At 41.9% G+C, this 144,179-nt stretch overlaps 5 protein-coding genes across 6 annotated transcripts; 4 read left to right on the top strand and 1 right to left on the bottom strand.

Annotated features, from left to right (window-relative positions):
• The first annotated feature begins 2,462 nt into the window (after positions 1-2,462).
• trhrb (thyrotropin-releasing hormone receptor b) lies at positions 2,463-6,970 on the top strand. The gene is made up of 2 exons (XM_030741690.1): positions 2,463-3,245; positions 5,766-6,970. The coding sequence occupies exons 1-2, from the start codon at positions 2,463-2,465 to the stop codon at positions 6,189-6,191; spliced, it is 1,209 nt and encodes a 402-aa protein (XP_030597550.1). The 3' UTR covers positions 6,192-6,970.
• An 18,597-nt stretch (positions 6,971-25,567) lies between these two features.
• On the bottom strand, positions 25,568-68,110 carry nudcd1 (NudC domain containing 1). The gene is made up of 10 exons (XM_030741687.1): positions 67,891-68,110; positions 66,176-66,330; positions 62,874-63,059; positions 59,181-59,364; positions 57,048-57,236; positions 47,359-47,566; positions 42,768-42,912; positions 40,369-40,494; positions 30,166-30,325; positions 25,568-26,077 (listed from the first exon to the last, which is right to left on the bottom strand). The coding sequence occupies exons 1-10, from the start codon at positions 68,003-68,005 to the stop codon at positions 25,788-25,790; spliced, it is 1,758 nt and encodes a 585-aa protein (XP_030597547.1). The 5' UTR covers positions 68,006-68,110; the 3' UTR covers positions 25,568-25,787.
• A 235-nt stretch (positions 68,111-68,345) lies between these two features.
• On the top strand, positions 68,346-71,835 carry LOC115788597 (transcription and mRNA export factor ENY2-2). Of its 2 annotated transcripts, none has more exons than XM_030741700.1 (5): positions 68,346-68,391; positions 68,503-68,577; positions 68,667-68,737; positions 68,851-68,925; positions 71,572-71,648. In XM_030741700.1, exons 2-5 carry the CDS (start codon positions 68,510-68,512, stop codon positions 71,646-71,648), a joined length of 291 nt encoding a protein of 96 aa, XP_030597560.1. In that variant the 5' UTR covers positions 68,346-68,391; positions 68,503-68,509. The 2 variants fall into 2 exon arrangements, with proteins under 2 accessions (XP_030597560.1, XP_030597559.1); XM_030741699.1 differs by having other exon boundaries at positions 68,349-68,397; positions 71,572-71,835.
• Positions 71,836-73,413: 1,578 nt separating this feature from the next.
• On the top strand, positions 73,414-118,587 carry pkhd1l1.1 (PKHD1 like 1, tandem duplicate 1). Its single transcript, XM_030741169.1, has 76 exons — positions 73,414-73,465; positions 73,554-73,631; positions 75,919-76,060; positions 76,383-76,485; positions 76,583-76,640; positions 76,721-76,814; positions 76,928-76,981; positions 77,116-77,189; positions 77,339-77,381; positions 77,548-77,618; positions 77,703-77,813; positions 79,258-79,350; positions 81,331-81,596; positions 81,685-81,776; positions 81,860-82,019; positions 82,805-82,940; positions 83,066-83,209; positions 83,314-83,468; positions 83,624-83,734; positions 83,935-84,084; positions 84,242-84,366; positions 84,483-84,646; positions 84,745-84,914; positions 85,807-85,939; positions 86,203-86,357; positions 87,460-87,582; positions 87,895-88,000; positions 88,214-88,321; positions 88,434-88,595; positions 88,700-88,821; positions 89,438-89,570; positions 90,625-90,817; positions 92,419-92,561; positions 92,769-92,873; positions 93,138-93,323; positions 94,332-94,505; positions 94,611-94,813; positions 95,545-96,517; positions 96,827-97,075; positions 97,571-97,720; positions 99,285-99,459; positions 99,817-99,973; positions 100,077-100,233; positions 100,449-100,658; positions 101,084-101,213; positions 101,762-102,003; positions 102,104-102,240; positions 102,349-103,378; positions 103,514-103,705; positions 103,872-104,023; positions 104,119-104,278; positions 105,010-105,181; positions 105,291-105,379; positions 105,541-105,704; positions 105,928-106,057; positions 106,439-106,557; positions 106,771-106,900; positions 107,327-107,500; positions 107,951-108,054; positions 108,459-108,585; positions 108,669-108,790; positions 108,880-108,970; positions 109,064-109,212; positions 110,499-110,621; positions 110,713-110,824; positions 112,935-113,051; positions 113,146-113,311; positions 114,608-114,840; positions 115,112-115,276; positions 115,368-115,525; positions 115,722-115,857; positions 116,185-116,529; positions 116,619-116,770; positions 116,869-117,015; positions 117,613-117,766; positions 118,009-118,587. The coding sequence occupies exons 1-76, from the start codon at positions 73,414-73,416 to the stop codon at positions 118,236-118,238; spliced, it is 12,615 nt and encodes a 4,204-aa protein (XP_030597029.1). The 3' UTR covers positions 118,239-118,587.
• Positions 118,588-119,234: 647 nt separating this feature from the next.
• Positions 119,235-123,061, top strand: gdf6b (growth differentiation factor 6b). The gene is made up of 2 exons (XM_030741689.1): positions 119,235-119,664; positions 119,928-123,061. The coding sequence occupies exons 1-2, from the start codon at positions 119,319-119,321 to the stop codon at positions 120,818-120,820; spliced, it is 1,239 nt and encodes a 412-aa protein (XP_030597549.1). The 5' UTR covers positions 119,235-119,318; the 3' UTR covers positions 120,821-123,061.
• Positions 123,062-144,179: the final 21,118 nt, after the last annotated feature.

Genomic DNA, 144,179 nt, shown 5'->3' with positions numbered 1-144,179 from the left:
TGGAGGAGAGTTTGCCACCTCCACAGTATTGTGCTGAGAACAGGCGGCCACATATCGTTGGACAGCGTGCCAGTTAATGCAGGTCACTGCTGAGCTGTCTTTTTGTGCATTTCGTACCTTTTTCCCAACTTAAATCAGTTTCTATAATGAAATTTACTGCATCAGCATCAAGTGAGATGATTAAATGTTTTTAGTTTTAGACAGCAGCAAAATATGAACATTTCTTCAATGAAAACAAATGAATGAAGTCACTTGAGAATGAATAGAAACAACCTTTCAAATGGTAGTAAAGTATTTGGACACGAGAGCTGTTTATCCATTCTTATACGATAGAGTGTGAACTTTAAACACCGACTATGAATTACCTTGAAAAGGCTTCTTTAAAAGTAACTGAAAGGAATTATGAAGGGCAGTATGTGGGTTGTGCCCATGAAAAACTTGCCAAATCTTCTCTGCCAAACGGCTGATTCTGCTGTTGACTCTGTTTGCTGTCATGTGTCTTTTGTCCCGTCTCCCTCCCATCACCCCCAACCAGTCAATGCAGATGACTGCCCCTCCCTGAGCCTGGTCCTGTTGGAGGGTTCTTCCTGTTGCAAGGGAGGTCTTCCTTCCCACTGTTTCCAAATGCTTGTTCATAGGGGGTCGTCTGATTGTTGGGTTTTCTCTGTATTATTGCAGGATCTTTACCCTACAATATAAAGCACATTGAGGTACTGTTGTTGTGATTTGGTGCTATATAAATAAGACTGAACTGAATTGAAGTGTCTTGGATTGGATGATGGCTGGTTGAAGAATGGGATCCCGCTAAGCCGGTGACCAGCATGAGGAGGAGGTGCAAGGCTGTTGTGGCTGTGTATGGCTCTTCCACATGCTGCTGAGGCGCTGTTTGTTAAATTAATAAATTGCCATCCAATCCAATATATGGCAGAAAAGAAAAAAGAAAACATTTCTGAGGAAGGATAAACTACAGAAAAAGCTGAATCTGTCTTAACACATAATAATCCATCCATCCATATTCTTCTGCGTATCCGGTCAAGGTGGTAATTGAGCTGGAGCCTATCATAGCTATGATTGGGTGAGAAGCGAGGTACACCCAGGACAGGTTGCCAATCTGCTGCAGGGCTAACACCGAGACAGACGACCACTCACACTTAGGACCAATTTGGAAACGCCAATTAAACCAACATGCATGTCTTTGAACTGTGGGAGAAAATTAGAGTACCCACACAACCCATGCTGGCATGGGGAGAACATGGCAGCATGACACACAGAAAGGCCACAGCTGGCCGGTGGATTCAAACCCAGGACAAGTGTGCTAACCACTGCACCACCGTAACACCATATTCCCATAATAAATTAATCTATGTTTTCTGTTTTTCTGCTCAGCTGACTAAATTGTAAACCTGGTCTCACCGATATTTATATAGCAAGAAAATAAGATGTAAAACAGATCATCATTCACTCAAAAATCTTGAATCTTTCTCCCCATAACTGTATACCTCTTATTAGGAAGTAGCCACAAAAGAATAATGAGCTTTGAGCAGAATATTATTTATAAGGATTAAAAATTAATTGAAAGAAAATATAAAAATTTAACTGAATAATTTCTTATATAGACCAGTATTTTGGTGTCAAACCAAAATCTTTAGCAGGGACTGGGAGGAGCTAACAAAGCATATGAGAGTATTTCTAATATAGCTGGCTTTAAGAAATAAATAAATCGAGGTTTACAAGTCTGTTCACAAATTTGTTCATAATGACACTTCTTCTGTATGCGCATGTACCACGGGAATTTTTTCAGAATATATTTTGCCATACTCCAAAAAGCACCTTTCCTGCCACCGCCTAAAGCTTCACCTGGAAGCTAGACAAAGTGATCAGCGCAGTTTCACAGAGACACCAAATCCACGAACAGTGACAAAGCACCTGGAATCACACCTTCATGTTTTATTCATCTTCATGGGCAGCGGCGCTAACACTGATTTATGCAACCCGGGTGGTAATAAAATATCAAAACGAAAGGCACTTATGTCGTAACAGTTTGCCGCTCGACCAGCTGGTTTTGTTGATGGGGGAGGTCTGGTTTAGAAAATGTAATCATGGGCTAATCCCCTCGCATGCGTATGAGAGCTCGTGCCAAAAGGAAGGCTCAAAAACCAAACCGCCATCTGCCCGCCAGACACAGTCGTTCCGACGAGAACGAAGCAGCGCGTCGCCTTTTACGCACAGCACTGCGGCGGAATTACAGCAGAGACCGAGCACTTTGTCACTTCATCGTTTTTCATCTCAGCGTGCACAACGAGATTTCGCTTGATTTCAACTTTTTTGCGCTTCATGTTCACTTTTCCAGACCTATAAAGTTTGCGGACCGCTCACTTCTGTCGCGCGTAAAAGCAGGCTGGTGCGCGGGAACACTGCGGCGCCTCTTTTTATTCCTTATTTATTTGAGCAGTTTAAACATGATGGAAAACTTCACATCGGCTCCAGAGGAGAACCGCACTTTAGGGATATGGGTGGACTACAGCATCCAATACAAACTGATAAGCAGCTTTTTGCTGTTCGTGATTTGTGCTCTAGGAATTGTTGGCAACGTTATGGTGATCCTGGTGGTGCTCACTACCAAACACATGAGGACTCCCACCAACTGCTACCTGGTGAGTTTGGCTGTGGCTGACCTGATGGTGCTCACAGCGGCCGGTCTGCCGGCAATCACGGAAAGTATCTTTGTGTCCTGGGTGTTTGGCCGCTATGGGTGCCTCTGCATCACCTACTTTCAGTACCTCGGGATCAACGCCTCCTCTTGTTCCATAACAGCTTTCACTATCGAGAGATACATCGCCATCTGCCACCCGATTAAAGCCCAGTTTCTGTGCACGCTGTCCAGGGCAAAAAAGATCATTTTGTTCGTTTGGACTTTCACTTCCATTTACTGCGTGATGTGGTTTTACCTGTCAGACATTCAGGAAATGGTGTACGACAACATCACCATCGTCACCTGCGGCTACAGAGTTCCCAGGAAGTTTTATTTGCCCATCTACTTTTTTGATTTCGGCGTCTTTTTCGTGCTGCCGCTGCTGCTCTCCGCGGTTCTGTACGGCCTCATTGCCAGGATCCTCTTCCTCAACCCGCTGCCCTCCGACCCTAAAGACAAGAAGAAGAACGGACACAACAACCACACCATCAACAAGAGCACGAGCTGTAAAAACTCTCGACACTCCAGCTCCACCGCGACCTCCCGCAGACAGGTGGGTGGTGTGAGAGCGCGGAGAGGATGAGAGCCGGGCTCTTTTTATTCCGCTCATTCAGCAAGATGCTGCAACTGATCCGCACACAGGGTCTTAAAATTATTGGAATATAAACAGCTGATGATTGACTTTAATAAAATAGGTAAAGCACATTACATTTATAAGATATGAAACCCTTCCAGTTAGCTTCTCTTCTTCAACAATGACTGAATGCACCATTTTCTCTTTTGATTTTATTTATTTATAATAAATAAATAAATTTATAATAAATATGTAAATGGAAAGGGAGAGCATTCAAGCAAAGATACAGTAATTATTTTTAATTTATTAGCAGTGGATCTAGATAAACTAATTTTTTCACTTGTCTTTGCATTTTTGGCTTTATTGGGAAAATAATTACTGTGATTATTTTGTTGATTCATTTGATATGAAGTGTTTATGATGTCAAAACTAAGGCTTTATTGGGAGTACAATCCAAAACCCAAAGATGGGTTACTTAGTAGTATTGCAAAGAAACAAAAACATAAGTTATCATTGTCATAAAAAAAGAAATATGGCCAAATGAATCCCTATCCTCGCAAAACAAAAACACAAACAAAAAACAATAATCTCATCACAATTACACATTTTGAATCCCCCCCTGAAGATAACCTCTTCATGTCTTAGAACAATACCTCTGCACAATTATTCAGTATGCACAGAAAATGAATATGCAAATTGAACCACACCTCCCACCTTAGCCTCTCCTCTGCAGCTGTAAGCCTCACTCAGAAGTGCTCTGGAGAGAAGAGAAAAGAGGCAGCGGTGACTCTCCCTGCAGAAGTGTAAGTGGGAGAGGAAAACCCGGTTCTTAATTCAGAAATCAATAGGTTAGAAACACAGAGTGGGTGCTCGTCCCACGGGTCAGGGCAGAAACGAGAAGAAAAAAACATACAATGAATAAAAACATCCACAATGAGTGGAACACAGCAAAACATTCAAACTGATTAACACTCGATGGGAAGCTATTATTCCACTTAGTGACTCACTGAGATGTCACCAACTCAAGTGGTGTTACTTCACTTCACCTGCATCGCTTCTCCCTGTTTGACTGTTTCACTGTGACACACAGAAGATGAGCAGAGAAAACTCACACACACACACAAATTATGATATGAAACAATGAGCAGCAGAGACTCTCACAGTGAGCTGAAATGAAGCAAGTGAACGTACACAACATGAACCTTTGACTTGTTGCATAAATCTTATTTTCATCTGCCGGCGCTCACAAGTCAGCCCCGCCCACAGTCTAAAGACTGATTCTTCTCTCATGTCGCTGTATGAATCTGTGTTTTTGAACCTGTTATCCATACACTGTAATTACAAAATATTCACTACTTAATTCTCATGTATTCGAGCCTTTAAAAACACCATATGGATGTAGTAACAAAGCTAAAAACAAAAGCAAAAACAAAACTTGCTTTATATATTTAATATAATGTATATATTAACATTGGGTTCAGACTGCACAGTGTTCCAGACATGTCTGTTAAGGAGTGTCCACAAACCCAGAGACGAGCAGCAATTCAGCAACCAGAAACCAACCAAAGTCAATGAAATACAGCCAGCTGTACTGACCACAGGGGAAACAGCCAGTAGCAGCCAATAGTCAGCCTAGAGCCAAGCCAATGAAGCGACCGCCAGTTGGACTGAAGGACACAGCTGACTGGCATATGCCAAGGTGATAAATACATTAGAGGCTTACCTGTGCAACAGGAGCCTGGAATGCCCAGTAAAGGCAAGAGGCAGCTACAAAATGATGCACTGTGAGTGAAGTGTTTTAATGTGGACAGGGTGGATACAGACATCACACATGTGTAGGGCGTCATAATGGATAGAAGGGGCTCAATCACAACACGCATCTGAATAAATCAGTATTTATGTCCTTCAGTTTTTCTTACAGGGAACAACTCTTGACTCAGGACAGGATCCACTCCCTTATTTACAAATGTTAACTACATATTAGAAATGGAGTTAAACTGCAGCAGAAACTCGTGTGTATAACAAGCATCAAGTTGTGTAGTTGAAGGTGATGCTTTCCTGAGGCTGCTGGTAGAAACACTCTAATGCTTCATGCCTGAAATCAACATGGTGTAGGCCCAAAGGTAGTTTACTACAATCAAAATGGAGCTACATTTATTGTCTCAGCCCCTTCTATCTGAAGCACGATGAATATCACCAGAAGAAAAAAAAATGTTTACACCACAAATTTTACATGTTTGGGCTCCATAGGGCCCCATTCAGTCTGGATGATGTTGGGAGCAGCCACAGGAAAGCAGAAGTTTTTCTTCTGGCACTTCCTTCCACATCATGCTCAATGTGAAAGACAACAAGCATGATTGGTTGGTTAGCAATATCCCTCGGTCAAGGCAAAACTGACACACATCATAACACACACACACAAATACTGTGTAATCTGAAAGCAGCAGCTTTTCCTGTCACAGTCGCAGTTCTCATATTTCTCCTTGTTGCCCACTGTAGGTGACTAAGATGCTGGCAGTGGTGGTGATCCTCTTCGCCGCGCTCTGGATGCCGTACCGCACTCTGGTGGTGGTCAACTCCTTCCTCGACCCAGCCTACTTGGACAACTGGTTCCTGCTTTTCTGCAGGATCTGCATCTACCTCAACAGCGCCATCAACCCAGTCATCTACAACGCCATGTCTCAGAAGTTTCGTGCTGCTTTTCGCAAGATCTGCGGCTGCGGGAGGAAAGGCTCGGACAAACCCGCCACCTACAGCGTGGCCCTCACCTACAGCGCTGTCAAGGACACGTCAATGGTGGAAAGCACTGATCACTTCACCACCGAGCTGGAGGAGCTCACTGTCACCGACGAACTACTGTCTGATCAGAAAATGATGTTCCCAGACCCCTGTGTGTACGGAAAGGTGAACTTCAGTGATGATTGAGTTTATTTTTTTTTTTTTTTTTGATCCACTGAGAATGAAAGACTTTTAAAATGTTGCTAAATGGAGTCTGTCAAGTGGAAGTATTGTTTTCTGAGTGCTTGCTTACCATTCAAATCCAGGCCGCTGCAGCCAGAGATGTAAACATAGATCACAGCCAGCGACGCGCCACGGCGGTCTTTGGAGTGCAAAGCCAAACATGCTCTTCATCAGGCGTGATCGTGGACATTGTAAAGCCACCAACGCTTACAGATAAGCGCTTTCATCACACAGCTGTTATCTTTCCCACATAATATCATGTGTATGAGTCAACAACCCATGAACGGGACCGACAACACCATTCCTGCTTCAGATACATGGAGTTTATGTGTGTTATGTTATAACTCAGACCAGCACAGACTCAGTCCTGATCTTTGAGGCTGAATGACGCAGCAAGGCACGTCAAGAGGAAATCAGCTGAACTTGAATAACCAGACATCCTGTGTTGTCAATAAACCGGCCTTGATGCATTTATTTTCACCCACAAAGAAAGTGAGCGGTGTGTTATACCAAAGAATACCAAAGGAAGAGCAAAATTCTGGCTTGGTCGAATGGAATTTAGTCTTTATCATTTGATTCACTTTATTTATTATAATCATTATTTTTGGATGAATGAATTAATTGTGCTACAGAAAATACAGTTTAGGATGAGTTATTATTATTATTATCAGCTTCACTCAGACTTTCAGAGTTATGCTGAGAAAAAAAAACATTGTCATACCCACCTTAAAAAAATCCTCACCCTGTGCAGCTTTAATAACTGCGTGCCTGCCTCTCTGAGATTTTCAAGGCAGGTGGTCCATGAAAGGGTGAACCTTCACTGACAAACGGGCCCTATTTCTGCTGTGAAGGACGTGTACAGCGTGCAGCCTGAGCTGTGAATGCTCTGCAGGGAGTTTTTTCCTGCAAGGACAAACAGGGACTGCAGACCTATGTGCAGCACTTTGTAACTTGAATTCAGAAAGTGCCATTTATGTGTTATTCTGTTTCTAAAAAACATGCATCATAAGTTGCAACTGAAGCTAGATGTTATTAGAGCTTTTGGGTTGCCTCACCTATAGCTCTAAAGTCTTCTTAGGATAACAATTTTATTAAATTAATCCCTGTGTTTGATATCAGCATTTAAGCTTGCATTCTGTTATTACCTTTCTTTTTGATATTTTTGCTTTTTGGTGGTAATCTGGCAGTCTAGTATTACTGTGCAGGGTTTTAGGTACAAGAAAGGTAACTTTACAGTTCTGGTATGTGTAATGTGTAATCTCATTAATCTCAGCCTGAAAAATCAACCCGACAAATCGAAGCACTACAAAGAATGGAGAGCATTTTGATGAGTGAACCAAGTTGAAGCTGAACGAAGTTGGAAGACATCTGTGAATCACTGAGAGGCTCGACATTTGATATCACAGAGGCCAGCACACATATAACTGCATGACCGTGGTGACAGTTATTATGGTTCTAAATGATCCAGCTGAGAGGAAGAATGCATGCTGAAAATAAAAGTGGGCCGAGGATAGAGCCTTGAGGAACGCAACAATTAAAACTGCCGAGAAACGTGTATTTTCTAAGAGAAGGTTCTGTTAGAGAGACGGGAACTTTAAAGATGGATTCCCTAAATATATAACACATGCTTTTCATTTTAACTTACATATGCTTTATTATGTGGCTTATGGACATTTCCTAAATAATTATTCTGGTTTTTTCCACACATTAAAAATTTTCTTTGAGCAGGTTGTAAACCTCAGTGTCAGGTGTGTGTACAGTGTTACAGAGATTTGGTGTAACATATACGATGTGGTGATTTAGTTTAGCTGCAGCGCGGTGATTTCAGGCTGAGGCAAAGTGAATTCAGTGTTTTGTTCTCCGTTTTGTATCACGTGAACTGTGACTGTAACAAGCCGTCGCTTTGCCCGTCCCGCTTCTAGTTGTGAAAGCCGTCGGTGAACCGATGACGATAATTACTGAAGACGTGCTGATGCTGTGTTTGCTATCTGAACACAGTCTGCCACACAGGGAAATTTAACTGGGCAGACACAGCAGAGCAAGAATGGGTTTCTGAATGTGGAAGTTGGCAACTAGTTTAAATACTGCATATGCATCATGTGTCAGTGGATTAATGCATTAGTGTGTTTATGTCCCACGTTTTTAAAGTGATTGTTATTTATGGTAACTTGTTTTATGCCACTCTTGCTTTCACTAGTGTACATTCAGACTTTATAAATATTATTTTGTAATGTGCTATTTGGAAGCTGCTGCTTTGATCTTGCTTCTAATATTATTGTGGTCCTGTGAGTATGTTTGCCGGCTATCTAGAAATATTTCATTTGTAAGTTTTTTTTCATTGTGACAAAAAATAAAGTTATTTCTGGAAAAGACAGAGATTTTATTCTTTTGGGCCAGACAATAAGCTGTATGTTTCTATGTTTCTGAATCATTTATAGCAAAAAATAAATCATAATGTATATTCCAATAAGTCTATAAAAGTAGAAAAAACAAATACTTCTACTTTCAAATGAATTGACATAAATAAATTAAACCTTTACTCAATTCAAATCTTCACCTTAGGGTAGCTAACAGTTAACTTTAGGTAAATACTTTTTTCACAGCCATTGGCTACTCATGCCAAAAAAAAAAAAAACTCACAGCGGAGGAAATAATTATTTCATCCCCTGCTGAAGTCTCTAATTTTAATCTTAGTTTTATTTTGATATAGAGAGACAGAATATCAACCAAAAATCCAGAAAAAGCGCATTACATAAAAGTTATAACTTGATTTGCTTGTCATTGAGTGAAGTAAGTATTTGATCCCCAAGCAAAACATGACTTAGTATTTGGAGGAGACTCCAAGCACAGTGGTGCGGTGTTTCTTGTAGCTGGTCGTCAGGTTTGCACACATCTCTGGAGGGATTTTGGCCCACTCCTCTTCACACAAACTTTCTAAATCCTTCAGGTTTCTCATCTGCTGCTTGGTAACCTGAAGCTTCAGCTCCCTCCACAGATTTTTTTCGAGAATTGAGATCTGAAGACTGGTTAGGCCACTCTATGACCTTAATGTGCATCTTTAGCCACTCCTTTGTTAGCTTGGTTGTATGTTTTGGGTCATTGTCATGCTGGAAGACTCATCCATGACCCATCTTAAGTGTTCTGGCTGAGGGAAAGAAGTTCTCGACCAAGATTTTACAGTACATGGCCCCGTCCGTTGGTCCTTCAATGCAATGAAGTTGTCCTGCACAGCCCCAAAGCATGATGTTTCCACCTCTGTGCTTGACTGTGAGGATGGTGCTCTTTGGGTCATACTCAGCATTTCTCTTCCTCCAAACATCACAGGTTGAATTGATGCCAAAGAGCTTGATTCTGGTTTTATCTGACCACAGCGCTTCCTCCCAAGCCTTCTCTTGGAGGAACTTGAGACGAGCCTGTACCTGTGCCTTCTTGAGCAGGGGGACCTTAAACACAGATTTTGCAAGATTTCAGTCCATTACATCACAGTGTGTCACCGATGGAGTTCTTTTTGACTGTGGTCCCAACTGCCTTCAGATCATCAAACCTCCTCCTGTGTAGTTTTGGGCTGATCCACCAGCTCTCTCGTGATCATCCTCACTCCATGAGGTGAGATCTTGCATGGAGCTCCAGACTGAGGGTGATTGATTATCCTTCCTCAGACCACATCCCAGCTACCCCTCCAAAGGGGTCCACAGACCAGCACCAGCAAGCTCGGCCACTAATTCAAACATTTCACTCATCATTGCTGTGGATGTATTCCCTCCTAAACTGTTGGACTAATTCTGCTCTCTCTGTCACAGACATCACTCACCTCGAGCGTTCCCAGTGCCAGTTTTTATGACCTGCATCAGCGGACGCTCCCAGTGCAAACTGAATCTGAAGTCAACTGTTCCCAGTCCTAGCTCTTGTTGTGATTTATGCTTACATCATGTAACTAATAAAGACTTTGTAAATAGTTCACTGCATCTACCGAGTCTGCGTCTGAGTCCAGCTTTTGTATCAGCTACTGGCTGTGACATAGAGACTGTTCATTTCTTTGGAAGTAAGCAATCACACAGATTCAGCAGGGGCTCAAATAATTATCCCCCCTCATAGACCAGTATAATTCCCATGTTACCAGTAAGCTAGTGGATGTCTGCTGTGAAAGTGGCAGAAAATGATTGGCCTCCATATTTTCCCTCAGCTTTTCAGAGCCTTTCAAACATTTTCTGCCCACAGTTTTACTGTTTTGGTCTCTAATGTCATCAGACTCATTTCTAGCTAATGAACAGAGTGGTTTATGTAGCAGCTAATGAGTCTAAATTAGGGTCAATATTAGGCTTACATTTAGAAAGAGGCCCAAAAAGACATCTTTCAGTGAGTGCTATTATCTGCTGGATATGTGCCCATGTTACCAATTAATTTATTAAGGAAAAACTGATACCAAAAATGACATTAATTTCAGTGGAAGCTACAAAGTGGCACGTATGCGATTTGCAAGAGGTACACACATGCTTCCCAATTTTGGGCCAGTCCAGCATGTTTGTTAGTATTGTTGAAGTTCAGACTAGGGTTTAATCCCGGGATCCGGGATTCCCGGGAAATGCGATCAGAACCATTTCCCGTTTCCCGGGAAACGTTAGACGGGAAACCGGGAAAAAAGTCGCGCGCGTCGTTTTGACTTTCAGAAAGAAAAGAAAGCTTCAGAATGTTAAATTTAAGGAAATATTGAGAGAAGGGTTCGTTTAATGCGAAAAGCATTACTCTTCATTTCAGGCACGTTCAGCCTCCGTTTAAGGCTGGCTTCAGCCTTCATCTCAAGCGTTTTAATAGAGGTATTACACAGTTGTGCTTTTTTCCTCTTTTTGTTGAAATCGTAGGCAATGTGTTTACCCTAAGGTATTTTGTATTATATAATTTTATATTATATATTGTTATATTGCATTATATAGCCTATAAAATATGCCTGCCCTAAACAATAAAGAAATATCTGTGTAACTTCGAGTGTTTCTTTTCCTCGTTTGCAGCCGCTTACTAACAATCATGAATTAGGATACGGGCCTAATGTGTGAAGAAATTATCATGAAATAGATTGCTTTAACATATTTCGCTTTTAAAATGGAGTTGAGTAAAATGTATATTTTTTAGGCTATAAGGATTGGCCAGTTTTTCAAAAGACGATTCACAGCGAACCTACTTTAACCCTCAGACACGGTGTTATAAATTTGCTGTTGCCAGAATGGCAATGACCAAGTCGTGGAGCATTACTCAAGGCCCTGTGTTATGTCATATTATAGTGTAGTACGGTAGTTCACTTTTCAATGACTATTACAGCGTTCCACTGGTGGAGATATAGTGCAACAGATGTCGCCACGACAGCGTGGCTCAGCCTTTATCAATGCTGTGGAGATGAACCGTATTGTTTTGCACCAGCAGTTGTAAAATATCTTGGTATAATTCCATGTACAATGGAGGAATATTCAAATTATATTTGTTAAGGGAGTGTTGAGGAACGATACAACACCGCATAGCTCGAGCACTCGAATGTCGAGATGTAGGTTTTATTGCGTTAATCAAGCCGACGTTACCCCCTACTGGGCATAACAGGACATAGCTGGAAAGCTACCTCTACAATATCACAATAGGTTAAGGCCGACACAGGCTACAGAAGGCCTAATTAAAATAAAAAAATAAATAAACTTTTTCCCGGGATTCCCGGGAAATGGCTCGTCATTTCCCGGGATTTGATTCATGTCATTTTCGGGAAAAATATTAAACCCTAGTTCAGACCTGTGCAGGGCATGCCTGTTGGCGCCCTGCTCACATGAATGAGCTTCAAAAAAGTAACAGTAAAACCTTAGACCTACATATAAAAGTAGCCAAAGTCACCCACTGGTTTCTGGACTTCACATGTTGAAGCCTCAACCTTAACATTTTTGACCACCTCCATGTTTTTTGGAGCCAAAGGTTACCATATTTGGACCAGGGGCTGGAGCGCTATGTTATCAGTTAATGCTAGCATGCTGTGCAAAAGATTAATTCATAAACTGTATAGGTGCAGCATACAGACACACATAACACACTAACTAATGACAAGTTGCAGCTCAAGTTTTACTCTGTCTGCATGGTAAAGCTCCTAAAAGCACCAACACCACAAACACAACCAAGAGTTCCACGTCGGTGACTCAAATCACTGATCGTGAGGCCTAACAGGCTATTGGGTGCTAGTCCATTCTTTCTTCACTTTTCCAGGTGGTGAAACTCGATATAGACATCACTGACATCGTTACTCTAGTCCGATCATTTTCTTGCATGCCTTCTGTCAGCCAATGAGCTTCTGTTCTGTGTGCGTTAAATCTCACTGCTCTTCTTGCATTCTACCTTTCATGTGACTCACCTCCACTCCATCCCTGCCCCACCCTGGTCACTCAGAGCCCCCATCCAAGCCTTCATCTTCATCTCTATCACCACCACCAGCATCTAGACTCTGGGGGTCCTGTCCTATTGTTGGGACTCTGTCCTGCTGTGATGGTTCACTGGAGTCAAATTGCCAAATAGCTTATTAATGAAATTCTTATTTCAATGAATCATGTTCAGTTCTTCCAAATTATCTCTCCTTATTGAAATATACAGTGGCTTGCAAAAGTTTTCATACCCCTTCAACTTTTCCATGTTTTGTCACATTACAACCACAAACATAAATATATTTCACTGGAATTTAATGTGAAAGACCAACACAAAGTGGTATACAATTGTGAAGTGGAAAGAAAATTATACATGATCCAAAACATTTTTTACAAATAAAAAAGTATTGAGCCCCCCCCTGAGTCAATACTTTGTGGAACCACCTTTAGCTGCAATTACAGGGTATGTCTCCACCAGCTTTGCACATCAGTGACTGGAATTTTTGTCCATTCTTCTTTGCAAAACAGCTCAAGCTCAGTCAGATTAGATGGAGAGCATTTGTGAACAGCAGTTTTCAGATCATGCCACAAATTCTCGATTGGGTTTAGGTCTGGACTTTGACTGGGCCGTTCTAACACATGAATATATTTGGTTTGAAACCGTTCCATTGTAGCCCTGGCTTTATGTTTAGGGTCGTTGTCCTGCTCAGTGGCGGTCCTAGCCTGTTTGGCGCCCTGGGCGAGCATCCCCGCCGGCGCCCCCCCCCACACACACACACACACAATAGCGATCGCCGCACTACTACACTTGGGGGGGTAATGAGCGCCTGCTGTGTGGTGTATGTAGCTTTCTGCCATGGTCTGACAGACAGGCTTTAACAGAAGGTCCCCCCACCATCACAGGCACACTCAGAATTTCTTTTAAATTTTTATTTGAAAAAACATGGAAGAAACTGAAATATTACACAGCTTCTGCTTACCTTTATCTTTGCTTGTTTCTCCTCTTCTTCTTTTCTCTTTTTCCTAAACTGTGCACCTGATGGCTTTGACCTTTTCCTTTCCATCTGCCACAATTCGCCACCACCACTGCCCATCCCCAGGGTTGTCAGATCTGACTGACAGTTGCCAGCCCAACACAACAAAACCTCCACTGAAACTCATGTTAATAGCACCAGGTGTGATATATATTTAAATATACAAGCTTTGGGTAACTTGTTAAAATTATGGCTGCTTTTCACAATATTTGGTAGGTTTTTAGGAAGTTTTTATTGTAAAATTATATATCTATATAATTTTATAATTATATAGAAATATCTATATAATATTCCACCCCAATGTGTTCACAAGCTGCCCAATCTGGCAACACTGCGCCATCCACCAACATTTGTCCAAACTGTCTAGATTCGTATTTGTGTTATTTTTTTTATCAGGATTCGGGTTCACACAAATACTGTGATTTAATGACCATATTTACAGTATTATAAATGAAATTGGCTTTGTGTTCTATCAGTTGTGTGCATCTAATTTTATTAGACGCACAGATTCATTCTGTGGAACATGGGAGGAAAAAAAAAAAAAAAAGAGTCAGTTTTGCATATCTCGCAAAAGTTTTGCGAGATCCTGAGTTACTTTTGCGAGATCTCGCAAAACTTTTCAATATTAGGACATACACTTCGCGTTAATCTTGATATGGCAGTGTCCGTGAGGATAAAAGGTTTGGCAAGAGACTGCCAGCAAAAGTCGCCTTTATTTATAATTCAGCGGTTACTGTTGGCTGTAACCAGGCCCAAACTGTACAGGCATGAATGAATGAACCCGGCTGACAGTCTCACTCTCACGCCATCACTGCTTCACTCGACTCGCACCCCAGGCTGAGAGGAGAAGGGGGCGGGGCAGCGCTGTGTGTGTGACGGTCGAGTGAAGCAGTGACAGCGAGACAGAGAGAGAATCCCCCGCCTGCCCTTTTTCTTCTGTTACAACCTGTCTGACCATGGCAGAAAGCTACATGCAATACACAGCAAGCAGAGGGCGCCCATTATCCCACAAGTGGAGCAGTGCGGTAGGCGTTGCTGCGGCGATCGCAATGCGTTGGGGGGAGGGGGGCGGTCATGCCGCCCTAGATGAAATGCCGCCCTGGGCGGCTGCCCATGTCGCCCATATCAGAAACCGCCACTGGTCCTGCTGGAAGGTGAACCTCCGCCCCAGTGCTCCGTGAGATGTTCAAAGCTTGGGAAATCTTTTTATAGCCTAAGCCTGCTTTAAACTTCTCCACAACCTTATTCCTGACCTGTCTGGTGTGTTCTTTGGACTTCATGATGCTGTTTACTCCCCAATATTCTCTTACCCAACCTCTGAGGCCGTCACAGAGCAGCTGTATTTGTACTGCGATTAGATTACACACAGGTGGACTCTTTTTAGTCATTAGCAGTCATCAGGCAACTTCTGAATGCAACTGGTTGCACTTAGAGAAAAGGGGGCTCAATACTTTTGCACACCACACTTTTCAGTTTTTTATTTGTAAAAAATGTTTTGAATCATGTATAATTTTCTTTCCACTTCACAATTGTATACCACTTTGTGTTGGTCTTTCACATTAAATTCCAGTGAAATATATTTATGTTTGTGGTTGTAATGTGACAAAATATGGAAAAGTTGAAGGGGTATGAAAACTTTTGCAAGCTACTGTATACCAGGCTGTAAATGTTTTTATTTCTACTGTAAGGTTGGGCTATTTAACACAGGAGTCTATAGAGACTGACTCTGCAGTCTTCAGCACTTTGCATTGGCATCGTTTTTCAGCCTTGGATGTTCCCACTGGAGTATAATTTGCTGAGCCTTTCTAAACTGGACGACTCAGATCAAGTTCTTATTGCACAGAAAAAACACACAAACACTTGTTTTCCGGTGTGAAAAAAAAAACCTGTGCGCTGTAATGGCACCATTTAGTAATGATGCTGAACCAACGCCGAGATTGCAGCTTTTTGTGATCTCCCCAGGTGTTTATATCAAAAGACTCTACATATATCCCTGCTGCATTAGTGGTGCTTGTGAACACCCCATACAATTTATTTCAAGCAGCATTTTGACCTTCACAGACAGATCGATCAATAGCAGAATTAAATGAGCTACATTCAATATGTTAAGTTATCAAACTGCAGCTCTTAACCAACTTATCGTACAATAGACATCACAGTGACACTAATTTACATTCACTTTGGCAGCATTGCAACACGAGAAGATAAACACAGCATTTCTCTCTGATAAATTTAAATTCTGTCATCACGTCAAGCGTCTCAGCAGTCTGGGAGACATTTCACTTACAGCTAATTTATCACCACTGCCAGGAATAAACTGCATGAGTGGAATTTCAAAAAGGCTCCATACAATTTCTCTGGAGTGTAAATAATGTTTTGATGTGAGCCTAGCCCCCTGTGTTGAGCTGATCCAGATCTGCCATCAGCTCCAGACTCAGAGGTGAGAATGGCTGTAAAACACCTCGGAAAGAAGACATTAACCTTTGGTCTTTCCCCGATGAAGACCTGTCATCCAACCATGAAGGTACAATGGCCGTTTCTGTTAGCTTGCCCCATGTGTGCTTATGTTCACTTAGTGTCCTTTAAGTGTCTGACATCAAAGAAAAACTGTTTTTTTTCCACAGGGTGACTCATTTCAAGGATTAGATCACAAAAATGACAAAAAACACACGTCAGCATTTACCACTAATAGTGTCTATGTAGATTAAAGCTCTGTGTACTAAGTCTCCTATAATTCAGAGAGCCTCGGCTCTCTTTGATGTCACTAGTTACACATTAGAAACTGTCATCAGCCCATCACAGTGGAGATACACCAATCAGCCCCAACATTAAAAACCACCTGCCTCCTGTGGCTCCTGTATTGAGCTCTGGGGAGTTTGGATGCCCGGTCAACACCTTTGGTTTTCTGTCATGTTTCTTGAGCCGATGTTGAGCAGTTATTGAGACGTGACAGAGCGCCACGAAGACTGTTATCTTAGGTGGGTGTTAAAGAAACAGCCACATGAATGGCAGGAAGTTTCACAAAAGAAAATTTCATTGCAACAAGGTGATCGTTTTCCCTCATGTCACCTGTCAGTGGTTTTAATGAAGTAGCTGACTGGTGTATAAATCTGTGTGTGCAGTTGTTAAAGCATTGTAAGTTGTAAGTATGTATGTTTTAGTGAGGCTTGCTAACATTACAAATGCTAATGTTAGCATTTCTGTTGAGAGTGTGATGCTTTTTAGGCCTCAGTCTCACAGACCGGTCAGTCTGGAGGTTCCTGACCGTTGACCCCGGTCACAAAGAGCCTGCTGCACCAACATCCTCCAACTTTTACTTTCTGCTTTGGCCTTCAAAGCAAAAGTCGCTCCTCACTGCTGTAACCAACACGTTCCAAAACATTTCATTTTAAAAGGGTCTCTGTTTCTAGTTTAACAGTTTTGTTACCAGTCCACGGGTAAATAATGAGAGTTTGCAGACAAGGTGGCACCGTCCATACAAACTAAGGCAACCGCGGTAATATTCTAGAGACCAAGGAGGTTTTTGGTGCAGCACTGTATACCTCTTTGTTTCATCTAGCAACTTCCAGCAACCACTTGCCAACTAGAGAGCGGTGGTTGCCAGTGGATCACCAAACCATTAAGCCTCATTATTCCATTACTAACACTTTTTTTAAAAAGTCATGGAAACACTAGTGTTTTTCCAAAAGAACTGTGGTTAGTGGTAAGACTGCAGTGAAGATACTGTCAGCAGTAGGGCTTGCTGATCTTTTAAGGAAGCAGTCCTGCACATAAATGAGTTGTTGTGTGTGGGGACATCCACTGGATTCAGAAACCGGAGACAGGTAAGCCGGCTATAAGGACTCACCTGCATGAATCTGGCTTTCTGTTTTTGGCTCGCATCTGTGCATCTGCAATCAATGTCAGTGTGCTTACCAAGCAGCTGTAACACCACCTGTAATGATCTGACATGTTTTGTGGGACGGTGGTATTGACCGGCGGTGCAGTGAACTGTCTTTGTGCTTTACATTCAAACAGAGAAATAGAAGGAAACATTTCCTCCGGTGTGAGTATCCTTACAATAGCATTTTTCATGTCATTACCATTGTGTGCATTCAGCCATTAATTGTGTGCAGCCACTTTTGAGATTTAAACTTTACCTGAAGAAGAAATTATTTTAAACTTCATCGTGTAATCAGTCAAAAAGACATCACACTGCCACCAACTGACAGGTGACTCCTGAGAACCGCAGAGGCAAATCACCACAGCAATTAACCATTAGCAACAAGTACACAATCAAAAACTGTAGATTACCACTTAAAATCATGCTCCTTGTGTGACAGGATATAATTACGAGGCAGCCAGCGGGATGCAGGCCGGGAATTAGATGAATCACATTAGTGTCCCCCTTGGAAGCTAAATAACGGTGAACAGACTGGATTTAGCTTAATCAAGTGTCAAAACAGACAAGGTGCAGGGAGAGCAAAGTTATTAGAGCGCGTGATAAAAAAAAGATACAGCCGGAGGAAATGAAAATAAGAAAAGATGAGTATCAAAGGGAACATATGCAGGTAAATGTAATGAGAAGAAGCTTTATGGTTTATTAACTCTGAAATCGATGTGTTTCCGTACAATAAAATGAGGTCGTGCTGTGAGAATGGAACTGTAAGGTACATCATAACACCCTCACACTGACGGTGCAGTTGCAGCTCTCTTGCTGCAAGCGAGCAGCCTTGAGCTTTTATGAATAATTACATGTGAGAGAAAATGAACTTCACAGAACAGCTGCTCAAAGAGAAGTAACTTTTTCTCAAAAGACTGTCACAGGGGGGGAAAAAATCATATGAAAAATATATAAAAAATATTTTGTATCAAACAGCTTCAGTGTTGAAAGCATGTGTTGTAAATCCTTCAGCCCAAAGTTTAGATGGACACTGAAAGAACAAAACCTGTCAGAAATTCACCACCAACTGTTGCCCACTGTAGCTGCTCAGAGCCTGATATGCTACAGCTTTATACTGATACCTGGAATCAGCTGCTCAGAGCAGTGGAGAGCGCACAAGAGAGGTGATGGAGAGAGGCAGGCAGGGTGGAGTGGGTGGGGATGAGTGTCAGGGGTGATTTGTGACAAAAGGAGAGCAGCAAGAGTAATAGGGAGGGTTGACAAGGTGGTACTGACACCTGCTATGATGGATGGTTTGGAGACAGTGGCACTGACAATAAGACAGGAGGCAGAGCTGGGGGTGGCAGAGTGGAAGATGCTCAGATTTTCACTGGGAGGGACCAGAATGAACAAGATTAGAAATGAGCACATCAGAGGGGCAGCTCAGACTGGAGACAAAGTTAAAGAGGCAAGACTGAGATGCTTTGGGCATGTGCAGAGGAGGGATAATGGATATACTGGACAAAGGATGCTGAATATGAAGCGGCTGGAAAAGAGGAAGACCACAGAGGACAGTCAGGGATTTTTCAGTAATGTGAAGAAGGACATGCAGAGGGGTGGTGATGACCCATTGTGGCAACCCCTACAGGGAGCAACCATGAGAAGGAGAAGAACACTAACATACTGTATAACACATCAGTGAGTCACAACTGGACATATTTCTTTGTTAGAATAAGTGTGAACTTTGAGTAAAAAAAACAAAAACAAACACCATCTGAGCCGAGCACAGTGGAGAGGTCCAGTTCAGTGACTCAGTTTGAGGCCTCACAGACAGCAATCGGCTAAACTTCCTGTACTTCTGTAGCACACTCAAGTTGTCCAAAAATGTCAGTTATATAAAAACTGTTCATAGAGCCTCAAGCTGTTTCTGTACCAGGCTGTAAACATGCTTTTTAATACAGTAAAACTGGACATTTTAACCTGGGAGTAAAGGGGGATTGAGGGGGATTTTTAATTTTTTTTTTTTTATAAAACCCCAGCTAAATATGCAGCTTAAAACGGACATCAGCAAATTCCCAGGTCTTTCTCAGAAAACAAACAAACAAACAAACAAACAAACAAACAAAAGCAGGATTTGGGGAATACAGGGTAAAGAAAACAAAAAGCTTTTCCTTCTATCTTTGTTTTTGGGTTCAAATATAGAATATCTGGTTGCTGTCCCTTAACAATGGTTTCAGTTAGATCAGATTAGATTAGATAAAACTTTACTGATCCCTTCAGGAAGATTCCATCAGGGAAATTAAAGTTCCAGTAGCAGCTTTTACAGATAAGACTGGCACACAAACACAGCAGAAGTCACGATAAACAAACATATGAGTGAATAAATTAATAATAAAAAAGGTATTGCTTTGTTATGCTGTGTTGTGGTCAGGCTCACCCACCACCACCAAAGAAAAGAGGAGCTGTACAGTCTGATGGTGTGAGGAATAAAGGACTTTTGCAGTCTGTTAGTCCCACACTTGGGGCTCCTCTGGTTGTTGATGACAGCGTGCAGAGGGTCAGCAGCACTCAAATTATTAAAGTAACCCCTATACACATTTGTCTGCATATGAGTATGTGCAATCTGTAGGCAAGAGTTTTGCTATCAGACGCCTTCTGGTTTCTGTTTGTAGCCGGTCTTATGTTCATCAATCACATCTGAGCAGGTTTTAGCCTGCAGATTAACCCCTTAACTGGCAGCAAAAAAATCACCTGACAAAAACTACATAACGCCTTCTGGTCATTATTGGCTCTGAAAAACCCATTTCATAGCCTATTAACTGGCCGCGTCTGGTCCGCCGGCTGAATGAAGTGCATTTTATATGGCAGGCTAGACCCTCCCATTTTGATTGACACCTCATTCGGCCAATCATGTTAAGAAATGGGTTTGCTAGAGCCAGTGATACTCAGAGGGCGTCACGTAGCTTTGTCAGGTGATTTGGTGCAGCCAGTTAGATGATTGGCCGAATGAGGTGTCAGTAAAAATGGGAGGGTCTAGCCTGCCATATAAAAGGGACTACAAACGGCCCGTCAGCGGGCCCTTGCCAGTTAAGGGGTTAAAAACTCCCTTTGAAAAGCAAAAGAGAGAGAGAGGATTCGCTAAAATGCAACCTCAAAGCCTTCAGCGGTTTTCTGAAGACAATTTCCCTTCTTATTTCCTATTTGTTAAATTATCTACATTCATAAACAGCGACTAGTGCAGAAAACAGGAAGTCTAACTGGCTTCGCTGAAAGACTATCAGGATGGTGGTCGGAGGATTTCCAGATTGATTATTTTATGCAGCGTGAAGGAGGCAGAAAATCATCACTTTCCTCTGCAGCTCCTGAGACCTCCTGAGACCCTGAATCCTCATATGGAGACATTACATTTGGGCTTTTCTGCACCTTATACTTAAGCAGTGTTGGCTATGTTGTGTTATGCTGTAAAATAAACCCATTGTCCACATATGAGGCTATACGTCAAAAAATTAAAAGTAAAACAGTTACATAATGAAGTAACAACTTCCTGCTCAAAGCTGAAGCTCAGTTTTTATAGCTCTCAGGTCCAGCTAATGTCAAACAGCCAGGAGAAACTAAAAATGCATCCCAGACAAGAGCTCAGGTCGCAGGAGATCAAAGCTCTCCGGAGCTCCAAACAATCACTCAGCTGTCATTTATTTACAGCCTGTGATCACAGTGGGTCATTCAGCAGCTGAAACAATCAGATATTTTTATCAGGAGCTGGTGGAAAGCAAATGAAAGAGAACATTGGATTTCAATAGATGGCCAGAGAGCCAGATACAGATGACTGCTAATGCTGCTCTGTACATACTGCATGTGTACATAAGCACCACATGATGCTGATAAGTCAGCGCGTTAATGCTGTCTTTACAGCCCGTTTCCACTCTCAGTCAGCTGCAAGTACGAAAACCTACAGGTGCACCCCAAACACTGACCGCAGAGGCACTGAACAAAACACTGAAGTATTCCTTAAATGTATTTTTAAAAATGTCTATAAGCTATAATTTTCTGTGATTAAATCATTTAAATGAGGAAAGCTGTACAGTAAAAAGCTGCCAGTGAAACTTAAGATATATAAATGAAAAACTTTGTGTGGTGACGTGGCACTCGCTGCCCACGGACAGACGAGGTATGACATCAGTCACTCCCTAATTATTTCCATCCAGGTACTTGATGCCGTCAGGGAGGAGCTCTATTCATTACAAAGAATGTGCAATCAACTCGAGACTGATTTCCCCACATAAATCTCCTGCTGGGGGAGTATGTGGGTCTGTTTGTTTTAATTGTTTAATCATTTAAAAAGGTGCCGATTGCAGAAAAGTGCATTTTCATCATGAGGAGCTAAACTTTAATCACAAACCAATTGTTTTTTTTTTTCCCAAAGACTCACAGATCTCACAATTAAGATGACAAATTAAGTCTGTTACCATATCCATCATATCCTCATATTTAAGTTCAACTTATAAAGTAAGCTAGTAACACTCTTTATTATCACTTAATGTGTCTGATGTAATGCATGTTGTGCATCATATTAATAATTTTATACACACCTGTACAAACAAAGACGCAGATCTGAAACACTGATCAAAAAAAATCGTGTAAACACGAATCCGGGATTCTCCAAGAACCCGATCCTTAATCATAGCCTGTATATCAAAGACAGACGTAGCCTCGGTAATCACCGTTTTCATTACCTTCCATGGATCAAACGCTGGTGCGCTAAGTTGTCAGCTAATGCTAGAAAGCTTGGTTTGAAGCAGCATTCATAAACTGTACAGGTGCAACACACACACACACACACACTCGCATATTTGTTAACTAGTGCTAACTGATAAAATACTAAAATTTTACTCACCAAAACTGCAGCTTCTACCACACAGCAGGCCGGATGATTTGCCAGATAACGGCATTGCGGTGCTTTTGTGTGATGATGTTGTGTATTTTTAGCACCTTTGCTCCTGTATTTTTGCTGGGATGTACATCCTGATCATGCAAAATTACAAAAAAACATAGCTCTCACACTGCAGAGTGTTAATGTGCCAATGGACTTTGTGCAATGGAAAATATACTGCAGAGCACTCCTGACCACGGCCCTCTTTAATTACGCCCTTAGTTGAAGGCTGTATAAAGTCTCACCTGTGTTATGATTTAATCAGAAGAGCAATTTCATAAAGTGAATTCATTTAATTGAATCTTACAGAAGTGCTGCTATTTCAACTGAAATGCTGTTGACTGCCAGCACTGCACCATCCTCATTGCCTCTCTTATTCCATTATATCGCTCTCTGTATATGAGTGAGTGCGCACACATATTGCATATTTGAGAAAACAGACTGGTGGCGAAATATGAGTCGGCTGCATGTCGCCGTCTCAGGAAACTTGATTTTAATTTAGAGGCAGACTGACCCTGCAGCCAGTCAAACTCATTCAGGGGAACTGATTCGATTTTTAACTCATTTATGGCTGTTAGTCATGAAAAGGCTCTTTAAAAAAAAACTCCCAAAAATCTGAGTTTGTTAATGCAGGTGCTCTTTACCTGAAAGCAGCAATGTGAAGGTTTGGGAAACTCATTCTCCAATTCTGCGTGGTTGGATGGCTCCACGTGTTCCCCCCCCCTTTGTGTCTAAGCACACACACAGAGCCATCCTCAGAGACATTAGCAGCTTTGACAGGCTGCCTTCAAGTAATCTAAGGAAGCTGGTGCAGCTAATAAAAACAAGCGGCACGTCCTAATGCAATTGCACACAAATAATTAAATAAAAACAGAGTAAAACTAGATTTTCCAGAAGAAAACAAAATACATAGAGACTAGAAAATAGCTGATTAGCCGCGGCCTGTTGTGAGTCTTCATAGGGTCAAAAGAAATGGCTCAGAAAGCATCGGGACTCGGGGGAGCCAAGGACACAAATTGTTGATAGTCTTTACAAAAATTGCCCATTGTGAGAAAACGTGAAATTGCTTTTGACTCTGTAGTTTTATTAAGATGCGTGGTGCTCATCAGTTGTTCCACTTCATGCAACATTGGCAATCTCAAGGCATCAATAAAGCAAATACTGCAATTGGTTAGAGCTTTTCTCCAGTAATTTGTGAATAGTTTCACCAAACGGCGAGCACCGACGGGCTGATTTCTGTTCAGTTACCTTCAGCTGAACATGAAAAGACACTGATGGATCCACAGGGGTTAAAGGTGATGTTGTGTTTAAGCTTTTTGCTTTTTCAGAGCCTCTCCTACACAAACCATTATTCTACTGCTCCTGTGTCCCTCTAGCTGCTTTTTCTTGTTACAATCACAAAAAACTGAAAGCAAAACCTTTCTCTTAACAAAAAAAGTGCATTAGTGTCTCTCTTGAACCTCTGTGTGTTTCTTGGTCGACTGTGTGAGTGGCCTCTTCAGGATTTCTTAAAAGGGAGGAAAAGGTTACTGCTGAACAAGTGAAGCAAAACTCCAGCTTTGCCATAAAGATGTAAAAAATTCACAGCTAATGCAAACTGCTGCTGTTCTTGTGTTTGACACAAACGACGTAACAAAAGCTGTGTGTATGCGCCATTATCCACCTCAGATTTCTCCAGGTTAATACATCAGAGGAAAAATGCATCAGACACAAAACATGTGACAAGAGCGGCATTTCCATTTAAATGTTTCTTGGCTGCAAAAAAAGATGAGAAAAAAACCTTTGGAAGAAGACATGATTGCATTTTTAGGCCTCTTGAATTTTTAGGCTTTAAGAAGAACCACTGTCCAAGATTGAAGCTGATGCAACAGAAGCCAAAGTGATGTGTGAAACATGCTTATGGAAATTTATGGAAATGAATAATGGCCTCTCTCATATTTCCAGTGATGATTGCAAAAACGAGCCAAAGAGAGGGATTTCCTCAGCATTCACATCCTCACCGGCCATCTGACACAATACTACAACCGAGCCGCCTCCAATGAGTCACTTACTCATTATGAAAAATTTACCATTCTGTTTACAGAATTCGATTTGACAGATTAAAACATGTAAGGCAGTAACAGAGCACTGATATACATGTATAATCAGAACAACAGAAGTCACTGTTGACTTAAAGTCACACTCGAGTAGAACTAGGAAAAATCAGCGGTCGCTCGCTGAAGGTTTTTGCTGTCAGAGACTGATTACAAGCAGCTCTATGAGGGGGTTCCGTGCTCGGCCTCTTAGTATGACTGCAGGACGATCACACAAGTCAGCTGGTGGGAGGCAACTTGTCTCCGAACAAACGAGGTCCGACTCGGACTGACTGCAATCCCGCTCAGGCAGATCGGAGAAGGTTTGCAAATAACTGGAGTCTGCATGTTGGAATCTATGTGAGTCAGTCTGACAGCAACTCATCAGCCCATCAGAACATCTGCTGAATGTAGGTGCTACTGAAATGAAGAGCTCTGTCTCAGACAATGATTAAAAAAATAATTAATCTCAGTTTGAGAAAAAGTTTCATTAGTTTCAATGGAAATGAGCATTTATGAGCCCAAATGTTAAGCAAGACAAATGAAAATTCCTCAGCTGATTATGTGACATAGCGGGCTGTAATGCTGTGGCACAACATGTGATGAGGAAGGACTAAATAAACCAGTGTGTGTCACCATTACCCCCCCCCCCCCCCCCCCCCTTTTTTTTTTTTGAAGAATTGTTGTCGGTCAGCTAATGAACTACAAACACGATGGCAGACTGTCTAAAGCTGTGACGCTGCACGAGTGGAGAGCAGAGGGGCTGAAACACAGCATGAATCAGTGCAATTACACACTGGAGTTTATCATGTAAGGCTGGGCCGGTACACGTCCACAATAATCTACTAAGTCTAAGATGCAGAATGGGTCGGCGACCATAATGTCTCATTGTAATAAAACACTTCATTTGCATAAATAACTAAATTGCAGAAATGCCTGAAAGATAAAATGCATAAAACCAAACATGTCTATTTTTGACGAGTCTGAAAGAAGTCCCGTTTCCTGCCTGTAACGCCTCATTTACATTCATGTCAGTATTATTTTTACTGGGGAAAAAAATAACTCCAGAAACATTTATTTCCATAGTTTAAGAACATGTTTTCACTTCTTGATCACGTTTACAGTTTGTAACACACAGAAGACAAAGAGGGAAACACGAGGAGGGGTTCATCCCGAACAACAAAGCACAAAGGATCATTTTTCAGCTCGAGCAGGTAATCAGAGTGAAATGATGGAGCTCCCAGAGGGAAGTGAGATCAAATCTAACAGAGTCCCAAATCTAATTATTATTGACCTTTAGAACAAAGAGATTACTGGAGGTCAGTATGTACAGTCTCTCATTGGTCGCTCTGAAGCCCAGGATTGGTTTGTCGGAGTCCAGGCTGGCCACCTGTTGCTTGGCAACCTGTCCTACCTGACGGCCCTGCTTCCTGTTGAAGAGGACGGTCTCCACTGGCGAAGGCTGGCGGTAGATGAACGCGCGACGGAGGCACTCGCACAGCGACGCGTAGGAGAAGTTTGGAGCGCAGGTGGCAAACTTCTTATCTCTTTTGGATGCCTGAACATAACCTGGAAAAATAAATGCATAAATGAATGAATAAATAAATAAGACGAGAGACGTGCAGGGAGGGATTTACTTCACACTTCATTAAAAGCATTTTTAGGACTGCCGGGCTCTAAGAGACACGTTAACTCACCAGTCCAGTAACATCAAGGCTGAAAGGCCACCAGTTTATGTGCAGGACAGCACAGTTATGACACGTGCTGACATTAGCTTAAAGTGATCTGATGGCATGTACAGTAACAGCAACCTGTGGAGCTGGTATACTTAATAAACTGCAGAACGGCTCTGAGTCTGGCTCCAAAAACCAGTCAGTTCCACTAAGGGAAAAAAATGGTGGATAAATCCACGTTTTGTCTGCAGTGGAAAACAATAATGCCAGTCAGTAATACTGTTTCAAGAAGTTACAGGAGGAGCTCTGCTGGACGCTGTGGGAGACGGTGAGAGGAAAATACATTTTTGATTTATTTTTTGGGTCTTCCTGGACCAGCAAGCCTGGAAACAGTGCAGGCGCTGAGTGCTGTGGAGTGCTGCGGCACAGCCTGGCTGCTGCCAGCGTGGGCTTGTACACAGAAACTAACACAGGAGGATGTTTTGACATACACACACCGTTCAACAGTAATCCAACATTCTCTGTAAAAGGCACTGTGTGTGTGTGTGTTTAGAAAAAACAAAAATAGCTGGGCATTATAAAGGTTATGAATATTATGTGCAGTTAATCATCTCATCTTCTAAACACTCAAATTTTGCCCTTATGTGCCAAATGCTACAAACTACAGATCACGTATGACATCTACGCTTGTTCAGGAGGGACTTTTCTCACGCCTAGTTAGGCTCAGGGCACCAAGTGCTCCTTTCCCCACCAAATTACACCTGCTGGTCCAGGGACTGAAACTGTCTTGTTACCGGATCAACCTACCTGCTGCTGCTCCCCTCTAACAGCCAACTGTAAAAAGGCTTTTGTCTTTCTGTGGCATCATTTTGCTGCACTAAGCTCCCTGGGCGCAGCTCCAAATCACAGTACTGAATGAAGAGAGGTTTAAAAAGCTAACCTGGAGCAGCAGTGACAAAAGAACAGCTCAGGAAACTAAATGAAAAAAGGACTCAGGTGTATAAGGTGAACCTCAAACATTTCAATCCCCCAGACATTGCTCAGAGATTCATGTTTTTAGAAGGTTATTCAATCCAGAAAGCAGAGGTGCGATCAATGAGCCAGTGAACTAAGTTAGTTAGAAAGAGAAAGCACCGTGGCAGCAAAGATATGTTTACTTAATATTTACATCCACTGAAAAGGTCTCAAGAGATGTAACAGAAAGAAATAGTCAATGATTAATTATGAATGAATGAACCCCAAACTGAGCCTGAGCAGATACTCCTATGAATACAACAGAGTGTCACTGAGCTGTAAACTGTGTACTTGTCAGGGTCACTTCAAGAAGACTAAAGATCTCGGCCAAATGCATAAAACAGGCATTCTATTCATCTTATTTATGAAGCTATTTATAAATGTCAATCACTGTCAGCCTGGGAGATGTGCACGAGCCTGATCTGCACTCCCACAGTTTGCATATCGTCCGTGTAGCTGCAGCAGTGCTGATTACATCTGTCAGTGTGCAGAGCTGCACAGACACACAGCCATTTCAGCCGTGCCGATGAGTTTCCCCAATCCTGGAAAAAAGCTTTCATTACTCATGTAAACCTGTAAACCATCATTTCAGTCATCAGCATCAAATTCCAAAAAGGGAAAATTATTCATTGGAAAACAGATTCCCTATATGATTTCCATTTCTGGAGAAAATTTGGGAAAAAATGTTTGAATGTTACTAAGAGTGATGAATAAATGCACCTTAGACTGGAGAAAATTTAATCACCTCAAAGTGTAAAGCTTACATTTGGTGAGTACATTTTCTTTTTAAGGACTCTTCCACGCCCTCATCAAAGATCCAAATCTATACATTAATGTCGGTTTGATGCACTCATTTCTGCTACGTTACAAGGCTGGTTTTCCCTCTGGGCCTCATTGTTACTCACTGAGGTAATTTCTGAATATATCACCGGGGATCCATCTGCAGTTCAAAATTGGATGATATATTCCAAACAGAAATGGGGAGACTGGTAAAACTGTGTCTTCTGAACAAAAGAGAAATGAAGAAGTCACGGCTGTCAAAGCGCTCCAGCTCTGATGAGAAGAGACGGACGAGAAGATAAATTAAATAAAGTAAGAGACTGAAAGAGATGCAGCTCTGCAAACAGGTGCAATCTCAATTACAGTGCAATAAGCTTTGCACTAGAGACACAGTGGCATAGTTTCTATGAGGTATTTAATGCTAGTACAGGTGATTTCTACTAAATAAAAACAGCTTTAAGATAGTGTGTTTGCATTTCAAACAGTGATATTCCCTCTAACCCTGCCTGTAGCATGAGCTGCCTCATTAAAGATAAAACTATAAGTGGGCCGAGGGTACAGGCTAACCATCATCCCACTTTCTGCCTCTCACGCACAGCTGGAGGCTGTTTAAACATGCCCGAGAAGCGCCTGGGAAACCAGATTCATTCCTCTTGAGTGGAAAATGGGTGTAAGCAGTGCTGTTTGACAACAGAACAATATCTGTTCGGCTTAAAGGAGCTGCAGCGAGTTATCGTGAAAGATGTGGCTCAGACTGTAAACTCAGAAGCTGCCAAAGATTCACTGCCAATGTATCAAGATTCAATGTAAAAACTAAACACACAGGATCTTCAGTTTTCATGAATTTGTCCTTTTTCCTCGTTCTTAGTATCAGGATCAACTTAGACTACCTCCTCTTTGTGTAAAACAAATACTAAAGAATTTATTAGGACCAAGCAAACATTTTGATTTTGAATGATTATCAGTTGTTACTTTTGCTTCTTTGTCAACATCGAGTCATGTTCACAAAAGCGTTCCAAAAGTGAAACCTGAACCAGCACTGCAGACGTTATCTCAGTCCGAGATGCTTCTTCAGTGCAGCCTGGATGTTGTTGTTGGACCTTCAAGAGAAAATCTGTGTTCAAAAATTGTTTCCTGCAGTCTCTTTATTGATTTGAATATAATGAAATTAAAAAAAATAAATTCAGCCTTGTGACCTCTGCCTTCTGGACCCTTTTTTTTCCTGCTGAGCTAATTCACTGGGTTTATGATGCTGACATTGAGAACAGAGAGGTGATGGCTGTAACAGTCTAATGTGTTGTTTCGCACTGGTAGTAGATGATGCAGGCAGAGCGTCAAACACAGGAAAAGTATAGAATATCCAGTCAATGTTCAAAATAAAAAAAAGTCTCAAATCCTTCCACATCTCACTGTATTCTTTCCAGTGCCCGGAGAGTCCACGAAAGACCTCAGAACACATTTTTAGCCAATTTGCTTTATGATGTCATTTATTGTCATGTCGGAAGTGCTCGTTACAAGACTGAGGCCACAAAGGGATGCGTCTGGTTAGCGACAGCACTCACAAAAGGCTGTGGCTGATGCTCAGAAAACTTTCCCCCCACCCTCACAGAACTGGCACCGGCAGTCTCGGATGCTGAGACGAGCCAGGTGGGATGTAAGGATTCGTGCTGTGGACGGGAGCTGACTACCATCTGCAGCCTGGGACAGAAACTGAACGTCATCAGATCTGGATACGTTCTCTCCAGTGTTTGTGCAGTTCTGATGTGTCTGTGCCCCCCCACGCTCACAAATTTCTATTGTTGGCCAACAAGAATGGAGCCCGATGTGGTCTTCTTCTGCTAGCTCAGCCCATCTGTCTCCAGGCTTCGGCTCAGCACGGATGAAGAGTTTTCCTCTCATCTTTTCACCAACAAAGCATTTCTTTGTGCTGAACTGCCCCTTATTGTGTTCTATATAATCCCACATTAACTTTACAGACTCTTGTGGTAAACAACAAATAAGCATTCTGAGTCTGCCACCAACAATCCTCAGAGATTTTACCTTCACTCAGACGTCTGATGTGAGCATTAACTCCTGACCTTCATATGCATTACAGTGTTGCCACATCGGATAATTGTACAGGTGTTCCTTATGTCTTTGATTTTAATGAGTCCATATTGATTAAAATATGTCATTTCTTTAAACTCTTACCCAAAGCATTGAATGTGGCAACGTGCTCCCACATGTTACCAGGCTGGGTGGGACGGGGCTGCCAAACCAGAGCGTCCACATCATGTCGGAGGCAGAGGCACGGCATTTCTGACGGGTCCACGTCAACTGTGAATAGGTACTGATGACTCCCCAGATTCACCTGGAGAGACACGAACAGGAGGGTTTTTACGGTGGTGTCCTGTAAAAATTATTTTTGAAGGGTATCCTTTTGTTACACAGAGTGAGGAGAGGTAGAGCGATGACCTCTGAGCTGGTTGGGGATCAGCAGCAGAGACCGAGGATGTGACAGAAGTGATTTCCTCCACTGCACGAAGCAACTAAAACACATTGCATGAAATGCTGTTCCCTTTATTTGTTTTCTAACGACAGTTTATCAGAATTGTTTGTATTTGCCTCACATTCAGTTCTGATAAATGTGCTTGTCCTAACTCTGTGTGGTTTGCTGCTTTTCTAGTGCGACTCCATTTGTTCTGGAGAGAAAACTACTGCTGTTGTGACATAATCGCTCCTCGCTATCTGACTGTTCACACCGATTCCTCACTTGGCAAAAACCGCCAGCGTGTCTCAGAGTCTGTCAGGCGGCCGGCGTTGTCCTCCCCATCTCAATACACTTTTGACAGGCATTCAAAACTCCACATAAACCAGCTGATAAGCTGCTGGATGACTGCAGCAAACAATGACAAGCCATTTAGCAAGCCGTCATCTCTCCTCGCTAAAACTCATTTTCCTGCCACTTGTGTTTGACTTGGAGTGTGAGGCTTTGGTACAGCCTCTGTGTGTGTTTGTGTGTGGGAGGTGAGCGACAGCGATGCCACTGACTGCCCCGTGTCAGGACTTGGGAATAAAAATCAAACAGTGGAAATAAAAAATACGTGCACCGAATTAAATCGACTTGCATCAGAAGTTTGTAGAGAAGGTTGAGTGAATGCAGGTTTCATTAGCTCAAAGGTTAATGCAAGTGATCTCATTGATTAGTTCCCCTCTTTACTTTGCACATCAATCAGTAAAATCAGCTGTTCTGAGTACTGAAGTCTGGCATTTCCCTTAAAGGTCGGGGCAAAACTTTCAATATATAAAATGCCACTTCCTCCAAATGTAAAACCAGATTTCTGACATTGTTCAAACAGATTTTGTTTTAAATGCTATGATTGATTGTTTTTATCTCCCTCTTTGTGACGGGGAGCCTTTTGTGCCTCAGTGATCCCACAGAGCTACGTCAGCAGGGGCTTTAGCCCCACCGAGCCGGGCAGGTCACAGGTAGAGGTCAGATCAATCAGAACCTTATGCAGCAGGCTGGACGTTGGTTGGGCATGGGGCCAGAAACCTCATCTGGTAAACCGCTGAATGCTACTGCCATGGATCGTGTCGTAGGTGTAAGCCAACCAGCTGTCACCATGACTACTTCTGATGAAAACCTTCAACAGGAAGTCAGAGGAACGACAGACTGCTCAGGCTCCAAACTACCACTGCTGCAGCGCTATCAAATAAACTACTGAGCTCTATTCTGGCCCTGTATTAGGAACGGGTGACACTGGTTCTGGTGACTGTACCAATATCAAGGGATCGTTTTATAAATAAAGCAGACAAAAAAATAGAAAAGCTCATTATTATTTTTTGATTTATTTATTTTTTATTCCTGAACAGAAAATTAATTTTAGTGGTGACTGTTGTTTTTGTGTTTTTATAGAAGTCTAATAAATTTGGTAAGCGCTGCAGCTAAACCTGCTGTTAAAAACCACAAAGATGCTAAAAAAGGGAATCAAGGACCCGTCAGACTTTATATCCTTTTATCCTTTCAGCTGACACATTTATCCCCACTAATTAAAGGTAGGCTTCATCATTCATTGCTGTATGTGAACAAGGTCGACTGTGTTTGTGGCTCTCAGGCTGATATATTTACAGCTTACATTCTCTTAATGCTGAAAGTGAGAAATAATGTGTATCTGTCTGCACCTGGAAAAGTGGTAACACTGTCCTCCTCCTGAAGAAAGGAAAATGACTCTCTCTAGTTATCTTACATTGGACACACAGCAGCAGCGTGTGCAGTGGCTCAGATATGAATGGAAGAGCTGCTCATAGTGGGTGTTTATAGATTCTTGTAAAATCTTATGACCATTAAAATTCAACGAAGGGGAGAGAAGATACCACTTTAACTAGTAATTTGATATCTGTGCTACCTGTACTAAGAATTAAATTACCTGATAAAATAAAATTAGTTTCTGAAAAACACCTGAAGGAGACTTTAGGCTTATTTTGTTGTTCTTCTCTCACTGAGAGACTGAGCATGTTTACTGCACGTATAACAACCTGCGTGTGTCTGAGGCCTTGGAAATGAAACCATTTCCTGAATACTAATATTCTGTTGTTAGTTTCTAGAAAAAAAACTCAAAGAAAAAAACAATCATGAGCGTTTTATCTCATTATTTTCTCAAACACCTTTCTCTGCAGGGGGGGGGGGGGGGGGGGGGGTCAGGTCTCACCTTACAAGCTGTGGCAATCAGAAAGTAAACAGAGTGATACTAACAAGATTATAGAAATCATAATTGTATTTGTATTGTATCCTACTACAAAGCCTTTATTGAATGAGGAGGATTTAAATGCCAGCAGCAGACAGGAGCACTGGATTATCCTCCTGAATCCAGAATTCCTCCTAATTCCTGTGTTACCTTTAACACAGAGATGCACTATTCACAACTGAGAGTGAGTTAAACAAATGCAGAAGGACAGGCTCAGCTCTTAGAGGAACAGAGGGGCTTTTTTGTGGATTCCCTGTCTGTCAGTAGGAGAGCTTAAATCTAATGCAGCAACAGTTTAGGACTGAGCGAGGTGAACGTCTCACTGCGTTCTACCTTTCTTTCTTCCCTCGACTCAGTTCTTTCTGCACTGTCACAGAATAAAAGTCGTAAATGTGGCATCAAAGCCGGTGAATACAATAAAGAACTGGGAGTCAGACAATACATACTGCTACAATGGACCTGCAGGGTATTTAAGTAGGAGTGAAGAGGGTGCACCTGATGCCGTGCATGTGTGCACCATTCAGGATCAAATGAATTTAAAAAGTGTGTGTGTTAATGTCTTAGCAAACAACTAAACAACCAATACAGATGTCTAGTTTAATCATGTGTTATTTCTAGGTTAAACTACTGAACCTTTGTTTTATCATGATGTCACCAGTTCTGTGAAAAGCCTTTAAAATATGTGCTCCAACACACATGCTGCAAAGAGACAACAAAGAGATCATATTTCTCCATTTAACCTTCCCTTCATTGACTTACTGTAAAATCCAGAATACAAGATAAAACCCTTAACGACCAATCACCTTCATATCTTACATATTTCAGTACCATATTATGGCAGGAGAGCAGACCACAAGCTCCAGCTGTCAGGTTCCTCCTCTGTGGAACCAGCTGGTTCTCATTGCTGGGGTGTCAATTAGTTTCATTTGTCAAAACTGCGATTGTGGCTCATTTACACACAAGGTTTCCCTTTGCATCACTCCAAATTTACCACTCACTCCCAACTTTCAAAGAGATGTTTTGCTCCAAACAATGACCCTTTTCTTATCCATGTACTTACTGCCAACATTTAATATGAACACAAAACAACTCAGAGGTCCCTATGGATGAAGACCACAGCATGTATATCACGGCTGATATACGTGACACTTAAGACTCTATAATGTTATCTCTCACAAGCCATTACCACTGCTGCTGGTGCATCAAGGCACCAATGCCAAAGGAAACCTTGTGCATAGTGAGGAGATGTAGGTGGCATCATGCAAAACATTATATTATGTCCCAAGATTAGAACACTTTAGTGGAACCATCCCATTAACTTTGGCATTAACATCTGGTCTTCTCTCTCCAGTAACTCGTCCCATTTCTTCTCTCTTCGCCTGAACTGAGCGGTACCACAGGCACTGTGTCTGCAGTCAGCACCCACAACCTGCCCAGTGTGGGTTTGTCGTTGCACAGCGCTCATCTTTTCACTCCAAATAACCAACAGCCGCCCACCCTGAGCTTGGTTCTGTCTAAAAGAGCTTTTCCTAACACCCACTGCTGCTTCCTTAACCCTTTGAGGTCTCAGTCACCCTGAACCGAACCCCAACCCTAGGTAATCAAATATATCTCATTTTTGTTTTTATTTAATTGCTCTCTGGAGTTTTGACAATCAGAGAACAAAGAAAATTCAACTGACGCACAACAAAAATGTGTTTACATATTTCCAAAAAATGAGTCCATTTTGTCTTTGTCTAAAATACAGAGTTGGGTTAGGGTTACCACCTATGACTTACTGTTCGGGTTTTTCCTCTATAATTCTCTAGGCTCTTTATTTTAATTCAATTCAGTATTTAATCATAAGTGTTTAGCATTATAAAGGAAATATTTTGGAGCAAATATTGCTTGAAAACCTGAAATGATTCAATGCCAAAATATCTTTTGATGACATTTTAATTTACTGGATAAAATACCTGCTTCTATTTTTTCCATTTTTAATAAAAATATTTTTATCCTGAACTTTTATTCTTGACAGTGAAAACATTAAGTTCATGAACATTTCAGCTGCAGCCCAGTGCTCAATTTCTTTGTTTCATTTCAAGAGAAAGACCAAAATGTGGTTCAAAAGACTCAGAAACCATTTTTTTCTAGCTATTATTTGGAGGTTGTATAATCAGTGCATAACACAAGGTACTACATCTGAAGCCTGTATGCTCAGTAATTACTCATACCTGCTCACAATTTCAACAGAAAACCCTGTCGGCAGAAGCTGTTTTCGTTTTAATCAAATAGTTTACAGATGATGATGACAGGAAGTGACAGTCTGCTGTTACAGAAGAAGAAACAAATGCATCTGTACGCAGAGGCCAGATGTCTGAAATGCCAGCTCCTCGTCATCACTGCTGCCGTCACGCTCCTGGAAGGCTGCCACTCCCTCGCCTTTACCGAGGGAGGACAAAGTGTTCTGTATTTACACTCGATCTGAGCTTTAGCTTTTAAAAAGCATCCGAGTGTCTTGATTGACTGTAACGTTGCCAGCAGCACCAAAGAACAGTCAGACATTATGACCTTCTGTTACAGCCACTGTGTAAAGTCAAAGTGTGTGACTCCACCAGCCTACCTTCTTACAGATATCATATTTTATTAATTTCAGTGCTTTGAGTCAAAGGATGGCAAACACATTATTTTAAAGCCAGAGTGACGTACTGTTCACTGAGTTTAGAAAAATGTTATTACAGTTAACTAAAACTAAACTAGGTCAGAAAATAACATGTTACTGAAAATAACTAAATTATATCACAAAGCCCCATAAAATCAACTACATCAGAAAAACTGAAAAATAATCTTTAGTTTTAGTCTGAGCCTCGTCTCCTAAAGTGATCCGGTGCGTTCCAGTTGTTAAAAAAAAAAAAAAAGAACCTGAACCCACCAAACCCGCTCTGGAATCCGACTGAAATAAAATAAAATAAAAACAGAGAAAATGATGAAAAACACCAAACGATAATAAGTGTGGTTCAGTGAAGCTCTCTGCTGTAAGGTGACTAGCTCGTGGAATCACACCTGTCCTGGTTGACAATGCAACACCTGAAAAGAGGCCAGCTTCACACCACGTTTGTATCTTCACACTCTGAAATCAAGTACTGCTACATCGTCACTCGAGCCGATTCAAATAAAAAGAGAACTTTCACAAGAGCTACAAAACTTAACCAGACCTCAAACTATTTCTTTATTTGAACAACGTCATCACATCTGCCTCCATCTCACTAACATCCTGCTCTGTCACACCAACCCTCTGCATGTCCTCCATGAACCTCCTTTGACATCTTCTGGTTTGCCTCCTGCCTGGAAGCTCCATCTTCAGCTTCCTTTGTCCAATATACCCACCATCCCTCCTCTGCACATGTTCCAACCATCACAGCCTTGCCTCTCTAACTTTGACCAGCCACAGTCACTACATTTAGAGTCCCTGCTTTCACCTCCACACTCCTGCTTTTCCTCATCTCTCACTGCCTCCTAGCCTTCCCCCTCTCTTCTTCCATTGTCTTCAGCCAGCAATAGCACAGTTTCCACCAGCACCCTGTTGACCAACAGGATCCAGGCAGTCGTTAACCCTCCTTGATTTGGACAAGATTTAAAGCCACAGTCTTGCCTCACCACACTGCTACAGTGGATTTTAAGTCAAACAACAAAGTCCAGACTTTCAGCCTCAATTTGAGGGGTTTAACAAAAGTATTGCATTGACCATTTAGGAATTACAGCCTTTGTTAGACACAGTCTCACATTTTCAGAGCCTCAAATGTAACTGGACAAACTAGTTTAAGGACTGCTTTCAATATTTGAGGTCAATGGCTGCCTGAAGTCAAGAACCTATGGACATCAAATGTGTTTCCTTCCTCGAGATGTTCTGCTGGGCCTTAATTGAAGCCATCTTCAGTTGCTGCTTATTTGTGATTCTCTGCATTCAGGGTGGGCAAGATTAGACGTGGGTACATCAGAGGGACACTTCAGGTTGAGACAAAGTTAGAGAAGCATGGCTGAGATGGTTTGGACATGTGCAGAGGAGGGATGGTGGATCTACTGGGCAAAGGATGCTGAAAATGGAGCTGCCGGGCAGGAGGAAAAGAGGAAGACTGCAGAGAAGATTCATGGACGTAGTGAAGGTTACACACAGAGGGTTGGTGTGGCAGAGGAGGATGCTACAGTGAGATGGAGGCAGATGCGATGATGTCCTTCAAATAAAGAAATAGTTTTGAGGTCTAAGTTAGGTTTTGTAAAAGTTACTCACAAGAGCAGCATCTGCAGAAATCTGCTAGTTTCTGAACATTTTTGCAATTCCACGCCTGAGTTCCCTTCCAGACATAAAGTCATAACTGTGTTACATTCAGAGGTCAATCTGTCAGTAATAACTACCTCATCCAAGCAGGAAATTACAGGTAAATTTAACAGCAGCTAGAAGAACTGTGAACAGACAAAGAGCTGACAGACTGCCATCAATAAACAAACTTTTTTCACAGTAAAATCACAGATTTTGTCTGCAAAACATCCAGTCAAAGAAAATCCAAATATACAGTATCTAATAATTTAAATGTATGAAAACATTTAACTGCAATCATTATTTTTTTAAGTAAGAAATCACATCATAGAAAACTTTCTGATCCTGCTGTACAGCTACATGATGCACAGACACACAGATGCTGTAAAATCCATTACAGACATGGCGAGTAGATGTGACTCACAGCCCCCTCTCTGGGGAACACACACAAAAACCAGTCTTCATCTTTTCAGCTGGGATCAGAACCGCAGACAAGCACATAGCCAAAGGTGGCAAATTAGTAGGAGGAGCCCAAATTTGAGGCTTTCTGAAAAAGGTCAGCTATCCTAGTGGGCGGGCAGGCGGCTGAAGCATTAAGGTGGATAAAATGAGGTGTGGAGCTGAAGAATGGAAAGGTAAGGCTTTTCCTGGATGAGATCCTGTACAGATGGACACACTCAAACATCCACACACGTACACAAACACATGCACGCAGGGCTATACACTCACATGTTCATACACATGCAAGAAACAGCTTTAGCCTTCCTCCAAAAGGCTGATGGAACAGAAACAACTACAATCCAACTAATTGAAGGGCTGCAGGTTGCCCGGCTGTAGTATCTGCAGAGTAAATCAAGGGAGACGCGTGAAAGGGCTTTTATTCACATTTAGCCCCTTCATCACAGTCTGAGCAGAAACACTGCACTGTATGTTCAATGGTTGTTATTAGCCTTTAATTAAATAATGAGAGGGTTCATTTTTGACTGTTTTTGAGATGGGGAATTTTTCATTATAAACAGGAATTATTTCGCCCAAACGAAACAGAGAAAGCTGAATGAGGAATATCACTGGCGGATGTACTAACATTGGTCTAATATTCACACATGAATAGAGCTTTTACAATCAGGCATATGAAGTATCCGTGCTGGTGGAAGAAAAACATCCAGTTATGTTCCTTCAGGAGTGAGGCTGAAACTGTTGCTTTTACAAACGCGTCATTGAGTAGAGTGTGTAACAGGATGTTTGGGGGGTTTTTGATACAGCTGAAAGCATACCTGGCAAGTCCTTAAAATACAAATGCAAAATCCATTAAATCTTTGCTTTTCATATCAACTGTGAACCTGTATTTTTCAAACTAAAATAGATCTTGTTCCAAAGAAACTGCAAACTGTGACGTGCGAGTTTCACCTTGGGGCAAACGATAGAAAAAGACAGTTGTTAGTTCTGCTTCATGCAAACTGAATGCTTTAAAGAAACTAAAAGACTGCAAATAATACAGGGCTGATAATCCTCTGCACAGCTTTTGTGAACCTTCTTCTGCTGAAGACTGCAGTAGAAACAATATTAACACAGGAAATAATAAAAGTCCCTTAATTGGGAATTTGTCTTTTTGAAAATGTTCCAAAAACGTTAGTAATCTCCAACCAAGACCAGATTTATTTTAGAAAAAAATCTGTGACAAGCAACATAAACACTAATAAATGCAGCCATAAAAGGACGGGGTTGGCAACCACTGCAAGTAAATGAAAAGGATATATTCTCTGACTAGTTGGCCAATGAAATAAGTCACAAAGAGGTATTTGTTACTGCACCGAAAATTTCCTTGTGATTGTTTTGGTTGCTAGCACATGTCGCGGATGTCCAAAGATTGCATGGAAGATGCTGACGTGTCTGCAAACACTTGCCAACTGCTCTCTGAGTGCTGGTGAAACTGAAAACAGGAAACGAGACAGTTTGCCTTCAAAGTAAAAGCTGTACATTGGTGAGGCACAACTTTTACTCTAAAAATGAACATTCTGCTGATTCTGCTTGCATCACACTTCTTCAAGTTTTCCTGCTGCTCGAGTGTTTGCAGACCAGTCTGAATTTTCCATTTTCCAATCTGCTGGTGACAAAAACAATCACAGAAACGCTTTTGGTGCAGCACCCTCTTTACGACTGATTTCACCTGGCAACCTTCAGCAACCAACTGCCATCCAGATCCCAAAAATTTATGGTAATTTTTATGTTAATAAAAAGATAGCCAGTACTGTAGACTTTATAAATTGTAAAACCCACCAGCAGTGCCTACATGGCCCACCAGCCCATGGCAACATTTCTTTCTAACTGATATTAAGACACGAAGCAGCAACAGCAGAGACTTTTCCCACATACACGATAATAATAAACACAAAACTACTCACTAAAAATCAACCTACTAATATGTGCATTTTTCCTGTGTGGATCCCACATGCTTGCTCCCTAAATTGGTACTAAGTGCTAATTAGCCAACACATCAACATACCACAGTGAGCATGGTAAACATTGCACCTGCTAAGTATAATGAGTTTAGCCTTTAACTCAGTGCGCTTAAGTACAGCCAATAGTGAGACTGTACACCGTGCAGCTTGTTGGCTATTTGAAAGGATAATTATTGCAACTACTACTATAAATCCAGTGTGGCTTTTTGCTTAAAATGCTAAAATTGATCCTCCCCACAGACCGTCTGGGTTTCTGACAAAAGGCGCCCGACCGATGTAAAGTGTTTTATATTCAGTGGATAGATGCTATCAATCTCTGTCCACACTTTTGCCCATACAAAAGGGAAAAAGTCAATATGTGGCTCAGCTGTGATCTGAACAACAATAAAAAATCCCCTGAAACAACCAGAAAAATAACAGGAAATAAAAGCAAAGACCTCAGACATCAGAAAGCAGATCTGCACTTCGATGCAGCACATGAGATCAGATCCATTTTTCAGCACCTCTAACCCCCTGACCCTCCAGCGTGGAGCCATGTTGGTCCTTGATGAATTTATTCTCCACACGAAGGTTTATAAAAATAACCATCAGGCGCAACGTTTCACCTTCTTACTATTCATGTCACGAGGACGAGTGATGAAGTAGGTGTGCCTGATCTTCTTCGCCGGGCCTGTGTGGCGCTCTCTGATCAAGTGGTTTGCTAAAGGGCAATGCCAACAACAGCCTGCTCACTGGGGCAGAGGCTGAATATAAACACGCTCTCACAAAGCATCAGGTAGCTAACAGTGTGCTTGAGGGAAATAACGGATGGACAGAGGTGACAGATTGGCTGGAAATGTTAAATCTGAGGGCTCAGAACTGAAAGGTTGGAGACTCAAAGTGTTTACTGCTGAAGAAGAAGAGGAATACTCACCACCTGAGTGGGCTTGAGTGACTGCTCATCAAAGTGTGTGAGGCTGGAGCTGTCTTCTGGAAACCTATCGCAGTCCTCCAGCTCCTGAGAGTTACACGGGGGCTTGTCCCTGTCAGGGTTTCCGTTCTGGACCAAAAGGAGAACATGCAGAGACTGCAGTTATGCTTGCTTTGCATCAATTAACATGTAAAAGGCTGCGCTGGCACGAAGAGCCTCGAGTGGACTCAGATGATACTAATGAAGTGCAAGGATTAGGGAGGGGGGGGTGGCTAAAAAAATTCTACTGAACAGGCAACTGTGAGCGACTCGAAAACTGGAGAGCCACAATGTGTACGAGTTGTCTGGAGGAAGCAGGCTCAGAGCAGCTGAAGGGGAAAGGAGCAGAGAGGGGAGGCCACAGAGGAGGTGGGGATGTTAAAAGTAATAAGAAATGAAAGGAAGGTCATGAGAAAAACCTCCAAAGAAAGCAAAGCCAATGTTCTGCTTGATGAAAGCTGAGTAATATTTCAAACACATACTGCTGAGTGATTCAGCCACACAGAGGCTTGGATGATATGAATGGTATACACTGAGAATATCAACTGTTAAAGAATTTCCCACACTGTTTACACCAAAATGCCCCATCTATTTATTATGCATTTTATATATATAGCATATGCTGTATTAAAGCATTAAAAGGCGATTTTGGCAAATGAGAGAAAATATCAGCATTCAGTATTGATGGGTTTGTAGGACTGTGGTTATAAAGTGAGGAATAACTTAATTATCAGGAGAATAAAAACATGCCTTGTTATTGTATTTATCAACAACTTCTCAATTTAGTTTTTGGATAAATGAACTATTTCACAACAGGATTCCTTGATCTCAGCCACTTCCTCGATCTACTGATGGTACGTCCCACACAGGGGCTTGGTCTTCCGTGCTCCTCCTCCTGTTCCTCATTACCGTCTGTCTTCAGATGCCCGAGGCATTCTTGGAGCAGCTCATCTCGCGGGACCATCTTACTCCTTAGTCCGTGTTCCATCCTGGCTCTGATATTCAGTAATCCTCACCCTCCCTCTTTCCGTTGCACGTGGAGCCTTAGGATACTGCAGGTTTTTGTGTCTCGACATCAGTGGCATCCATGTCCTCCTGTACCCAGTTTATTATTCCAGCTGGATATCTATGACAGGTAGGCTGCATGTATTTATAGCTCAGATCTTACTCCTACCATGGAGGTGGCTTTTCTGCACCTGCCTTACCTTCTGGAGGTATTTGGCTGGGGTTGACCTTTTTTGCATCTTCATCATGGTTCCTGTTGACCTGTGGGATACCTGAGGACTTGTAGCTGTCCTTTATGTCCACTATCCTGCCTTATAGCAACTCCACCCCTTCAACCTCTATCACCTGCAACCATTTGGCCACATTTATCCAGTCCAAATGACCAGTATCCTTGCTGTAGACCCTGGTGAGGTGGATCAGTGATTTGATGTCTTGCTTATTTTTGACCTACAACTTGATGTCATCCACGTGACTAACGGTCACTCCCCTTCTGAATCTATATCAGTATCCACTCTTTGTGATGAGCTGCAGAACAGCAGCAGGGACTGTGCATCACTTCAGTATATTCCACACTTGACTGTGACTTGTTTGATTCCCTTGGAGTTCCAGTGTTGTCTTCTACAGTTCCACTGAGTTCCTGATGAACATTATTAGTGCACAATCAGCCTTGTATAGTCCCAAGTACTCATCTTGGTTGCTGTGATTCCTGAGAGGACCTTCCATGTTGTGGGGAGGCAGGTAACTGGATGGTAATTCTGACACCACTCCCTCAATCCAACAGAGCATCTTTGGGATGTGATGGAGCGGGGGAAATCTCATGGATGTGTAGCTGACAAATCTCCAGCTCAGGTGTGATGCTATGGGAATCTCTGGGGAATGTTTCCAGCTCCTTGTTGAATCTATGCCATGTTCTGAACAAAAACAGGGGCCCATCCCAGTGCTAGCAAGATGTACCTAATGAAATGGCTGCTGAGTGTAGCTCTTTTTTAGGAACTATTAGAAAATTACACCATCCATCCATCCATCCATCCATCCATCCATCCATCCATCCATCCATTCGCTTCCGCACATCCTGTTAAGGGTCGCGGGGGGGCTGGAGCCTATCCCAGCTGTCATAGGGCGAGAGGCAGGGTACACCCTGAACAGGTCGCCAGCCTGTTGCAGGGCTGAAAATTACACACTTATAAAAAAAATAATTAAACAAAGTTACATTTGTTCATTTCCAATACGTTTTTTACATATTTTAACACTTGGACAGGATGGGGCTGCTCTTTTAGGATATTGGTTCTACAGCTTAAAGATATTTCTCATTACATGTAGTGCTTTAGTTAATCGGCATGATGTAGAGCGAGCCTCACCAGGTCTTCAGAGGTAAGGTGAGTCAGTCTTTCATGGATGAGGGCGGCCTGCTCGTCACTCATCACGTACTCCCCTCTCCTGTCGCCCATCACCAGCTCCGGCCACATGGGCCCCTCACCGCGCTTCTGCAGGGTCACCTCCAGGCTAGAGACACAGTCACAGGATACACTATTACAAACAAACACATATTCCTCGTCAGCAAAAGTGCTGCTGATTAAGTCTGTGCTGACAGGCACCTTCAGAAAGCTCATTTAGTGATTTCCTAAATTACACAAGACGGTTCAAGCTGCAAAAAGTTCTCTTTCCACAAGTTTATAAACTGCAGAGCATTTATCGTACTTGAAAATGATGCAATCAACAGGTAAACAGCCAATCAGTAGCAGTTCACTGGGCTAATATGACAAAGGTCACAGAAAGGCTTGACGAGTCATTCAGACTCACAGAAATAGTTTTGACATTAACTGTTTCTCTGAAGCAAGAAGAGTTTGAGGCTGTGCTGCAGAAGGAATCAAGAAGAAAGACACAAAAAGCTAAAATATTACCAACTTATATCCTAACATCATTAAAAAGTAGCAGTAATATCTACTGAGAGAGGATCACCTCTGTCCTCTCAATGAAATGACTGAAATTTATACTGAAATTATAATAAATCAAAACAACAGTAACAGAGGCTTAGTTTGAGATACATTTTGAGTTTTAATAAAAGGGTAATATAATTAGTACTATCTTGTTTGTAGGACACTATCTTGTGAACTTTCCACCTTCCACATCCTCTCCAGCTCCTCTCTGAGCCCTTAGTATTTATCCAGCTCCTCGTGTTCCTTCTTCCTGATGTTCCCATCACTTGGCATTGTTACCACGACCTTCTTCCTTTGTTTGTCCACCACTACGATGTCCAGTGGGTTAGCCATCACCAGTCTGTCTGTCTGTATCTGGAAGTCCCACAGGATCTTAGCTCTGTTATTCTCAACTACCTTTGGGGGCGTGTCCCATTTTGACCTCGGGACTCCAGGTCATACTCGGCACAGATGTTCCTGTATACTGTGCCGGCCACTCAGTTATGGCGTTCCATGTATGCCCTGCCTGCTACCATCTCACACCCTGCTGTTATGTGTTGGATTGTCTCAGGAGCATCTCTGTACAGCCTGCACCTGGGGTCCTGCCTGGTGTGGTAGACCCCAGCCTCTATGGATCTTGTGCTCAGAGCTTGTTCCTGTGCTGCCATGATTAGTGCCTCTGTGCTGTCTGTCAGTCCAGCTTTGTCCAGCCATTGGTAGGATTTTTCTATGTCAGCCACTTTTACTATCTGCCGGTGGTACATGCCGTGGTTATGGCATTGATAGCTCAATAGAACGATATATCCATCCTTCCTCTTCCACTGAACATTTCCAGGGTCATGGGAGTAGGAAGCCAATTTTTTTAATACATGAAAAAAGAATTAGATTTTTTTTAAATAGGAAACTAATCAAACTGTGTATTTTATTGTCTATTCTACAGTCTTAAGATATTCCAGATGTAAACCGCAGCCCAAAAGCACACAAAAAATAAAGGAAAGAGTCACTGATGGTAAAACGTGTGTCACGCTTAGAGAACACAAAATAAAAGAAAGATTCTCACATTCACCTCCATCCAAACTGCATGAGTTTGAGTTTCTCTCTGGACATAACAAAGGCAGGGAGAGACAAACACATTCATACTCTCTGCTTCTCACATACAAGAGCCTTTAAAGTTATCAAGGATTATCGGAAATAGACTGTGTAACGTGGTTTCACACTGAATGGAGCACTGGAGGACTCGTACTGAAGGAACAGGAAGCTGAGATGGAGACTCAAATAAAAGGTTTTATAACAGAGGATATGAGTCAGCTCATATTGACTACTAGATCAGCAATGCTTATGAAAAGTATTCAGGTCCAACTGAATCACTGTGGATGCGGTTTGTCAAATGATGGACAGAAGACGTTACAATACCTTTAGTCAAGTTTAAATTAGTTTAATTTAAACGGGAAGTCTGATTTCTGAGAAAACTTCTATAAAGCCTTTTGTGGCTTCAAAATAACAAATGTGATCCAGAAGACTGAGCTGTGGACCTCATGTTCTCCTGCATTGAAATGATCCTTGTTTATTTTTAATGTCAATCACGACTCAAACAGTTGGAGGAGCATTTTGCTGCAGAAGAGATCATGTCAGGTCATCACTAACCAACAATATCCCACACCAAGGTCGGCGTTTCTCCTCCTCGAGTTCAGTCCTGCTTTCTGCTCACAGGTCTGCCTGCAGGAGTCTGTCCAATCCAAGGTGCCTCCTTCCCAGCAGTGCTGATTTATTAATAAATAAATATTCTTGAATAACTCAAGGCCAGGCTCATCATTACCTGGAAGCAATTTGCCTTGAGACACATAAGCAGGAGCTAGTGACCCTGAAAGCACTGCTAGCAGGATCACTGGACCACACACGCACGCACGCACGCACGCACGCACGCACGCACGCACGCACACACACACACACACACACACACACACACACACACACACACACACACACACACACACAAAAACCCCAAAAGGCAGCTGGATTCATTTCCAGGCAATGCAGGGAAAAGAAAAAAAATAATCCTGGGTCATTTTCAACATATAATTTTATGCTAAAGGGTTCTCAGAGTGGGGCTTGCAGCAGCATGAGCGCGACAACTGTAAGTTTCACTCATCTATGTGCAGCTGATGGCATATGATGACAAAGGGAGCCTTTCTCTTCAGTTTCATCTGTTCAATTCTAACCTACAGAGCAGACTAAACTTACGTAACACTGAAGGATTCAGCTGGTTTCATAACATGTAAGAGTAATCTCTCTCTCTATTAAAACAAAACTATAAAATAGCACAAAAACATCATCCTCTGAACAGACACTTTATACACAGTAACCAAAATGTCTGATGTTTCCAGTGAGGCCCTGAGTCATGTGCTATTTACCTGAACTGGCATCAAAACTAAATTTCTTTACTGTTTACTAAATTAATCATGTTCTCCACTACAACATATAATAAACAGCTACAAAATATATACATATTAGGACTAAGGGTACAAGTTTAAAATGGAAAGAGGTGATAAGAGTCTAAAGGTCCTCCCTTAGAGAAAACAGGAAGTTTTCAGTGCATACACTCACTGACCACTTCATTAGATCTATGTTGCTGGTACTGGGTTGGAGCTCCAGAGCTGCCTTAATTCTTCATGGCACAGATTTAACCAGATGCTGGAAACATTCTTCAGAGTTTCTGGTTCATGTTGACATGATAGCATCACACAGTTACTACATCATAAATCTTCTGTTTCACCACATCCCAAAGGTGCTCCACTGGACTGAGAGCTGATGACTGTGGAGGCCAGCTGAGCGCAGTGAACTCATTGTCATGTTCAAGAAACCAGTTAGAGATTATTTGAATTTTGGGACATGACATGTTAACCCTGCTTGGAGCAGGACGATGGTCATTTGGTACTAAGGGGCCCAACGGGGCACCACCAACCTGAACTACTGATACAAGGTAGGACTGAACCATGCTTTCATCATCCTAACATCCAAATGCTGCAGCAAAAACTGAGACTCAGACCAGGCAATGTTTTTCCAATTTCCTTTTATCCAATTTCGCTGAGCCTGTGTGAACTTCGGCCTCAGTTTCATCAGTTTCACCTCATCCCCTGTAAACCCCAGAGATGGGCGTGTGGGGAAATCCCAGGAGATCAGCAGCAGCTTCTGAAATACTCAGACCAGCCTGTCTGGCCCCAACAACCACGCCACGATCAAAGTCACTTAAATCCCCGTTCTTCCTCATTCAGTTTGAACTTTAGCCGCTTGTTGTCTCTATATCTAAATGCACTGAGATACTGTCATGTGATCGGCTGATTAAATATTTGAATTAACGGGCAGTTGAACAGGTATACCTGATAAAGCACTCACCAGTCTCTCTGCCTGCCTCTCTACCTGTGATGCCTTTATAGGAAACCACTACTCTAACTCTTTTTCTTACCCATTGGGAACACGAGGGAGCTAATCCTTTGTTAAGAAAATACATTTAATTTAAAAACATTCATTTAATATTAAATTAGTGGTGGGAACAATTTTAGAAATTGAGTTGTTTGGAATCATGCCCACCACATCACTACTCTTACTGTTCTTTTCCAGAGCAAAAATTCATCTTTTTAATAAATGCCTTCATGTTAGTGTTTCTGATTCAACATCCAAGCTCATAACATGTTTTAGGCTTCTCACATCCCCAGAGTGGTGCATTCATCTTGTAAACAGTCAATATTTCATTCATGAAGATGAAGACTGTGCTGGGAATTATGGGGTGCAGGTTATATACAGTATGTGAGATAATGAGGTGCTTCTGTAATGTGCTGCAGGGGTGGAAAAAGTGGCAGCGGCGGTTTTTAATCAAATGAATGAAAGTGAACAGGAGTCTGTTGGTATTGCAGAACTGCTGTTTTTATCTCATCGTTTGATGACTCACTCCAATGTCCTGCAAGTTTTCTTCTATCACTACAGTTTCAACTGATAAAAGTAAAATAATTCAGCTTCAACATTTCAGACTGCAAACCTTTTGTCATTTCTGATGATCCAGGCGCTGGCCTCAGGGTCCACAGATGCAAACAGCTGGCCTTCCAGCAAAGGAGGGAAACCCCGAACTCCGATGGCCGCGTTGTCCGCAGTGAGCCTGAACTGCACCTCCTCTTTGGTGATGCCCTCGGGCATGCGCACAAACAGCGTGATGTCCTCGGTCGTCTGCTGCCAGAAGTAAATGGGATCTGAATTCAAAGAGGAGAGAAATGTGTGGCACTGAAGTTAATGACCGTCCTGAGCCAGCTGTCTCTGAGTCATACATAAAACATCTGACCGAGTGCAGACAGTGAAGGAAATTACTTTTGAATATTCAGTCAACTGCAGATAGGAGACCATTAAAATAAATGGATTATCATACCGCAAGTGGGGATAACCACGAACGAGCTCATGTCAAGACTATTAAGGCGATGCTAAAGGTTGAATTTTAATGTATAGAATTATTAAAACCTACAAATGTCGAATGAGACCAGTAAACCAAACAAGCATCTATTCATTTTCATTATTTCAGCATTTGTTTTATAAGAAAACTCAACTTTTTTTAATTAAAGGGAAGCAAAATGGTTCTAATGAAACAAATCTGTTTTTCATTTTAGGTTCTGCTAAGCTGGAGAAAATATCAACGAAATTACTGATTCAGAGCTGAATGGATTCAGTTAATTTATCAGCTGGTGGAGTAACAGAAAGTTTATTTATAAACAAATCAAAATGCAAAATTTATTTTCCTGATTACAGATTATAGAGTCAAATGTGGTCCGTCGCCTAAAGCTCAGCCTAAACTGGGTCATGCAACAGGACAGTGATACCAAGCAGATAACCTGTGAGCTGGAGAGGAAACGGTGTCTCACTAATTTAGATGATCTTCATTTAGCCTGAAAAGAGTTTGTTGCTCTATAAAAACGTCCTCAGTAAAGCTCGGACATCGTACTACTCATCGCTGACTGAAGAAAATAAGAACAACCCCAGGTTTGTTTTCCGCACTGCAGCCAGGCTGACAAAGAGTCAGAGCTCTGCAGAGCCGAGTTTTCCTTTCACTTTAACTTGTAATGACTTCATGGATTTCTTTACAAATAAAATTTTAACCATTAGAGAAAAAAAAAATTCATAACCAACTCACAATGCATTAAAAACTGACTTACCAAAGTCTGGAAGGTCAACTTAATGATTTATTGGTCAAAGTGTGGTAAAACAAGTGTGGTGTTTATTGTCCACATATAGAAAGTACCATATAAACATTTAAACCACATGTCACATGTGACCTCTGACCTCTCCTGCAGTGTCAATAGATTGATCTGAAGGTCAAAGTGATAATAATGTTATATAGAGCCATTTACAACTATGTTTCTTACTGCCATCGTTTGTACCAACAGCATATGTGCATATATGGAGTGATACATGAGGATATCAGATTACTTTGGAGCTCTGACCTCACAGTTCACATGTGCCTTTCCCTCAAGTTAACCCCAAAATGTGTTCTTTAAAGCGTTGTTAAGAAAAAGAGAATGAGCCGCTCGGTTAGTTAAAAATATCCTGTAGTATAATATTATATAATAAGCTCAAGTTAGTCATGTCCAGTTATTTACAAATCAATACCTATAATCATCACCTGCTGCCACATGTTTGTGAAATCAGAGTAAACATCTGTCATACTGCCCTGATCTGATTTTTTACTGCACTACAAATTTCATAAAGTATGTTTAAAAAGAACAAAGAAAAAACAAAATGAATATATTCAAATACATAAATCCTTCCCTTAAAAGTAAACACAGTCAGAGAGTGAGCTGCTTTGGCACAGGTTTGCTTCTCGTTAGCCCGTGAGAATGAAACCTAATAAATTAGCTCACTTAAGTTTAGTGCAGCGTTCACCTGCCAAGCTAGCAGTTTTGGACTCAAGCCAGGAGCTCAATCATGATTTCTCTGAAGCGTTGATACTGCTACGCTTTTTATTAATGAAGTGCTGCTCTTACTTGAATGAGGGGAAAAAAAAAAAATTCATCCATCCATTTTCTTCTGCTTACCAAACACAGGGTGGGGGTGGGGGTGGGGGGCTGGAGCCTAATCTCAGCTAGGGCGAGAGGCAGGGTACACCCTGGACAGGTCACCAGGTCACCAGAGAGACAGACAACCATTCACACTCACAGTCACACCTATGGGCAATTTAACATCACCAATTAACCTGATCCCAGAGTACCCAGAGAGAACCCACACAGATACAATGGCGGCTGAATGGAAAAAAAAAAAAAAACTATAAATCAACCATAAACCAAATTTTTATTAATTAAAATATTTATGCATATAGAGTGCAGTATAAACTAAGGTTATATATATATTTTTTATTTCACAAATATGACGACCTCGTTCCCGCTCCAGTCTGTTCTCAGCCAGGTTTCTGCTGCCTCTGACTCAGCACATAAACAGCACACATTAAATCTTTGTATTTTCCTTTCAGCTAATGACGCCGCCTGCACTGTGTGGTGAGCTATAACGTGTAGAGGCCGACAGGGAAAGTCGGCCTCTACACGTTACCAAAAATCATCGGAGCAGATGTACCCCAAACAAAGCGGAAGTCATAAAAGAGGCGATGCTTGTTAAAAGCCTTGTTGGAGAACAGATGAACAGCAGGCCTCGTGTCATTCTTTAAATTCTCTCTAAAAGTGCACAGATGCTTGATAAAAATGACTTTGGCATCCAAGAGCATAATCATAAATGGGACAAACAATCCCATCATAAATCTGTTTGCAGCCTTGTGCTTGAATGGTGTTTTCAAGATTGAGCTGGAGGTTGCTCACTGATAAATATTTCTAAAATAAAGTCCCTTTGAGTCCTTCTTGCATCAACAAAAAGTCCTTTTCATCTGCTGCTGAGCCGACAGCAGATTTACACAATATTTTCTTTCAGGCTGCAGCTTTTATCCTGTTTTCTGTGTTACCTCAGGTCAAAGGTTTCCACTTTTCTGTAATGCAGCGGCCGGGTATTTAAACAGCAGCAAAATAGAGCAGCCTGATCACTCACATAGTCCACCTCATTTCACTTACTGTGAAAACTGAGAAATTAGGGCCCTGGAATAATATCGGGCTCTCACCACATGAGTATTTTGGCAAAATATCAATAAAAAATGAGAACAAAACAAAAGCAAATCACACTCCTTGTCAAATTGTTCACTGTTACTCAGAGAGCACTTTTTAAAACACCAGCTCAAAAGTGCTTTACAGAAAGCAAATATGCTGCAAAAGACGAAGGAAGAAATAGCAGCGTATAAAGGTGGGTTCTTATAAAGGTTTTTTTTAGAATGCGGTGCAGACAAAGCTGAGCTGACAGTAATGGACAGGGCAGCTCCTCAGCATGGGAGCTCAAACAGTAAAAGCCCGCTAGTACTGAGCATACACGGTGGGACGTTTAAGAGCAGCTGAGTGGTCCCGGTTCAGAGATAAAATGCTTTCAGTGTCCTCCGGAGAAGTCTTTAATTTCTGGATTGTACAGGCAGCCACTGCAGGTCAGTTAGAAATTGGGGGAAAATGTTAAATATTGTATACGTCAAAAGTCTGACTTCTTCATTCTGATGTACATTTTGTCTCTGATCCGACAAACGAGGTTAAGGTTAACTTCCTATCTCGGCAAAGTAATCTGTTTCCGGGTAGAGTCCCGCTCTCTCTCCTCCTACTTCTTTCATGCATTTTATGACCGGCAGCAACCAGTGTTAGAATAATACAACCACCTACTATACTGAAGTGTCAAACAGTGAGTTACTACTAGTGCATAGTTAAAGCTATGTCATGTGTATTATTACTATATATGCTGCTCAAAGAAATGAAGAAATGAAGGCAACACTCTGAACTTGACTCCAACCCTCAAAAGGCTGATTTGGTTTCCACAAACTTTGTTTTTTGACATTTTTTTTCCCAACTTCTTCTCCATTAAGGGTCGCCACAGCACACCATCTTCCTCCATCTCACCCTATAGAAAGCACACACTTCTGTCACACCAACCCTCTGCAGGTCCTCCTTCACTACATCCATGAATCTTCTCTGTGGTCCTCCTGCCCAGCAGCTCCATCTTCAGCATCCTTTGTCTAGTACATCCACCGTCTCTCCTCTGCACGTGTCCAAACCATCTCAGCCTTGCCTCTCTAACGTTGTCTCCAAACCTCTCAATCTGAGCTGTTCCTCTGATGTACTCATTTCTAATCTTGTCCATTCTGATCGCTCCCAATAGAAATATTAAAATCTTCAACTCTGCCACCTCCAGCTCCACCATCTCCAAACCATACAGCAGTTCTCACCACCATCTTGGAAACGTTCCCTTTCACTCTCGCTGTTATTCTTCTATCACAAATCAACCAGACACTCGTCTCCACCCACTCCACCCTGCCTGCACTCTCTTCTTCACCTCTCTTGTGCACTGTCAGTAGCGTTGGATAGTTGTCCTCAGGTATTTAAACTCATCCACCTTTACTACTCTTCTATCTTCACTGTTACGCCTGCCTCCCTCTCAATCACACACATGCAGTCTCTCTTGCTTCTACTGACTTTCATTCCTCTTCTCTCCAGAGAGTACCACCACCTCTCCAGACTCTCTTCCACCTGCTCCCTACTCTCACTACAGATCGCAGTGTCGTCTGCAAACATCAGAGCCCACGGGGACTCTTGACTGACCTCACCTGTAAACCTGTCCATCATCACTTCTTCTCCATTCCTCAGGCATCCTCTCACTCTCCAAGATTGTGTTAAACAATCTGGTTTAAAGGTCCACTTCCCTCTCCTAGACATCTCCATACCTACACAGGTATGTCATTAGAAGCAGATAATATTCAGCTACTTTCCTCTGCTAATGCACCTGTGTGTTACATTTACCCACCTTCTTCTGTGCATCTACTTTATCTCCATGTCAGAGAGAAATGCTGCAGTTTTTAGTTATATTTAATCATTTAAACCTTTATTTTACCAGGTAAAATGTTTGAGACCCCAGTTCTTGTGTACAAACGTGACCTGGAATAATAAATATTTTACCTTTAAAAAAAAAAACAATCGTAATAATTTGAATTTGGGCTAACAAACAAGCATCACGCACTTGGTGTCTCTTGTCACGTTTCAAATGAATTGTTGGGAGTTTCATTCATTACTGACTTTATTCAACCATGTGATTAATCCTTGAGTGGAAAGAAAATTAACCAATATTTACACAAAATGTAGATTAAAATACAAACAAATAAATGAAAATATGCAAATTGGAACATCATTTTTTCATCTTTTATTTCCAGTTGAGTCTTTGGAGGCACCTGACATCTAGTTACAACAATAAAATGCTTCAGAGAGTCAGTATCAACAGTTTCACTATTTTTTTTGTCAGACTTTAACTTGTATAGCATATGTATGTAATTTTGCATTGTTGTAATCCCAATTAAGATCATCTTCTCGTCCACCACATCTGTTCTGATCTTGGAGGTGAGAACAGACTAAATTAAATCTGGTTCCTGAGTTTCACCGGCTCTCCAGAACTTTTTGATCACACTTAATTAAATGATAATTAGAACTGCATAATTCTTTTATCTAGCTAAATATTCAGAAACACAAGTACACACAAGTGTTTTATTACCACAGCAGTTAAATTAAAGATGCTTGGATGTAAGCAACTCTTAGAAAGATGTTTAAACAGAACAGAAGGGAGAGATTAGCCTGAGCTAAATCATGTAATGCATGCACAGACATCTCTGCACCAACCTCCTCATCTACAACAATTGCTGTAAATAACACACGCTGATTATTGCCAAAGCCGGACCACTTAAATTGGTCCAGCTATGCGGCATCAAACCAACAGACCTGCTCCGTGTTTGGCACCGATATGAGACACTAAGAAATGTTCGTTATCACCTTTTGTTGTCAACTGCATCAACAAAGAAACTAAATAGGCGGGAGGAGACCTGCCAAATCTCCCGTTTCATTCTCCGAATCTTCTCAGCTCAGTTTTTTGTTTATTTCTGTTGGAACTGAGCCAGAAGTTTAAAATAATACAGTTTTGTGCAGCTATGCGCTGCCATAAATGATTCAAGTGTACGGTTTTGGTATCCTGGTATCAGAATAATCTTTGTTTCCACACACTCATGTGAACATATTCTCCGTCTCAACAGTCTATATACTATCCACATCTCGTCTCCATAGCGCAGCACCAAGTCACCTCCATCTTTTCTGCTCCTTTTCTCATCACTTACAGGCTTCTTTGAAGATGTCTCCTCTCTTGACATCTAATCCATTCCCCTCTCTTCGAACATAGAAAGGAAGAGTGCTGATAAAAGGATTGCCTGAAAAGCTGCCATTACTCTGCTTCTGCACCATCAACACACACCTCGCCCTCTCCGGGTCATGTTATTTTTTTATGTTTTCAAAGAGAAGGAAGCTGTTTGTCTCCTTGTTTAGAGGTTGTGAGTATAACTGAGTTTAAAAACAAGAAAAGATGGATATGAATGTTCAGTTCAGTTCAGTGTTTTTTACTGTAAAGTGGGCCTATTATATGATCCCTTATTTTCTGTTGTATATACTGTTCCACTGATGGATCCTCATACTAAACATGGCCAAAATTTGACATAATGAGGCCGGCATGTGTACAAATAATCCCTGAGAGCCAAAAGCTCAGATTTCAGGCTGCTGTAAACACACAGTTTCAGACAGTTTTCTCTACTCTTGGCTCTGTGTGATGTCAAAGGGAAGGGATCAAATGTTAGGCTGACATTACACTTTATCATAAAGTCTTCCATCCACTCTCATCTGCAGCTCTTCATCAGATGTTACATGTTCCATAATCTCACTGGTCTCTTTGGGAGTGTCCTCCTCTCTCTCCCCATTTTTCACCTGTAGTGCAGGTACCCTCTGCCTGCCTTTCTACATCCATAGCTAAGCTTAAGTATCCTGCTGTATTCACTGAAACCAGACTGACTTTTCCACCACATTCCAAAAAATGTTAGAGAGCTTTTTAGAAAGCTTTCAAACACATACAGGAAACCTTCCTACCTTCCTATTTTAAGGTGGAATTTTATCTTGCGTGTATCTGAGCTCAATCAAAAAACTCTAAATATTAATTTGACACTTCTGACCATTCAGCGTGTCTTTATTGGCTGTCTTGCATGAAATATGCTTTAGTAAAAGAGAAGACTTCAGTGATTACTGAATTTAAACCACATTATTCAAAATGCATAAGTTCTACACTCACGGGACAATTTATTAGGTATACCTTGGGTTGGACCTCCTTTTGCCTTCAGAACTGCTTTAATTCATCATGGCACGGATCTAACAAGGTGCTGCAAGCGTTCCTCAAAGAGTCCATATTGACACGATAGCACAACACTGATTCTCCTGTTCCACCACATCCCAACGGTGCTCTCAGATTCAGACCTGCTGGCTGTGGATGCCACTGTCATATTCAAGAAACCAGTTTGAGATGATTTGAGCGAGAACATGCAGCCTGTTGAGCAGTTTGAAGACAGCTTGGCATTATGAATTAAATCATTAACTACCTAATGAAAATATTAATGACTAGTATCATATACTGCAGGCCGAAGCCAAGACATCCAAAAATCACTCACACTGCAGAATTAACTGAAGAGACATTTTAGCCAAAAGAGTAAGAGAGCAAAAATATGCTGAAGGCGTCTCAGTATCAACAGGAACAAATGGCCTGGAAACACATCTGTGTACACAGATACGGATCAGCTGACCCGACAGAGACCCCGCTCTCATTGTTTCTATGGCGACAGCTGAACAAGCCAGTCTGCGCATTCAGCAGCAGCTCTGAAAGGTAATGAGCGACAGAAGTTGACGTGACGAGCAAAAGCAACCGCGTAACGAATCTTAACCAGAAGCGGTCCAATCACAGAGAAGGTGGGAGTCGCGTGTCTCACGGTGGGAGGCAGTACTGCGGCTCTGAGCTTTTATTTCACTTTCTGCGACTGTTTTAACAGCTTCACAGACTTTAAGGTCAGTTTCAGACAACGTTCTTAACAAGACAAAAAGTAAAAAAAAATAAAAATGCATCACTATAAATAAGACATCACATTCTCCTTTAGTGTTTTCCTCAAAGTCTGGAGCAGGAGCGACACTGTGTCTGCAGTCTGCACTCATTCTTTTGACAGAGATCACCAGGGTCTAAAATGAACAATGTTACTGCAGCTTTGCAAAGAACAGACTTATAATTACATGCACATATATAAATACAGGTGTGTATTATTAGAGTACTGATTTGGGTTTGTTGTATCTCAACACTCCCCAAAAAAGATGAATACAGCTTATTTTTATTAATTAGGGCTTATTGTGTACAGTTAAAGATTAGCTTCATGGGATAAAGTTGTTTTTTTTTTTTTTTATTGCAACAGCTCACATGAAAATACAAAATGGAAAAAGGGATCACAGGGATTACACTCAGCTGTTTTTTGTTTGTTTGTTTGTTTGTTTTTGGTACACCTAGCTAAAGTTACTGCAGTCTAAACAAACAAAGCTTGTGTTGAAGCCAACACTGCAGTGATGCACCAGATCCTGCACTTCCTTAAATGGCCACTTGAGGCTGGCTCTAAATGCAAGTCCATCCAGATGAACTCTTAGGCCATGGTGGGTCAAGTCCATCTCCCATCACCCAGCTTCACCACGTTTTACAGACGGCCTGTCAGCTGCACCACTAAAATGGAAAGTGCACAGTAACGGCTGTTACAGCTGAGAGGATCATCGGAGTCTCTCCTCCCTCCCTCACACACACAATTATTTTCCACACATGCTGCATCCACAAAACCAACAGCATTGTGGACAACCCCACACACCCCTCACACAAACTCTTCATCGTCCTGCATGTGGCAACAGGTACCAAACTATTCAGGCCCTCACTGTCAGACTGCGCAACAGTTTCTTCCCTCAAATCATCAGACAGCTCAATACTCAGGAAATGGACTGGAAACAAAACTGTATATATACACACACACACACACACACACACACACACACAGGTGCAGAAAACGTGTCGGCGACGATACACTCGGTGCTGCAGGTGAAGCACTCACCCTTACACGGACACACCTGAGCGCTGCAGAGTTTAAATGAAGCGTTGAAGCAACAAACTTGTGTCGAGGATTTTTTTTATAATTGAATCATTCGAGTTACTCGAGGAATCGTTGCAGCCCTAATTTTTAACACACAAAGTTACGCATTATTAGGGTGGCGATTGCTTTGATAGATCAGTATGTGCTAACTGGGCTGCTACCTGCACGTTTAATACAATTATCTGAAAAATGACAGAGCTTACTGTGAGGTACAACCTGTCTGTGCTCCAGTTCTAGTGAGCAAATCTCTAATATAATATTTGTTATGTTACGCAGTACTGTGCAAACGTGTGTGTGTCTGTGCATGGTGCCAATAAAGTCCAGGAATGCAGATTCCTAATTAAGCTTGCAGGCATTAGCTGATAACTTTTTTTTACCTGCTTATGCAGCCACACTCCACAAAACCAACATGGCAACAGTCACAAAGTTAAAGTCAAGTTAAGTCGTGAAGTCAAAATGTCACATGTCAAATCTGAATCTGAATCAGTGGTCCAAAGATCTGCCCTGTCAGATAGAGGAATCCTGAAACAATGCCAAAGCTGAAATATTTTTCATGCTGCTCGCTGGCAGACCTCCCAGCCTCACCTCTTACCCACCTGTCTTCTCCACCTCCATGGGCTCTGGTTCGGGCTGTTCCACAGGACGGCCGTCCACGTGAGTAAAAACGAACGGCTTCTCCGACGCCAGCATCAACCCCTTCCCTTTGGGCTCCACCGCTGCATAGTGAGGCACCGACTTCCCCCTGAGGACCCTCCTCTTCTTCATCTCGTACTTCTTCTCCTGGCCTGCACGTGGAAACCAAAGGACACGGTGACATCTGTGCAAACTAACTTTTCTAAACTCAGAGATCAGGAGGAGTGGAAAAAAAACACGTCTCATGTCAAGAGGAACCGCATGTACAGAACTCCCAGCAGTCCTTACCCGAAACACGTCTATCAGAGCAGAGGTTTTACCGCTCTGTAGGTATTGTGTGCCGGTTATTAGCTTTTTGGAAAAATAACGGATCTGCCTGCAACCTGACAGGAATGTAAAGCAACTGCATCATGGTTCCTTTCCTTATTTTTGGTTTGTTTTATCAGTGATGATGTCATCCTATGCATAATGTACATTTCTCTGTTTTTCTCAGTTTCCTGCATTGTTTTTGTACTCAGTAACTTAATCTTTTATTCTAGAATATCTCCAAATCTCCAGTTTTAATGACCGAATCTTTCACTGATTCAAAAAGCTGGAACCTGCAAATGTTTATCTGCAGAACAGAAAGAGAGACCTTGTGAGGAGCAGGCAGTCGACTCTCTGAGCCAACGGGAAAAGAAATGAGTGTGTGCAAAGTGAAAAAGCAGCTCCTGGCGATGCCACATTAACATCATTGGGCATGCTGCCCTTCAGTGAGACCTTTTCACTGCTCCGGTGATTCTGGAAGCAGCTCACATTTACAAAAGCAGCTTCCAGGCTTGTGTCTGTGAATGTGAGCTGCATGTTCAGGTCACACTCACACAGGATCCTCAATAAGTAACAATTAAAAATATACTCACTTCAGTGTTTTAGGATTTACTTCTGGAGGTATTTTTATCAGTATATTTTTACAGATTTACTTATTTCTGTATCTGCCACAGTGGGAAGTTTGTAGCAGTTTAAACACGTGACTCTTGATTTTATATTTCTGTAACATAAGCAATTTATTCTGAATTAGTTTTTATACTGTCTATATGAATTTTTATTGAACTGTTATATTTTAGCTCAAATTGAGGAGGAAAAGCTAAAACATCCAAAGTGAGGCATAAATGAGCCATCTCTTTTACATATATGTTTGATGACGTCTCAAAGCAAGATTCATGTTTTCCATAAGGAGCTCCACTAAATAAAAGACAGCAGGCACTTTTAATGTTGTTGCTGAGGTCGATTTCACACACAGAAGCAGCTCGAATCACACTGGAAGAAGACAAATGACTACCAGGACACTGGAACATCTGCAGTATTACTGATACCCTGCTCACTTTGAGACACTCTGACGTTAGAAACCCCTCTACAGTCGAACCCTGATGGCTGATAAAAATGGAAAACTGCGCTGAAGTGCACTTCGAGGATTTTTTGACTGCACTGACAAAGATGGGACCAAGTCGGAGTCAGAGGGGCAGCCGTGGGAAATCAAAAAACGTAATGAGAAATAAAGACAGCACCAAAGATTCAGCTTAGAAGGAGCTTGGGGTGATTTTCAGGGTATGACTTTGTACTGTGCTTTTTTTTTAGGGTGGGGGGGCCTTTGGCCATGTCCCTAATCCAGAACAGGCACAGCTGACTAGCATTACCAAAACTAAGGTTTAGTTAAACAGTAAAATAATAAGCGGCTATCACAGGGATGCATCTTTAAAGCCTCTAAAGGCTGCGTCTCTTATTTGTCTCTGCAATATTTGAGTCATTAGTCACGGCGGCTTCTTTCTCAGTGCCAAGAACTTTAATGAAAATCTTTCTTGCCAATGTTTGCCGTTCAGAGTACACTAATCTCATCTGGAACAGAATCATTTAAAGTCCATTAAAGGAAGACTATGACTAATATCCTATTACAGTTTAATTAACAACGACTTCAGTTTTCTACTGAAATACTGTTTTAAAAAAGGATATGAGTACATTTTAATTAAATCACAGGCTGGAAACTGAAATCCTAATTATTTATGACACTCCTGTTTTATCGTGCTCGATGACCAAACTCGATCAGCCGGTGCACCGCCCACCTTGTCCTGCAGCGTTGGCGACTGTGATCCACTCGAGAGACACCGAGTATCCGCTTCCTTTGGTTTCCAGTGGGTCTTTCTGGACGCGGAGCAGCAGAACCTCCATGCTGTGAACACCAGCCTGGACATGTGAGACGCTGTGGAGGACGGTAAAAGGCTCCCCCAGGTCTTCACTGAACAGCGGCTGCAGGTACAGGAACGGGATCATTTTTAGCAGAGTAACAGGATAACGCTGCCTGTGTGAGGAAAAATAATCTGTGCACTGAAATTTAATGGAAACGTCCTCATGTACAGATCCAGTTATTGTAACGTGTGAAGTAAGGAGCAAAGTCTTTTTGAGACCCCTGTGTGCAGGTTTTTGACCAATGCTCTAGAACAGGGATCCTCAAGTCCAGGTCTCAAGGGCAGAGACATATCTAAAACCTGCTCTGGAAGGAGCAGTGATTCTTATCAGCTGTGGATGGATGGACGATGGTCGCCTCGGCCATGGCGGGAGCCAACTTGTCCGCCGCCATGAATAATGGGAAAAGGGGCAGAACCGCTGCTTCATGCAGCACATTAACATTTATATTGGAGCCCACTAACACTGGATTTGTTTTTTGTTTGTATTCTATACTCAGAAAAATCAACATAAGGCCAAAACAGCTGCATGCTGCAAACTGCCTTTCCAGCTAAATGGGCTCAGACAGACCTCTAAGTGTTATCCCTAACAGTGACAGAGAGGTCTTCTGTAAGTTTGAATTACAAAAGAATCTGGAGGGCCAAAGAACACCCACAATAAAAAAAACAATCACAATAAGGTTTCTGCTGCAGCGCTCTTTGCAGCCAAGTTCACCCAGCGACAGCTGGCAATCTACAGCAACTGGTGGTTGCCACCCAGTCTGCATTACTGGGACCTTAAATAATTTATGCAGCTGCACCAACTCACCCAAAAATCCAACTGCTGTATTTATTCTCTTATTCAGCTCAAGTCTCTGTCTCCTCTGCTTTACATCACCAATAACTATCCCAGACAGTCTGAATATTTGCCATGTATATTTAAATCTTCTTGCCAATTGTTAATTATTTGTGACAGATTAAAATGCAGTAGATAAAATGTAACAGTTTAAAGGTCTACAGGAGGCAAAAATAAGACTGGGATAGCTTCTGAATGGAGAGACAAAGCAGAGATTTGGATTGTGTTATCTTTTAAATTGGAGGAAATGATAAAATGCTAATAGTTATACAGATTAATGGCTATAAGCACATGAATAAAGCTGTGAGAGATGTTCTAATGAAGCATCAAATGTTGCTGAATGGCTTTAAATGGTCTATTATACACTCGAAGAGGGATACATTTCTCTTTAGTTTTCCAATAAAATGCTAATTCAAACTAGTATTTCTCGATCTGGGTCTACAGCTGTCTGCTTGAAGAAGATGACGTGATCGAGAAGCCCAGATTGAATGTGACTGCATAAATATCTGCCTTATGAGGCAGTTTATTATTGGCATCTATGAAACACACAGCAGAGCGAGAGGTGTAGCTGCTATCTGTGAGTATTGAAACTTAAAAACAGAACATTAGATGTTGGTGTCCTGAGGGTTTAAATCTTCATTATAAATTCCAGTCTTGAACTTTGCCTTCACAAATGCATCAAGTGTGCCTGCTCAGAGAGTGAACTCTCATTTGTAACCATTCCCAACTGCAGGCTTGTTAACAGGATAAAGCGCACAAAGACTCATCAAAGACTTCTTTCCTTACTACCACAATCCAATTTCCAAAGCCGGGCCGAGCTTTTAAACACAGAAATTGGTTTGAAAGATTGAATTTGCATATTGGTTTAAAAATGCTTCTCGTGACAATATCCTGTGGGGAGTAATAAGACATTTCATAATGCGAGAACACAGTTATAGGGTAGGAGCTTCCAAAAAGGAAACCTGGTTGTTCGGTTTGATCAAGTCTGACCCATTTAAATCTTTTAACTTTAAAATAAAGTGTATTAACACTTTAAAATGCAATCTTCCTCTATTTTTCAGTAGATGCAGCATGTGGAGCCCATTAAGAGGCCACAGAGTACGTTCACAATAGACGCAGCATATTTCCAACAGGTTTAATAATATTAGTATCGCTGAGTCATTTTTATAAAGCTGGTATTTACTCTCTAAATTACAGTTTGATCTCACTCTGGCCAAACAAGATTAATTTTCATTTCAAATTTTTCCCAATGTCGTGGAGCCCGAGGCTGCTCTTTTTACCTGTTGAGTTATTTAGTTACTGAATGTGAAACTTTTAGTCATCAGCCACGGTCACAAAAAGTGACATTTCACCATGAAACTGAATGAAAAGACCAACACTTACAGCGTGTGACCTGATCTGAATACTTTCTGACTTCCCCGTCGCTGTCTGTGACTGATGGGTTCATTGGACTATGCGAGAAAGACTGACCAGAAACAAAGTGAATAGGACCGGTATCTCCAACCACAAGGCACTCAAAAGAGCCCACACCATCATTAATGTGAACCTTAATACAATTTAAATGGGTGCATTATATAAAAATTCACTCTTGTTCAGCCGTCATTAAAGGTGAAATCAGCTACAGAGACAAAAACCTTTCATTGTATCAGGCTGCAAATATGTTTATTTCATCGCTAAAGCAAACAACCGACAAACTGAAGATCACTGCACTGACTAAAGATGTTCCTGGGGACTAATTTATACGTCGTTTAAATGAGAGAAAAAGTTAGACTGGTCGATTAGTCTAAAAGACAGAAAACCCTCTGAGAAAGCTAAAAATAACACGTTTAACCGACCAGTATTTGTGGCACCCACGAGCAAAGGCAGCAACATTTGAACATCCAGTCGACCAATAACACACATCCCCAACATCGACTTGTCAATTAACCGGTAAGGTTGTCCTAAAGCATACTCTGACTTATCTTTTTGGACTCTAATGGGGATGATCATCTTTGAAATAAACATCATGTTTATTAAACATGGCTTAAAACTAGTGACTGAGACCATAAACTCATCAGTAAAGTGTTTACTGAGGTCATACATGAAGCAACTCATAGTGTAATATTTCCCACAGACTTCTATACAACTGTATTCCTCTTTTAAAGAAATGCAGTCGCCACCTTGTGGCCAGTAGAAAGAATGCAGTTTTAAGGCCCTTTGAGTTGGCTTCACTTCTCAGACCCAGAAGCTATGTCCATTTCTTTTATACAGTTTATTACTGTCACCAGCAGTGTCTCAAGGAACGAATGAAGTGCCACCTACCTGCTAATTTCCTTAACCACTTATCCAACTAGGATCTCAGCTAGCTTAGAGCCTAGGAACATCTAAAATTACGCCCCATATTTGAGGCCTAATAATCTTCAGACTAACTATTAATGCAGTTTCTCTTGTGTGGCACCGACAGATTTATTTAGTGACTCAAAATTACATCACCGGAGATATCTGGACATTCAAAACACCTCCAATCTCGCCCAGTCTTGACCTAATTTATGACAGCTGTGAACACGTAAAAGAGCTAGTGACTAACATAACAACTGTCAGTCATAAATGCTAATAAATAGTGGTGTTAAGCCAAAAAGGCAGATGACAAAGCAGCACCAGTATTACAATGCTGCGTGGTTTGAATTCAAGTCCATAAAGCAAATTTGTGTCTTTTTACCTTCATCGCTTACAGCAGTAAACACGACATCTATACTTACTTCCCACTTCATATGGGAGCCGTCTCCTCTCTTGCCGGTGCGGAGGAGGTACAGTCGACCGATGCCATCGGACAGAGCTGCCCAGGTCGCCGAGGTGAGGCTGAGGGAGGCACAAAGGCGATCCTCACACTGGCTGGACTCGGCGATTATACGGTAGACCTCTCTCGGCTTCCCCAGGGCGGTGTCCTGAATTCAGAACACAAAAGACCCACAAGTCAGTACTGCATAATGAAAACAGAGCGCATTAAGCCATTTGGGTTCATTTATATCTGCAGAGAAAATCTCAATGTGCTCATTTCATGATCAAAAAAATGCATGCTTTATACAATTAACACAAAAAAAATACATATACATTTACTGTCACAAGTAGCAAAAAAGAGCAAATCTTTTATTTCTTGCTTGAAAATTAACCACAATGATATAAATGTAGCCCTGTGATGGGCTGTTGACCTGTCCACAGTCCACCCTTGGCCTATAACAGCTGGGACAGACTCTAGCCCTCCCACTGAAATAGGTAATTTGTTTGGATGGATGGATGGATGGATGGATGGATGGATGGATGGATTGATGGATGGATGGATGGCTTGTTTCAATGCTAGAGATGGAGAACAGTGTGGCAAAATGGATTTTGTCACCACTTCAGTTTAACAATAGCACGAGAAAAAAATTGCAGAATACTGTGAAATATGTGATGAACGCATTCCTACTGCTAACGACCAATCAAACAATCCATACGCAGTGCAGTCATGAATCACAAAGACTCAAACAGAGACGTTTAATAAGCAGCTGAACTGCAGAAGAACAGAGAAGTCGCTGCTTCCATTCAAGAGTTTTGAAATTAGCATTTGATGTGAAAACAGACGGTCCAAGTGACTTTCCATGATTGTTAAAAAGCTAAAGAATGATACAGTCAATAAGGGAAAACAACATGTGACCATCGGAGACAGATACAGTTAGCAGCTGTCATGTGGCCACCCGTGTGATTCAACAATCTGAGAGCCTCATTAGTAATAGACAGATATGCCACAGTGAGCATCACCGATTGCGTGAAGAAACGGTTTTTCTAAAGGACTGTGGAGAAGCTGCCCCGTTGTTGCCATGGAGCGTGACACGACACATTATATCGCTGCCTAATGTACGATGCACCTTTGATTTCGCTTTCCAGCATCCGTGCTATTAACGCCCTGAAACGGAGGATGAAGCGAACATGTACAATGTGCCGAGCGCCCGAGCACAAAAGGCTGGAGGATGATAATTATCATGTGATCATTGTAATTAGAATTTGAGCAACTTTTCCATAAATTTCATTTAATGGTGCCACTGAAAGCCAGAAACACTGTCTCGCAGGATTATAGTGTGATGATCATCAAAGAAAAAAAAACGCCAATGAGGCGCCAATTATTTCTAATTATGGTCAACGATGACTAAGACATAAAAGAAGGCTCGATTGAAAAGGTCATGAGAACCATTCTGCTCCTCATCTCAACATCTTGGTATGGGGTAACAATACCAATCAGAACCTCGAGTCAATTATATAATCACTCCTGTGATTAACTAGAAACATACAAGGGCTCATCCAAACTTCATCTGCTCTGGTGACTCACACAGCAGACAAAAGACTGCACAGAAAGTTGTGTTTTACCCTAAATACTGAGACTCCTGCTCTCTCTGATAGTCACAGATTTAGCATCCTGACCAAGCAAACGCAAAGGTTAGAAATTATAATAAGCCATATTAACATTATATTATTAAACTGAACTTTAAAAACTCCTGTGTTTTACGGAAAACCTTTCTCTTACCACAACCTGCTGATGCTCAAGTGATTGGTCGCCACCTACTGGCACATCAGGTGCATTGAAAGCCTCCAATGAATTAAGTGCCACAACATCAGCCCCCCAATCACAAATATAATCTCAGAGGTCCCAACTTTGCCTAAAAACATCAGCAAAGGCTCCCAGTTTAAAAGTAATTTAAGAACATTCTCAGTGAGGAGGTGTGGAAGGTACGAGTTCTCCCAAAATATGTGACTGCTTGATAGAAAAAAAGAAACGATTGAGTAAATCATACTCTGGATCGTGGCTTCAAATTTATCTGCTGGGTAATGTGGAAGCCACAGACTGACCTGTGCATTAGGTACAATCACATGGTGAGAGTTAGATTTCAGGTTGCATCTATTTACCATAATGGTACATTCAGTACTTGATCTAAATCATAACAAGAAAACTTATTAAGCGTGTATCAATTACAGCTGTAACGGGGAGGATCATTATGTCCCAGAAAGCTATAAGATGGGAAAATAAAGGAAGTGCTTCACAGTATGAGGCTGTGAAAGCGATCGGCGTGATTGCTCCGCTGATGAAGGCTGAACAGTCCCAACGTGCATTTTTCCCGCTGCAAAACACTTTAGTGCAGTGATTATGATTTTGGCAGCACTGGATTGGTTGGGAGATGTAAAAGAAGAATGACCTCAATCACTACCCCTGAAAAATCTAACCTGCAGCTTTTATTAGCTCACTGTTAATCAGGGTGGAGTGCCCACTCCAGCTCAGGGATGAGCTGCTGCCCCAGGTGGAGGAGTTCAAGTATCTCTGGGTCTTGCTCACGAGTGAGGGGAGAAGGGAGCGGGAGATCGACAGACGGATCAGGGCTGCATCTGCAGTGATGCGGACGCTGCACCGGTCTGTTGTGTTGAAGAGGGAGCTGGGCGTGAAAGCGAAGAGGTCAAGCTACCCTCATCTATGGTCATGAGTTTTGGGTAGTGACTGAAAGAATGAGATCACGAATACAAGCAGCAGAAATGAGCTTCCTCCAAAGGGTGGCTGGCCCCTCCCTTAGGGATAGGGTGAGGAGTGCAGCCGTTCGGGAGGGGCTCAGAGTAGAGCCGCTGCTCCTCCACATTGAAAGGAGCCAGTTGAGGTGGGTCGGGCATGCCTCCTGGGCGCCTCTTGGGTGAGGTGTTCCAGCCATGTCCTACTGAGAGGAGGCCCCAGGGCAGACCCAGGACATGATGGAGAGATTATATCTCTCGGCTGGCCTGGGAACGCCTTGGGGTCCCTCTGGATGAGCTGGTGGAGGTGGCTGCGGAGAGAAAAGTCTGGACTTCTCTCCTTAGGCTGCTGCCCCCACGACCCAGCCCCAGATAAGTGGAAGAAAATGACGGACGGATGGATGGATGTTATTCAGAATTAGAGAACATATTAATGACACTAATGTACACCCACATGACTGAGGGACAATAATAATAAATATGCAAAGGAATATAAATGAACTTCCAAAAACAACTAGAGGATTTAAAAACTCACCAGAGTGACGGTGAGATTAAGAACCCGTCCTTTGCAGTCTACAAAATAAACACTGTCCTCATACCAGGGGTCTAAGTGCAGGTAATTGTACATGCCAAAAGCACGCATATGTTCCAGGGTGTACTGCGTATCCTTCAGCTTCACCTCCTCCACAGCTGCAGCAGATATGAAAAAGAAAAGGATTAATTATTGCAGAACAATCAGAAGGCACAAGACAATAATTACATTTTCTAAGTACTTGAGAGTCATACCAAGTAACTCCTGTTATTTTTTTTTTTTATTTTTTTTTTTGAGGAGATGGTCTATATTTCATCTACGTGAATACTGCGATATGTCTGATATTATTTTGGGAATCTCATTTGTTTGTAGTTTGTGTTTTTCCTGCAGGAATCTCTCTGTTACTCTCTCACATCAACCAGTGAAAGCAGACAGCCAACACTCCATATTCATTCCCCTGCTTTCCTAAGCCCTGCTTTGTGGGAACTGTTGCATTTCTCCTCATAATACTGGATGATTTTGCCCTAAGATGAACTACGGCATGATTTGGTGACACAAAACTGCACCAAACCATTTTTACATCTACTATTTTTGACAGACATTTCCCAGAATATTCCCCCTAATTAAAGTATCATGGTGTCTTTTTAAAGCCCAGTAATCACCTTGTTACATGCACGCCTGCATCTGCATTGTGACTAAAAAGGATGGAAACTTGGCGGACGTCTGTGCACAGTTTATGTTTAAGTATCTCATTACATTTAGCTCTTTGCACCTTTTTTGACACTGGCTTTGGCACTTGGACAAGATAAGTGTAGAGCTCAGCCATCAGCTCAAACTCTCACAGATAAATCAGTAAACTTATCTTCAGGAGAAAATAGTGCGATTCATCAGGGTGGCTGAGGGGCCATGGTTTACAATCCTCTCAGCAGTACATGCAGCAGATGCTAGGGTGGATAATGGCAAGATTTTATTAAAGCCAATGTTATAATTGATTCTGCTTCTAAATAAATACTTTATACTAACAGAGCAGAAAAGATGATGAAAGATGCAACTCAGGTGAGCGCCGCTAGCCTGAGTTTTGCAGCCTGGATAAAAAAAAAGGAACTGGCAAGCTTTGATGCATATAATTATGCACAATTTGGAGCTGGTGCTCCATCTCCATCCCTTATCAGATTTTTTTAAATCACTAAAATACATATCTGTATTGGCCCCAGAAATTTAGTATTGCTCAGGCTGAAGTTAAGAACCACTAAAAACGTGAGATTACAATACTGACTGGATAATCTTTTAAATAAAGTAAGTCTTGCGACCTCCCTTGTTTTTAAATTATTTTATAATTGCTATCCTCGTCCTGACAGTATATATTAGTTATGTAAACTGTAATAATTAGTAAGTTCAGTGTTATAATCTGCAGTGATTTAAATTACACAGGTGTTCAGGTCATTTTCTTGCTGACCGTGTGAAAGCTCGTCAGGTTGCAGTGGGGGACCTCATACCTCATTCTGAACCACAGGGTTGCAGTTAGAGCAGCTTAAATGCTGTTTAGCATCAACACCTGGTGTCTTCACGTACTGTCAGCCAGTAAAATGTTTCTGATCATTTCAAATAACTTAGCTCGCTACTCCTGTTTGCTGTTAGGAGAGACAGAAGTTATACTGGAGCTTCATCAGGGCTAGGCTAGCACACTTGCTAACTGCACTGCATTAAGTTTCTCTCACCAGCATCCAGCTCAACGTTGTACGTCGGTATGGCGTCCAAGGATAACCTGTAACTCTCAAAGTTTGGGTCCAACAGGTCTCTGTTGACCTTCAGGGAGTAATTAGACGCGGTCATGTCTTTGGCTTCTTCACAACTTGATGCCAGCCTGTGCAGCAAGAGGAGGAGGAGGAGGTGAAGCCAGCGTGATACACGCTTCCTGTGTTTTCGTCATTGGTTTTCTCACACGGACACATTTTACAGCGGACAAAGCCTCCCAAGGTGCTCATGGGAAATTGAGTCATTGGTTCATTTCTCTTTAAATGCTTATAAGTAAGTGTTTTTAATTTAGTGCCAAAACTAGTTGAAGACCAGAATTTTGAACACTAATTTGACTTTTATTGGTTATTCGGGTTGTTGTTGAAAGATTAGCCGCTCCGGAAGCGGAACCCTTTAAGCGTTAAACGTTTTTAGACGGTGCCTTTGTATAAGGGGACCGTGTGTTCCCCAGCTGATCCTTCTCGGTAAAGGTAGCGGCTACCTGATAGGGAGCTAAATTAAACATATTAATATATGTTTTTTTTATACTCTTGCGTCCAAACTGACATTGTCGCTGTGTGTGTGTTTGGTTTCAGGCGGATCATGAGCAAAGACTCCCAAATGAGGGCTGCAATAAACCAGAAGCTGATAGAGATGGGGGAACGGGAGCGGTAAGTCATTCCCTGCAGTGATTTGGTGATTGTGGCTTTTCAGCTGTCCAGGTGAATTCACATGATGCGAATTAAATATTTGGCCGCAGGTTGAAAGAGTTGCTCAGGGCGAAGCTGGTGGAGTGTGGGTGGAAGGATCAGCTGAAAGCACACTGCAAAGGTATTTAGTGTGTGTGTGTGTGTGTGTGTGTGTGTGTGTGTGTGTGTGTGTGTGTGTGTTGTGGTGCTATGCAAGCTGAAGTCACTAAAATTATTTCTTCCCGTGTGATCCAGATGTGATCAGAGAAAAGGGCCTGGAGCATGTTACAGTGGAGGACCTGGTTACAGAGGTCACACCAAAAGGCAGAGGTAGGATACAGATGTTCAAACACAACAGCAGGGGGAGGATGAAGCTTAGAAGGGATAACCATACTCATGTGCTTGGTTGGCTCAGATGTAAGAGTCCAGTCAGTTTATTTATTTAGCACAGAGAAAACAAACACTGCACAGCATCTTTATCCCGTCTCCAGGCACCAACGCAATAATTCAGGCCGGGAATTTGACATGCAAACATGTACATGCAAACTAACAAACTGCTAATTTTGTTGGTCAGCACTACGTATTGACTAAATCTGTTACAATTTCAACTTTTCATGATATAAAGTCTTCAATCACCCCTCATTTCTTTCAATTTTGTGTCCAAGGAGTCAAGGGATGATCCAGTGTTGTGTCTACACGTAACGGACAACTTAGCAAAAAACCAATTTTAAATTGTGTCTTTAGACACTTTGTTACTAGCAGCTTTTGATAAAACTGCATACTTTGTTCCCATTTCTTTTGCTGAATCTATGAAATGCCAAGAAAAATCAAAGTTTCACAGGCATGAAGTAGTATTTTTTCACCAACACAGCAGATTACCAAAGAGCTATTAGCCAAAATTTATCTCAACATGGTGTGCAGAACATTATTTAAACTGGACAACTGGAGGACAAAAGAAGAAGTGACCTGCCTAAAAACTATCTACAGCAGATGAACAATATCTGAAAATCATGTCCTTAAGAAATGGGGGGAAAAAAATCCAGCAAAGAGCTGACTCAGGACCCGAGAGATGCATCTGCCCCTTCAGTTGATCCATCTGCTGTTCACTGAGTCCTCATCAAAAATGGTCTCAGTGGTGAAGAAGCCATTCTTAAGGGGAATGGGGAGAAAAGGCTGAGGTAACTTGGTATGCCACATTACACAACAACTGGACTGAAAGTCAGTAGCAGTGGAGTGATGAATCTAATTTTAAATTTTTGGTTTAAATCATAGCATAACTAAGGGAGGGTTCAGGGTCACCTGATCCAGCCCTAACTATAAGCTTGATCATAAAGGAAAGTTTTAAGCGTAATCTTAAAAATAGAGAGGGTGTCTGTCTCCTCCAAGCTGGAGCTGGTTCCACAGAAGAGGGGCCTGAAAGCTGAAGGCTCTGCCTCCCATTCTACTCCTAAGTATCCTAGGAACCACAAGTAAGCCAGCAGACTGAGAGCGAAGTGCTCTGTTGGGGTGTTATGGTACTATGAGGTCTTTGAGATAAGATGGGGCCTGATTATTCAAGACCTTGTAGGTGAGGAGAAGGATTTTAAATTCTATTCTAGATTTAACAGGGAGCCAATGAAGAGAAGCCAATATGGGAGAAATCTGCTCTCTCTTTCTAGTCCCTGTCAGTACTCTAGCCAACAGCCAATGAAGAGCTTTGAATGTCCTTCAGGAAGCCTGGAGAACTGTTCCTGCAGACTGATTAAAGAAATGACAGAGAGCTGCCTCAGAGAGTTCAGGCTGTGCAGAAGAATAAAGGTGGTCTTACCAAATATTTCCAAGCTCGTTAGGATTGTAGAAACTCTGTTTTTTTTCCTGTATTTCCATGTATGTTTGCATGTTTCAATAAATCACTGCACCCATGTCCTATTTCCACAACAAAATGTAAAGAAATGAGGGGTGGCTCAAGACTTTTGCACAATACTGTAATGTAATGGCCAGAAGAATTTCGGGTCCTGCTCTGCTGAGCTTTTAAGGAGGAATTAGAAGCAGTCTTGTCTTTTCCAGTGTGATTGGCTCATTCAACAGTTGATTCCACCTGCGTTCAGCTTGTCTGCGCGCTCTGCTGTGGTGACACACGTGAGCACTGATCCAAGGGGAAGAACTGATGAGCAAATACTTTTAAAGCAATACACGGAGTCACTGATACCTGAAAAATTAGTTGTTGATGCATTCGCGTTGGAAATTAGAGCTGAAAATCGAGCTGCCGAGCGCTCATTAAAGACGCCAGACTGAAGTTTTCTTCTGGGGAGGAAACACCGGCTGCCTCGGAAATGATACATCTGCGATCAGACTGAAGGTCAGACGTGTGCAGTGAGTTTATAGATAAACTGAGTAAAAACCAGATCCAGGGTGGGGCCAGTAACATGTTGCACTAAATTAAAATCACCTACCAAAATTAAAATTATTATTTGGGGTATTTTAGAGAAAAACAGAGTAACACCACCCGTCCAGCAAAAAAATAAAAATAAAGTACAACATGACTGTCCTCAGTGCAGAGGAAGATCATTTGTGTCATTCTAAACCAGCAGGGAGGCATACAGTGGTGGTGTGTAACTGTTGTACAGCTCTAACTGAATGTAGACTGTCTGTAAAAATAACACAAAGAGCAGTGAAACAGGCTCAGCACAACCTTAGAATTTAAAAGGTGCTGCCATCAAAAACATGAAGACTTTTATAGTTTCATCCATCAGAATCCTGCAGAGTTCACAGCTTTGAAACATCGTCTCCTCTCACTAACTTTTAGCTTTGCCTGCATCATGTTATTATGTGAGGAAATGGAGAACAGAAGAGATTTTACTCATTAAATGTCGACGTATAAGATGCAGAGAAAAAAATGTTAGAAACACGTGACATCATAACTACAGATAATCGAACTGCGGTGTCGCATCAGTCTGCAGGTTCCTGACACTTCATCTTTTTTTGTCTCTGCTGCAGGGCTCGTACCCGACAGCGTGAAGAAGGAGCTCCTCCAGAGAATCCGAGCTTTTCTAGCTCAACATGCAACCTTGTGAACGACACGATTCCCTCTTTTTCTTTTTTTTTTAAACTCGCTGTTGATCTACGATTGAAATCCAAACTGATGTTTATTGTGTTCATTTTAGTGTTAATTTTATTTTTTATTGTGTGTTTTCATATTGATTTGAGTTTGTTATGCTGCAGTTTTGGAGAAGAAAAATAAAGTCATGCCTATTTTGGTCATTGTTGTGATTTGTGTAGTCGCAGACAGAGATGTGCTAAAAATAAGTCATTATGCCAAATGTCTCACCCTCGGACCGCGCTGTGGGGCACTGTAGGTATTAATACATTTTATGTATATGTCTTGTAAGTGAAAGTGTTATGAAAAATGGTAACAGTTTATCTTATATCATTTATATGTTTCAGCTACAAGTTCAGTTCAGATTTCCTGCATTAGAAATAAATCAGATCGCGGTGCAGCCAAAGTCAGGCTGCATTTTACTGCTGAGATTTAAATCTTTTAGTCCTCCAAACAAAGCCAGAGTCCTTCCAGGCGTGAAAAGCGGCTGACGTCATGTCGGCCTTCAAACACATTTTTAGCTGCTTATTGTTTTACATTTCTCCTTTAAATACATAAAAGGTGTTTTATTTGATTCAAGTCAGGCGAAGTACTTGAAGAGATCATAGCTGTCTTTTTTTTTTTCTACTTGAAACACTCCCGTGATTTTTTAAAAAATGTGTTTTGGATCACTATCACGCTGAAATATTTCTCTGATGTCGCACTTGTGAAGGTTGACAGCGGTTTGGTGTCAGCTGTGAATGTCACTGAGGGCATTTGGATCATTTGAGTCATATCGCACAAGGAAATGTCCATGTTTGGTGTTTTTAATCAAGCAATCTTTGAATGAATTTTTGGAGTTTTTATCTGTAGGAAATAGAAAAATGAAGCACCCACCTGTTTGCCACTTTTACACTTTATAACAATCTGACGGTTTTAACTGTTTTTGTTTTCTTTAATTAGCAGAAGACTGCAAGCATCAGATTTGATTTATCATAGTGATGATTATAGACAGTTTTCAAACACACTAACAGTGATAGTGCTGATATACTGTAAGATGTGTTTTATAAATGAGGTATGGACACAATAACACAAAGACTACTTTAATGTCAACCCCTAAAAGAGCACACTGCGTGTAGATAATAAACACACTTTAATAAAATGCAACAGCCAAGAAAAAAATAGACAACGGTAATATTCACTGAGAGACTCTGAGATGCAAAACATATAAAAAAAAATGCAAATCTGAGCTTTTTATAACTCCACTTCTTCCTCCTCATTTTCATCTGTGCATGATTGCGTGTTCACGGAGCTGTTTGTTGTCGCAGTTTTGTTTTTTGTTTTGTTTTGGTTTTTTGGCTCAGTTTTGCTTCTATTTTTACATTTACACACCTGAAAAACCTTCTCCCAGTCTCCGCCCACTTTTAGGTGAGCGGTGGGACTGAGCACGTTATAAAACGGTGGTTCGGGTCTCTGAGTGCAGACAGTCTTCAGTCAACAGGTAAACGGCGTTTTCAAACAGACAACAGGTGGGTTCTGTTCACATTTTCCTAATATTTATTATAATAATTGCATATTTTAGTATGTTTATGGCTGTGATTCAGCAATGATCAACTGGTTGTTTGTGTCTTACCTTACTATAACTTTTCCATAAGACATTTTATTTTTGTCCATATTTTTTCCATAAAATCAGAAACTTTTTTTAATAGTACCTTTGTGTCACGTGATTCATAATTGGCCTGGTAATCCGGGAGCTCTCCAGGATGGAGGTCAAGTGGAAGGTGGCGGTTCTCCTTCTCCTCCTTGGTTGCTGCAGTAAGTTTTGTTCTAAACCCATTTTTAAATTCTCCGTTAAGGGAGACAGAAAAAAAATCTCTCATGTTGCTTTAAATACATTTTACAGACGCTCAGCGCGTCACCAACGTGTCTCCGCGCATCGGAAGCGCCAACGGAGCCACACGACTCACTATTCAAGGAGCAGGTAGGAGATCAGTGATGCTGAAGCTTAAATGATGTTTAGTAAGTAAGTAAGTAAAGTTTGTTTCTAGAGCGCTTTACAAGAACAAAGATCACAAAGTGCTTTACAAAACATAATAAAATTACACATTTAAAATGGAATAGTGGAATTAAATAAAAGCCAACCTGCACATGTGGGTCTTTAAGTTCCTTTTAAAAATGTCAACAGAGTCCACAGATCTTAAATCCAGTGGGAGTGAATTCCACAACTTAGGGGCCACAACCTCAAAAGCACAGTCACCCTTTGTCCTTGACCTTGATTTAGGCACAGCCAACAAGCACTGATTAGCAGATCTCAGGGATGGGGACGGTTGGTAAGGTTGTAGTAGCTCGCTGATATATGAGGACATCTGACCGTGAAGAGCTCTGAAAGTGATCACCAGAACCTTAAAATGAATCCTGAACCTTATTGGGAGCCAGTGTAAGGAAGCCAAAATCGGTGTTACATGGGACCTTTTAGGAGAGCTGGTGAGAAGCCTCGCAGCAGCATTTTGGACCATTTGAAGGCGATCCTGAGATGACTTGTTCAGACAGAGGAGTAGTGAATTACAGTAGTCAAGGCGAGATGAAATAAATGCATGTATAACCATTTCCATTTCGCTTTGAGATACAATATATTTAAGATGAGCAATGCTGCTCATAAAAAGAAGCTGGCACAAGACAACTAACATGCTTCTCCAAGGTGAACGCCTGATCAAAAGTAATACCCAGATTTCTTGCCATGTGGCAAACAAAAGATGAGAGAGGTCCAAGATTTTGGGTTATGATGGGTACAAAGTTGTTGGGGGCACAGATCAGAACTTCAGTTTTTTGTATATTCAGAAACAGATATTTTGCTGCCATCCAGTTCTTTATAGCGTGAATGCAGTCTTGAAGAACAGATAATTTAGCAACATCGTGGGGTTTGAAAGACATGTACAGCTGAATATCATCTGTGTAGCAATGATAAGAAATGTTTTCGAAATTGTTCGTAATGTGTCCAAGAGGGAGCATATACAGTGCAAACGGAGTTGGTCCCAGAACAGAGCCTTGGGGCACACCACAGGACAAGGAAGCAGAGGAGGACATAAAATTAGAGAATGCAATTAAAATGCTCCTCTGAGAAAGATAAGGTGAGAACCAGTCAAGAGCCAACCCAGAGATGCCTGCACAAGTTCTAAGTCTCTGAATTAAGATACCATGGTCAATGGTATCAAAAGCAGCAGAGAACAAGGACTGAATATTCACCTGCATCTCTACGCATTAATATATCATTTGAGACTTTAAGGAGAGCAGTTTAAGTAGAGTGCATTTGGCGAAAACCAGACTGAAATTTATCTAAAATATTATGAACAGCTAAAACTTCTCCTAAATTTTTGGCTGTTACATTTTCTAAAATTTTTGAGATAAAAGGCAGTTTTGATATTGGCCTAAATTTCTGAGGGAGAGACGGGTCAGCGTTGGGCTTTTTTAAAAGAGGGTGAATAACAGACTGTTTAAAATACGATGGGACGCAGCCAGAAGTTAAAGAATTGTTAATTATCCTAAGAACACATGGTCCAATAGTGCCAAACACCTCTTTGAACATTGAAGCTGGTAAAATGTCAAGTGGACAGGAGGCTAACTTCATTTTATCAACTAAACTAGTGAGAGCGTTAAGAGATATCGGCTTATCAGCTTAAAACTGATGGCTGGTTTAGGGGTGGGGTGGGGGTGGGGGGTTGGGGCTAAAGGGAGGGGGCTGATGTTAGATCTAATATGGTGGATCTTATTAACGAAGAAAATTTTCACACTCTTCATTTGAATGAACAGTTAAAACAAGAGAAACAGATGTGACAATATTGCTGATTGTGTCAAATAAAACCTTAGGATTCCCTCGGCTGTTATGGATTAGATTTGCAAAATATGCTGCCCTTGCATCTTTTACCATATTATTAAAAGAATGCAATAGTTCTCTTAAGTGACAGAGATGAACTTGGAGGTTTAGAAGTAACTTTAAGAGCAACTGTGGTAATATCTTAATTTGTTATTCAGTTTATGGCGGATTGTGGCATAAAAGTAAATTACAAGTTATTCTTTAGCTAAAAGATGCAGCTGAAGAAGTCATATTGATGCACCTGTGATTGCATCTTAGTGCTTCGCTTGTCTCGAAAATCCGAATCCAGCGCCTGTTGATCTGTTGACCTGTTTGCCTGGTAGGATGCTGCTAAACGATGTGACGCAAATCCTCAAAAAGAATTATGATTATTTTACCCTCTTTTGTCCGCTCCCAGGTTTTGCCCAGGAGCAGCAGTTCCAGCTGAATCCTGGAGACGCGTTTGGGAACAGTGTGACCCTGGTGTCAAACACCCTGTCAGTCCCCTGTGATGTGGAGAAAGACTCCACGCACAGCAGCCAGATCATGTGTTACACCAGGTACTGACAAACCCGCTGCAGAACTGCAGTACTCTGTAGTACGAGTCATAATAATACTGACAGTTTGATTAGTTAGGAGTCTGGTTATTAACGTGCTATGGCGCCACGAGGCCACTGTTGTTGTGAATTGGTGCTTTAGTATATAAAATATCATTGAATTATATTTACTAATGAGTACTGTATGGTTACTTATTATTGTACAGAAATGTTTTGATTTTAGGAGATAAGCAATTAGTATATTTTTCACGATGACAACATCACCTTTTAAAAGCTGCTTCCTGCATGTTTTTGCCATCTGAGATGATTATTTTGTCTGCCACAGATCCATGCCGTATGATACTTATGTGGTCCACGTCAGTGTGGATAGTGTCCCCATTCCTGACAGCAGATTGTGCAACAGCGTTAGTTGGTACTGCAGCTTTATAGTAAGTCTGAGGCAAATGCAACACAGTTTCTCTGATTTAAGACTTTTCAGATTTGTTTTGGTGTTTGTTTTTTCATCTTTGCTGTAACTCTTCTCAGACTGTTTGGTATCGCACGCCTACTATAGACTCTCTGAGTCCAGTCAGCGGTCCTCCAGGTACAGTCAGTACAGCATGCAGTGATTTTTACTGCGTCCATTTGGAACTCGATGTTAAACCCGCTTCACTAACACTGCAGGCACACTGGTGAGCGTGTATGGACGGATCTTCTCTGACGTGTATGGAAGCAACACAGACGTGAGCTCAAATGGCATTAATGCCAGATTCCTGAGGTAACATTATTTTTAAATAACGTGATATTTATTACTGTAAATAAGCCATACAAAAGCGGTAACAAGCAATTTCATAAAATGGAAGTAGTTTATACCTTATACCCATTTTGTAGAGCCTACATGGGAGGAATGCCGTGTGAGCTGCTTAAACCCAACTCAGATGAACTGTAAGTTTTTTGCATACATGCTTTCTGCATAGACAGAAACATGTTTTGTAGATGCAGAGCGCTGCAGTCACGTAAAGAAAAGACTAAGTTATTTCATTTTGCCACAATATTAAGTCTGTCAAATATATCTTGAGGTATAACCTGCAGCTGGATTCTGAAACTTCTCAGTGGGGACACATGAGCTGCAAAATGACGGGGACGTATGTTGGTAGGCTGGTTTTGTCCACACTGATATTACAGCTCCTAAATACATTTCACTGTGCATTGTACTGTGTATAACTGTGCACGTGACAAATAAACACTATCTTATCTTATCTTATCAAATGGCCTTTTATTAATATGTTATGCATCCAACAGGTCATCAGAACCTGAGTTACATCCTCGATGCAGATTTTGGAAGGTAAAACACTTCAACTCTAATTTTTTTCATACTTAACGTAGGATTTGTGGTTTGGGAACAGTGTAACTTCTGGATGGATTTTACTGTTTGACTTCTTTATGATAAATTACCTAAAAAAAAAACCCAATTTTATTTCACCATTCCTTTTTTTCTTTACAATCTTTAGGAGTCAGGCAGCGAAGAAGCTCTTCAGGGTTTCAGCTTCGGGCAAGCTCTCCATGTTTCAGACCTTTGCAGGTACGTTAGTCACCAGATATTTTTATAGTTTTTATAATCAGTATTAGTTCCCAGTGTGGTGAAATGTTTTTGTCTTTTTCTTAGAGGTGACAGGGGTCTTTCCATCAGAGGGCAGCGTCATGGGTGGAACTCTGCTGACGGTTCAGGGACGTTTTTTTGATGAAACTGACCAACCAGCGCGCGTTCTCGTTGGAGGTAATCAGAGAGCCATAAAAACACTAACCGGCAGCGGCCGTGACGACTTCTGCAAAGTTGTTTTCGGCACAAAGTGTTGAGCGTGAACATGTGAATGACGAATGCGTTTCCACTAAACAAAACTCTACGCATTGTTCAAACTGCACGTCATGCAAAGGTGATAATCCTCGCTAATGCAGCAGCGTGCGTGCATACCTCAAAAACAATAAGACTTGTCACGCAGCGGAGGAAATAACCTGTCACAGCACAGAGAGGCAGCACGCCATGACAAATATGCTGCTTTTCTGCTTTTTCTAAGGATTTCATGAGTCCTGTAGCATGCTGCTGACTCTCAGTTATGATACATATGTGACAATAAAAGAAGTGGCATTTTAACTGTAACTGTAAAAACTGAAAACAACAGACATGGAATTACTGTTTAAACGCATTTGTCTCCATAAAGGTACTGAGACAATAATGAACCGATTTCAGGTGGTTGGCTTTTACAAGTGATGGTACACAAAAATTACCAGTTACAGACTGGAAAGTTTAATGCAGACAATAATTAGTTTTCCAGTTTTCCTTTACTGTTAGAAAACATCACACTTATTTTGTAAGCATTTACTTGGAATATTTGAAGTTCTAGATGCCCTTAAAGCCATCGCAGTACGTACCATAAAGGGAAAAAAAAGACACATTCTGGTTTAGGACACATTACAGATCAGGATTCAGGAATGCTTTTAGATTTGGGACCCTCAGAAACACAAGAGGAACGTTAGTGATTCCATGCAAAGGAAAGCGACACGTTACAGCTGCAGTGGAAACAAAGGTAGATGGAAATGAAGGATGCTGAATACAAAGTTAGGAATTAAAATGGTAGCTGCAAAACATTACCAGTTTGAAAATATTACAAATGAATATTTCTGAAGCTGCAAAAAAATGCCTCTAAAATGGATGTTGTCTACGAGGTAACGGGAAAACTAATATTAATAGAAATACAAACTTGGCTTATCAAAACTTCAACCAGCTTTTATGTAGAATAATTGACTCCGACAGTGATAATAAACATGATATATATTGCACTTTTCTTAATAAAGTTACAAAATGCTTCACAGAACGAAGTAAAAAAAATATATTGAAACAACTGAAAGTAACAACACACACACATTAAAGTAGACTTTTACAGTTTCAGCTGCAGTTTGGAGGTTTTTAAGAAGAATTTCATATGTTGAATATGAGCTTAGAAACTCATCAGAGGAACTGCAGCTGTCACGTGAATGCAGGGGAGGAAAAGGTTGATATTTACCTCTGTGATAATGCCTCATTAATGTACTCACATGCAGTACTTGTGCTTTCTTCCACTTTCGAGTGGTTGAAAATATGTCTAAATTATGAATATGCAGCCATTTTGTACGTGTGGGCTGAGATGTACTTTCAGCCACTGGCTTTTGGCATTTCTCCACAGGCCTCCCTTGTGAAATCCAGAGTGTCGCAGCTAACCAAATCACATGCAAGACTGCAGAATACCAGATGAACGAGACCACGGCAGTCTACCCAGGTGAGAACATGTCGGCGCCTCCATTGTCTCTGTCACTTGTTTTAATCCATTGTGCTGCTGTCATACAGTACTGTGTAATTATCTGAGTAACACACGCGAATCTAATGACAACTTGAACAGTGGAAGAATTTAAATTATCTGACAACAAATCTGCTGCCTTGGAGATTTTATCTCCGCGGTTGTCATCATCCATCAAGACTCGGACTTTGAAGTGCTGCTGCTGGAACGAGATCATCTTAACTGATGTGACCAAAACACGCATTTTTAATCATGCATCACGCGAAGGTTCTCAGTCACGAACGTTCGTACAGTGCATGAATGGGAAAAACATCCGCGAAGCTTTTAATACTTTTTAATTTCTACTGCTGTTTCTATCGAAACACAATCACTTAAATCTCTGCTTCTTGAAGCCAAAGAGGACCAAGAACTAACGCAGGTTCATTCTTTGTATTCGTGTCACTTTATCAGTAAAAAAATAGTATTTCATGGCAGCATGTTTATCAAGCATATTTATTTGTGTGTGGAACATTGCGCTGTAATGAAACCTTTGCCCTCTGCACAAATTATTTAAGTGAGCTTTTTTCTTTATTTTAAGGAAAAACAGATCAGCCACCGTTTAGAATCTCATACTTTTTTAATAATATTTGTTGTATATTTAATGGTTACAGGTCTTCGAAGTATATATAGCTGGGTTTAAATTATGTGAGTTTTAATTTTCTCCACTTTCTCTTCTTAACATCTTAAGAACAAGAGCCACATGAAATTTCTGAAAAACACATTAAAAACTGCAGCCAGATTAGTTTTACCTCAGTGTAAACGTACACAAGTGTCACAATCTAAAGACAAAAATCTTGTTTGTTTTTTTCAAATGTATTTTATTGAACATTTACTAATTACATAATTATAACCCAATTAAAAAAAAAAAAAAAAAAAAAGAACAGAACAGTCCAGCACAGAACATACAGAAATACAGTAGACTTAACATTGGTTATATTTAAAAATAAAATGTGACCCTCTTTTGTAAAGTATATCGTTTAAGTCCTGAGGCAGATAGTCCAAAAGGGGTTGCCATATCTTATAAAAGGCATCTAATTATGAATGAACTGCGGGGTACGTTGTAGCCTGTGAAGGATTCTGTATCGGTTCTCCCTGTGAGTCTGTTGCAAATCTTTTTTTGTTAGTGAGTAGACCCCCAAATCTTTTTCCCAATCAGTTTTGGACCTTTCAGTTGTGAGAAGATTTACCATCATTAGTTGCTCATAAAAATCAAATAGATTTATTTTTTTGGTCGGGACCCTCGTTAAATTTAAGAAGGAAACTTTCTGCGGGGGTTTAAGATTGGCTGGTCATCTGGGAAAATAAGTGATGATTGTACAAAAAAACCCCAAAGAAATCCTTCTGTAAAATATTGTACTTAACTTGTTTTGGTCTGAAAGACATAAAACCACCTTCTTCAAACAAACCAAAAAAAAGTTTTATTTTTTTGTGAGAGCAGTTATCAAATTAAGGCTCTATTTTTAATAAGCGCTGCATTGCACTTGAATATTTCCCTCTCCCAGTGTGACTCATAATATTACACCAAACTTTTAGTGTTATGAGCAGCAACTTGTTGTTTCTAACCCCCACTGGAGGCTCACAACACCAACTGTCTGTTTGCGGTTCAGATTGGTGTGAAAAAGAGTGTAACCGCCCTGATATTAGCCTAGCATGACATGCCCAGTAATAATATAATAGGTTAGGGACAGCCTGAATAACATTAAAACATTTAAAATTGTGTCTCGAGTCATTTGTCATTGTGCTGATAATTGTTATTGATTGTTTTTTTAATGTAGATTCTTTTGTTAATTAATGTCCATCCATCCATCCTCTTCTACTTGTGCAGCTGTAACTGCTGAATGTTACAAAAACATTTAATTTATTCATCTCATAATTTCTTCATTTCCTGTCATTTCTGATCTTATTTATTCTTTTTACGTGCAGGGGGAAGAGGTTTAAAAATGGAGGTGTGGAACAACTCGAGGCCCAGTTCTCTCAGTAACATTTGGAGCTACAACAAGAACACGACCGGCTACTGGTCACAGTGGATCGACTCCATGCCCTACACCTTTCCCAGAGAATTTGACACCTTCACCACACGAGTAACGGGCTTCTTTGTGCCTCCAGCCACCGGAAACTACACAATCTACTTCAACTGTGATGACCGGTGTGATCTCTACCTCAGCAACTCCAGCCGCCCAGAACACAAGGTGTGCTGAGGGCTCTTATTTTCCCCCAAAATACAGTAAGGCGCTCTTTTAGCTCCTGAGAAATAATTTCCTTTTTAATTTACTTCAGGTTAAAGTTGCATACCAGCCATATTTTGTCTATGACTACACACGACTGGAGTCACAAAAGTCAAAAGTACTCGCCTTGGAGAAAGGAAAACCGTAAGCCCGGCAGCATGCAGCTCATTCACCCAAAGTACACCACAGCTTTTACAGATGTACTATTAATAATTTCTTTGTTTTAGATACTACCTGGAAATTCTGCAGCAAGAATATGGCGTTGAAGCTGGCTTCAACTTTGCGTTGTTCCTCGGGGAGAGTCCCTTCACAGAAAACCAGGCCGACGATGCTGTCAATGAAGTTCAGGACATTGTTGCCAGATACAACGTGTTTGATGAGGAGCAGGTAGAGAACGCCGTGGCCTTCCTGATGCTTTTGTTGTGTTTTTCCTCTCCACCTGTCACAGGTGTCACACACCTTTTAGTCATGACAGCCACAGAGCTAAAGATATTACGTTACAACAGTGTTTGTCATGCTGTAAAGTTATGAGTGCCAATGTTTGTATGCTGTGTTCTTGATATATCAATAATTATCTAATGGAAGCCCCTCTGTAGGCTGCCTGTTTTATTTAAATGATGAATATGCAGTTAAACATGATAAACAAAATTGATTTCTTCCTCGGACTAATACATACTCATGGAGTGGTGAATACAGCTGCACAGATGTCCCCACACGACTTCAAAACATTATCAAACTATATGCTTTGGTATTGTTTTGATTGAAAGACCTCTAGTGGCAGAAATGAATTTATGTGAATTTATGGCACATTCAAAAAATATCTGAAAATCCTCTAAAAATGACAGTTGGACATTTTTCCTGACCAGGTTAGATGACCTCAGTACCGTGTTTGTTTAGTCAGCTTAGAAATAAAACCTAGAAAGAAGGGAAACAGTCACTGACTACACATTTGTGCATTAAATAGAGCACCACGACTTTTTTATGCTAACCAATGGTTCATATTTGCCCTGCAAAAAATAAAAGTGGTATACCAAACATTTCAATGTGCATGGGAACACCTGTGACCCTGCATTGGATAAGTGCAAGAAAACAAATGGATGGATGGTGGGTGTTAATATGTACGTTTTTCGTGCTTTTACACCTAATTTCTGCACATTTTCACTGATTACCAGGTGGTTACCTTTGGCCTGTGGCCTGCCAGTGTGGCTGGAGTCAAGGAGGTCCAGAACATAACTGTCAGCAGCAGCTGTTCTGATCTGCTTTGTAGGAGCACCTTCTTCAGCCTGGGCTATGGACACGCTCAGACTGGTAATGTTCAAATATCGCAGCCCAAAGTGAATTTGGATGCCACAAAAGAAAAACTTTGCATATGCTGGTTTAATTTGCTGGAACCAGATTACACAATGTTGTTGCTTTGTCTTGGCCTCTTTTAGGACCGATCCCAGTCAGCGCTTCAGCAGTGGAGGTAGAGGCAGCCTTGAACAGCCTGTGGTCCATCAGACCCGACACGGTGACGGTCACCAAACAACAAACCGGCGATGGGTCTCAGTACACGGTCACGTTCAACTCTGACAGAGGTGACAGATGAGGCAGCTGCATAATAATTACAAGCAAAAACAGGAACTTTGTGTTTGCAGCAGACTTTTGTGTCAGATGTTAAGTTTGTGTTTCGTCCTTTAAGGTGACTTCAACCTGCTTCACTTTGAGGTTTTTGGCTCAGACACCAACATCACTGTTACTGAGATTAACAAGGGGAGAAGCAACATGAAAACCTTCACTCTGCTCTGGGAAGGAATCCCCACAAAGCCCATCGCCTTCAACGCAACTGAATCTGAGGTCTGTGCTGTGAAAGAGTCCAGCGACCGTCTCATATTGAGCTCAGTTTTCTCAGTTTGATTGGGATTAAAATTGTTATGGAAAATAATCACTAATTTTTACAGTTTTGCAAACAGACGCGATGTCTGACATTCAGCTTGTGTGACTGTGAGCAGGTTCAGTCGGCTCTGGAGGACATGATGAGAGCAGAGTGTCCGAAGGAGATCCTGACCTCTGAGGGCGCAGATGTGAAGTACTTCAAAGACTTTGAAAACGACAATTCACAGGTCAGTGTGGACCGAGGAATACTGCTGAAACAGGAGAAAAATCTGTGAAAATGAAGGAAATACTGTGAGAGGGATTTGCATGTTCAAATGTGTTATACACTATAAAAAAATGTGCTGCTTTTCAGAAGTATTTTCCTCTCGGTATCTTTAGAGAATTTGATTGTGGATTCTCAGTTTCTTGCTTTTTTTCCATTCATCAGTTCAATGTTGCAAATGAGGGAACGCCTGTGGATCGCTCTGGGTTCTGTGGCCGCTGGTCGCTGAAGAACGCTGAGATCCTTTTCAAAGACAGCTACACCACCGAGTCCGGATACACCTATGGACCAGTGTCATTGGACAAACACCCAACAGTAAGTCTTCCCATTTAGTTATTTAGCGCTGATGGTATTGGACAGCTGGCAAAGCGTTTATATTATTAATAAATATTATATTAATGATTAAAGTTACAATACACACACACACAAAAATATAAAATAAAAAAAAATATTCTTTTTATTTTTCTTCCAGCTTTGCTTTGCATATAAGGGAATGCTGAAAGATGAAGCTGGAATGAAGTTCACCTACCAGGACAGCAAAGGTCAAACCCAAACAGTGACAGCAAAGATCAACACTGTCTTCAACAAGGGCTCCACGTCAGTAAAACCCAAAAAGTGTTTCTGATTTCTCCGATTTGTGCAGACACACTGAGTACACATCGATGTTTCCCAGCAAGACTGCAGTGTGTGTGAGTAAGATGTCTTCTTCACAGGTGGAGTTACAAATGCATGAACCTGCAGACCTCCCTGCAGACACAGTACATTGGGAGTAGGTACACTCTCCTGGAGTTTTACCTCTACAGGGATGCTTCAGGTGAAGACTTCTATGTTGATGCTGTTCGCATTGGAAGGACGAGCACCGCAATCGATGAAAATGGTACAGAGCTGAGAGTACTTCTGTTTTTGTTATATTAAAGCCTGCTGTTGTTTGGTTGTGCGAACTGTATTCTATGTGGACTGTATTGTTTCTCACAGCTGTTCCTAACAAGAGGAGGCCCCCTCCTTTTGAGGGCTCTGGTCGGTCCTTCGAGTTGATCTCCGTCAGCAGACGTGAGCCATCTGCTTCACAGATCAGCTATGACATCAAAGCCACACCTGTAGGCTGTGCATTTGATTTCCCACTGTTAACCGTTGGCTTTCTGCAGGTAAGTCATTCATTTATATGTGTAGACTACATTAGACTGTTGGAAACCATCAGTCTAATGTCTGTTCAATTTTGGCAAATTAGCATGGCAGCTTAAGTAAGCAAGTGGTAACTACCTGTACAGGTATCAAGGCATGAACGACCATTTCTGACTGTTATTGTTCAGAAAAGGACATGAATTAAATAGAGCTAAGCTAAATTATTGTCATGCATCCTGGTGCACATGCTATCCCACTCAGGCTGTTTACCTGCATCCAAACAAGGCAAGCTAAGATGCGATTGGTCACCAACAATCTGTTGCCACAGTTTTGTCCTTTGCCTGAAAGGTTGTACAAAGGTTGTTAAAATCCTAACTTCTTGTTGAAAATAAAGAGTGTTGAGTTACTCAAATTAAATGAGAGAAGAAGGGGCTTTCCCAGTCAGCTCAGTACAGATAAATAAAGGCCTGGGGCTACAAGTTAAGACTGTGTTCTCACGCTGTTGTGTTACCATGAAATGGATTGTCTCAATAAAACAGCCAAAAATAAGTGTAAGAAGAGTTGAGTGCGTATAAGTTTCAGAATTTGTGTTAGTAACAGTTGTTTTGGAACCAGAGATCGGTGTTCCTCAGCGATACGACTCATAAACACAGTAGGAATGTTCAGTAGCCCGCAGGCACACCGTGGTTAAGATTTGGTATGAGGTATTTGTACCAGTCCTTTTTCTTATTGTACCTTCATAAACATTTAAAATGCCGACCGAGGTTCTTTTGCAGGTTCTCTGATCATTGCACGTTGATCCATTTTGTGTTAATGCGACAAATGAAAAAGGCCTTGGATGCAGATCACACGTTTTCCAACCAAGAAAACTCATAAATGTATGTTTCAAATTTTTTTCTCCTCTGTCTTTCTAAGATGTCCAACAGCAGCGAGGACATGGCTGAGTTTACAGAGGGAGCAGCCACAGTTACCATCACTCGCCCTCACAGAGCCTCGCCTCCTCTGAACGGCACTTTCGATGCAGAGATTTACGGCGGTCGAGCTGAAGGTAGTGACAACAAACATGCACCGTGTTCTACAGAGAGGTTAAATTCCCTGTGACCTATGACTAATTACTGACTTCTCAGCTACTCGTATACCCTTGTTGTAGATACGACAGGTTGACATTAAGTACACGGTGCACAAAAGCTCATTTAAAAGTTTACAAGACAAAGAAAGATGGTGTAAAAGTGACTCAGAGTTAGCTCTATAATGTGATCTCCGAGTCTCTGAAGTTCTCAGATGATTTACATTACAAGTGCTTGTTTTCAGGTTTGTCTGTGGACATCAGTGAGGAGGACCTGAAGTATGCCCTGGAGGGAATCGCAGGGATGGGCCAGGTCAGCGTGGGAAAGGTTGGAACCTGCAGGCAACCCGTGTGGAGGGTCAAGTGGCTCACCAAATCAGGAGACCAGCCTCTGATCCAGGTCTGACTCCACCTGTTATTAATGTATTCATGTTCTTTTATTTTTTGTTTGGTCTTTTATCCTTTTGCTAATAAAACTGTAAATTTCAGTCAGCGGCTATATGCACATTTGATGGGAAAAAAAAAGCAGCGCTCTGTGAAGCACCAGAAATGCCAAAATCACGGATGAATAAATGAGTACATTAATAACATCCATCCAGAGCCTATCCCAGCTGTCATAGGGCGAGAGGCAGGGTACACCCTGAACAGGTCGCAAGCCTGTCACAGGGCTAACACAAACCTTTCACACTCACATTCACAATTTAGAGTAGCCAATTAACCTAACCCCAGTAAGTGCATGTGGGAGGAAACCCACGCAAGCACAGGGAGAACATGTAAACTCCACACAGAGAGAGGGAGAGACCTGGGCCAAGGTGGAATCGAACCCAGGCCTTCCGGATTGTATTCTAACTGTGAGGCAGCAGTGCTAACCACTGCCCCACCGTGTTGCCCCCATAACACTGAATTACTGTCTGCTCATTTACATAAAAAAATAAAAATAAAATATATAAATAAATAAGATTTGAAAAATTAATGGGTGGAAAATGCAACAGGAAAATAAATAAAAATAAAATAAATTAGCTAAGTGTGGAGGTAATATGAGAACAATTAATGAATGTTAAAATGTTGAGCAAATACAGATAGAATAGAATAGAATAGAACTTTATTGTCATTATACATACAACGGAATTTGTTCAGAAACAAACAGAAATATTAATTATATTAATATATTAATTTATGTCACAGTTTATAAATAAATAATTAGTTTATTTAATTAGTATATTTTTGGTGCGCTCACTGATATGACTTTTTGATTTTGACACTTTCAGGCCTCCACAGTGTCTCCTAAATAATTAAATCTAATTATGTGATACAGCATTTTATATATGTAGAAACATATTTAAATGAGTTTAGCAAAATAGCCTTAAAAAAGTAAGAAAAGTAAGAAATGGCAACACAGCGTCACAGTGCGACAAACAGCAACGGTGGCTTTTTCTTTTCTTTTTCCTTTTTGGCTGCTTCTTGTTGTTTTGAGTCCTGATTGTGATTTTTGCTCGTTACAGGTCAATTACTCGTTAGTTGTCGGGGAAAACGTGACCGTTGGGGCCAAGGAGAAACAAAAGGGTGGGCTGCTGATTCGAAGCCTGACCGGAGACTTTTTCCGAGTGTGGGAAAACAAACCGCAGGTACAACTGTGAATCAGAAAGCCGCAACATGGTCTGTGTGTGAATGCCTGCTATAGTCACAGCTAATCCCTTAATGTGTTTGCTTAACATGCATCCTGTAGAGCAGGTTTTATTTTGTCTGCAGTGTACTGTACCGTCTGTACTGCAGTGATTGACTGCAGTCTTTAATGATTTTACTGTCATGGCACCTGTTTACCTCACAGTGTGACAAGGCAACGATAGACCACAAAGGTTAAATGCAGCGAACTCTGACCCTGAGCCGGAGCCCTTTGACCCGTATAATAATATCTGTACTGTCGTAACTGCTCGCAGGTGGAGGTTCACATCAATGGCATTCCCTCAAAGTGTTCTGGCGACTGTGGCTTTAAATGGTCAGAGGAGAAAACTCCGGTTGTGACAGGAATCAGCCCGTCTCAAGGTGTTCAGTTTATTGATGATTACCAAGTTACTGTTTGTTACTTTGTTATGAGATTTTTTCATTAGAATTTAGTTTCAGCAGGTTTCCCTGTATGGACAGTTTATTTATACAACACATTTAGACACAGCAGATATTGTGTGCTGCACAGCAAGTACAACCGTTCAAAAAATACTGTATGTTAAACGCAGCATAATTCAGTATGTAACGTTTCAGGTTCTGATGGTGTGGGGACTCTCTTGACCATCACTGGGACTGGCTTCAGCAGTGAAAATGCTTCCATCATGGTGGGACCTGCCAGGTGCCACATTAAAGCAGCCACAGGTGAATAAAATGATTTTTCACAAGTGAACAGTTTTCTATAGGTGGTTGTTAAGATAACCCAGATGCTGTTGGTCTCCAGGAGACTAACCATACCATGTTCATTATATTTCAGCCTCCACTCTGGTGTGCACGCTTGGCAGCGCCAGTGCCGGCACCTATCCAGTGTCAGTCAACTTCCCCTCTCTGGGTGATTCGCGCTATTTAGGCGGCAACTTCCTCTTCACCTACCAGCTCATCGTGTCTTCTTTCTCCCCGCTGTCTGGAAGCGTTGCAGGTACGTTCTCTGGTCTTTGGGAACCATGAAACCCATGGAGTTTTTAAAGTGAGCTGTCATTTTAATAGAGAGTTTTAACAGTTATCATTTTATTTCTTCTTCAGGAGGCACCCTGCTGACAGTGAAAGGCTTCGGCTTCAGCTGGAACACCACAGTTGCTGTTGGCAGTGCAGAGTGCGCAGTGATTGATTCAACGGACACTGAGCTGAAATGCAGGACGCCAGCAGTAAGTCCTCAAGCTGCCAAGTCATTTTTATAGATGCTGTTTACCTGCATTAGCATGCAAATAAAAGCTGTAGCACCGTGCGCTCTGTACTAACTATACATTTAGAATTCTTGTTTATTACACACCAGCAGTAAAGCGAAAAAACAGGACTAGGACATGTCCAATAATAATTGGAGTAACACTCCTTAGATATGCTGCTTTAGGCCTAGGCTGCTGGGGGATTCCCATGATGCATTTCTAACTACACTGGAGTATTTATTGTACTTTAACATTAACTTATTCTTAAATTTTCATATTAAAACAATTTAAAATTACATTTTGCATGGCTGATCTATGCTAATTTTTGCAGAGTAGTAGTAACTTTAATGCTGGCAGCATGGTACATACTGAAAAACACAGTGAAATGTGAAATTAGATTAAGTTTACTCCCCACCAGGCTGCTGGTCATATCAGATAAAGTCTGGCCGCAAACATTTTAATGTAAACTGTAGTTTATTTCAGAAGTTACAGAGTTACAGTTGTACAGTCTTTTGATAGTAAAATACACATAACATGCTTTTTATTTCTCCTTAGCTCTGAAAAATTCACCTACTTTTAATGAAAATACTTATTTCAGGGAGCTGCAGGATCTCAGACCGTCACAGTGATGCTGGGAAACATGAGTCAGACGGCCAGCGGCTCTTTCACCTACGATAACAACCTCACCCCACAGATCTCAGGCCTCAGTCCCCTGACTACCACTGTGATCGGTAAATCCAGGCTCATGTTTTTATGCCATTAACACTAAATGTTTTTTTTTTTTTAATTGTGGTTGTTAGCGCTGCTGCCTCGCAGCTAGATGGTCTGCGTTTGAATCCACCTTGGCCCGGGCCTTTCTGTGTGGAGTTTTCTCCGGGTACGCCGATTTCCTCCCACAGTTAGTGGGGTTAGGTTAATTGGTGATTATAAATTGGCCATGGGTGTGAATGTGAGTGTGAATGGTTGTATGTCTCTCTGTGTAAGCCCTGCAACAGGCTGGCAACCTGTGCAAGATATGGATGGATGGTGTTTATGCATCTAATAATCTTGTTTGAATTATATGAATATTAATGAGTTTCATGTGGATGAAGGTGGGTTTTGTCCTTTAAAGGTTACTTTCGATCCTACCTGTCTGCTACGTGCAGCACAGTCTGTTGTCTGCTTCCTGTTTGTGCGTGAAACAGAAAAGTATCCAGTGTTTCTTCATTATGTTTCAAGCCTGTCAACATTGTCTGTGTCATATTTCTCTCACAAAGTAAACCGCATGTAGGCACGGTACATTTGTCATGATTCAGTTAGTTTTGTGAGTGCAGCCAGAAAATGTTGAAGGCTTTTGTGTTTTTGTCAGTAAGTGTCCCACAGAACAGGTTAGATCACATGAAATGCTTCCTTGAACACAATGTGCAATGTAGCATCATTTCTGTGTGTGCTGTTTGCTCTGTCTGGGCTTTACTGTGGCTGAAAGTGTATAGAAACCCCATTTATTACATTCTTGAATTGCTGATTTGCAGGTTCACCCAGTTTAAACCTTTTAAGCTTGATAAACTTCGAGAATCTAGGCTCGGGGGCTAGGAAAGCTTTTTGTGTAATTACAGTAAATGATAGGAAGAATTGACAGTGAGAGAATTTCTGTTAATCTGCAGAATAACCCGTGGTATCCTTGTTTTAAAAAAGAAAAATGAGAATTAACAAGGTCACAAGAGCCAATCATCTTGGCACTTTAATGATAGAGGCTGCTGTTCTAAAAAGATGAACTGGCATAATTGTTTTTCCTCGTTTGTGTAGGACACCGAGTTCTCACCATCCAGGGTTCAAAGCTCGGGCAGCAAGACAATGACAGCATCGTGCTCGTAGGAAGGAATGAATGCGTCATTGTGCTTTGGACGGCAACAAACATCACCTGTCTTCTCCCCGTGCTGCCGCCCGGCACGCACGAGGTGGACGTGCAGGTTGGGAACAATGGCTATCCTGAGACGAGGTACAGCTCCTGTCAAAGATGCGCTGAGTGATTTGGAAATACTATCACAAGTTCATCTTTCATGTACAAAAATGAAAGACTGCTGATAGTGTTCTGAATTGTTTTCTCACATGTCATGTGTTCTGTGAGGGTTAGATTTAAACATCTGTTGATTCAGTTCAATAAAATTTTATTTATATAAAACGCCAAATCCCAACAAACAGTCGCTTCAAGGCGCTTTGTATTGTGGGTAAAGACCCTACAATAATACAGAGAAAACCCAACAGTCAAAATGACCCCCTATGAGCAGCACTTGGTGACAGTGGGAAGGAAAAACTCCCTTTAACAAGAAGAAACCTCCAGCAGAACCAGGCTCAGGGAGGGGGGGGTCATCTGCTGAGGGGGGGGAGAGACACACAGGACAAAAGACACACTGTGGAAGAGAGATCAGCTGAAGGCTTTTCAGGGAGCTTTTAGGACAGCCTGATAATAATGAATTACAGTTAACACATCTAAATGAGTCATATAATATAGATACTTACACAAGGCAATATAATTTATTTTTTCTCGATGATGTTTCACTAATGTAAATGTACTAAAACTACAACGTAAAAAAACTACAAGTGAACAGATACCAAGTTGTGCTAAAGTACAAAAGATTTTACAGGGAAAAAAAACCTGATTCTAAATTTGTATATTGCATTATTAGAGTGTTGATGATGTGTCAATGTGCAGACCACATTTTGTTGTTGGAGGTGGAGTTTGTTTTAATACGTGGGGTCCTCGGTCCTCAACGCTACAGTTAGGCCCCTCCCTGGGACCCCAGAATAAATCATAGGAACTGAGATTGGGTTCATTAGAGAGCAAGAAGGGATTTGCGGTTAATTTGAAAATGTAATTACATCGATATGGGAATTTTTAAGAGGAATTTCTGATCATATTGCTCACAATTTATGTAAAACTCGGCTATTGCGTTCTGAACTCTCAACTCCAAGTTCTCCCAGTAAGAAGCTTTGAGTGGTACTTTGGCTTAATTCACAAAAACAAGAACTCTGCCTTTTAGTGAGATTGTGGAGAAAGATTTTATCTAACAAATATCTCTTGTAGTGTTATGTTTTTGATTTCCCACCATGATCATTCATTCATGGAAAGTGTCATTTCTTCCAGTTTTAATACACAATTTATTCTGTAGATAGCAGGGTGTTACATAAGCCAACTGTATTTTTATACTAGAGGATATGACGCATTTCTTGATCCAGGATAGTTTAGGTTTTCCAGATACGGATGTTTTAGGAAGTGAACGCACTTTCATTCAGCAGAATAATTCAAAAGTCCTTGAAGAAAATGTTTCCATCTTGAAATGTGTTCAGGCACTTATTCTGAACCATAATCTAAACCATCTTTAATTTCAGTGTTCACCATAAACCACAGGATTTTCCCAGAATAAAGTTTTTTTAAAGCTTTTTTTCCCCACATTTTGTGTGCAGTTTCTCCTTCTTATAAAAGCTGTCTGAGATTAATTAAATTCTCATCACAACAGATGTCACATAGTTTAAGATGAATTGGCATAAGTCGGTTATTATTCCCTTTGCTTCAGCGCGGGTCTGTTTTCTGTCTTCTAGCAATGGTGTAAATATGACCATTGAGTATATCCTGGAAGTCTCCGGCATCTCCCCGTTGTTCGGCTCTTTGCTGGGAGGAACCGAGCTGACCGTTTCTGGCTCTGGTTTCAGCAGCAACATATCTGACAACACTGTGTCTGTTGGTAAGCAACATGGACCCGGTCTTATCTGTCACTCATTGCCAATCAAGCAAGTTGATTTTCCTTTTCTTTTTTTTATTCAGCAATTTTACATGTCAGGAGGATCTAATGGAAGTTCATGATGGTGCAATTGCTTGCTAATATTTAAAAGAGCTGTTATATCATGGCTGAATCAATCTTCATTCATGATTTTTGTTTGTGCTGTGACAGGAAACACTGCTTGTGAAGTGACGGCTGCCTCAGAGAAGGAGCTGCGCTGTGTGGTGCAGTCAGAGGAGAAGACTCACATTGTTACCAACCAGGGCTCTGATATCAGTAGGTTTATGTCTCTGTTCTTTGTGCAGCTGTCAAACTAGCTCTGAGAGGCTGAAACTGAGCACAACAGAAACATTAACGTAACAGAAAACGTCCACCTGCGAGGAAGCTGTCGCCTGCAGTCTGTCTGCAACTTAAACGCGAGCGTTTCTCAAAGAAATGCCTCAAATCCAGTTTGAACACTGTCATTGTGTTAGGTATCAGGCACTTACATCTCTGTGGGCTTTCTTTGTGCAAATTTTAACTGAAGTCTGTGTTTTCCAGCTTACGGCCCAGGATACGCGTGGAGTCCCGCCTCGCTCACCGTGTTCGTCGGCGATAAGGTGACGTGGGGTTGGGAGGCACCGGCCTTCCAAAAAGTCGGGTACCGGGTCTTCAGTGTTTCCAGCCCGAGTGGAACCACTTATGAAGGGGGACCTTTCAGCAGCGGCGAAACCAAGACTGCTCAAGGTAGAGTACGGAGTCAGTTCAGTTCAGTTCAATAATTTATTGACATCTCAACTAGTTGATTGGAATTTGTTTCACTTAAGACCCACGCATTGTTAAAAACATACAACACAATACAGTACAATAAAATAAGACAATAAATACTAAGTAAAACAATAAAAGATCATATAAAAAGTCATAAAACAACACACACAACAAATCAACAATATACAGCATGTTATTAGGACTTATATAAAAATACTTCCAAGCTGTTGAGAAGTCGGACAGCCTGTGGATAGGTACTGTTACGAAATCTGGTGGTTTTAGTGCTGATGAGGGGAAAAAATTAACGAGACAATTAGCTGGGTGGGAAGGATCCTCAACAATCGACAGGCTCTTTTTCCCTAACCTGTTTGCATAAATGTCAGCAATGGCTGGGATTTCACACCCAGTCATTTTAGATGCGTCCTTCACCACCATATTCAGTTGCCTCTCCTCCTCAGCAGTCACGCTCCCAAACCAGACAGTTATAGCAAAAGCAAGAATACTCTCCAACTGCAAACTGCAACAAGCCTCTCCTGGACACACCACACTTCTTTAACTGTTTTAAAAAGAAGTCTCTGGTGAGATATGCACAGATTTATGAAAAGGTTTTCCCCTCAAATTCTTCTGCTGTGCCACCAGTTTTAGATTTCAGTGTGTGATTTTGTGTTTGCATGTTCCTTCTTCTTGTTTTCCTTTAAGTATTCAGACATAATCCTCTGTACTCTCATTTTAATAGTTTACATATTTAACCCCACGCTGACTGAACCTCGTCATGTCTACATTTCACCGTCTGTCTGTGAGAATGACAAGAATTTAACCACCAAACCAAACGTTGCTGTTTACTTAGAGTATATTGAGATTTCATGATAAGCTACATGTGTTGTGCATGAGTGAATGTGCTCTGTTACACCTTTCAACATGGACACCGTGTCCAAGAATGTGTCATGACTTGATGTGATGTCTTTACAATCTGTCTCGGCCCCTCAGGGTTTTTCAGCTACCGTTTCACGACGCCTGGTGTGTATTACTACAGCAGTGGATACGTAGACAACGCCAACCTCAGGCTGCTGCAGGGAGTCGTGAAAGTCAATAGTCGAGAGGAAAAGAACAGCGTGGTTTCTGTCACAGTGAAGGGCATCGAGGCCAGACATGCGGCTGGGGGTCAGTTAATAGCAGCTAAGATGCTCTGACTCAGAAACTTTATGCAGCTGAGCTCTGAGTCAGAATAAAAGGTGATGATGAAATGATTTAACTGTCTTCCTGCAGGTTCACGTCGCATCTCCAGAGCGGCATCACAGTGCGTCGCCTCCCCGCAGTGCCAGCAGCCCACTCAGACTGGTCCGCTCTCCTTCAGTGCCTCCACCTGCGCCACTCCCATCATCTACTCCATTTCTCCCAACCAGGGCTCATACCACCAAGTGATCCAGATCCAGGGCAAAGGCTTCAGCGACGTGGCCTGCGCTAATGAGGTTAGCAGAGCCTTTTAGGACTGCATTGTTAAATTTAAATGCATTCTTTGGTCAGCAAATTTTCCTGCATATTTCCTCTTAAAGGACCATGTTATAAGTTAAACTATAACACTGCTGCACAGCACTGTGATAGGATGCTGGAGAGTATATTCAGCAAATATAATATAGATCAGTAAAAGGCATTGGTGCTGTCTGTTTGAATGGCCTGTTTGCCTCATTCAGCCTTTATTTAATAACATTTCAGGAACATTAGAGAGGCTGTTTGATTCTGTTACCTTAAAGCTGTGACTCCCATGGGACATTGTGGTAGCCAGAGACAGAAGTATTATTTAAAAAAATACAATTTAACTAAAGAATTTGTTGATCTGAATCAGTTTGAGCAGAAAAGTTAAGACTCAGCCTTAAATAATGGATAAATAGTAGAAATGGACTTGAAGTCCAGACGCAGCTTAAAATAAGTTCAAGTGGATCTGAACATGAGAGATGCTGTTTATGGAGGGATACCCGTAAGTCCACACACAGGGACTTTGGGGATGCATGGCCTTAAATTAAGGTACAATTCAAAATCATCCAAGCACCCATGTTTGTAGTTCTAAACACATCTTTAGATTTCACTGTTAAGAAGAATAATTTTTAGTCTTCTGGTCTTATCTGTAACCACAGCTGGGCTCTGTTAGCCTTGGTACAGTGCAGTTCATGTTTAGAGGTGTAACCCACACTGTGTCCTGCAGGTGACGGTGGGAGATCAGCCCTGTCAGGTGATCAACAGCTCCCAGTCTGAGATTAACTGCCAGCTCAGCCCCGGCAGTGAACTTCCCGTCGCTCTTGCTCTCCCTGTGGCCGTCAGAGTCAACAACCTGGGCAGCGCCGTCATCGCCGTGCTCAACGAGCTTGACCGCCGCTTTGTGGTTTTACCTGTAGTTGACTCAGTCTGGCCTCCTGTTGGAAGCCCCACCGGCCACACCAGACTCCTCATCCGCGGTTCTGGTTTCTCCGAGGGACTTGTGACTGTAGCCAGCGCGCCCTGCGACGTCCAGTCTGTTAATTACTCTTCGATCATCTGTGACACTGCGCCCTCTCAGCCGCACGCTGGCGATGTCATCTTTTATGTGGGCCGAATCCAAAGCACCTGCCACTCAAACTGCTCCTTCAGCTACTCCACGTCTGTCACTCCCACAGTCACCAGCATTTCCCCCGACAACATTCACAGTGCCACTACTGTGACCATCTCTGGCTCAGGGTTCGGCAGCAGCGCGAACGATGTGGCAGTTTTTGCCAGCATGACCCAGCTGGAAGTAACCGCGGTGACCGATGGCAGCATCAGTGCAAGAGTTAGCGCTTTGCCTGCTGGCGTTCACTCAGTCAAAGTGATTGTGAGAAGCAAAGGCCTTGCTTCTGGTCAGGTCACCCTGAGCAGCACCGCACAAGCCACCATGAACCCTAACGTGGGCAGTCTGGCGGGAGGAACGCTGCTCGTCTTCACAGGAAATGGCTTCGCTCCAGGGAACACAAGCGTGACCGTCGGCAGGAAACCCTGCAAGATTCAGGAGGTGACGCCAGGTGGTCTCAGCTGCCTGACGCCTCCTAACAGTGAAGGCCTGGTGACCGTCAACATCCAGGTGTTCTCTGTGCAGTATCCTCCCCTCAACTTCACCTACTCTAAAGCCCACACGCCTACCATCAGCTCCATCAGCCCCACCACAGGTAATTATTATGACAGGCGGGAGGGCACAATGGTTTTCATGTTAATAACTATAAACACAATATAGAAACTATTTTGTTAAAGCACAAAAACACATGATTTCTGCAGTCTGTTTAAGAGACATTGTCAATATGTTGATTCAATATGAGTTAAAATGAAAAGTAAAATAAAGAATGAAGGAAAAAAATGCTGATAATTGGAGATTAGTTCAGTCTCATTTACATATTATTCATCTGTAAAGCAACACATTTATATCGTGTCTCTGATTCTTTGTAAATTGTCTCTTCACCTCTTCCGTGTATTTCCCACAGGGCCGAGCGGGTCCGTCGTCTTCCTCACTGGTTCGGGCTTCGGAAACGACTCTCAGCTCGTCACTGTCACCATAAACAGCGTCCCCTGCAATGTGTCCACGGTCTCTGACGCACAGGTGCAGTGCACCACGGGAGACAACCCGGGGGGGACCTACCCAGTCGTGCTGCAGCACCAGGTCAAAGGTTACGCTGAGACAGGAGTCATGTTCACGTACGAACTGACGCTCAGCAGCGTGCAGCCCAGTGAGGGTGAGAGATTAACACTATTCAGCTACACTTCATGGATTTAATCGTGCTTATTGAGAGAAGACAAAACCAGACGGGCCTAATCAATAAATAACCTGATTTTTTTTTTAAATCTTCTCTCTGTAGATGCATAAATCCATATTTACTGAGGCTGCATAATTTGAAGAAGATCTAAGTTTCCTTTTAAAGTATATAATATATATTATATACTAATACAAAGCAATGAAATAAACTGAATAAAGTCCCATCCAGGTCAGGGTACAGCGCTAATTAAATGAAAAGGAAAGAAAATAATATTTTTTGCTGATAATTTTGACAACGCTGTTGATAAAAAGGGAATCCAATGAAAGAACCTCACCTTGCAAACATGTTCTCTTAAAATACTTCACAGTGAAGTAAACTGTGCAGCTTTCATCTTTTTCTTGAATTCCTTCACTTGGTTGAACCTGTAACTCAGTTTTTTATGAATGAGTTGTTTTCCTTTAATCTGTCATGCAGGTAGTTTCGGTGGGGGGGCTCTGCTGTCCGTGCGGGGTTCTGGGTTCGATCCACTCAACTCCACTGTGCTGATCTGTGGGGGGGAGTGCCACGTCCACAGAGAAACGTCCACATCCACCAGTCTGTACTGCCAGGCTCCACTCAACAACGGTGAGTTCAGCTCAGAATAAAGCAGATGTCACGAATGCTGCTTTCTGTTTGGAAGCCGCTCCGCACTGCAGGCGGTTAGTGGGTGCTCAGATATTATCATCTCCGTCTCAAGAATATCATCAGTTGTTGTTTTAGCATTTGCTGAGCGCCATACTGCAAATATACTCTTAGATATAATTTCTACAGGGGTTAGGTGCTTTCTATAATCCGTCTTTTTCAGTTCAGCCATGCCTGTAAAAATCTGTCAAAACTGTGTCAATCACCAACATCCAGAGGTGGAAGGATCCGAGTTTAGAAACACAAACATTGTTCATGGTGTAACGTGTAGTTACGTCTCGCAAAGCAAGTGATTTGTGGTGTTTTTCCTCAGATGCCACAAGGCTTACATGCATGTACAGGGGTTAAAAACTGCTATTATATTTATTTCCATTGGAAAGAGGACACATTAGGCGACTGGCTGCCTGCTGGAGAAAAATGATTTTGCTTGAAGGTTCCTGGATGCCTCTGGGTGAAGTTAGTCTCAAAGAAGGGGCTGCACCAAAAAAAAAAAAAAGAAAACGGATTGCTCCTGTTGCCCGTGTTTGCATGCAAGAAGTAATAGAACCTGAAAAATGGGACGCAAACTGGAAGCAGAGATTATTCGCTTTCATAGTAAAAGCTGTTTTCAGCTGCGCCCTTATTCACGAGGGGTCTCTAAAGCAGGCAGCTCTGCATGTTTGTCTCATCCTGGAATCAAAACGGGGCTTTTCTACTTGTTAGGCGAGTAAACCACTACACCATGGAGCCGCTGCGACAGACATGTTTCTACAGGCGCAACTTTTAAGGATTTGGGAAGTGTTTGCATACAAGTCAGCGTCGTTCATACAAACAACAGGCCATTACAAGAGTAATAACCAGGAAGTTTTTGGTGTGGTCTTGGAAACTGATTTCACCCAGTCACAGACAGGAATCTCCAGCATCCACTCAGCAAACGATCGGAGAGTGCGCGTTTTTCCCTGGTGACCTGTGGGTGCCTTGATGTTGCCACTGTCTGTAGGACTGTGTAAATGGACTACATGGTAAAGGGACTGGTGCTTAATAGAGCTTTTCTACTCAGAATGAGCACTCAATGTGCTTTCTTACTACAAGCATCCACACATTACACTAAATTAATATGATTTTTTTTTACAAGAGTTCGCTGATCTAAAACTAATTTCACAAAAATGTAACTCGGATACTTTTTGATTGTTAAAATTGTTACAAATTTGAGGTTGTGGCTTGTGAAAAAGAGCATGGCTGCTACATTGTCACACTACTGTTGGGCTGATTCATGATATCAGCTGAATTCACGACTCTCATGGAGACAGGCTGCGCTTTTGAGGAATGCTGTCCGCCTTGTTACCAGGCAGAAAACGGTCACATCTGATAAGAAGATAATTTGACATGGATGATGATGAGATGGAGGATAAAGCATCTGTCTTTGTGTTGTTGTGTGATTTGTCTGTTTCTGTGTGTGTGTGTGTGTGTGTGTGTGGGTGTGTGTGTGTGTGTGTGTGTGTGTGTGTGTGTGTGTGTGTGTGAGTAGGCACCCAGTCAGATGTCAGCTGCGTTGTTGCTGTCATTAACCCACGTGATGCGGTCAACATATCGAACGGCTTCACCTATAAATCTCAGCTGACTCCAGTGATCAGCGGGGTTTCCCCGCGCAGAGGCAGCACTGCAGGAGGCACCCGGCTCACAGTCACCGGTTCTGGTTTCAGGTACATATAACAATAAGTTTTCATTTACTCACTTTAGGCACGTGGTGATTACAAGTGCTGCATTTTTATTAAGCGTATTTGACACATAATGAACTATGTTAGTGTTCATTATCAATAAGCTCCATACTTTTGTGCTGAGCCCACTTCAGCAAATCAAAAACACTAGGTGCTGCCCCTCGGTAGGCTTCCAGATGTTCTCCAGCCCTAAAAGTTGGGGAGTCATGCAGGGAGCCTTAAAGAGAGAGGATCAGAGGAGGTCCCAGAATAAAAAGAGAGTTAAAAATGAGCCCACATCCTCTGTGTCCCCTGATTCCTCATTAATCGTCCTCATGTTCGCTCCCCCCTCCTGCACTGCAGCTCTGATGTGAATGAAGTCAACGTGACGATCGCGGGGTCGGTGTGTGACGTGCAGTCCACTAACAGCACACACATCATCTGCGTGACCAACGCTCAGAGGCAGTCTCAGAAAACCAAAGTCAGAGTGAGCATCGGGAATCGAGGCATCGCCAAAATGGTGAGATTGATCAGTTTCAAAGCAGTTCTGAATGTCTGCTTTTAATTTTCCTGATACACGTTTTTGATCAGGTGTTTTTTTTGTTGTTGTTGTTTTTCTTTAGGACAACGCAGATTTCTTCTACATTGACGTGTGGTCGTCCAGGTTCACGTGGGGAGGTCTGTCCCCACCTGAGGAGGGCACTTTTGCCGTCATCACTAAGGGCCAAACCGTCCTGCTGGACACCAGCACACCTGTGCTCAAAATGCTGCTTATTCAAGGTGCCAAAATTACTGCTAATGCGTTTTTACATGCCCACATTGTGTATTTGTAATGATACAGCAGAGCTTCTTTAAGGTTTTCAGGGTTGTTTTTCTCGTTTCCTGGTTAATAAATAGTTCTTATGTTGAACATTTATTGTAAATATGATAAAATATTAAAATAAAAAATGTGAAAATTGAGCTGCCAGAGAAATTCAAGCTCTTGTAACATTCAGGAGGGACGCTGGTGTTCGATGAAGCGGACATCGAGCTGCAGGCAGAAAATATCCTGATCACCGACGGCGGTCTGCTCCAGATCGGACAGGAGGGGGCGCCATTCCAGCACAAGGCCATCATCACGCTCCACGGACACCTGCGCTCACCTGAACTTCCTGTTTATGGAGCCAAGACCCTGGCTATCAGAGAGGGCGTGTTGGACCTCCATGGTACAAACACACAAAATCATATTCATACACACACGTGTATCGAGTAAGCTTGTTAAATAAGTAGCGTGATGCACTGAATTTTAATGTTGTTGTTTCCTACATTTACTTTAGTAAATAATGAGAATACTTCTCTCACCCCTGAGGTATAACTTATTAATCCAGAAATCATAGAAAGCTGAAATAGCTTTGACCCAGTTATTTCTAAAACATGCATTACATGTCATAGCAATACTATCATGTAATAGTAATCTGACAGTAGTTTGAGGTCTTGATCTTCAGGGCAGTTGGTGTGACCTCATCTGCTCTCTTCAGGTTCAAAAAGTCATTTCTGTTTCTCAGGAACCGACAACTTTAAGAACTCTCGAGGGGACCAGTTTTGTAAAAGTTGCTCAAGTTTGAAATTCCCTTTTTTTAAAAAAACTCAGGTCTTCCTGTGCCCATCCCCTGGACCCACTTGGCCCGGACAGCAAACAGTGGCTCAGACACGCTGACGCTGATGAAGGCGGTGACGTGGAAAGTCGGAGATGAGATCGTCATTGCCTCCACTGGACACAGGTACATTCAGTTAGCTGATATAATCAGTGTTTCCAGTTCCATTTTGTTCACTTTAACACTGTAAAAAAGAATATTTTAAATAAGAAATATATAGTTGAAAGCTAAGTAGCCTACATTAGCTGAGTAGCAGTACCTGCCATTGCTCCCGTTCCTGGCTTTGCATAATTTAATGGATTTGCTCAGCTGGATGGCCGGAAGATACTGACAGTGAAAAGAATAGAAGTTTAAAAAAAAAAAAAAAAAAAAAAAAAAAAAATATATATATATATATATATATATCATGAATTTTAGTGAAAGAGCTTCAGCATTACAGGGTTAAAGATGAGCTGAAGATTACAAAACAACATTTAAATCTATGCATTCAGATAGAAAAGTCACTTATGTGTTTCTGATCACGGTGCAGCCATAGCATGTAGATTACCTCTTTCGATGTATTATACGGTCATGACAAAGAGAACATGTCGGGATTGCACCTGTTATCCAGTAATTCCTGTGAAGTTTCAGTAAATCTACAGGAGGGGCTAAAAACATAATTATTAATTTTCCAGGCACAGTCAAGCAGAGAATGAGGTGAGGAGGATCGGCGCCGTTTCGGCAGATGGAATGACTCTAACTCTGACCAAACCGCTGAACTACACTCACCTCGGGGTATCCGTGACGCTGCCTGATGGCACGGTGTTTGAGGGCAGGGCTGAGGTGGGTCTCCTCACCAGGAACATTGTTGTTCGAGGCTCCCAACATCTAGAATGGGATGACAAGATCGCAGCATGCCCGGATGGCTTCAACACAGGTACTGTGTGATAGTGGAAGTTAAAATATGTTGCATATTTATGGCTTGAAGCCTCCACTTTGGTTACTAAAGATCATTTTTGCTCTTCTGTGTTTTTCAGGTGAATTCACCACCCAGACGTGTTTCCAGGGTCGGTTTGGAGAGGAGGCTGGCAGCGATCAGTTTGGAGGCTGCATCATGTTCCACGCACCCAGACCAAATGAGAATCTTGCGATCGGCCGTCTGGAATATGTTGAGGTGAAATTGGTTTTCATTTTGTAACCTTTTCTATATCTGCAGTGCTATTATTTTTTGTTTATTTTTAATGTGTGAAAAGGTTAAAGTCTTTCTGCTGTTGTCCTGAAGGTTTTCCACGCCGGACAGGCCTTCAGGCTGGGACGGTATCCCATCCACTGGCATCTGATGGGAGACATCAACTACAAGTCGTACGTGAGAGGCTGCGCGATCCATCAGACCTTCAACAGGGCCGTAACCATCCACAACACCCACCGGCTTCTGGTGGAACACAATGTCATCTACGACATCATGGGGGGGGCCTTCTTCATTGAGGACGGCATTGAGACAAACAACATCCTGCAGTACAACCTGGCTGTGTTTGTCAAACAGAGCACCAGCCTGCTGAATGATGACGTCACTCCTGCCGCGTACTGGGTCACCAATCCCAATAACATCATCCGCCACAACGCAGCCGCGGGGGGAACCCACTTCGGCTTCTGGTACCGCATGCACAATAACCCCGATGGCCCGTCCTACAACCCAAATATCTGTCAGAAGAGAGTTCCCCTCGGTGAGTTCTACAACAACACCGTGCACTCTCAGGGCTGGTTCGGCCTTTGGATTTTTCAAGAATTTTTCCCCATGAAGAACGGAGGCTGCAGGTCCTCGATCCCTGAACCCGCTGTCTTCCGTTCCCTCACCACCTGGAACTGTGAGAAGGGTGCTGAGTGGGTCAATGTAGGCGCCGTGCAGTTCAACAGCTTCATCATGGTCAACAATGAGAAAGCAGGCATTGAAACCAAGCGTATTTTTCAATGGGCCGTGAGCGGCTTCGGAGAAGACGGCGGGGCAACAGTGTCCAATAGCACCTTCGTGGGCCACGTGGACGAGCTCGGACTGGGAAGCGACTTCTGCACGCGTCGCGGCATCATCCTGCCCTTCGACGACGGCCTGAGTGTCCTTAACAGCAAGTTCATCAACTTTAACCGCAGCTCCTGCGCGGCCATCGGGGTAACCTCAATCGATGGGGTGTGCTTGGACCGTTGTGGTGGCTGGGCTGCCAGGTTCAGCGGCATCCAGTACATGAACTCACCCAACAAGGCCGGCTTCAGGTGGGAGCACGAAGTGCAGCTGGTGGACACTGATGGCTCCCTCACAGGTAGTCTCTGCTCCTGCATACAAACCTCTCAAATTACCACTGCTACTATTAACTACTGAATGCACGAGGCTTTCAGAAAATAGTTTTCTTAATGAAGGTCACAGTTTTAAAGGTCTGTTTTCTGCTCATTTCCAGGAAACATAAGCCATAAAGTCGTGCCTATGAGTGACTTGCTGGACCCTGCTCACTGCTTCCAGAGTGCCGAATGGAGCGTGGGCTTCCCCGGCGCCGTGTGTGACCACACCGTCAACTTCCACCGTCTGGCATTTAACAATCCCTCGCCGAGCTCGCTGCAGGCCAAGAATGTGATCTTAACCAACTCACATGGTATAAAAAACCCCAGATCTCATCTTGTTGTAGAAGGAGCTGTTTTCTTACTGGTGTTGACATCTACTGGTGTTCAGTAGGAATTGTAGTAAATCTTTTACAACAAACTAGAAACATCTGATTTTGCTATAACATAGACCTGTCCTATCTGATACTTTAAACTCAGGGAGCTCTCGGGTCCCATATTTAAAGAAGAGACTGACTCATCCGTTTGGCTGGATGGGCCTGCTGCCCTCTGGACAGACGTACAACTGGTACTTTGAAAATGTGGATTATATCACCAACATCACGTACAGTGGGAAATTCTACGGCTTCAAGGTAATCAGAGATCCCACCGCGGGAACTGTGAGTGAAATATGTTAAATACCGCTTCTCAGATGCTGATGTTTAGTCGTACGTTTCTCTGCGTGCAGCCAGATCAGTACGTCATCATCAACCACAACTTCACCCAGAGCCTGGACAGTTTCCAGATCGTCGACCAGAGAAACGGCTCATCGATGCCGCTGAGCTTCAGCAACAACAAGAACGGAGACTGGTACTTCAATAAAACCTCCAACGACCTCTACTACATCGGTTAGACGCAATTTAATATGGATACATTGAATTTCAAATTTTGAACCTATTATGTATTTCCTCATTTTCTTACATATATGTATAATACTACAATAATGCCTGCTCACATTAAATAATGAGGTCAGTATGTAAAATGAATCCCTGAGAAACAAAGACTCAAGCTACTAGATACTGTAAACACCTGGTTTGGCTCTTAGTGATGTCAAAGATATCATTGATACAGTCATCTCAGGTGCACAGCTTTGACTGGGCTCCACCCTCCGGATGTTCAAAGTCATATCAGAAGAAATTTGGTTTGAAGGTATTTGATTAAAAAAAAAAGGATTATTTTGAACTGTGAATCATGCAAAGTTACTCTAGTGGAATAAAAGTACTGGAAATGAGCTTATAATATTAAAAATTCAGTTGTGTTACAAGCTGCTGTAATATCACATGCCGTGTCAGGGTTGGTTAAAATTATTGGCTTTTATCATATACCTACTTTTTTTTTTGCAACATAAATTGTCGGTGTGTCTGATTTCTTCATAGGAGATACGTATCGCTATAGAGTGACTGTGAACTGCAGCGTGCATGACTGTGCATGTGCATCACATCAATCCTCTAGATTTTACATATCATCCATTATATTTATGGACTTCTTATTGCTCTGTGTAAGGTGACCTTGAGTTTTTAGGAAGGTGCCTAAAATAAAGCGTATCCGTGCGTTCAGTAACATCGTTCTGTGTCTGCAGTGTCTGGGAAGACGAGCCAGCGCAGGAGGAGGAACACTGTTGACCGCTCCATGATTGACGTGGAGACAAACTTTGCAGTCTACCGCTGCTTCTACCCCAACTGCATCCCACCACCACCACCAGCTCCAGCCACTCTCACCCCATTACCCAGCCGCCGACCTGCCAACTTCATGTAAATTACTCCCACTGTTGTCTCTTTACAGACTTACTGTCAGGAGATTTGTGCATGTAACTGGCTCTGCTGTGGCCTTCCTAATATCAAAATATCTGTTTTTCTGTAGCCGATGGTCCAACGCTTCATTCTGGAAAGGTTCAGCAGAAAACCACTTCACTGAACCAGCAGAGGGCGCTGATGTAGTCATCCCATCAGGTAATGAAGCTTAAAACCAGGACATTTAATTGAAATTAAATGATAAAAAAATGGATTTTTGTTGCTTTAGGAGCCAGTTTAAAAAAATAGTAGCACAAAAAGGAAATTTCTGAAAATAAAATAAGTGACTGAGATGCCTCTCTATCCATGCTAAACCACAGGGCAGTGGGTGGTTTTGGATACCGACACCCCCCGTCTCAATAAGCTCACAGTCATCGGAGTCCTCGAGATACCCGACACCATGAACAGCTCGTCTAGCAGACAGGCTCGATCTGTGCCCGAGTACAACACTGTCGTCATAGATGCTGTCTACATCTCCATCCAGGTCAGTATCATCATAATCTCTCCAACATCATAATCCAGAATAAATGGACTTCATATCACCTGATTGCATTTGAGAGAAACCTCACTCTATATGCCATAAATGTATACAGAATTAATCTCAAGTGTATTTTACATTATATTCTACGTAATATGAAAGATAATTTGAATTGATGTGTGGCACAGCATGTTGAGTGAGGTGATGTTAACATGTGCCACTCTTTCAGGGCGGCCGGCTGATTGCGGGATGGAAGGACGAGCCATTCAGAGGTCAGCTGCACATCCAGCTGAGAGGGAACCACAGCACTGCGGAATGGCCTCTGCCAAACGGACCCAACCAGGGATCCAAAGTCCTGGGTAAGAAAACTGCTGCACTATATTTAACGTTCCCATGCAGCATTTCAGTGCATGTGCTGCAAATATAGCTCCACATGGAGAGATTGATGACATTTCTAAAAACCTAAAGTGCAATAAGATAAATGCTGCAGTTATGTAACAAATGCCACAACACCTAAACACAACTGAAGCAGTTAATGAAGCCATTTGCTTTTACTGCATGACTTGAAATTCCAGGCCAGCGTTCCCACCAGTTTAAAATGTTTTTATTTTTTTATGAGCAAAAGCTGAAGTTTGTGAAGTTATTTCTTTCATCCATTCTCATAAAGGTGCTACATTATTGCTAAGTTCAGAAATGTATGATCCACCGTGTCTGAAATGACATTTCTGCCTGTGTAACAGGTGTGTTTGGCACGTTGGAGCTCTACGGGCTGCCTCACAATGTTTACCACACCAAACTCGCCGCTACCGCTAACGCCGGATCCAACACTCTGACCCTGTCGCAGTCTGTCGACTGGCAGGTCTGTGCGCTTTCATTTAAGTTTGTATTATTCTGTGGATTGCTCTCACATGTAGGATTTTGTATAAAACTCAATAAACATCCTGATTTTTTTATACCTTCAGCCACATAATCGATCAGTTCTCCTTCCAGCAGATTGTCCAGTGCCGTTGCTGTAATTACTTTTTATATGAAGTGTGTTACCTGCTGCCTCTTGTGTTTGTTATGTGTTTAGGTCGGCGACGAGGTTGTGATCTCCACCAGCAGCTACAGCGCACAGGAGACAGAGAAATGTCGAATCACCGCCGTGTCAGCAGACGGCCGCATCCTGACCCTGAACCAGCTTTTGGCCCACACTCACAACGGTCAGTTCTGGTTCTGGAGGCCCGTCCCAGCACTTCAAGGCTTTGAAGTTCTATTAAAATACTTTCATGGGTCTCATTTTTAAACTGTCCAAGTGTTTGTTTTACACCAGCTTAAATGGATTTGATCGGTCTCATAATATAACTCCCAGCAAAGCATTGTGTTTACAGTATGTGCTGCACCCATAAGAATTTGAACTTAGAGGGCATCAAAGTGGGGAAAAAAACATTAAAAGCAAACCTATAAGACATATCACTGGGCTGTTTATTGCCTCCTCTGAAGCTACACGTTAAGTATCTTCTCACTGCCTCTGTAGGACAGTTAGAGTTGACTCGTGATGGAGTTAAATTACCCTGGAACCGCCTCAGTTTCTGGAACAGATGTTTCGAGAGCAGCAAACACTGAGTCTGTGTGTTCTCCGTTCTCAGGTGGGAATCACTCTGTGTCAGGTACGCCTTTCTCCTACACTCTGGCGGCCGATGTCGGTCTCGTGACCAGAAACATCAAGATCATCGGTCAGGAATATCCATCTATGATGGAAGACTCGTTCGGAGCGAGACTGCTCGTCGGCACTTACTCCTGGGAGGGAATAACCTACAAAGGTAAAAACTGTATTTTATTTGTTTAGATTATTATTTGTTTGCATTCGTTAGAGGCCAGCCAGAGTATCTGATTACCCTGCTCTTTTTTCAGTCGCACAACTCACATTTGAAATGATTTATTATACCAACAGAATATAGTCAGAGTGTGATTTTAGGTTCTGATCCCTGCCTGCGTTATGATCAAATTGGGGAGTGATGAGTTAGCAGTGCCCTGTAGCCTTGGGGGGGGATTTTCAGTTTAGATAGACTTTAAGCCAAATTTGGCTTAAAGCAGACACAGCAGTGGAAACAGTCACAGCCATGAAGGGAACTGTTTTGGGGTCCAAGTGTCAAACGCTGCATGCACAGCATATAAGATGGTAGCGTCCCACAAATGGTCCTAGTAGATGAGCAGGTGTGAGGAAGACTCTCAGACCTTCGTCGGTCATAATTTTCGGTTTTGTTTTTAAGGCAAAGCTCAGATCAGGAATGTGGAGTTCTACCACTCGGGTCAGGGAGGCTGGACCGACTACACTGACCCCCGCTACTCTGTGGCCTTCCTCAACCTGGGAGAGGTGCAGCAACACACACACACACACACACACACACACACACACACACACACACACACACACACACACACACACACAGCATATATAAATTCAGCTAAAAGTTAAATAATTCATAAGTGTAATGACAGACAAATTGGCTGATGGTGGCAGTGGGAGCATCCTGCAAGAATAAATCCACTGTTCATTTTAAGTGCATTTAATACTGTTTAATAAAGAAAACATTCACATTCATCCATCAGAGCATTAAAGTTTGTGCAGAAATTCCAAACTCGCAGGAACAAGTAGGAAAACCAACTGCAACTGTCTTTTTTATATCTTGTAGAATAAGTTTATGTAAACCAGCGCTGCTATTTTTGTTGTTCAATAAGTTTTTGTTAAATCTTGTTTTGTTTTTTCTGGGGTGAAAGGTTTCAGCAGATGAGTCGTACATTCAGGGCTGCGCTTTCCATGATGGTTTCTCTCCGGCCATCGGCGTTTTTGGAACAGACGGGCTGAGCGTCGACGATAACATCGTCCACCACACTGTGGGAGAAGGTGAACGCCGTGCGCACCATCACCAAGATGTATAAATCCCTGTTCTTCTAGGATTTTTAGACTAAATGCGTCTCTCTGTGCAGGCATCAGGATTTGGGGCGATAACGTAACACTGAGGAGGAACCTGGTGATGATGTCGCTGTGGCCCGGATCGTACCAGGGCAGAAACGAGCCGTTCAACTTTGACTGGAACGCCGCCATTGAGGTTTGTTTTATAAAAATATACAATCCACCACTTAAATGTAAATAATTTATGTCTATAATAATGATCTGGACTGTTTCTTTTAAACCTAGGTCAATGAAGGGACAAATGTTGTACTGCAGCACAACATTGTGGCGGGTTATGAGCGAGTGGCGTATCGCATTGATGGTGAACCGTGCCCCGGTAATGTGGTCAACCTTAATAAGAAATGACCGTCTTTGCTCTGGATTTTTGTCTCCTTCAGATCAGTAAATGACAGAACTTCTCCTTATGCAGGTTATATGAATAATTATGAGGCGTGGCTCCATAATGAGGCTCATGGCGGTCTGTTTGGAGTCTATCTGAACAACGACGGGTTGCCTGGTTGCACCCAAATCCAGGGTTTCTTCGTCTGGAGGAGCTTTGATTACGGGATCTACTTCCAGGTATGAAAAACCGAAACAGTGCAACAACCTGAGGTCTGGGCGTTTAATGAGAGGACACGAGGAAGAACTGAAACATGTGATCTCTGCAGATAAAATAACTCAGTTCTCTGTCTGGTGTTAAAATTTTTAGCTTTTTTTTTTTCTGCACGTTACATACAATCCTTTTGCTTTTGGCTTTTTGCTCTTTGTTGCTCCCTGCTCAGGTTTCAGCTACAGAGATACTGAGTTAGGTTTGGGAAAAGGTCATGGGTGCTTTCTTTGGCTGTGAGAGCGATTGCCCCGTCTCCTTTGTTGCATTAATAATAAAAACCAAAGTCTGCCTCCTCGTCTCCTTTGTTGTTACCTTGTGGTTACTATTGTTACTTGTATTCTGTGCTCTCGGCGCCCGTCAGCTTTGAAGTCTTGGTTCCAGTTTGTTTTCTCTGAGCTTCTGTCCTCTTTGTTCTCCCTGCTGTGTCTGTATTCATGTTTCCTGTTTTATCATGTAAGTCATTTGTTTCTCATGTCCAGTATTTATTTCTGCTTCCTTGTGTCTTTACCTTGCCTACTTTCAGCTGTGTCTTGTTCCCCTGGTGTTTCCCTGATAAATGGCCTTTGTCTTCCTTCGCTCTTGTGTGGGTTCGTTTGTTTGATTTCTCTCAGTTCAAGTTTTTGAATTTCTTGGCTTCATGTTGCGTTCTTTTGTGTCATTGTGTACCGTGTGGTCTTTGGGTTCCTGCTGTAATAAAAAGGTTAGCTTTACGTTTACTTAGTCGGCTGTGAGTCCTGCATTTGGATCCTGTTTCTTTACATCCCCACGTCCCCTGGATATCCACAGAGAGCATCCATCCTTCTCCCATCTGAATGAGCTTCAGAGCCATGTTCTTATTACAAGGCACAGAGAGCACCAGCAGAGTGACTTTGGCTACCGTACATGTTGAAAAATGAAGGGTAACACATCCCGAGTGTCACTGTGAAATGAGTATGAAGTAGAGCCCACAGTGAGAGAGACTACTGTGGGAAGGCTTTGAGGCTTTTTACAGCATGAGATCATCTTTCTTTTTGATAATTTTGACATTTTATTAATCAAAACAAACCCTGTGCTTTAAATGGGCCCCTGAATCTACTCTGTCCCCACTATCTTTTAAAGATGACTCATACTTAATGTTTTTGTTGCTTTTTTGTTTGTTCAAGCAATATTTTTGAACTCGGGTTCTGATCTGTGTTTGTGAGAAAATAAAGGTTACTGTTTAATGCGGATAAGACACGAGAAATGACACCAGCTGCTCTTCCTCTGCCCGTCACAGACCATCATGGATGTTGTGGTTTCCAACGTGACGCTGGTGGACAACGGCATGGGCATCATGCCTCTGGTCTACGGTCCTCCTTCTCTCTCCCACATGTTTGCCAGCAAAACGGTGCTAATTCAGGTGAGACGGTTTATTTTGGCTCACCGATTGCAGCTGTTCATTGGGATCTTTTTCTTTGGCAAAGGATTTATCTCGCATCCCTCTTCCCCAGAATTCCTTGATTGTCGGCAGCAGCCCGAGCTTCAACTGTTCAGACACTTTGTCCAAGATCGACTTTAATTTGGCAACCACCTCACACCATCGGGCTCCCAGACCCGTCCAAGGTAAAGTACAGCCTCCACGAACCTGACAAAACACTTACGTGCCACTCACTGCTTTAAAGTAAGTTTTCTGAGGTGATTTAAATGAGGAATACAGAAAGACTGGATATTTTGGGGTATGCCTTAATAGGAGAGGTTAAAATAAAACTCTGAGATCGAGATTTTTGTCGACACAGAAACTTTTAGAATAAAAAAGTAAAACTTGGACAAGTTGACTAAAAACTTTTGAACATAAAGTTCTTATTTAACAGTGTTGATGATTTCAACCATCCATTATTTTAAAAGGATGTTTTTTCTTTTTAAATAAATCAGGGTTTCCACAGGGTAGTAAAAGGTAGTAAATTAAATAAAAGGTAACAAACAGAATTTGACTTGTTAGTAAATTTTTCATCACCCCTTCAATATAGTTGACTTTTCCATTGATGCAGACTTTTTGTTTTAAGTTCGTTTAAATATAAAATCTGTATAAAAACATAACTACACCCAAACACTCATACCAGCCAAGCACAGCCCAGAGTGACAGGGCAGCATAAGGATGAGCTCCAGTAAGTGGGGAAAATATGGAAAAAATATAATAAAGAGTGGGAGAAAGAGAGCGCACTTAAAGAATGGTTTTACACTTGGCCTGTTCGAGTTGGCACATGTGTTGTAGTGGCAATCCAACCACCAAAAGGCCACTTGAGGGAACTAGAAGCCATTTCCAACATGGTGAGGTGAAAAGAGGTCTGCGATGTCTGCTACTTTCCATACTTTATTTATCATTTAAAGCTTTAAAAAACAGCTACAAACTGGAGTGCATAATGACAATATAAAAGGTAAGCTGCAAAAACAGTGCAAAAAGGGATTAAAACGAGGCATAACCCTCAGACCCAACCACACACGGTTGAAAAACTGTGTGGCTTCCTCCTGACGCTAATTCCCTTCACCTGTGCCCCTAAAGACTTCCTTATATAGAGCAAACATGAAATCTAAACACTGTACCCCCTAGTGCCCAAATGACACCACTACATACCAAATTGGCTGCAACATGTGTGTCTTTTCTTTTAAACAGAGTTTAAAGAAAGTTTTTTTGTTGACTGTTTACTGTGAAATTGCTGTTACATATGCACTTTTCTGTTGATCAGAGCTTAAAAGTGTGTTATTCAAAGATTTTAAGTTATACAAAGATTTTAAGCTATTCAAAGATTTTAAGCTATTCAACATTTTTATAGTAAAAGTGTTTAGTATAATTTTGGTGTTGTTTATGTATAATGTCATAAAAAAGGTTTATACTGTTTAAAAGCGGCCTCTGTTTTACACAGTGTTGTGGGTTGCCAGTTGGGCTTTTTTTGGGGGTTTTGTTTTCGTAGAGCTGGTTGCTTGTTTCTATCGCGAGATCTGGCAACACTGCTTGTATGTTAAGACTAGCGAGTCATTTTGGGCCTTGTCATGGGAAAATGTAAGTTTTCACAACTTTGGCTCGATCACCCAGCATTCAAAGACTGGCTTAAGCCGGTCATTGGGAATGATCGACAGGCGTTTTGTAAAGTGTGCAGAAAAAATATAAATTTGATCACACCGAGCATCCACTGTTCACCAGCAGCGGATTTGCGCGTGGGGGGAGCAGATCCCTATTTCGTTTTTTGGTGCAACACAGAGCACTGCAACCTCAAGGTCAGCTATGAGCACAAGTATTGCCGTCACACCTCAGCAGCAAACCAGTATTCCAGTATTTTATTGGAAAATAAATCATCAGCTTGTGAAACTTGATTTTCATTGCATTTTGTTTATATTCTTAAAAAAAACAAATTTCCTAAGTCTTCATGCATTTGGAATATTAATGTTTATGAGGTCTTAGTCAAGACAATGTCACAGTTACACCATAAAGTAAGTGGCATAAAGTTTTGCCTTTGGTGAGAGATGGGCTATCATTGTACATGGCTTAGTGCTGTGAATCCACCACCACCCCAAAAAAGGCTGCTGCTCGATTTTGTGCTGGTGGTAAAAATATTGTAAAGGTAGTAAAATAGGTAGTAAATTGAACTCTAAGATTCCTGTATTAACCCTGTAAATGCAGATATAAAAGCTAATAAACTTCTCTTTAACTGATGTATTTGTTTTTTAATGTGTACAGGTGGCAGATCAGGAATCTGCTGGCCAACGTTCCAGTCTGGCCACAACAATGCTCCAACTATGGCTCATCATCTCAACAACGGCTACAACTCCATTAAAGGGCTGATGACAGTCAGAGGTGGGTGAGCCTCTGAGATTTGGGACTTTTTGAAATGTTAGTGAACTTATTCCCATTAAATATGTTGCTAACTCCTGATTGTTTTTCTTTCCAGACACGACATTCATCAATTTCAGAAACGTCTGCTCCTCTGAGGCAAACATCATGTTCATCACCAACCCACAGAGTGAAGACCTGCAGCACCCTGTGCAGGTTTCAGGCATACGGGTGATTGACAGCACAGAAGAGGCCAAAGTGTTCATTCACAGGCCTGATTTGGGGTAAGTCACTCCATGCTAATAGATGTCAGATGTGCTAAAGCTGCGACAGAAAGATGTCTCCTATAAAACGTGGTTTTCACATGCTGTAGGACATGAGATCTTTTGTAAGCCAGCTTGAAGGTTAGCATCACCCTGGTTTCTTTGACAAAAAGCAAACTCTCACCACTTGAGGCCACGCATCGTTGTGCACCAGGAGGAACCAGGACTCTCTGCACCACCATAGGTCTGACAGTGGGTTCAAGGATTTCATCCCGATACCTGATGGCAGTCAGAGTGCCGTTCTCCACGGCTCCTCCAGACCCTGCTGTCTGTCTATCACTTGTGCTCAGGGTGAACCTGCTCTCATCTGTATACAGCAAAGGGCACCAGTGGTGGAGCTGCCAGGTCTGGTATTCTGTGGCAAATGCCAATCAGGCTCCACGGTGCTGGGCAGTGAGCACAGCGCCCTCTAGAGGGCGGCAGGCCCTTAGGCCACCCTCATGAGCTCTGATCATTTGGTCAGAGACATTCACACCAGTGGCTGCTGGAGGACATTTTGTAGCTCTGCAGGGCTCATCCTGTTCCTCCTGCTCAAAGGAGCAGATCCCGGTCCTGTTGATGGGTTAAGGACCTTCTCCTGTCCAGTTCTCCTAGAGTAACTGCCTGTCTCCTGGAATCTCCTCCATGCTCTGAGACTGTGCTGGGAGACACAGCAAACCTCCTGGCAATGGCACGTATTGATGTGCCATCCTGGAGGAGTTGGACTACCTGTGCAGCCTCTGTAGGGTCCAGGTATGGCCTCATGCTACCAGCAGTGACTCTGACCCTAGCCAAAGGCAGAACTAGTGAAAACCAGTCAGAAAAGATGAGGAGGGAAAACTGTGAGTGTCCTCCACCTGTAAACCATTCCTGTTTGGGGGGTGTCTCATTGTTGCCCCTCTAGTGCACCTGTTGGTAATTTCATGAACACCAAAGCAGCTGAAACTGATTAATAACCCCCTCTGATACTTACTGACCACATCAATATCACAGAGGTTTAACTGACATGATGCTGAACTCTGATTAAAAATGTTGATTTCATTTTTTGAGCAGTGTATTCCATGGAGTAGAACAAAATGTTGAAATTTTGTATTTCACTATTTCCCAAAACAAAGTTAATGTAGAGAGTGGTAAAATACTAATTTAGGACTCCTTCCTGGGGCACGTTACAGGTTGCAGTTTAGAATCTAAGCTGACAGAAAAGCTGTATAACATTTTAAATGTTTTGTTATTTTTATTGAAGGTATTTATAACAACATTTAATGTTTTATGCCTCAGTAAAGTGAACCCGGCTGACTGCGTGGACATGGATTGTGATGCAAAGAAAAAGAGCTTGTTGAATGACTTGGATGGATCGTTCCTGGGTGGAGTGGGAGCTGTGGTGCCGCAGTCTGAGTATGAGTGGGGAGGAGATCCCAGGAGGGGGCTGGGCGACTACCGCATCCCCAAAGTCATGCTAACCGCCCTCAATGGTAGCCGAATCCCTGTGAACCAGATCGCCCCTCACAAAGGTAACTAGAGTAGTGGAGGGAAGTTTATTGGAAAAGACAAAAGACAGTCGATTGAGTCACAATAATCAGACATCCATTTCTCTACACTCCTGCCACTGCATTCAGTTTCAAATGGTATCTTACAAGCAAATTATTGCATTTATCCAGCCGGCTACTTTTTATATTCTATGTTTCATTTCTTACATTGATTCATTGCTTAATGGCTAAATTTATAGTTTTGCATGGGTTTACCGTTTACAGGGTTTAGTTACAGTTAGATTTTTGTGTGTAGGTGTGATCAGGAGAACGTGCACCTACATGAGCTCCTGGCAAAGCTACAAGTGCTTCGGGCTGAACTACAGGATGCTGGCGATTGAAAGTCTCGATACCGACACGGAGACCAGACGTCTGTCCCCCGTTGCTGTGCTCGGTGATGGCTACGTGGATCTGATCAATGGTAGAATGAGGAAAAATTTTTTTTTTTGGGGGGGGGGGGTTGAATCAGTTAAAAAAGATTGAGTTTAAAACTCAGTTTTGTCTGTTTGTAGGTCCTCAGGATCACGGTTGGTGTTCTGGCTACACCTGCCAGAAGAGACTCTCTCTCTTCCACGGCATCGTGGCCACCGGTCACTCCTTTGACATTTACTTCACGAGCGTCAGCCCGCAGAAACTTCGTCTCATGATGCTCAACTCCGATCAGTCTGAGGTCTGCCCACATGTCAGAAAATACTGCTCTGAATGTATTAAATGTATGGTAATATTTTTAAGGAGTAACATTTTTAAAGGGCACTCCTGAGAGGTTTAAAGGTTTAAAAAATGACCACAAAGCAGATGTCTAAATCTACAGTTAAGTTCAGTCACTTTTTACATTTTTAATTATTTTTGTTGTTAACTTTGTGCAGAGCATCCTGGTGTCGGTGTTTTACTCCAACCCTCAGCGCCTGGATGTGTATGTCAACAGCCAGCTGGTCGTTCCCACTAACGCCAGGTGGAACGCTGATAACACCGACTACACCCTGATGAAACCCATGCCTGCAGGTACTGAATGTTTACACACAGGTGTATTGTGCCCATTAGTGTCACAGGTGCTCAAGAAGGAGCCAAATGCAGAACTCAGAATCTGCATCTACATTTCAATAGAACAGCTCAGCTGTTTTTATAAAAGTTGACTACCTAATGCTACAGTTTTACATCTTTGACCGTTAGAGTTGATCTAATAAGACTTAAAAGTGGCCAATAATGAAGAGAAATATTAGCGAAAGCAGCAGGAGACATTAGAAGAACCTGTCTTTGTCATGTATGAGTCATAGCTGAAGAACTGAGGAAATAAGATGTCAAATTTTCTTTTTTCTTCCATCACTCCAGATCAGTACGTCCCTCAGCTGAACGCCACCGTGGGCACCAATTACTTTGACCAGGACTACAAGATGCTGAGGGTCGTGCTTAGAGGCTCTCAACCAGTGGAGATCCGCACTTCCCCGGTTCTCATCATCGCCTTTGGTTTCCCCGCCCTGACCGAGGACCAGTTCTATAGTGACAGCCTGGTCCAGAACCTCGCTGTGTTCCTCAAAGTTCCTCCAAACATGATCCGCATCTCCAAGATCGTCAGGGAGAATGGAAGCGCGCGTCGCAGGAAGAGATCCGTGGGGCTGACGGTGGAGGTGGAGATCAAGAAATCTCCTGTCCAGGAAACCACGAACAGCACCAACGGTTAGGAAGGAGAAAAAGTGTGATTTTTCTTTTATTCTTGATTAGGGTCCAATCGGTCCAGCTTATGAGCATCTTTGCTCCCTGTGTAGGTGATGAGGACTTCACACTGCTGAAGAGCATCGCTGATAAACTGGGTCAGGCAGCAGTTACTGGAAACCTCAGTCAGTCCATCGGTTTTAATGTCTCCTCCATCGGCATGGTCCCGCCTCCTCCTCCATCCTCAGACCCGAGCTGGAATCAGGTGAAGCAGAATAACATCTTTTCTGTGGACTCTATAGCAGCTGTTTGAATATTAAGACGATAAAAATAAATTAAGTGTGTAACTGCTTTAAACTTCAGGTGGCGACAGAGGAAGTGACGAGAGAGGAACCTGCAGTGAATTACGTGTCCGGCGTGGCCCGCCTGCTTCTGATTGAGGAGCCGATAGCCGGGGAGTTTGTGGGCCCTCTTTACCAGCAGCCCAGTCTGATGGCTGTGGATGAGGAGGTGAGGCAGGGATACAGCTGCAGATGTTTTACTGCACAGCTGCTGTTAAAGCTGATGTTTTATACAGGACATAAGGGCAGCTTAAGCTGTGATATTATTCTTTTACACAACATATTAAAAAAAACTTTTTTAGGGTAATTTGTGAATTATTAGATGCCCTTCCCCTCAATCAGTCCATCTCCTATTACCATTATTTAATTCATTCTTTATTTTTTGTTGATCCAGTATCTACGGTGCATAGTCACTTCTTACATGCACTGGGGTTGTATTTATTCACGGTGACGCCTGTTTTAGAGTAACAGCCAATTAGGCTGCTTCAGTTAGTGAAACATATATTTTTTTCTGGCATTTTGGAAATTAAGAGTTATCTCATTTTTAAACACTCAAATTAATTCCAATGAAAATACAGATACGGAGTGTAATCGAGGCTTAAATCTGTTTTCTATATTTGGCCCTTGTGTGTGCTCTGTCACACCTTTATTAGCTTGCACTTTTCTGAATGCATTTCTCTATAAACCTGATTTGTTCTTCTAATTCTTATTAAGTAGCTCAGAGTTTTTGCTGTCCGTTCACATAGTCGTGTGTTACAATCTGCAGGGTAACTGCGTCTCCGTGGGAGTGACGACACTCATGGTTACAGCCAGTCTGAAGGACTCCAGCGGAAACAGCGTTGATGGACTTGAAGGAAACACCACAATCCTGTTCAGAACCTGCTGGGCCAACTTCACCGATCTGTCCATTCTTAACAGCGGTGCGTCTCCACATCCTCGCCTGAACCGAAACAGTATTTGATAATAGCTAGCGCTCACCAAAGTGCTACATTCATCATAGGAGCACGATAAAAAAAAATGAAGAAACAAATATGTGCATAAAATAAATATCCAGCATTATTTATGAAAAGAGGAACTGACCGAAATGTCACTCAGTTTGGGATTTGATCAGATGTACCTGAAGTATCAACACCTTTGTAATTAACTCCTTTTCTTCCTGCAGGTGAGAACCTGATGATGGTCTTCACTTTGAAGGAGTGGGGCACCACCTCAAGATCCTTCTCCATTAAGAACACTCCCACCACCCAGATCCCAACTGTCAACATTACAGAGCCGACACCTCCCACAACCGATGAGAGCATCTTCAGCTCCGGCGCCGCTGCTTCCGCTGGCGCTCTGTGCCTGGCCAGCATCATCTACACTGTGGCCTGCTGTGCAGATGCTGCTCCGTAGGTTAGAAGAGCTCAGCCCGTTTTGTGAAGGACAGCTCAAAGTCACTTTAACACGAAGGAGTAAAACAAACCTATTTGCTGAATGATTTATGTACATGGTGGATTTTTCCTGGAGGGCACCATAACTAATAGTCACTTTAACTATTTTGTCAAGTAAAACTGAAGCTTTTCTTGAATGTTTTTGTGTACTTGATTTTATTTTCTGTGGGTTTTGGGTTCTTTCATTGTATCATGTGTGGGGTTTAATACAGGTGTGACTCTCTCCACTTTTAAAAAGTGCAATAATACTGTAACAAGCTGAAGGAAAACATGAAATTTTGCAATAATTCTGTGCATGTCAATGATTGTTTGAAGCTCTCTTTTAAATAAATTCTATTTTTTAATCATCAAGCAGCTCTTTGTTGCATCAGTGTCTCTTGAGTTTCTTTTATTTATTTATTTTGATCTCCATTAGCTGTAACAAATACAGCTACTCTTCCTGGAGTAGCTGTACTTCTGTACTCTTCTTTTTCTCACATATATTTTTTTCTTTAGGCAAGGGTTATTATTTTAAATATTTCCGTCTGCTGAGTACAGACTCTGTCCAAGGTGCTGAAGGACGCTGCGTCCCTGCGCCTTTCCTTTGTTGCATCAGAGCACTCTCTTCTACTCTGCGCTTCACTAGAGGGCATTAGACTCCACAGTAAACCCTAAAGACATGATGCACCAAGGCCTGGATATAGGAACAGCTCTGCAGAGAACATTCTAAAACGCAGGCTTCAAACTAAAAATCAAATCCATTTTGATTACGTTCAAGCAGGTTCGTGATAGAAAAGGAGCTCCGTTAATTGTGCCATAAGTTGACGCACATCTTTTGAACGCACATCTGTTTTTCCGCGAGGGAGGTGTCAGAAGAACAATTAGTTTTACAGCCTAATCTGCGCTTTCCTCCTAGCCTCCAGAACAATGTGGGCGTGTTCTGTCCTTTTCAAAACAGTGCGCCGCCTGTCCCCATGAGCTGTGCGCACTTTGCGGAGCAGCCACTTGCTGCACAGGAGCGGATGCAGAGTCCAGCTCTGGTCCTCCGGCCACAGCGCAGAGGATGGATTTCTATCACTTCTCTTTTCTTTGCGGGTTTCTTGCGTTTGTTTGGGAGATGCCCTGTTTCCAGACTCTCGTTATTTCCCCCCCAGCGGCCCCGAAGAGCAGCAAGTTGGCGACGATTTTTAATTCACAAGAAGCGTCTAAATATTTTAAGGAGTTTTACGCGCCACTGTCACAGGACAGAAACAACAAAGCAACGCCGAAAGACTTAATTGAGCCGCATGACTACATGCTGTCTATTTACAGGACTTTCTCCACAGCGGAGAAACTGGGTCTCAACGCCAGTTTATTCCGTTCTTCAAAAGCTGCAAACACTATTGCAAGTTTTGTGGATAGTGGGCAAGGTATGTGGCGCTCTGCTGTGTGTGTGTGTGTGTGTGTGTGTGTGTGTGTGTGTGTGTGTGTGTGTGTGTGTGTGTGTGTGTGTGTGTGTGTGTGTGCGTGCAGCAGGTATTGCTGGTTCACGTGTGACTCATACTTTGTCTCCCACTTTAATTCAGTGCAGGCAGCATTTGGAATATTTATCTGTCAGATTCCACATCTTTGTGGTATGTAGATCATCTCCATGAGAAGGCATCTGACCCTGCTGTTTTAATGCTTTCCACAGATGACCTCCCACTCTCCCCTCTGAGGAGACAACAGTATCTGTTCGATGTCTCAACCCTCTCAGAAAAAGCGGAGGTGCTGGGAGCCGAGCTCAGGATTTACACCAAAGCGTCTGGGAATTTCAGAATATCGGAAACAGAGCCTGTCGACATCCAGCTCCTCTCCTGCCATGACCAGCAGCTGCTCAGCTCCAAAACACTCGACCTGGAGGGTTCCCACAGGCCAAAGTGGGAAGTATTGGACGTGTGGGAGATATTCAAAGAGCGACAAGTGCAAAGCCAGGGGAAACACTTCTGCCTGGAGCTCAGGGCCATGCTGGACAATCCTGAGAGGGACCTGGACCTGCATCTTCTGGGACTGCACAGACATGGGAGGCCTCAGCAGAAGAAAGCCATCTTAGTGGTCTTCACCCGGTCAAAGAAGAAGCAGACCCTCTTCAGTGAGAGGAGGGAGGGGAGAGCATTACTGGGCCTCGAGAGAAAGCCCAAAGAGAGGGGCCCTGGCACTAAAGCCAGCAGGAGACGCAGGACTGCTGCACCCAAAACCCGCCATAGGAAGCGACATGGCAGGAAGTCCAAATCCAGGTGCAGCAAGAAGCCCCTCCATGTGAACTTCAGAGATTTGGGCTGGGACGACTGGATCATCGCCCCACTGGACTATGAGGCATACCACTGTGAGGGTGTATGTGACTTCCCCCTGCGTTCCCACCTGGAGCCCACCAACCACGCCATCATCCAGACTCTGATGAATTCAATGAACCCGAGCAACATGCCTCCAAGCTGCTGCGCCCCGTCCAAACTCAGCCCCATCAGCATCCTCTACATCGACTCAGGAAACAATGTGGTCTACAAGCAGTACGAGGACATGGTGGTGGAGTCCTGTGGCTGCAGGTAGTAGACCTGGCAGGGGTCATGGCTAACCTTGACCTCCTGGGAACTGAACTGCATTGTAGTCTGATGGGAGACAAGCCTGTACCTGAAATAAAGAGAACTTTATTTAGCAAGATGAAGCCTTAAACAAAAACTCAAATGCATTTTTCAACTGTGGATCCAACAGTCATCCTGATACCTCAAACATCTGTTTTTATGTATCTTGCCTTTTTTGAGAAACTCCGTCTAGTCACCTGAAACTCTGCAATTCCCACAAATTTGTGGACACATAAGTATAAATCTCTTTGCTAAATTAATAAAATACTCAAAACAAAGGTTGAGTATTTTCTTACAAAGATTTTGATAAAAATGAAAGTGCTTTCATATCTGCATGCTAAAGCCTGCAGCCTGGTCCTTCCCTAAAGTAACAAAAACTATGCCACATGTCTGCAGAGCGGGCGTTAACGGCCATTTATTAAACAAATAAGTCATCAAATTTTCTCAAATCTGCATCTAAACAGATGTGACACAGCAGAGAAACACAGGCCACCACCATCTGTAAATACTGGTTTATTTTCTGATAGATTGATACCTGCCACAAACCTGATACAGGCGACGATGTTCCCCAAAGCTTTAACATGCAAGTTTCAAGTTTATACCAGGCTAAGTCACTTCTGGTGACTCAGTTTGAGAGTAGTGGAGCATTTTATATGTTGAACTATTCAACACATCAGACAAACATCATGTGCAAATGTGCAATTTGTGCCATTTTTAAGCTTTATGCTATAAAACGTTAAAGGATTAACAATGAATATACATTGATGAGCCACAACAATAAAACCAGCTCATAAATATTGCGTCGGTCGCCTTTGTGTCACAACTCTAACCAATCAGAGACAGAGACAGCACCTCTGAGGGCGTCTGGATGTCTGCTACCAGGACAAGGGTTCTACAATGCATGCTGATTGTTAATGATTATTGACAATGAAATAAAGATCTGCTTTGAGTTTTACTTAAATAGAGGTGTATGTCATCAGTGCAGTAGTTCTTTTTAAGAATGACTGGATCTGGCTGGTTACAGTGCATCCCGCGGATGCTTGGATTAGAATGCGGAATGGAAGTCTGGAGGCCACATAAACTTTGATTTGCGCTCTTTGTCGTGGTCGTTCAGCCATCACTGAGCAGATGCTACAGTGCGGGTTGGGCACAGTGTCTTGCGGGGGGGTGCACGCTGAGTCCAAGGAGTCTTGGTACTTGTCTAACTTGAATGCCAGGACCTAAGGTTTCCCAGCAGACCATTTCCATTTGTAGAGGACTGCTGTTATTCACATCAGCGGTCAGTGGTTTTATTGTTCTGGCTCATTTTTTCTTTGGTCATTGTGACCATTTTCAAAAGAACATCTTGGAGTAAAATGAACTATGCAGGTCAGACATTCAAAACAATCTGTTAGTTCATTAGTGTGTATAGTATGTAATAACTCTGCGTCTGGTTCCCCTACAACAATAAAAATTTGTCCAGTTATTTTAACATAGAACATTTGTTGACTGCACAAACTGACTGATTACACCGTTTCCGGCTGTTTCTTCTGTAAACTGAATGATTAGCTTCAGATAAACATGTTCAATGTAATGGAAGCTTTGAGTTTCATCTCTGTCAGGATTAAAATAGCACATTTTCAGCACCTGAAATATCCAATGACTCAGGGAACGTCTTCCAGTGCTGGGAAACGTGAAAAGCCTCAACCAACGTCCGCATCCTCTCATCAAAACCGCCGCAGGGTTTCTCACCGCTTCACTCGTGCATGAGGAGATGATATCCACACAGTAATGCTGTCTGTAATGCACTAATGGTCAAAGGTGCCGTGTGTAAATATGTGATGTGGAAATAGTAATTTATGTCATGTGAATAAGTTATTGCGTTTATATTGTGCGCTTTGCGCTGTTACAGCTTCCAGACGGCGTGAGTCACACATCTGGATGTTCAGGTTCAAATAAACACATGTGGGCAATGTTTTTGTATAGAATTGTGACCGATTGTGAAATATCAGATGTCTATCAGTGTTTTTAATGTATATATAAACAGGAAATAATTATCCACCAAAATAATGGTGAAGTGAATTTATCTCAGCAGTATATTTTAGCCACTTATACTTTTGATTCTGAGATATTTACTGGCTTTATAAAATAATATATTACAACAGCTGGTACAGACAGTGTTGTGTTTTATATGAACCTCTCATTTCTATAAAAGCGTGTCAAACTATGAAGCTGGTAATGAATTAATAATTTTTTTGTGTGTAGCCAAATGAATCTATTCTTATAAACTGCATGAACATGCACATTAAAACTTATTTTCTTGGTGATGTGTGGAATTTGCTTTCTCATTGGTCTTAATGAGACGTTCCTTTGTATTATAATGTCTTTTTTTTCTCCCATCTTGCCCGTGATTGCAAACCAGTTATTTATCGATAAACTTTAAAGGTTGACGTGGTCAGTTCACTTTATTGGCCTGCTCACAAAAAAAATGAATAAAAACAGTCAATGAAAAGAAATAAAAACCAGCTGGTCTACACCTGCAGATCTACTGTTGATTCTCCTGCTGACCCTGAAATACTTTCAAAATAAAAGTGTTAACTACTCAAATAAATTAAATATTGCTAATAATCTAATCAAACTAATGTATCAATTTTCTTTAAAAGAAGAAAAAAGAAAATACATAAATGCTTTCATTATTAAATTATTTTTAAAAAACTGAAAAGCTCAAATTGTCTGTAGCAAATTGGGCTAACCGCTAATTGGCTAAATTAAAACAGGGTTTATCTCAATGCTAAATAACCTCTAACTGTACAACGGCTGCAAAAAAAAAATGTCAGATCTGATGCTGCTTTTCTTAAAGGAAAAAACTCAGACTGAATCAAACTCACTGTCACGTCTGTCTGTAAAATCTGAGGCTACAGCTAGCAGCAGGTTAGCTTAGCATGACGGCAGTGGGGCTTGGGTCCATCTTAAAGTACCTCAGCCCCTAAAAGCCATCAATTAACAAGCTGAATCCTCTGATTAATTCAGACTGAGGACAAACCAACAAGTTATGCTACATAACAATCTGTTTTGTTTTCATTAAACAAACAATTATATAATTTCCTAAATAATATTTTGAGGGGCTCTGCTACAGTCACTGGTTTGTAGTGCTAATAAAACTAAATCAGTAAACTAAATCAGTAGGCTGTGTTTTTATCCAACATTCAGACAGGGGTGAAAATAACATCTAAAAGTGTTGCTCATCAATAATCCTTTTTGATAGCTGGATCAGGGAGATTTAGTACAATAATTTTTCATAAAGTGCACATCAGCTCTCTCTTTGATATGCAAGTTTTGTTTGATTGTTTTGGTATAAATTTGATTTGATAAAGTTTCAGAACAGTTCTCTGGGTTAAAAAAGGCTCCTTTGCTTAGTCAGCTGATAACTTATTGTTTTAAGCAAAAACTCTTTGGTATCATTGAACGAAATGTAGATATTTGCCGGTTCTCCATTTTACTTGATAGAAAACAGACACTTCCTCTCTTTTAGTGCAGATAGATAGATAGATAGATAGATAGATAGATAGATAGATAGATAGATAGATAGATAGATAGATAGATAGATAGATAGATAGATAGATAGATAGATAGATAGATAGATAGATAGATAGATAGACAAACATGGAGCTTTGCCTTGTTGCACATCCAGCTGCAGTTCCAGCACAGAGAGCTGAGATGTACCTGCTGCTGGACAGGGACAGTTCTCAGGGTGAAAGCAGGGTCAGCAGACTTGTGGAAATAGTGCCATCGTCCATGGGTGGGCTGTGTTTCTCTGTGCTGGAGGTCGGAGGTGGGGGTGGGATGGGGTGGGGTGGGGTGGGGGTGGATGGGATTAATATGTGACAAACAAATTGGTGTGCAGATGCAGTAACTGCCCCCCCTTCAGTCTAGAGCCATATTGGGTCCCTTGCCTCACAGACAATGGCAGTGGAGGATCTCAACATCAGGTTAAGCCTGCCTTTGCCTCATTGGGTTCAAAGGTCAAGTGGCCCATTGTCTCCAGGGACTGTGGATATTAAACAATGTACACGTCGCCTTAGAAAAGAGCGGCAATTAAGGGGAAAAAGAGGGGGGGGAGGAATGTGTGCGATGCTCTTCGAGGGCCTCGCTGTCACTCCCCAAACAACAAGGTGAGATATAAAAACGGGGGCGGCGGGTTTGAAGCGGCTGCTCGGAGCAGCCACGAAGGACAAAAGAGTGGAATGCAGCGTCTCTAAAGAGGAGGCGTTCCTGCTCTGTGTCTCGCTGTGGCAGATTTGCTGTGAGATGGAGCAAAATATTTGCTGGAGACACAAAGACGGGTGTAAATCGAGTGCAGGATTCAGCTGTTGTTATCAGAGGAGGGAGAAATAAGTGGGAACTCATGTTTTCTTCTGCCTTTTCTGTGATGTTAAATGTTTCACACATGCCCAGAGTGCAGTCAAGAGGAACAGAGAGCTAAGAAGGGGCAAGGACAGAGATCTGGAGAGAGATATTTACTGAAGTACAAAAAAAAAAACCTAAGAAATGTCAGACAAGCTCAGCAAAAACAGATAAAATAGTTTCCCCTCAAACTTCACCCAGCACATGCTTCCCGTGTTTGCTGTTAGAAGTGAAGCATCCGCTCACCTTGACCTCTGTGTTTACGCTGGTAAACGCAGCCTGTCAGAGGCTTTGGGGGAAAATCCTCTCTGTGGAGTCAGATGGCAGCAAAGCTGCGACACAAGAGGGAAGTCACTTCTGTTGGTGGAGAAAACTCTGCTGACAGTTTATTTGAAGTCTTTGCTGCAGGATTTTCTCTTCTTTGGATCTCAGAGGGCATGATTTCAAGTCTGGATGACCTACAATATCTAATCAATAGCATTTCAAACATTGTATTTAAACTTCATCTCAGCTCCAGGATGTTGAAATGTTTTTATTGAAATCCTGGTTAAATAGGGCAGAAAACAACAATAAAAAAAATCATCCTTTCTCCTCGTCATGGCCACAATCAAGAAGAACAAAGTCTCAGTTTATCTCAGTGACTGCAAGTCAGATAAGTTGATGCAACAGCTTCTCTTTCCCTAAACTAACGAGGTAAGAAAACAGGACCTCAATCTCAGCGGGGATCTGAAGGTGCTTGAGTCCAGGAGAGAGAGAGTGAGGGCAAAGTTACTCTACCTAGCACACCTGAGAAAGTTGGAGGAGACGAGTGAGGAAGGAGAGAGTGATGCAAGAGGAAGGCACGTAACATCCTCAACTCTTAAACTGATTTTGTGTTTGCTTTCAGTGTCTTGTTGTTTTCATGCTTTGCAAATGCTTTTAACATTATAGAGTCTTAGTTTTCTTAAAGTTCAAATTCTTCTTATTGTATTATTTTATTTATGTTTTTGTGCAAACACCTGGGGGCTGCATGTACGCATGAAAGGTGTCAACAATAAAACTGTGCAGTGACATTTTAATCTTTCCAGGAAATACTCGAGTGAAAGCTTTGCTTGAAATTCAACACTAATTTCTGTGATCCAATGAATATTTGTTTATTTGTTTGCACAATAAAGATTTTAACAATTAATTTGGCAGCAGTGGGCTTAATACAACCTGCTGGGACTTTAGTGAGCCAGTGGACTGAAACTTGACTGCAGCCCAAGCAGTGTGATCCTTCGGCATGCTGCAGACCCAGAGGAGAGAGATCCCACAGGTGAGAGCAGCTCATTCATGCACACCTGTGTGTCCTAAATGTGTCTTCTTAGAAACTGCTCAGGGTTTCCACTGATAAATGATAAACATGCAGGATGCTAAATATACACTAGAAACTCATTCAGACAGTAAACACTGAATAAATTACTGTTTCACTTGTTCCAACAGGAAATAAAAAATGTGTTTCTAATGCTGATGAGTTTCACTCATGCTGGAAAATCCCCCTTTTTTCCACATTTGAAAAATTTTCAAGCAGAAAGCAATCAGCTGTAATCTGCATCAGCTGGGAGGTGTTTCCACTTTCTCTGTTTGTGCATTCTGCATGATTTGTGAGACGAAGGCATCCGTCAACACCAGGTTGAAAGATGAAGTCATCTCAGCTCGCTCGTTGACATTATGAAAGCATTTATTTCAGCGTGAGGAAATGTTTCATTTACAGCATGCAGACAGATTTGAGAGATGAACCTGCTCCTTCCCTTCACCTCCCTCACAGGAACGAGCCGCTGGAATCAGTCAGGACGCTTCTTATTGTTTTCCTGATGCTTTATTTAAGATCTGTAGATTATTTCTTTTGCACATCACAAAGTAATGATAAGACTGATGAGTTAATATTGCCATGTCATCAAATTGATCTTTAGTTTAATAAGTGGCTCTGCTCCTGATTGTGCTTCCCTTTAAATTTAAAGCGATGCATCAAACACCGGGGGAAACAGTCCCACTTTGCACCTTTTATACCCGAGCAACATATGCTGATTCCTAAAACATTAATTACATGCACATCACCAACAGTTTTTTTTTTTTAATTATAAACTGTGAACTTTTGAATGCATAGATACAATATGCGTGAACATAATTAGATTAAATTCAAATGCCTAAAGTGTCATTTTTATCTAACTGCTCTCTGTGGGCACTGATCGCTGACTCAACCTGCCACAGCCTCTGTTAGAGCCTGCGTCCTTAAATGGGGTCATAGACCTGTTGCATCCCAACCAACAGCTCGTCTGTCGGGAGCTTTTTTTTTTTTTTTAAATCAGGGCTAATTTGCATCAATTAAAAACCTTATAAGCCGAATAAGACAAAGAACCTCAGGACTTGATATTTTGGGACCCCGAATTGTAATAATTTGGTGCTTCCACAGTATTTCCAGCATGTAAGTGTGTTTGTATTCATCCATTAACACCTGCAGTTAATGCTCTGTAAGTTCAAACTGAAACACTTCCAGGTTTACTGATGTCCATTCTTCCCCATCTGAAAGCTCAGTCTTCTGTCTCTGATTTCTCCTCGCTGTAACCCCTCTCCTCTTTGATTTCGTCTCTCTCACCACATGCACTTTGGATACATATGTTATATTTCTACACTTTGAACAGTATCCTCCAGTTGCATTCCCATACTCGATCTTTCTGGTCTCGCAGAAGTTTGTGGCCTCAGGTGAAGGTTTCATGAGAGGGCAGCGGGCATGGATCCACATTTTTTTCAGCATTTTAAAGGCTTGCATTATCCACAACACCTCATTCTGGTTAAGTTTTATAGACATTGGAAGAGTCCCGATACCACCCCTTCATCTCTGTGATGCACCTGAGGGGAAGAGAACGTCAGCCAGCAGGGGGGGGGCACATAGCAGGAATAATAGAAACAGAAAATAAATGAGAAAAGGAAAATCAATGGGAAGATGCATGTCAGAGAGCAGGAAGGGAATGAAGAATGAGGGAAAGTGAACAGAGATCATGCGAAAGACAAGTCAGGAAAGGAGAAACTAAAAGAAAAAAAAGGGAGGATGTGAGATTTGAAGGGAAAAGAGACAGCTCGGTGTCAGAGAAGCCATAAAGAAAGCAAGCAATTTAGAGTGTGAGGCGGCCTTTCTGATGTTACTGTAGCAGCTCTGAGGCCACAGTGCTGCTTTGAGCTAAATGCCGAGGGGAACATGAATGCCTGCACGGAATTTCACGGCAATCCATCCAATAATTGTTGGGATACTTCATTTGGGGCCAAATGCGCAAACCGACTGGTAGACTGGTGTTGAGATCTACGCAATAGCTGAAGCCGTGAGGGCCAAGATATCCAGAATGTAATCCCTAGTACAGAGCGCTGAAGTGAAACCAGAACTTCCATCTTCTGTTCCAAATATAAGAAAACCTTCAAAATCCCATTGATGTTACTAAAGCCTGGGAACAGACCTCAGCGCTGCATCCAAACCTGATGGGAGAAACCTCCTCCAGGATGCAAATACCCCCGACCACGGGGCACGAGGGGTCACTGAAGGGTCTGATGAGCATGAAGATGATGTGAATCATCAATCATCATTATTCACTAGGTTTCAGCCTGAACAAACACCTGTGGGAGATTTTGGACCACTTGGGTAGGCAAAATGAGCAAAGGAGGGATTAAACTCCTCACAAAGACACTTAATGTTTTTTTTTTTTATATCTCTTGCCTGCATTGAGAGAAATGTGCACACATGAGTTAGTCACAAACATGTCTTGCACCGGCATTGGCAGAAAACGGTGCTGTCAGAGTGAAATTCATTGCAATTATCTGTCCTAATTTTATGAGGGGGGCCTGACTCTTGTGCTGGCACCTTGTCAGGGTGTGCAGGCTTGTGCACTTTGATGTTAGACGATTTAGCCTTTGGCATGTTTCACTAAGCCAGGCAGGTCACAGGTAGGGACCACACAAATATCAGGTCCTCAGGGTTGGTGTCTGGGCACGGGGCAACCACAGACCCTGTAGTAGACTTGAACCAGCTAGTTGGTAGCATGACTACTTCTGATGAAAGCCTCCAGGAGATGGTCAGAGGTATGAAAGATAGTCCGACTTGGAACATGGAATGTCCACACTATGTTCGAAACAACAGAACATTGCAGGTCATCTGTGAAATTCAAAACAAAAACATCATCAAACCAAACAATCCTGCAGCCAAGTTGATGGTTGAGGTAAAAGAGACGGATCTGATATGGGGAGAGGCTCAGTGTATCGAAGCCTCACATCCCTCTGGGGAGAAAGAGGACTAACTAGAACCCTTTACATTTGGTGCACATTCAGATCACTTTCTTTAAAATTGAAAAATGATGTTTTGGCATTACTGGATGACTGGTCTGTCCAAGTCCCCTTCTGTCAGTAATAATATGCCACAACTACCAGACTGAATTTCATAAAACTTGAAAGTTTGGTGCAAATCCATGTCATGTTTTGAATATTATAACACAGGCCCTCAGCACAGGAGGAGGGCAATGATTTCTGAGTGTCTCAGTATGGACAGCAGTTCAAAAGAACATGCTTAATTTGCTTTAGAAGACCAATGAAAGACATACAGTATTAGAGCTCATTACAGAGGCTCACCTACTGTAGAAGTGACATCACTTGTTTCACCAATAATGTATTTGCTTGGATTTGGTAGAGCCAAAAATGGCAGCCAGGAGTGAAAATAAAATCAGGCATGGTTAAAAAATGCAGTTAACTCGTTCTTCCAGCCAGTTGTGTCTTGTGTTGTCAGTCAGACCCGTTCACCCGCTGTGCCCACATTTCCTAATGCAGGATTTCTGTTGTACGTTAGCAGCAGAGATAATGTGGATGTTGTATGAACTGCAACAAATGGGCTGACCTTCGGGAGGTAAATCAGCCCCTTTAATGTGGGTTAAAATGGGGGCAAAAAGCAAGACCTTGTAATCTAAATCACTAACTCTCTGGGTGAAGACTTACTTTATGGTTAGGGTGAACATGAGTGCATGTATTGTTCTCTGAAAAGATGTAAACACAACTCTGTGTGTGTGTGTGTGTGTGTGTGTGTGTGTGTGTGTGTGTGTGTGTGTGTGTGTGTGTGTGTGTGTGTGTGTGTGTGTGTGTGTGTGTGTGTGTGTGTGTGTGTGTGTTGCAGAGCCCCATCAGGCCTTTTGGCAGCAGAACAAACCGGGCAGAGTTACTTTTTAGCGGGTGTTCCCCTCTCCTCCTCTCCACGGCCTTTTACTGTCACACAGGGATCTAAATGATGAGGACACGCAGAACACGCAGATGTTTGCAATATCTCTCCAATATGAACTCTCTCATACGGATGCACCTGGCTCTGATTTGTCTGAGATAGAGCATGTAGTGTGTGCACTTGACATCAGTTTTTATGTGTGCAGAAAGATACTTAAAGAAAAGAAAAAAGAGGTGGAGGGAGGGAGGCTGCTGTAAGTAAAAACAGAGGAGCTGTCGCTCACATGCCCGACACAGGATGATAATCACGGCCCGGCTGCTTTTGTACATGAGCAGCTTTGGTTTAGGGTGACAGCGCTGGCAGTGTTGTTTTACAGTCAGTCTGCAGTTGGAAATAAAAACCAGACGAGGCGGGCTCCGTGGCCAAAATCAGTCCCCCCGGTAATTAAAAGTGCCTGCTGAGAGCTCTTTACTACACACAGCCAGATCACTGATCATCACTGCACGATCACATCAAAAGGAAATGACACAGGACACAAGGCGAGCCATTAGTGAGTCGATTTCCCCCAGAAGATCACAGGCAGTCATTGGGTGGTTGATTACCTACAGATTGTCTGTTCTTTCTCCTCCTTTCCACTCAAACGCACATATCTTTTAAAAATAGGCCGTCCGCTGTAAAACATCACAGGGGTCAGCTGTTTAATGCCTCCACGATGTGACTGATGCATCATCAGTTTTGCCTGTATTTCAGTTAAATTAGATTTGCTTGCACTAAGTTCTTCGAATATGAAAATGCATGTACATCATCTTTAGTTTAAGCATGTTAAACTTTATGATGGCTCGTGTTTGGTTCCCCTTCCCCTGCATACGCTGCAACGAAGCCACACAGGCCCTGAGCTGCAGTTCCTCAAGCAGCCACTCAACTCCGAGCGAGCCAATCACAGACTCCAATGTTAAAGATTAACATGTTTACAGCTTGGTACTAGGACAGTTCTAGCCTCTTCAGTGTCCCCCTTCATAACAATGTTCCAGTGGGTGATTCAGACACTGGTAAAGCCTAAAGTGAGGGCCTTAAATTTGTGGTTTTGTTGCCTTTTGAATAATTTTTAACTGAATTATCTGAGCAAATATAAAATGACCTTACTTTCAGGTCTTGAGTTAGAGTTTAATATTTAATATTAGTATTAAGGGCACAGTTAGAAAAAGAGTTAATATTTCTTGGTCTGGACTTTGACTGGATCATTGCAGCACTCGATTCTTTCCTTTTTCAGCCGTTCTGTTGGAGATTTGCTGCTGTGCTTGGGATTCGGTGTCCTGCTGCATGATGCGGTTTCACCCAAGCTTTAGCTGTCAGAGAGATGGCCTCATATTTGACTCTAAAATACTTCGGTATACAGTGGAGTTCATGCTTATCTCAGTGACTGAAAGGTGCTCAGGTCCTGTGGCTGCAAAACAAGCCCAAATCATCACCCCTCCACCCCCGTGCTGACTGTGGGTATGAGGTGTTGTTGTGCTGTTCATTTTAGGACAGTGGTACCAGCAGTCCTTTTTCTAACTGTACTGTCATGACCTTTAACATTTCCCTAACTGAGGCCTGTGAGGCCTGACATGTAGCTCTTGGGTTTTTTGTAGTTTCTCTGAGCATTGTCTGATTGCTCCATAGCATTGAGACTTCCACTTTTATAGAGATGGTCACACTTGTGGATGATCAGTTAATCAAGTGCATTTGATTAGAAGCCCCTTGTTATGGTGTTGAGTATCTGGGGGGGTTCTAGGTTCTTTCCAGTGCTATCCATTATTAAGGTTTGATACGCTGTATTGTTGGAATCTGGTATTAAGTTCTAGTTGTTTGCCTCGTCCTCAGTGATTTGGCTCTCCTGTGCTCCCACCTGTTTCCTCTTCCCTCATTAGATAGATAGATAGATAGATAGCTGTAGCTCGAGGTACAGAAAGGCAACACTGTGCAACACCACTGGTAAAAACTCACAAATATAAAATATGTATATATATATATATATATATATATATATACAATCATTTTAAACCCTGTAAAATCAGAATATCATGACCTTATGTCAAACTGCATGTAAAACTAACTGAAACCAGTGAATCAGTGTAATCAGGTAAAAAGAGCAACATCCCATAATAAACTGATTTTTAAAAAAAAGGAATCATCTCCCAGAAAATCTATGAATGAATTTTGACTTAACTGAACTGTATCTGTTATTTTGTGTGAGAATTAGACATTCAGGAGTCGCCCTGTGTGAACACCTTGTTAAATGAGTTACAGGTGCAATCAGCAGGAGTTTGAAATGCCACTTTCAAACCCACAATCTCCCTCCTTACTGTAATTTATTCCCCTTAAAGAAATGTGGGGGTGAGTGGTGTTGGGGCAGAAACAGCCTGGTGGTGCAGGGAGGTGGGGAGGGGGGGTGTCTTTAGGTTAATAAAAATCAGAAAAGCAGTTATTGACTTTGAAGCCCTTTGCCGTTTGAGGGAAACCCAAAACCGGGCCGATTGTGGTGAGCCAGTGTGGTTGAGGCCGTGGAGGAAATGCAGTGTGACACTAACAGGCTCAAGGAGGAAGTGTTGATGGACTGAATTAAACAAGCAGGGGAAAGGGGGCTGAGGGGGTGGTGGGTAGGTTTTTGTGGGGGGCATGACACTAATGTTTTCCATTGACAAGACGGAAAAGCCCCGCTGCTATGCCACACACACACACACACAACCATAAATTCATGCATTTATTCACAGGGAACGTCCACTGTGAGCTGCCAGCGGGGGCACTTTCCCATGCATACTTTGTGAAATACACACACCCAAACATTTAGCCTGCACAGAAAAGTGAAAGATCCGTCCAATCAGCAAATTCAAAGTTTCCCAGAGAGGTTTGAGACATTTGATTAAAGTCTAAAAATGCCCACTGCTCGCTCAGATCGAGAGAAAACCAACAAAGATTCAAACATGTTTCAGGCTACTGTGACTCAGAGGTGCACAATCTGCCTGTTTCCAATTATGGCTTTTAAGCAGTTTGAGGAAACGTGTGGTAACTTCAAGAGGAAATATTTTACATGTCACGGATGTAATAGAGGAGCATTGTACTTTGTATAAACTGCTGGATCTGGGTTTTATCTCCACAGAAAAAATGCAGTAGTGAAAACAAAGAAGAAGTAAATGGGGAGGGAGTGTTGACGGGAAAACAAGCAGAGCCTGCAGTTAAAAAAAAAGCACCAAACAGCGAGGATAAATGATACGATATTTAAAAGCTAGTCATTTACTAACAATGCAGTATGACTGTGTGATTAGTAATGCATTCACAAAATAGCAGAGTGGGAAAGCCTGCAAGTTTCAGGCTCAAGGCCACTTTGAAAACAAAGAGATCAGTTTTATAGGTTTAGGTTTAAACTAGAGCAACTTCAAATACTTAGAATAAATGATGACACCATGCAACAGCTACATAAAATGAGTTAAAGGGTGTGTAAATCTGTGGGACTGCAAAAAACATTATAGGTCTCCGGTTTGGCTTAACAAAGAGATGATTCATCGTAATATTGCCATTTTACTCACACCACAAACATGCATACCAGGGCATGGGAAAAAGTAAGAGAGTAAAACAACAAATACTCAATTTACAACTTAGAGGAGTGACGCGGAGAAGGTGCAGGCTGAAGCTACCAATCATCATGTCCACACCTGTTAGCCATACATTCAATTCAGTTTTATTTATACAGCACCAAATGACAACAAACAGTTGCCTCAAGGCACTTTGTATTGTAGGTAAAGACTCTCCAATAATACAGAGAAAGCAGTCAAAACGACCCCCTATGAGCAGCACTTGGTGACAGTGGGAAGGAAAAACTCCCTTTTAACAGGAAGAAACCTCCAGCAGAACCAGGCTCAGGGAGGGGCAGTCATCTGCTGAGAGGGGGCTGAGGGGAGAGAGACAGGGGGTTTGTGCTCTTTTTCCCTATCCATCTATAAGAGAGCATCTCTGAGTCTCATTGGGAATTGTGGGCAGGTGCTCCTCCTGCTCCTGGATCCATCTACAGGTGGAGTCTTCCTCCTCAGGTTGTCCTCCTCACACCACCTGCTCCAAATAGTCTCATCAAATGAAATGATATTCAAGGGCTGGCTTGTTAAGATTATTTTGCCGCTATCGTGGTAATTAAGCCCTCTTGGTTCGCTTCTAGTGTTTGTGTTTTTCAACTCCTGACTCCTAATCTTGGTCTTCTTTCAAAATGCCTAAAGGACCCGTTCTTCCCTGTGCTTGTTCCTCTGAGGAGCTGGGTGCTCACCGCCGGCCGCTTACCTGTCCTCTGGAAACCCGTATCTGTGAAGGGAAGGACTCCTCAATAATTCACCTGCCTGCTCACTCTCCACTGCTGCTCCTCTCACAATCTTGGAAACCTGCCGTAACCTCTCCAAAGCCTCTGTCTTTGAATCCTTGGAAGTAAGACAGCAAAATCTGACCAGCACAGTTCAAAGATTCATTTGTACTTACCTTGGCCACAGTTAATTTTGCCTCTTGTCTCCCACAGTTGTTTCTGCAGTCAGACCAAGATCTCAAGTTCCACACTTGGTCCTAGTTAGCAAGTATCAAGCTGATGTGCCAATTCTGAATCCAGAATTATGGAACTATGACAAATAAGCCTTTTTTTTGTTTATTATTTGTGTCCTTAAACATTGTTTTAAATTAGTGTTGTACATGTTTGCAGCTATTTCACAAATTTACTTCCTTTGTCAGAAATATGGCACACATTTATGTGGCCGCAAAGAGGGTCAGGGTAACTAAAAAACAGATTGTTTATACTTGAAAAGACTGGATCGAAAGCAATGTCGATGAATAATAAAGTTTACAAAGGAGTAAGAAATATGTTTTTTTAAATCAAGCTTCTAGCACTGAAGACCCAAATACTGCAGTTCCCCTAAAGACCACCAGAGAGCGGTCTCAAAAAGGAGCCAGTCCTCATAGGTTTCAATGTTAAAACACCCAAACTTACATGTTCACTGCCTGGTACATAAACAAGTTTGTCTGTCCAGCAAATGCTCCCCTTCATAACAGCTACAGAGGGTGAATATACTAGTCAAAAAAAAAATACACCATAATATATGTATATACGAGGCATTTATAAGTTATGACCTCCTCTGGATGTGATGGAAGCAGCACCTGTCTGTGCATGGACTGTGTTGTTGAGGAATTGCTCTCCATTCCTGGATGAATCCAGCCATATTCCCGACAGTAGGAGACATACTGGGACTAAACGCTGCCCAAGAAAGTGTCTGGATACAGTCGTGATCCAGGAAGGCAGTGTGGGGGCGAGCATCGTCCTGCTGATGTTTCTCATTGTTTTTTGTACTATTAGACCATCCAAGAAGTCTGTACTCCAGTTTTAGTGAGTGAAATTGTAGTATTTATTAGCAGGCATACATGCCTGTGTGTTGCACCCATACAGCTTCAACATGCTGTCCGAGCTTGCTTGCATTAGCTGCTAACTTAGCGCTCCACTCCAAGATCACGTTTGGCTTCAGAAACTCAAAAACATCCACAGTGGTAAAGTGGAGGCTTCAAAATACGTAGTCCAAAAACCAACAGGAGCTAGCAGAGTGCAGGTGTCCATCTTTTATGTACAGTCTATGGACAGAGTGTACTGAAATATTGGACCAGGTAGAGACGTTTCTAATATCACTATAAAAAGCTGAAAGAATAAAAGTAGAATTGATGGATACATTTTTCACTGTAGGACATAATGATGCTGACTGAGATCCAAACTGATGGAGGGTTGAATTGGATGTGAAAACTGGTTTGCAGGGGGTTAGAAATACAGACGTATTGTTAAAATTGTCTCTTTTTTTCACGTTTTCTTTTCCACGACATTTCATGTGTCGGCAAAGAAAAAAAAAACAGTTTGTAGGTTTGAGGGCTGCAGTCGAATAAAAAGTGTGTTTTTATTCATCAAGCTGTTAAAATGAAACAGTATCCTGAGTTTTAGTCCTTGGTACAGAGAGCACAAAGTGAAACCAGAACTTCTGTGTTATGTTCCAAAAGTAAGAAAAGCTTGTTCAAAATCCTGTTGACATTTATAATAACACGACTAAAAATCCAGCCTTGAACCAGAGTCTTTCTCCAAAGCATGTCACACATCTGATTTCACAAGTATAGGCGCTGTGGTTTTTGAAAAACAATCTAATGCTGTTTCCTTTTCACAGGTTAATGCCACATAATGATGGTAAAGATTGCACAGTCACTGAGTAACATTTTTACAGCCTTTCTGACGCTTTAAAGGAAGCTTGTTTCGCCCTTCTGCGTGGGAAAAATTATGTTTCTGCTCATCGAGCTCTTAGAATAACACACTGTAGTGTTTTCTTATACTGCTGAGAATAAAGTAATTTAATAATCCAGCGGCACAAGAAAGAGAGTCAGCAGAGATGGATCAGTGTAGAAAGAAAAGTGTGAAATTGTGACAAATAATTTAGTTTATCTTCAGTTATACTTTGAATGATCTCCAGCAGACCCGATATAATATTTATAATAATTAGGGATAATATTAGCAGCATTTCCCTTTCATGTCTTTTCAATAAGAAAAGACATAAAAGCTGCAATAAGAACAGAAATGAAACAATAGCAATGATTTCCCTCTCGTTCAGGTGCCAACCTCATCAGTAGGAAGTAAAACGGCTCGTTTTGTAACAGACTCAGAGCAGCAATATCTTCATACCCAAATATGACAAGCTCAGGGTTACCTGTGAGAGGATGCTGGTTTAATTCACAATCACGCATACAAACAGCCTTTAATATTATAACATTCACAAATGCCTCACCTGATCATGTGTTTCTTTTCTTGCATGATTTATTTTCTCTGTCATCTTGAAGTCTTAAAATGTAACTCAAATGTAATCCTGGACGTTCGGCTATTTTGTCTTGCTCGGAAAATACAGAAGAATGACAATAAAATAGAATCCTTTTTTTTTCTGACTGGAAATATTCACGAATGCCCACTCAGGTTATAAAAACTCAGAAAGCTGGAGAATATTTTTGAGAAATCCGTCATACTCTCAAAAAGAACTGATGAAGATAAACTATAAGAAATTTTTGATCAGTAACTCGAATTCATTGTTGTTGCAGGCTCATTAATTAAAGACTGCAAACAGCTGTAAGTGCTGTTTAAACACAAATGTTGCTTTCACATTTCGATTTAAAAGCGCATAAATACAAAGTCAGCAGAACACCTGAGGAACACCTGAGAGCAGGTGAAGTGGACGGTCATTTAGACACACATCTAAATAAATCATAGGAACATGCTCATAGCAAGTTTGAAGGTTATACATATCTAACCTGTTACAATATAATAAAATAATAATGTCCATATATATATATATATATATATATGGACATTATTATTTTTTCGATTTCAGAATTACAGACTGTCTTGTATTTAAATTTTTGTGGTAGTTTTTTAATTAAAGATGCAAAATATGTAAATATTGGAAAAATCATACCTTACCTTTTCTTCCACTGAATATGAGCCAATCTAAATATGGGTAACTCACCAAGTACTCAATTATATACAATGAGACACCATAAATATGCAGAGTAAGCAGATGAAGGCTGAGATAAGACATTTGTGATAAGCAGGACGGGAAAAGGAGTGTGAGGAGAGAGAAAAGAGATCACTGAACACACAAAGTCTGTGATTTTGAAATAATAATATAAAGAACAGAAACATGGAGGGAGGGCAGACCGGGTGTTTGATTTAGTTTTTGTGAAAGAGTGATGAGCTGTTGTTCATTTTTAAAAACACTTCAGCACATTGATTTTAGCCTCAGCTTTGGTCCAGTTTGTCCTCTGCAGATGTAAAATGAAACATGAGAGATGAAAGCAAGACCGGATTTCAAATCACATAAACTGATCAGCGTTTACTTTAATGCTGCTAATCAAAGAAAATAATAAAATGGAGCAAAGCTTGTAACGCTCCGTTAGCTCTTTATTTTTATTAATTCTCCTCTGCCGCTGTCGCAGGCCGACCTCCACAAACCTGCAGCTGACTGACGAGTTCATCGAGGCCTGATGAGTGAGCGACCTCGAGTAAACCTGCTTTATTAGATGAACGCACACTTGGTGGGAGGTCTGTCTGACGTGGTGTTAATGCCCATAAAGGCTGACCTCTCTCATGCCGCGTTCCTCCCAAACCCAGATATGAGCACTCACAGAAGAAAACAGGCTTTCATCACAGCGCGCAGAGAGACGCTGATTTACAGGAGCCTCAAAGGGAAACTGGCAAAAAGCAAAAACATACTTATATAATAGAAATTTGTAATTAAATTTAATGCTGGATAAGGATTAAACTGGTTGGAACAGAATTATTACAGCATTTAAAAACATTTAAAAAAATACAAATTTACAAATAAATTGGTGGAAATTTGTATTTGAAATATAAATCATAAAGTGTAATGAGTTACATTCTTAAGATGATAATTGGAATTTAAATCAACCACTTATTATCGTTAAAAAGTATTAATATTTAATAACTGTATCTGTTTAAAAACAAAAAAACAAAACCAGCTGTTCTGCATTTATTTCCTGAATCCTCTTTAAACCTTCTGGATAAGAACTGACAGGATTCGCTCCACGGCACCATTTTTCCCAACTCTTCATTTTTGTAATTTAAACAAAGCAGGCAGCGTTCCCGCTGTGGTTCCTGGCTCAGGTTGATGTTGGAAATTAAAATGTTTAAACAGGTTTTGTGTTGTTTTAGATTTGTACGCTTCCCATGTCACTCATAGCTAATGAGAGAAATGTGTCATTTGTGGCTGCATAGAAAAGAAAATGTACTCACAACATTAGAAAGCTTAAAGAGAAAATATAAATATGCTGTTTTGTAAAATGTAGGAGAGCTTTAGTACTTCTTATGTCATTGTATCAGGCAATAACTTGTTATATAATATCTGAGAACAAACTGGAGCTAATTGGCTCTAAACATTGTGAACAGTTTTTGTCTCCATATTAAAACACATCTGACATAATTAGAGGTATTTTTATTTTTTATTTTTTTTTCCAGTTTTCACTTTAAAACATATAAAATGTAATGTTTAATTCACATATTTAGTTAAATTTACTCAGAATTTGGTTGGGTTTAATTGGTTTTGTGACATTGTTCCAGCATACAGTGCTGTGAAAATCTATTTGCTCCCTTCCTGATGTTTTGCATATCTGTCACACTTATTCAATACACTTTTATTTATATAGCAACAAATTACAACAAACACTCGCTTTAATTCAGCCACACTGGAGGGTTTTCCAGCATGAATGACCTGTTTAATTCCAGACTTTGACTGCTCAGAGGTGGATTTGCTTGTGCTAATGATCATTGTTCTGCTGCATCGTCTAAGCTTGCTTAAGCTTCATGGCACAAACTGATGTTCGGACGTTCTCCTTCAGGATTTTCTGGTAGAGAGCAGAATTCATGGTTCCAACAATTACAGCAAGTTGTCCAAATCCTGAAGCAGCAAAGCAGCCTCAGACCATCACACTACCACCGCCAAAGTCTGACTGTTGGTCTGATGTTCTTTTTATGAAATGTTGTTAGTTTATGTAGATGTAACAGATGGATACAAACCTTTCAAAAACTTCAGATTTTGTCTCATCAGTCCACAGAGTATTTTCCCAACAGTTTCTGGGATCATCCAGATGTTTGTTCGCAGATGTGAGACAAGTCTTTGCGTTCTTTTTGGTCGGCAGTGAAGATGGAGGACATCTTTGCCAGTCTCTTTCTGATTGTTGGATCATGAAGCCAAGTGAGACCTGCAGTTCTTTAGATGTTGTTCTGGGTTCTTTTGTGACCTCCTGGATGAGTCGTTGATGCGCTCTTGGAGTAATTCTGTAGCCCGGACACTCCTGGGAATGTTACAACTGTTCCAAGTTTTCCCTGTTTGTGGATAATGGTTCTCACGGTGGTTCACTGGAATCCCAAAGCCTCAGAAATGGCTTTGTAACCTTTTCCAGACTGACAGATACCAGTGACTTTGTTTCTCCTCTGTTCTTGAGTTTCTTCAGATCGTAGCATCATGTGTTACTTTTTGAGATCTGCTTCACTTTGTCAAACGGGTTCAGTTTAAGTGATTTCTTGATTCAACAGATCTGGTAATAATCAGTTTAATTTAAAAAAATGTGATTAATCAAAGTTGATTCACGATTCAACAAGGGGGGGAGATTACTTTGTCACATAGGATCTGGTTTGAGTCCTTAATAAATTAAATCATCATTTAAAAACTGCATTTTGTATTTATTCCTGTTATCTTTGTATAATATTAAAATTTGTTTGATGACCTGAACAATTTAAGTATGTCAAATATGCAAAAACAAAAACATCAGATACTTTTTCACAGCTGTGTACAAAGGCCAAACAAGCTTATCGTGTTCTGCGTGGAAGATAAAGTAAAGCTCAGACCTAGAAATGAAAACTTGGTGCAGAATTCTTGAACATGTATAAATGACGGTTTCTTTAAACAGATGGCCTTCAACTTTTATTGCTGTCCATCAAATCAGGTGATGACTGCAGTATTTTAACCCATAAAATGCACATGTAACATTCTGGAAATGAAACCAAGGGTTAATTTTGTGATAAAGTGCGTTTGTGCGGCGCAGCGAGTCCGACTAAAATAATGGTTATCGCCCTCGCCGGCAGGATCAGAGCGCTCCGGTGGCAGTGACCCCGGCTCCCCTCTTTCACCTTTAGGTGTTGATTGCTTTTAGGGCCCTCCGTCTAGATCGAGGGCTTTTCCCATGGAGATTAGACGATCTGGTTTAAAGCTGTTTCAACAGGTCGCTTGTGAGGGGTCAAAGGTCAATTACAAAGTAGTGCCTAATGGCAGAAAATAACGTCAATCACCTTAAATGGACCAGCGGCAAGGCTTGTGCCTGACTTTGGGCTGGAATGTGGAGAATCCAGAGGTTAAGCCTGCGGTACACACACACACACACACACACACACACACACACACACACACACACACAGAGGCCTTTGGCTTGAAGCTGGCTGAGCTCACTCACCATCACCTATCATGCCGTGCTATCAATCTTAGAAGGATCATTCAGTGTGAAAAACCTGTGAAGATCCCAAATGAAGCAAAATTAAGAATGAGCAGAGAAAGAATTTACATCTGCACATGACCTCTGCTGGTTTTTATCAAATATGATTTCCAAGGGGAAACGAATTTGCTGAATGATCTATAATATTTTTATATTTTGCTGAAAGTTTCAATAGACAGATTTGTAACAGTGTCACAAGCAAACAATGATACTTTATAATTAATTCCTTCCATGTACGTCGCGTCTCCTGCCCTTAATTTACCTCCACACACAAATGTTGAGGACAAGTTCACCTCTCTAAAATCCATGTTTTTTATGTTTATGTTTTTATCTATGACCAGAAAAAAATCAACAAAGCTGAACAATATTAAGACAAATTAGTTGTGTGTTGGAAACATTCCTCAGAGATTTTGGTCCATGATAGCGTCACACAGTCACTGCAGACTTTTCAGCTGCAAGCTCCCACTCCACCACATCCCTCCACTTCACTCTCTACTGGACGGAGATCTGGTGACTGTGACATGGCTAATGGATAGTGTGATATGGTACATTATCCATTATCTGAATGGATCGATGGATCCACGCTTTGTTGTTTACGTCAAATTTCAATCCTACCTTTTGAATCTTACAGCAGAAATTGAGACTCAGACGGGACAACTTTTTCCGATCTTCTGTTGTGGAATTTTGGTGAGTTGTAGCTTCAGTTTCCTGTTCTTTGCTGACAGGAGGGGCACACCGGTGTGGTCTTCTGCTGCTGTCACCCGTCTGCTTCAAAGTTGCTCTTCTGCATACGTCGCTCGTAACGAGTGGTTATCAGTTACTGTTTCCTTCCTTTTAACAGGAAGCAGTCTGGTCATCCTCCTCTGACCTCTGGTGCCAACAAATGCCATCACCTTTCTTCCCCACCCTGATGCTCAGCTTGAACTTCAGCAGGTCATCTTGACCATGTCTGCACGTCTAAATACACTTATTTATCTATTTAGTCATTGCCATGTGGCTGATTTAGATATTTGCATTAATAACAAACTGAACAATGGCCAGTGAGTTTATCTGGCCACTGCATGTGAGTGTGGCTGTAGTTTTGTTTGGATGTCGGACACTTTAATCATAATTTATGAAGCTGAGAGGATGAACATTAAACTTTCTGAGTGCACACCTTGAAAGTGAAACAGGAATGAGGAGAGAGAGTTCAACTTACAACATTTCAGGAAAGGTTAAACAAGAGTTAAGTCCCCTTTGCTTCCATCCACACACACACACACACACACACACACACACACACACACACACACACACACACACACACCTCTCATTCTGCTCTTGTTCCTCCATCATAGCAGCTGAGGTCAAACATTCATCCTCTGCATTAAAGTCCTGTGAATGAAAGCTGTGTTGGCACAAATGTCTGCAATTCACATTTAACCACATGATTATTTAAAGGCCGTCCCAGACTGGCTCTGTAATTAATGACCTGGCCGGGGGTACGCAAACAAATGATGCTGTGTAACCGTGACAACAGAGATGACTCATACCCACAGCGAGGCCTCACCTGGTCCGATGTGCTGGTTTAGGAAACAGTGCCAGGAACCCCACAGTGACACAAATTTGTGGGTTAACAGAGTTTTTGTTTGGTTTTGTTCACTCTGCTTTGTAACATACAAGTTTTCATACACTCATCATGGGCGTGGCTGTCATGGTCATTTTGGGCTTTTAATGATTTCCATTGTACATCATACATCTTGACTGGCTTTAAAAATTATATTTTGAGTTTAATCTCGAAATAGTATTTCAATGTTCTGCTATGTTGAAAAATGAATGATAATGATAAAAAGAGGTCCTCTGTGGCCCCGATACTCCGTCATAAAATCCACCATTAGTCACAAAGTGTCGTATCAGATGTGACCTCTTCATGGAGCCCGACCCTCAAACCTTATCAAGGTTAATTTCCTGGAGATTCAACGTTTGAGAAAATTATTCATTCTGCACTAAAGTGAAATGATGTTCCCACCTCCCCGGTGCCCCAAGTTTGGCAGGCCTTAGAAAATAACCTGAAACCAAACCAGGTGTGTACCTCGATTTAATTCTTATTACTCGATGCAGCTGGTCCAAATGTGGATAAACGTGTCAGTTCTCAGCCCAAATAACCCAAATTAATATAATCAAATCTGGCAACCAGTGCAGGCTAGAAAGCACCCGAGTCTCCTGAAACTTACAGGCAACCTCGACTGGTTCAATTCAGCAGCTTCCTGAGAAATAAAGAAAGTGCAAGTAGTCTCTGATATCAGAACAAATATGGACATTCAGTTTAATCCGGGACTCTCCGCTCAGCGCTGGTGTTACATTTCGGAGGTAGAAGTGCATCATGAGGTTGGTACATTTACAGCAGCAGTCTCTGCAGTTAGAAAAAACAAGTATTACCTCTCAGCTGAGCACCGATGTGAAGTTTAAACAGCTGCTTTAGATCCACTTGAACTGACATTTTCCTGATTCGGCCCGGACGCTGGAGGGATTTTGACTTTCAAATGACATCAGCTCATTGTTTCTGAGCAGTGGCTCAAACTGCCCTTTTGAAAACTTTTTGTGCACCTTGTTAATTAGAGAGAGGTGATGTGAAGTGCAACCTGCAAACCCTCAATGAGAGCTCAGTCTAAAC

The sequence above is a fragment of the Archocentrus centrarchus genome, chromosome 11 (assembly GCF_007364275.1).
Source record: "Archocentrus centrarchus isolate MPI-CPG fArcCen1 chromosome 11, fArcCen1, whole genome shotgun sequence".
Classification (NCBI taxonomy): Eukaryota; Metazoa; Chordata; class Actinopteri; order Cichliformes; family Cichlidae; genus Archocentrus; species Archocentrus centrarchus.
The sequence above is the reverse complement of the archived record's forward strand: the minus strand, read 5'-3'. Positions and strand labels throughout refer to the sequence as shown.

Coding starts and splice junctions, on each gene's coding strand:
- trhrb (XM_030741690.1), top strand. CDS start 2,463: ATGGAAAACTTCACATCGGCTCCAGAGGAGAACCGCACTTTAGGGATA. Junction 3,246..5,765: donor CCGCGACCTCCCGCAGACAG/GTGGGTGGTGTG, acceptor TGCCCACTGTAG/GTGACTAAGATGCTGGCAGT.
- nudcd1 (XM_030741687.1), bottom strand. CDS start 68,005: ATGACCGCGTCTAATTACTCCCTGAAGGTCAACAGAGACCTGTTGGAC. Junction 63,060..66,175: donor TTAATCTCACCGTCACTCTG/GTGAGTTTTTAA, acceptor TTCTGAATTCAG/GACACCGCCCTGGGGAAGCC. Junction 47,567..57,047: donor CATGGAGGTGGAGAAGACAG/GTGGGTAAGAGG, acceptor CTTTGAATTCAG/ATCCCATTTACTTCTGGCAG.
- LOC115788597 (XM_030741699.1), top strand. CDS start 68,510: ATGAGCAAAGACTCCCAAATGAGGGCTGCAATAAACCAGAAGCTGATA. Junction 68,578..68,666: donor GAGATGGGGGAACGGGAGCG/GTAAGTCATTCC, acceptor ATTTGGCCGCAG/GTTGAAAGAGTTGCTCAGGG. Junction 68,738..68,850: donor GCTGAAAGCACACTGCAAAG/GTATTTAGTGTG, acceptor CGTGTGATCCAG/ATGTGATCAGAGAAAAGGGC.
- pkhd1l1.1 (XM_030741169.1), top strand. CDS start 73,414: ATGGAGGTCAAGTGGAAGGTGGCGGTTCTCCTTCTCCTCCTTGGTTGC. Junction 99,460..99,816: donor GTCACCGGTTCTGGTTTCAG/GTACATATAACA, acceptor CCTGCACTGCAG/CTCTGATGTGAATGAAGTCA. Junction 115,526..115,721: donor TCAACTCCGATCAGTCTGAG/GTCTGCCCACAT, acceptor AACTTTGTGCAG/AGCATCCTGGTGTCGGTGTT.
- gdf6b (XM_030741689.1), top strand. CDS start 119,319: ATGGATTTCTATCACTTCTCTTTTCTTTGCGGGTTTCTTGCGTTTGTT. Junction 119,665..119,927: donor TTTTGTGGATAGTGGGCAAG/GTATGTGGCGCT, acceptor TGCTTTCCACAG/ATGACCTCCCACTCTCCCCT.